This window comes from Neodiprion lecontei, chromosome 3 (assembly GCF_021901455.1).
Source record: "Neodiprion lecontei isolate iyNeoLeco1 chromosome 3, iyNeoLeco1.1, whole genome shotgun sequence".
Classification (NCBI taxonomy): Eukaryota; Metazoa; Arthropoda; class Insecta; order Hymenoptera; family Diprionidae; genus Neodiprion; species Neodiprion lecontei.
In genome coordinates this window covers 41,981,751-42,090,868 of record NC_060262.1, presented here as the reverse complement: position 1 = coordinate 42,090,868, position 109,118 = coordinate 41,981,751, and the positions used below count along the sequence as shown (strand labels likewise).

Genomic DNA, 109,118 nt, shown 5'->3' with positions numbered 1-109,118 from the left:
ATTTTTGTCTTCAATATCCAAAACGGAATGAGTGTTGCAGACAGTAATATTGTAGAACGATACCATGTATCTCGACACTTTAGTCCAATTGTGAGAGTTGACATAGTCAAAATAATGTAACGGCGACCAATAGGCGCAAAATCTTGTCCAACGGTCTGAACGTGTTTTTTTTCTGTTTTTTTTTTGTCTTTCTCATTCAGCACCAATTGGTTTCACCCTGAATTCATTGCTTCAATATTTTTGTCACGCTATCGTACAGCCGAAAGCGTACAGTTAGGCAGGACGCGATACGTAATAATATTTCGTTAAAGCGTCCAGTAATTGTTCGCAGTGCAACAGCGACAGTGCGGTCAAAATTAGTCCCTGTAAACAATTTGCCATTTGTTTGCACAACACGGACACTATTCATGCGTATAAGTGAATTATAAGTACGAGTCTTATTTTCATGGCCAGGTTAAGTTACATTTAATTTGTACTAATTATATCCCACCACGCTAACAAGTAACAAAGCGTCCTCGAATTTATGCGCTCGGACATTATATTTTTCATTTACTTATTTTTCACCGCATGTACGGGCACGCGTGCTTCTTAATTTTTAGAAAAATTGCTGTCTTGATTGTTCAAAGTTTGGTGTGTATTTTATTTGTATATTATTATTTATTTTTTATTGCTTTCAATTTCCATAATCAGAATCGGTGAAGACTCGTGACCTTGTAATTTTTATCGTTTCAGCAATAATTGCCTGGATGATTTATTGACATTTGATGTAACAGGTAAAATTCGTTACTTTTACGTCGGTCTTATTATCACTATTGTTACCGCAGTCATCGATAGGATTTTTATTGATGTCATTAACATGTCTAAAATTGTTCCTACATGCAGGGTACCGAATGTATCGTTTATGTGTGGCAAAATTGGATGAAACTGTATACATGTTCTGTACGATATATCTAAGGTATTCTACTGCGTCGTTTGATCGAGACGAGGGTCAGGTTCAAGGTTGGCAGAACAAATGGATTGAAATATGCACCAAAATAGAGCATAACCGATAAATTAACTGCCAGCCTCGAATTAATTGTACGTTGAACAAAATTTTCTTGTGATTGTTATTACGCAGACGTTTTCGTATAAAAAATGTTCAGCTGTGTGCGAGTTCTTCAGAAAGAACAAAAACAAGAAAAATACAACAAAATGCCATACCTCAGATTGAGGAACAAATAGGGTCGTTTGGGATAATTGATAATTTAATTTTGTTTAGACATAGTGATTTATTCAATGCTATGTAACCGTCGTCAATTATCGCATTTATTTTCGTACATCATGTCTGTGCACACGTATGATAAGCGGGCTTCTAGTACTCGCACCCTCATTATTGCATGCACCTACTTGTGCGACGATTGTTATTATAGGTAAACAGGTTAAAGACAACGGTTTATAGCTTCGATTAGGGATGAAATTTGTCACGATGCTAAGAAGTTTCGGAAGGATACTCCGATGAATTCTTAGAGCGATTATAAACGGCTTCGTATGACGCGGAAAACCACAAGTTATCACGCAGTGATTGATAATTGATGACCCCATCGCTCAAATGTTGCCCTCCCTTAGATACAATGCATTTCTAATGTGCATTTAAATTATACTCACGACTGTAAACGATTGGGGTTAATGATTATTTGTGATTAGCGTAAGTTCACTTTCATACCGCATGATACGAGCCATTTCACGATTCCGGAAGAAACAGTCGGATGTCGACTATTTAATTTTTTTTTTCAATTAATATTGTCGTGATTTTCCTGAATTGTAGAACTGTGTTTGCAATCTTAATTTTTTTTCTTTACAATCTCTCACATGTAGCCTTATTAGCAAACCGAAGATAGAATAAGAAGATATATACAAAAATAAGATGAATAAATGTATTATATTACAGTGATATAACATGAAAAAATATGGAAGAATCAGTAGAATTTTTTACTACGAATTTTAATAAAAGTATTGAATTTTTACCTAAACTTATCTTCTTCATTAGTATTAAACTTACACTAGAATATTTGAATTGACACATTTTGTGTTTTACAGAAATTTCGGCACCGTTCGTGGAACCTGTAAAACTATTCTGATCTCGATAAAAATTGAGAAAGACTCAAAACTTTCAAACAACACTATTCAGACTGATCTTCACCTTAAAATAATACGATAGCTGATTTAATGTTGAAATCTTATCTCGAAATATATATACTGGGTGTTCGATTATTTTATCAAGAAGATCGACTGTCACATTTTGATAAGAAAGATGGACAGATGTAATGTATGTATAGAGGCTGACGTACTACCGAACTTGATTGATCTGTAACATACAACCTGTACAAAACCGTATCGATTTATGGCGGTATAAATAAGGAGCCACCTTGCGTAAGGCGAGGCTATAGATTCTTATTTTCGTATTATTCTCACCCCGCGTATTCTCATTTTCGAACTGTCTTATGCTTATAGATATTATACAGACACGCGAATTCCCCTTTTTGCAGGTCCAAGGATCGCGTCCTTGGGTCTGCAGACTGAGTATAACGGTCTCGAAAACAAATTAATTGGACATCGGTACTTTATCATGCTGATGACGAGCGTCACGCACGCGTTTATGAAAGTAGTGGGCGTTGGCCGCGAAATTCGATGTCCATAGCAGCGGCGCGTCGCATCTCGATCCCTTTTTGTGGCAATGATTTGTAAACGAGTCAACTGTGTGTTCACATATTATCACACCGCCGATAACGTTATCGATACATTAACCCTTTAATTCACACTGGGATCCTCAGCGTCCCACCTTTTTTTGCAGCAGCAGCTTTTTATTCATTTAACTACTTTTTTGGCAACAACCCCCAAGTTTTTTGGTCCTACATGGTCCCTGAAATATTTCCAAGTCTAAAAAATATATGAAATTTATTTATTTATTTATTGCAAAAATAGCACAAATGGTAAAAGTTCGTACATTTTCAAGAAAAAAAGTATTTTCTGCTAATCTACCATCAAAATCCGAATGCGAATTTTCACACAAATTTAACACACGCCGAAAAATTTTTCTTGTTGTTTTTGTTTGTTCGCTATATTGGATTCGCCATTTTGAATTTTCAAATTTCGAGTTCAGATTCGTAATCAGCGATCCCAAAAGCCAATACATACGAAATTTCAAGTGAATCGCATGTGAGGTAAAATATGTGCATAAAAGCGTTAAGGTGTGTGAGGATGATATCACGTGACCATTTTAAGAGTACGATCTACGAAAATCGGGAAAATAAAAACTTCAAATCGATTGAGAATTTTTTGTAAAATGATTCTGCTATTGTCAGAAAGTTATACGCTCTGGTTAGCCAGTTGTAAGGCTGAATAAATATCGTAGACATTTTTCGCCGGTTGATTTGGCTGCGAGACGGGCTTTGAGGTTATGTTTTACAAATTATTCGATTATTAAATCGTGGAATAATTTGTCGGCCCTAGTTAACTATAGCGCACCTATTAACGTCAGACCGATCATATCACAAAAAAATTTCGAGTCATACCAATTTATAAAGAAAAAATGGGATGGATTCTCGTAAGCACTCTTAAATCGGTCACGTGGCCTCGTGCTTGAAACACATCAAACCAGCATGTGCATCTCAAGTGAAGTGAAAATTTTTCTAAACGATTTAGCTGAATTTGAAACGCATTCACTGCACATGGGCTTATTCTTACAAATAAAACTCACCACGTTTTATACACTCAATATTTGACCTTGAAGCTCCACCAAAGAATACTACGTAAATAACTGACCCGCTTGGCGGGGTGAGGAAATTTTTTGTGCTGCAGCTGCTGCGCCGATTTACAGAGCGGTTGAATTTCCACTCAAATATCTGGGGCTTGATCCACGTACGGTTTTCTTCGTACCCACCAGCCGCTGGTTTTCCTTCGAGCAGCGGTTTCTGTTTCCTGTTTTTTTTTCCGCCTCGTTCATGTACCTATACATATATCGTTATTCGGATGTACAACCAGATTTCTAAAATTCACCAACAACTATCGCGACGTATAACTGAATCTCAAATAAAGATTTTCTTATAAACATTTTTATACAATAATTTTTACCTACGAGTTATTCTGTTTTGGTCGCAGTTTGCGGCAGAACTCGAAACGTAAAACGTTAGCTGAAAGATCATTCGCCAATGTGAGTTTTTAAAATAACCCTCCTATACGTATATATTACACACTCTCCTACAGTTTGCCAGAAAAAAATACTACCTGAGTGCGAAAGGTTGTATTCACTTCTAAGAATCGTCGAAAATTTCATAGACTATTCTTCTCCGAAGGTATGGAAACGATTCTGTCCTGCGAAGACTCACAAGTTTCGTACCGTACAAGGCACAAAGAAACGGTTGAACGCGAAAACGAATCGCTTTCATTGCATTAACGCCAATGCTCGAAAATTTCCGTTACGAAGAGATATTCAGATAGCCACGAGCTAACAGTACTAGTTATTAACACGCTTAGACCCAATTGTTGACCCTTGTATTTTCGAAAATTATAAATTTACGGCACAAATTGTGAATTTTTCGATGAATAAAACGAATTATTAGAGAGTTAGACACTAAAAATTTAATTTTGGTAAATTTAGAAGTAAAGATCAAACAGATATTGCAACCAAAAAATGTCAATAGTTGGGAAAGAGTCAACAACCGGTACACTAACCTTACTTCTTCCTTAGGATGCGGTAATTTCCCTCTGAGTCAGGAACATTAGGTGTCGAGGAACACTCATTCGGCGCTATCAGGCATGAGTCAATGGCTCATTCCTAAGTCGCGAGGGTTGGGGTTGGAAAACAGCGCGCGCAGCGCGTCGGTAAATTCCTGCCGATACCCACCGTTTGGAAATTGGAATTTGGGTACAAAAAGGGGGGAAAGAGCATGCGCGAAATACCCGTAATGCATCGGCGCCGAGTTTAAAATCGAATAATCAACCGCGCTGAACGGTTTTCGACCAATCGCCAGGCTTTCGCGATGTGACTAGAAAGATAAGCCTCAGCGAACGCAGTGGACAGAAGCTCTTTTCGAAACCGCTAACGGTCATACTTGTCGCTCTCTCGCCCGATTCGTTTGTGCTCGTCACTCGATCACTTCGGTCAGTCAGTCGCTTTTCGGCCCCCGAGCTAGTCGTGTCCGCAGTAACTAACAGTCTCCATCTTCACCATCGACATGACGCGGGCAACGCTCTTTTTCACCTTGATCGCTGTTCTCTTTTCCGCCTCGACGCTTGGTGAGTTGTTCTTTTCTCTTCTTGGAATTTAATAACAACCGAGAAGTGCAATTATTATTTTTTGAAACGGTTGAAGCGATTGCGTCGATAACTAGATCGTTGAATCTCGAATCTCGAATTTTGAATTGTGGTTCGTTTATGATAATCGCGTGTAAATGTGTAATTATAAGTGGAAAAAAACGAGGTTTTTCAATCTAATTTCACGATAGTTCACGATTGGGAATTTGGGCGCAATTTGTTATTGATGTTGAAGATTAAATTTCGTTTTGTATGAATTTGGAAAGGTCCGGAGTTTCCGAAATCGATAGTTACCAGTTTGAAAACTTGCGCCGGTGGTTGTTTATTCTTGCTGTGAACTTGAACTAGATTTCGTGCTATAAAAAACAAAAAGATGCTGCAACGTTTTCGGTACTACCTCACGTTTAAAGGCGCGTTAAAGCAAGATGAACCAAACACGTCTTTCTCCTCGTTGTGTGAATATTTACATTAGGTTACTCGTCTGAAACAGTGAGGAGAAGTATCTAAACCTTTACGATAAGGGGTAATTTTAATTTGTTTACACGAAATCAAGGGTCATTTTCTCCAATTTGTTTGAGAAAAACGAATTAATATTTTTTAATTCTGCTTTTCATACATGTTAATACAAGGCTTGAAGTACAAGATAGAATTTTTTGAAAATTATTCTAAAACAAATTGTAGTCAAGTGGCTGTTGAAAGGAAACTTTCTCTATTTTTTTAAATGACCTCCATGCGTGACAACCTGCAAGTCGCAATTTGCAATCTAGAACCAAAAACAAAAAAGAATTGAAAATATGATGCCAAAATCTAGTGAAGTGCGTAAAATTTTCCAGAAATATTAATTTTCACAAGAATGGCGTCAATTTGAAGGAAAAAACACAAATCTGTCGTAAAATCGGTAAATTTTTCATCAATCCTACGTACTTCACTAGACAAAGTCATTATAAAGCTACAATTAAAATTTGAAGTTGATCGGTCAACGTAAAAATGAAAATCATAAATTTGAGTAAAGCGCATTTAAACTCACTACTTCAAAAATGAGCATTCGAAGCTCGCTTTCAAATTACCTGCAAATCATCGTGACCTCACTCGAAAAATCGACTTTTCGGCCATTTAAAAAATGTTCCCTCACATTTAGACTTTTGGGTATCATTTTTGCATAATTAAGGAAGCACTTAAGCCGACGAAAGAAAAGAGGCAAAAAAAGAAATTACAAAGTAGTATGGTACCCCTGAAACGTTGTTTCGTTTAAGAAATCATTATTCAAATAAAGTATCAAAAAATACCTTCCCATTTTTGGGTATTCATAACGTATGGAGAAAACTGAACAAATGGAAATAGATCTGTCATTTTTCCACAGTAAAACAAATACCTCGATTTTGCTTCTCTTTCATCGTGAAAGTTTCACATTGCTTTCTCTACGTCCGAACCACCACGTCATCTTGATCACATATCAAATAGATATTCTTTTAAAAAAACCAAATCTGTCTTAAATATCTGTTCAAGGATAACGAGCCTGACAATGAGATGAAACATTGATAGAGTTGAAATTCGTGGGGGAAAATCCCCGCAACAGTTCATCTCAATATTATTTTCGTTCAATTTATACAGGCGTGTACTTGGACGATAAATTGCTGGTATATGATGTCGGTCTATTAGTGTACAGATTAAGTCGAGATGATCAAATGCCAAGTACTCGACAGTTGAAGATAATGAACAAAGAGGTTTAATCCCTGCCTTCAGCAGCGGTTGTGTCACAACCACATCCCGGTAGAGACGCCGGAGGTGTATACGAAAGATAATCATGCATTTGCTCATTATCACTTCAATTTCAACTCGTAATCAGGCACGACTTAAACGCATCAGGCCGAGTTCAGTGAGTAATGAGATACAGGAAAGCAACGCTGCTCTGATTTTTATTTTCCTGATTTAGAAAAAACTAACGAGTGTCTGCATTTATTTTACATCCACCGATCCCGTCCGTTTGTTAACACAGTGTGATAGTCGGTTTATTTATAAGTTTTGCGAATTATTCAAACTGCGATAACGCCTCTTTCTACGCGATGCGTAACGTAGAGTCGCAATCGGTGTGACGTTCATCCGGTATTCAACTGATCGTGAAGAAAAGTATCCCTGGTTAAGAGGTGTCAAATGCCCCTGTCTCAAATTTTCATTTTATCTCAGATTTTCAAACTATCCGTTCAGAAATGTTTCTTAGGTCAGAAAAACATGTGCCAAGTGGTTCATTACTCAATAAATCTCCTCGTCCTCTTCGGAGGGTAAGAAATTACGTTTTATGCGCATAATTTTTTATCTCAAGACTCGATTAACGGATCGTTATGAAAAAACTTATGGGTATCTATTGCCAAAAGATCTGTAATGTAAATTAATTTGGGTGCGAGGGGACACTCCGAAGGTTCTGAAAAAAAATCATAAAAGTCAAAAGTCGTTGTATTTCGAAAGTTAATCGTTGTCACAAAAACTTTTTTTCGTCATTTCATTGCTATAATGACGATTTTTGCACTTTCTTTTTAAATGATTATGATAATCGTATATGGGATTGAAAGATTCTTGTACAAAAGTCGTTCGTGACTGCATACCGTTACGGAATATGTTATTAATGGCAAATGGCTAATTAGCAGTCACTATTTTGAACAAATATGCGACAGAAATTGTTTTATCCTCTTATCCATAACTTTGTAAAGACTTTGATCTTGGATATGACGAAGAATAGATCGTGGCAGTGAAATATCTTCTCGGAATCTTTATTACAACGATTAAATCACACTTTTACCGAAACTTTCCAGAGCTATAAAATGTGAAATTTAGCATTTTTTCAACACTTATACAAGGGACAAGACTGAGTTCTTAATTCTTGATGAATAACTGCGACTCGGTTAACTCACGTTATTCGAACACGCTGCAACGATATAAGTAACCGTTTGTGAATGGCTAAGTAATATTCACACGTACGATAAAATTACCAGATCTCTGTTTCAAACTTGCTGAAGCTTGTGCAAGAAATTATGGTTCACCCTCCGTCTAATTTTCAAAGCAATTTAGAGCCTATGAACCATTTCAGGCTCATTTTAAACTATAATAACTATCCGCCAATAATTTGCAGACGCCACATTATTCCCGATTACAATTATTATTCATTTACAACGTGAATCAAATTTCCCGGTCGTTTTCAAAAAATCGCGCGGAGTCCCTAGGCTTATACACGTGCGTATCACGCTGTTCGAATTATTATATCGTCTGTGACCATCTATATTGCAATTAAATCAATCTTCTGCGGTTCGCGCCATTTACATCGTTATAAACATTAACGAGCCATCATGTAACTCCTGGAGTGAACCGACGATGAAACAATAAACTCCGGCGTCAAGTTGTTGACGGAGTTATTTATATTAGAGGTATTTTATACATTCTTCAATACTTCTTTCTGGGAACTGAGAGTAAATATTGTATTTATATAATAATATAAAATTGTATATGTATAATATATAATATTAAACAGTTAGAAATTTTTCGCTTCAAAATCTTGTGGTTTTTGCATAATCGCGGTAGGAATGGTGTTTCCGCTTCCGTTTCCGGTCAAATTAAATCGCATACTCCCGTCGTCTGGTTAATTAGTCACAGAATCCCACGGCGGAATACATCAAGTATCATTCGCGTCGGACGAACAATGAAACGTAAATCAGCGCCGATATTTGGCCTATCCATGATAATAGGAGGTAACCGATTTCAACTTCTAGGCGCTTCAAAATGAGATAACAAAGAATTGTAACGATAAATTATCACTTTAGTTTGTTTGTCCAGGCTTTGGATCATAAATATAATACATCGACGGCTATACCAAGCTTATAAATGTTGGATAGCTGACCTTTGATCGAATAAAACCGACGATACAGCAATAGTCAACAGGCGATTTGCACGTTTTAAATTATCTACCAATCTCCTGTGGTCACTGATTAGCGATAATTGTCTGGCACGATACTCACGTGCTGGAATTCTGCTCTACGGTTCATAGTCGTGATCCTATATCTGAGATCACGTTTATGACACGCCGTCCAGCTGTAACCTCCCAACGACATATACCGAATATTAAAATTCATTTCAACTGGTGACGTTTTATATCAGTCTATCAGCTTTACTTCTTCGTAATGTTGACAGCTCAAAACTTGAATTTTCGAACCTCTGTTGTTTTTTTTTTACGTCATAAACCAGGGATGAACGCAATCGGGCATGTTCGCGTTAGTTCGGGTGCCTAATGGAAGTAAAACAGATGAGAGAGCGGACATGATGATGTAACGTGATCGACAGTTTTTCGCTGGCGGTAGCCGGGATCTAAGCGTATAGAAGGCTTTGTTACGAGTATCGCGAACTGTGATAAACGGAAGAAGGGAGAACAGGAAAACCCTAATGATGTCTGTTTCGTCACGTAAGTCACCGGGAAGTTGAAATTGGTACACCTTGAATTCGCTCGTTGCTCCGTCGGTATCGAGTGCGATTGTCACGCGCGGCATGCTAAACGTGTTGATCGTCGATAACGCCTTCGTCCAACGCGTTCTCATTCACGGCGCATGCGCGACCTTCCGGGGAATTGTATCGCACGCCTTTTGTAAACTGGGTGAAAAAACAAGCCCGCTGCAAAACGTAGTCATCATTTTTTTTTTATCAGTCTTTATTAGTTATCCAGGGTTAATTTGGGTCTACTTTCTAAGACGATGCTATTATACTCCAGTGAATTATGAAAATTGCAGGTTGTCGTATTAGTCTTTAACACGAAGCTGTGAGGAGGTAGAATTTATATCCTTTTGTCATTCGACAATTCAAACGTAGGAGAATCACGCTCATGCTGTACAACATATTGATATTAGAATCTGATAAAAGTAGCTTTTCTTCACTATCTTACCGACAAAGCTAGCAAATGTTTTTTTTTTCTAACAATTTTGATCACTTGTAGCGAGCACTGGCCATTTTATTAGTTGTATGAACTGTTGAATGTATCCATTATGTAAAAGAACATAGCCGGGTAAATTGTACAATTAACGACCGTCACCAAGGTCGGTATAACAGCACGACAGCTGCAATGTTGTTGATCGAAAACACGCCGCGTGCAAAACGTGCAATTCTCAGCAATTGACCAGGAACTGTAAATGCACTACCTTATATATGTATATGAAACCGATGTATAAATATTATGGCACAAATGCTCGAAAAATAGACTATTCATGCAGAACGTCAATAATGACGAAACGTCTGGGCGAGAAGTCAAGTGTGCGTTGGTACTTGGAAATTCGTGAATTCCAAAGCCGTCAAAATTCAAGCGCCCACGCACAATAAACTCGTTATACAACTTGCTGTGCCGGGCTGATTAAAGGAATTAACACTTTCGACCGAAATGATACGAGCGGAACAATCAGGCCGTGAGCAGCGGTTCTGGTCTCGACTGACAAAGGCTGATTGTCTTCGAGTTAGTGAAATCAACAGTGCTTATACCTTGTCTACCGTACATACGGGGCATTCGATACCACTTCGATCTGGGTCTAACCCTTGACCTCTCGAATTGGGCCCGCGATTGTTTATACGATTCTTTTCACTTTGAAAGGTACTCCGTTGTTTTATTTTTTTTTTTGAAATTTTTCCGACTTGATTCGAAATTTTTACAATTTTTTAAAACGATTTCCTCGAACGACACAATTTAAAAATCTGAAAAAATTTTGAAAAATCGTGTGTCAGGTATCAAAATTTTTAAACTTGGAGCCGGAGTGGCGAGACTTTTCCCTCTTACTGATTTCAAGCGTATTCCGAAAAAGAAAACGTTGAAAAACTTTGAAGCGGGAGTCACTTTATTATGGTAAAATGTTTCTCGTAAATCATAACCGACACTCGATTTTCCAGAATTGTTTCAGATGTTTAAATCGAAAAATCGTAGAAAACTCTAATCCAATACGAAAAAACTAAAAAAACGAAGTGCCTTTCAAAGTGAGATCAATTATATAAAAAATCGCGGATCCAATCTGAGAGATAAAGGATCCGACCCAGGTCGAAGTGGTATGGAATGCCCTATATGTATAATGGCATCTCGGCCAGCCAAAAGCAATATGCTGCAGGTTGTCGGGTCTGCCTAAACATAGCTCAGCTTGCGCGCAATTTCGCGAATATTTTCAGGATACCCGAGCCGCCCCCGAAGGTCGTGACTAAAACTGTAGATGACAACATCATCGCCCCTTGCTGCATGATGCTGTTGTGCCTGTACGCTTAATTCTCAATAACGCAATACCGCGGGCTTATTTTCATACAAAGTTATCGCAAGCATAAGCTTCAGCTGTATCCATCTCGAAGCAAACTCGTGCAGGGAATAAGAGTGCGAATGAATGGAGAAGGAAAAAGTTGTTTTGCGAAAAACATGACGGAGTAAAAGGGAATCCTGAGATATGTCGATATATCTTCTCAGCGATAAATAGCGTCTAGCCTACTGTAAACGAGAACTTGACTAACAAGGAAGGCAGCTTATGTCGATCTGTCCGATTTGTTTTCTTTTTGTAATATGTTAAAGTAGATTAAAAACTAAGCGACACGTACTTTTTTTTATCTAACATTAAACACTTTGAGGGGGTGAAACTACCCTCCTAAAAAAGTCGTGTCAAGGGGCGATTTTGCAGTTTCACCCAAAAGATCGTAATATTTTTTAATCAATCCAACTGGAAAAGCTTTCTCATAACGAGAAATGAAAAATGTAATTGAAAAAAAAAAAAAAAAAAAACTTTAAAATCACCCCTTGACATAAGTTGTTTCGGAGGATTGTTTTACCCCGTTACAGTGTTTAATGGCAGTTAAAAAAAATACGTGCTGCTTAGTTTTTAATTTACTATAACATATTACGGAAGTAATCAAATCGGTGTGATCAACTTGGGATTTCTTGCTTGCACCTAAGGTCAAGAAAGAAAATATTACATACCTCTACGGTCAACAATTTGGCACGCGAATTTAAACGCCTGCACAAAATCAGCGTACAATTTTGAGTTGAAAATCAATCGAAAGAACAGTTTGAATCGATTCGATCCCATCCGCATTCCGAGAGGAATTTTATATACTTACCGACTGGATGACAGCTACTTGACATTACACCGAGTGTATGTAAATGTTTGCATACAGCCTTTCATGTCTCATATGTATTGTTGCACCGGGGAATAATACCATATGTGCAAATTTTGAACCGTATCGTCCTTCTGAATGTACTCTGCACCTAGAGCAAGGTTGCGGTTGCGGTTGATTTGCATACTGGGTCAAGAGTCTTTAGGATCTATTCGCGCTTGTATTGTTCTCCGCCACCTGAAGCAACGTGACTGAAGCTACCGTACAGGTTGTACTAAATAAATTTATTTCTGTTTCAGGAGAGGAGCCATCGACGAGAAGCTCTATTTTACCATCGGTTCCCGACTTCTTCCAAGGCATCGAGGGCAACCTGACAAAAGTAACCTGGGATCATGCCGTCAACAGTCAGCAAGCTCTAACGAACGCTCTCAATTCAAGTAACGTCAACTCTTACAATACATCTGTTATACATATACTTGAAGTTGTCGGAAGGAAAATGTGTAAAGAATCTTCCAAGTATTTGATTGCCGAGATTTAACATGGCTATATATCCAATTTCAGTCGATAGCTGCATCATGGTGAGAATATGGGTATTTAATTAAAGCGTGTAACTTGTTTTAAAGGCGATATAATGATGCTCGAGGCAGATGTCGTTTGGGGAACCTTGGAGTCAGAGCCCACGGTTCAACTTCCCGTGATGGCGCATCCACCAGCTAATACGAGTGATTTATCCCTGGAAGATTTCCTGAGTCAGGTTATGGCGGACCAAAGTAAAGGAGCCAAGCTCGATTTCAAGTCACTCGAAGCTTTCAGTGCTAGTTGCGAAATCCTCCAGAAACTCGAGGATAATGTAAGTTTCGAAAAAGCGTGCAGAAGTTGGTACGCTCAAACAAGCACTGTGTCTATAACATATCGCACCATTCTCCTCCTAGATGACATTTCCGGTTTGGCTGAACGCGGATATTCTCGACGGACCGGTGAACTCGTCTTTGAACGGGGAGCCCGTGGACGCTGCGCAATTTTTATCATTGGCGGCCGGAACCCTTCCAAACGCCACGTTATCGCTCGGATGGAAGACGAGGTACCAAGATTCATTTTTACGGAAACTTTGTCGGTGTAGAATCGTCGACGGTTCACTACAGGATTTGATTTTGCTTGCTTCAGGTACGGCGCCGACTACAATATTATCGACGGCAGTTACTCCGAAGCCAACGTAGAGGAGATGATAAATACTATCAAGAACGTTAGTCAGCCAATAACTTACCCTATGCGGGCCGGTCTTGTAGCGAATAGCTGGGACGCGATAGACAAATTACTCAACGAATCTGCCAGCGGGACGACCGTGACTATTTGGTCAAGCGACAACGACACCGTCGATGACGTAAAGCTTTCCGAGGTGATTCAAAAGATAGGCGTATCAAGAGTCTACATCGATGTACCGGAGGAGCTTATGAATCGCTTGCATCTCGAATCTTCTACAAGTTCTCGAATGAAGATCTGTTTCGGCACCCTCTTAGCCGCACTCTTGTTTGCAAAGTTCTTCTGAACGTGCGGCATAGAATGCAATGTATAATGGAGATCAAGTTCGCAATCGACGAAAGTAATTTCATGTCTCACGTTCTCAGGTTGCAGAAAATCGATTCGAGTCTGCAGGTTTGCACGATAAGCATTTTATTGCAGATCAACCGCGATGTATTTGATGCGGTGAGAACTGCCGCTTTTGAGAATAAGATTTTGATTCTGGTTGAAAATATTATGCGAAGAAGCTTCTGACATAAATTTCAGTTGTCATACCATTCATACCATTTTACATTAATGATTAAATACAAGCGGACTACTCCTTCCTTTTACACTTCTTACTCTTTTGCGAAAGAATGATAAATTTCGGCAATCAATTACTTTAAACTTTAAACTTTAATGTGTAATAAGTGTCGAAGCAATGAACTGGTATAAAGAGTATCAGGATTCGCGATATCGCGATATTTTCTATGTCGAATTTATTTATTTATTTACGTTACTGTCCGGCCACATATAAAGATACATTGCATTCACAAAATTTGAGTAGAAAAAGAGAACGAGCAAAAAAAATTTCGTGTTTGTCGTCAGATCGAAATCACCGACTGTTATTAGAATTTTGGTCGTTTTATTAACTGATAAATTTGTATGGTATTTCAATTTGTTATAAAAGTCTTGCGCATCGTTCGGCAAACTTCACCCGATTTTTCAATACGTTCTTTACTCAATATCATCTTTATTCAATATCATGAATTTCGAGTACATCGTAATATCGTAATTGTGGTTATACAACACATATACATTCTATTACAATACGCAAATATAAAACCAAGACAAGAAATACATGTTATACCTACATACATGATCTAATTTTAGTAAATACTGTATGTTATCTACACACAAAAGTGCTTTGTTGACGTTCTTGTCACACGTGTGATGTACATTTACTATATACTTATAAGTTATGCATAGGAATATGTATAAGATCGATAGCGTAAGCGTGTAGTGCTATAAAAATTATTTTATACCCTGTAATTATGAAACTAGAATAATCACCAAAGATTCTTTCCTCTAAGAAGTGTCTGCTGATATAGACGACGACACTTTTTCACGGTAATTGTCAATATATTTTCACCCCTTGACGGACATAAAGCATCGAAATTCGCACTATTCTCAATACTTATTGTGTGTCACAACCAAATCGAAGACAGAGATGCTCGAAGGTTGTGGAAAGCATTTGAGCTCTGCGACCTCACCTTATACTTCAATAAATAAGCATGAAAGGTAGTACTTTTTAGGATTGAATGAAGAGTAATTTGATGACGCCGAATAGAATGGTAATAACAATTTCGTAATCAACCCCCGAGACCATATTTCGAAAAAGGAAATAAGTGTTCCATGTTCATTTGCGTATCTTTAAAAATAAGCGAAAAAAGGGTGAGTGAGAATTTATTTTTGAACAAAGTTAGACTAACTCTTACGTAAGAAATACGTAACAAACAATCTGCCATACATGCGAATTTAATACTTTTTTTATTATTTGAAAGTTAGGTTTTCGCCCGCCCCCCCCCCCCTTGCTCGCCGATTTGAATGGTTTTTCTTTTTTTTTTCTCCCTTATTTTTGAAGATACGAAGATGAACATAGGGTACTTTTTTACGCTTTTTCTTCCCCCAAGAACTATTATTTGACACATTTTTTATATAAAGTTATTAGAATCGGAATTGAACGGTTTAACCCTTTTTTTTTAATGACCTCGGGGATTGGTTGAAAAATTGTTATCACCATTCGTTTCAGCGTCATCGATTTACCCTTGGAACAAGTTTCCGAATTAATACCTAAAAAGTACTACCTCTTAATTTTCTACTTTTTTATTGAAGCAACGCAACGCTGCGTACAGCCAACGCGACTGTGACGACGTAACGGCCAATTTTCATTAGCGTTATCAGCGGGGCTGTGCGTTAAAAGCACGCATATTAATCGAGTGGATAATATGACGGTATTAATTACCGAACAGCTCCGCATCGCCGAGCGATAAGAATTTAGGCAGCAGCTAAATCCAGTCGCCAACTGTTGCAATTGCTCAACATCGAGAGGGATTAATTCGGCGATTCAATAACTCACCGATCCATTAGCCAGATTCGGTAATTTCGAGGCGGCGCCCGAGACGACCAGATTGTTCGGTCCCCGTTTCAGGGCCTGACGAATGGCCTGGAAACAGGTATTTCTTCGACCGACCGGGTGGCTCAGCATAAGTAATCCTCCTCGACGATGACCGCTCAGGTTTTCTCCCGGGTAGCACGTGTCCAGGAATACACGTGTCACACGGCTCTTACGACGAGCTCCCCGCCCTCCGCCCACCTCGGAGGGTTCACCCGAACATTTCGCCGCCAACGCACGTCGAGCCCTTCATTGTATCCTGCATGTGTATCGACAAAGGCGATCGCTGTTTATGGGCCAGTGCTTGACCGGCAGCGGTCACCTTTGAGGGTAAGCCGTTGTTAGAATCTGAACGAGGGCCTTGGACGCGTAGCATGCGGTCACGGAGAATAAAAGAGAGGAAATCAGAGGAAATCGGCTGTACCCTGATTCAGAGCGATCGTTTTTTCTACCAGATTTTACACATTATACTGTAAGAGGTAACGAACATTTTTTGGTTCCTGTCACGATGTAAGGAAATAAGGTGTGTCACATCTGTTACAGACCGATTTTCGATCAGTCTGCTCATATCCAAGATGACGTCACAAAAATCACGCAAATAGGTTACTCGAGGTTATTTATTGATTTCCGTACATACCGTTTGCTGAAAATGCAAATTTCTGCGGTCAAGTGTTGCAAAAATAATAATGTAAACACTGAATGAGAAAATATCAAGCCTATTATATGACGTCACCTTGGTTATGTTTTCCGATCGGTTCAACCAAAGCGTACGCGCATTGTTTCGCCTTATTTAATTACACGATGGGTCCTGTGGGGTGCTCCTGGGATTTTACCGAATCGAGTCTGGTGCGGACGGAACGACGGACCAGTGTCTAATTCGAATTGTTGAAGGTGGGTGATAACCGGCGGAAGCTCGACATGGTGGCACCCTTCATAGCTGGAGTGAGACAATGTGGGAAAACAAACGCGCAGGCAACGTTGCTCGAAACAACACTAACATCCTCGTGTAACGAAAGTTTCAAGAGCGTACACATAGACATAAGGCGCACAGGCTGCGAAGGAGAAACGGGATAAACGTGACAAACCGTAACCTGTCCCACGGGATAAAGTTGAGGAGGCTGATTGTGAGTGTCGCGTCGTTGCCCGCACTGTCTGCCCCGACACCATGCCTCCCCTGTTTGCGCTTTACAGACTCGGTTAATCCCTATGTTGGTTTTGTACGAGATGATAGGGGTAACTTCTTCTTCTTCTTCTTCCTCTTCTTCCTGCACCTTTTTTATAGCAACGCTCAAAACTCTTCCGCCGCGACGCGGCTCCCTCAGGCAAACGTTATACGTTTTGTTTACGTTTCAACGACGATTAGATCCCCGAAACTCTTCCGACTGACTCGCAGTTATACTTTCCTCGTCATTACACAACCGCAAGGATTGAGAAAACAATTATGAGAGAGAAAAACCGCTGCTTTTGCGGTCAGTGGGTGGTTCATGTATTCAACGCTACCGACAAGTGGTCCACGACTATGATCTGTGAGGCATTTTCATCGTGATGGAATTGTAGCAGGTACGTTACATGCCTAGAACAATGCCAAAAGAGCGTATAATTTTTAAAAATTCTTTTATTGCGTTGCCAATCGCTCCTTACACATATTTTCAAGCTAAATATTGAAAGAAAATATTGTACGCCCTTTTTGAATTATCACCGTGATGTTCAAGAGTAGGAAATAATGGATGTTTTTACCTATTTGCTTTTCATACGAAGACTCGGATGATAGTTACATTCATGCCATTTCCAGAGGCAATCTATACTTTCATGTGTGCGAGCCTGAAGGTTGTGAAGGTACATTCAGGCTTGATTTATCCTACTTTCTACATTTCACACAACCTTTTCCCTACTCGCTTGGTATGGATGCTATTCTTATGGTAATATTTTACTTTGTATAATGTTTGATCCGTCTTTAATGCGCTCGTACTTTCTTAATATCGCCCGAGGAGCATCGTTATATAATATTTACGTATCAGCTCCATTCGCCCGGAGGTTAACATGTTGGGCTCACAGCCATAATTGAATCATTATTAATAAATCTTTATCTCACTTTTCACTTATCTTCTCACTTTTTCTATTACGATTCAATTGCCAAGTGTCTTATACGTTGTATTACGATGATAGTTACAGACAAATTTAAATACGATCTACGAACAAACCTGCGAAATCAACCTGGTGAAGATCGGAGCTGGAGAAAAGAATGCGAGTTCAAATCTTCCAGTGAAAATTGGGCAATCGTCTTCAAGTTTCGATCCACCGACGCCTACGAGGATAAGTTGCGCATGATGAGTTTCACTTTTTAAGCGGTTCTGCGGATCGTTCAATGCCCAGAAAGCCTACGAACGATGATCCGATTCGGCGGAGGTATTTGATCGAGAGGTCAGTACCAGTACCAAGTCGGAAAGTGCAAGCCGGCCTGATAACAGTCAGAGTATTGAACTATGGCGGCCCTTAATTCCGGCATCGATGCTGCATATCAAAGTGTGTAAGCGCGCGTTTAATCAACATCGAACAAGATAAGTCGACGAGCGTGCGTCGTTGCACAAGTCAACGGAAAGTAAATAATTTCTCGTGCTTGGTGCAGCGCGTCGGACGAAACCGCGACCTAAAAATTTATCCAGCTCGGCGAGAAACGACGAAGATTGAAGAAGAGGTGATTCGTTTCGAGACGAATAGAACCAGACGTGGGAGGTGTCATTCTTCGATCCAATGTCAAAGGTTACTTCACTTTGTCCGCTGACCGGATGGCCGAGACACCCTGCGGCTAAAACACGCGCAACATCTGCCTATAACGCCTGATGGCATTTCAGCTTCTCACGATTACTCTTCCTCCTCAGGATGGAAACATCGATTTGGGATCGAAACATGTCCGTGTAACGTTAGTTTATCAGTGCCACGGGCTTCGTTCGCATCTCCTACCGCAAACGGATGTTTGCCTTTTCATTCGTTGCATTATATTCAGTCTGTATACCTACACGGATTTCGCGCTACGAAGATCCATCGATTATCCGATTTTTTACCTATTTCATCACTGAACATGCATTTGTTGATGGAAACTTTCTATTGCTTCATATGTTTCTCAGACGATTGGCTCTGAGTAGGTACAGTAAAGAGACCGCTTTTTCGCTACTCCAGGATATCAGGAGTGTCACAGGGTGTCCTGTGGTCCTGGAAATTTTCTTGAAGTTTGCTTGTCCTTCAATAGTCCTGGAAATATTCTATTTTTAATAACCTTGAATTCGTCACAGATTTTTCACTGGAAAACATGAATGACATATCTTTCAGTTCCTAACATTCGTAAGGTAAGCACGACATGCGCGAATGATCAGGGTGATCAACGATACATAAATAATTATTTTAAATTTCGGCCCGATAACGAACGACGTATGAAGCACCGTGGTTTCTTCAGACTTCGAATTTCCTTCACAAAATAAAGGGACATAATACGAGTAGTCGAGCAGCTTATTCACAGTTCCGCAAGTAGCGGTACTGCTCGTTCGAATTTACATTTCGGACAATTTCGAAGACGAGATTAGGCAGGTACAAAGTGATCTATCGTGTACGCAGGAAATAGCTTTCTAAAAGCCGTTCAACACCTGGCAGCGATTTTGTGCGATATCATTTTTCACTTTGGCGTTCATTCGAGGCCTTGCGAGAGAGTTCAAGATTGATCCGACACGTGCCAGCTGCAGTATTCCCGTATCGACGATGGCTCGAATAATATCGTTACAAGGTACCTAAACAGAGAGATGATCCGGAACATCGCCCTCTTAGATTATATGTACGTAATTTATTCGTTGGATTGCTTTCTTTATTTCTAACCGCCAATCCTCACCGATCGATGCCTGTGTGTACAATTTCCTTCGTACCACGACGATCGCATTGCTGTGAACCGTTAGATTAACAATTCGAGTTGTATTATCGGTTGAAATACGTACACGATGCGGAACAACAGCTGCAGGCTGCTCGTAACGTGGCCATCGTCTAGTCTGGTACTTACCAACTATTGAAACGGTGACGCGGCCTACAAGCATAATCTTTATTGATAACCCCGGGAGCTTTGGCAATAGGTTGAAACTCGTACATCGAAGGAACATGAAGGGCGTTTCTCTCGGAGTCGTCCGCGCATTGACCCAAATTGCGGAGATCAGTTAAAAGTCGCAGCGTATTTCACACGTTGGAACCGAGTAAGTATCTTTACGCCTGCGGTTAACAGCGGCCGGAGGTTCTTCTTAGCCCATAGCCGCAGGCCTGATCGGCGAGAACTAAATGTTGGTAAATTTTTTCCATTTTTATTATTCTTTTCTTTTCTTTTTTTTTTTATTATCATTCACTCACGTATACCTCATCATATTTTTCGCTTCGTCTGCTAAATGCGAAGCATTTCTACATCTGCCAGAACACTCTCAGACGGCAACGGTTCGAGCAAAAGTGAATATGATCGATCGTCCTGTGAAGTCCGGAAAAATGATTATTCCTATCGTTGGTAGAATCTGTATGAAAAATAAAAAAAAATATGTATAAATCCATTCGTTAGCTGCAAACCCGGATATCGTCGTGGAAAGCATCATTCAAGGCTGCAACGTAGTGAAGTAGACAAATCGATCGGGTGGAAAATCGGTAACGCGTTAAGTTTTTAGACGTATAAAGATTTATCTTCTTGAGGTGTTTTAGCCAACGGCTTAACAGGTTAATAATTAGCTACTATATACGGCCATCATTTACTTAAGTGCATTATATTATCACGCTAATGCCGGTCATAACTAATTGCAAAATGAAGAGCGACGCCCAGGCTGACCGGTAAATTATTATCATTAGTCCAAAGCGTGGTAATACCAAACGATTTATCGTATTCGCCCACTATAGGTGTCGGACAATAACTATGACTGTGTATTAGGGTGTTTCAGAAAAAAATTATTCACGATTTTTCACCGTGGCATCCCTAAAAAGTTTGTTTAGGTCAAAAGAAAGGTTCTGTCAACATATTAGCGTTCTCCGTTTGGTGGAAGATCACGCTCATTTCAAATTTCACTTCTTTCACATTTTTTTTTTTTTTCTAATTAGCGAAGAAACACTTTGTAGCACTTCAATTATTATTTCTTACTTGACATTTATGGGTTGAACCCAAAGATCACGATCCATAACACAACGATGTATCAATTGAGAATATTATACTCCTAAATTAAAAGTTTATGTTAGATTACAACTATATCTTATGAGATTGAATTAATACTGAAAAGAAGGTCAGATACACTTCTCAAACATCAACCGGAGACTTAATGTTACAAGTGTGGGTCTCCTTACCGACGTAAATTGATATTACGATTGTTGTAAGCAATAAAAAAAATTTTATTCACGATTCTTCATAAATGTAAAAAAAAAAAAATATACAAAATTGAAAAATCAACAGAGCTCAATTTTCCGCATAACATAAAACCCATATATTTTGCCACGGTGAAAAATAGAAAATTATTTTTCTCCCAAACACCCTACTGTGTACAGATCATGCGGTGCGGGTTGATTTTTTTTTTCTAAAACGAAAAAACGTGTCAACGACAAAGGAAGAAAAGAGTAAGACGTGTTATCCCAACAAGTAACACGCAAGTACAGTAAAACGTGTAGTGGTGAAAAATACAGTTATATAAAATGAGGAATTTTGCCTCGAAGCGTTAGACAATCAACAGGACTCTTTGGCGTTCCTCGATCCCGCGGGTACGGCAAACAACATTAACAAGCCTAATTTATTCGAACATCATTATTTATCTTGGACAACAGTTCGTCCGTTCGAGCCTCCAGCTCATAGCTCGGCGGCTCGACGGCAAAACGCCCGTGAAATTAGACGCTTTTCAGCTTCGTACCGGATCGGGCCGATCCGATAAGCGTGGCCGATTTAATCGCTGTTTTAGCTCGCATTGTTAACGATCTCCGCCCTTTGTTCCGACGATGACAAATCGGGCGCAATTATCACTCGGTCACCTCCATCGCTGTTCGCCCTTTATAGGTATTATCTACACCATAAGTGCCGCGTCTAGAATGTCTTACAGCTTCGTAGACACGCGTGCCTGACTCGAGGTATACGGACGTACATATCGCGGTCCTCTTCAAGCACTTTCATCTAAAGAGGATGTATGGGACGGGATCTATTCTCTTTGCTTCTCACCGCTCAAACGCACCGTGTGTGCAATGTGTTATATATTATAGGTGACGGGATCATGAGTTGTATGCTGCGATCTACGTCCAGTAATCAACGTCCTAAGCTGCGTCGTCGTAGATAAGAGAGTATCGTGCTGCTGTTGCACAAGTTCATTTCTATACGCTGTAGAGACGAATGTAGTTCACGGTATTCTTTCGATATTACGTTTCTCTGGATTCGGAGGAGACGAGAAGTTGTTACAATCAGACATCGTATGAAAAGTTGAGTTTTCACTTCGTTTCAACGTTTTAAAGTCTAATCAATCACCTTCGATATATCATTTACAGATTTATGCTGTGCGTGTGTGCATGTGAATGGCTTGATGATTTTAAACTAGATAACTTGTAACTTTGTTGTTCGTAACTTGTAGAGTTCTTTGTAAAAACGTACGTTTCTTTGTCCGATGAGAATTGGAAACGCATGGCACGATTCAGATGATATTTGGTCCGTTTGGTTCGCTTCGTTAAACTTAGAACTGGTCAGAATTTGAGAAAACTCGGCTGGGTCATCTCCGAGTTTCTTTTTTTCAAGATAAACACGTGTCTGTCAAAACTTGTTATTTCCGCATTCTTCCTACAGACCGGTCGATATTTTCCGCTTGTCTTTTCTTGAAATCATTCAATGAATACCTGGATAATTTTTCAAAAAATCAGCATCAGAGACACAACTTGAAAATGAAGCGGTTCGGCATTATTATTAGTGAATCAAGCTCCATTCCGTGGTTACACACGTCTGCAACTGCAAAACTGAACATGTTTTTTATACTGTTTATCATATATTTTCACTCACTGAAACCTGGAAAAATACTAAAAAAGTATCATCACGTCAGGTTTTTTCTTAAACTCGTGTTTGTAGTTTCATTCAGAGTTAAACTCCCGTTTAACTCGAAATTTGGTATCCTATTCTTGATTATGAAAATCCTGTGCAAAACTGATTTCTTACTACAATTTAATATGTATTAGTGTGAGACTCAGGAATAAATAGAAACAGAGAGATAGAAAACGGAAAGCAGAAGCGTGTTCTGAGGTGTAACAGAGAAGAAGAAGAGGTTTCACAGGCGAAAGGAATGAACACGAAATGTAAATGCATTTCATAGAGAAATCGTTTGTTTAATTTTATAAGAAACATTGTTTAGCTTATTGTAATAAAATGGTGGTCTTTTCATTATTGTTATGCTTTTTTTTATGCAAATGCCATGTATTTTGCAAGAATACTGTACGTGATGGAGGGAAATGTTGGTCATTTTTGTATTCAGCACACTTGAAAACGCAATATTTACCGATAACATCCCATGCGGCTGAAAAAAAATATTGTCTTGCAGACCTGCGTTAGTTTTCTGCATTAGCAGCGATGTGAAAAATGGACTTGGTCCTGTTGACTGAAGATCAGCAGCTGCCTTCCCAGAATCTGAAACTTGGTAATAAGACGTGCGTCAGATGCTCGATTCCGTATTTCAACAAAAACGCTAGTAACCCAAATCCCTAGGTGCGGTTGAAAAGGGCAAACTATTCAATAGACTCGTGCCGATCTATGAAAGCTGCAGTAGCAGCCGTTCACAGAGTGCAAGCATTCAAGATATTCGGTGCACGCGCTGATGTAATCCGAGCAGCTCTGGCTGCAGTGTTTAAAAACTTTTTGGAACGTTATTCAAAACTCGGTTCTGAGCCGTCTTTTTACCGAGGAACAGACGACAGAGCGGCGAGCTTATCGGCCAGCTGTCCGAGCCCATTATATGCATTATGTATACATATATGTTTATACAGCGCTAAATTATAATAATATTGTATTACCGACGGCATGCCTTTATTAATTGTAACGCACAAGGCTCGAATCCCTATGACAAAAGATATACACGATATTGGAACCTTCAATATCGCAGAGTATTTTCATTACATATGTATATTAGTTATATGCAATACAAGTCGAACGTATTATTAACTTTTACCGTTAGGGAAGATATGGATTCGGTCGAATGTAAGATTTCATTTTTATATAAATTATTATATTATATATAAATTACGCGCGAGGCATCGACGTAGAATGCAGGAAACCCGGGCGAAATGTGAAAAAATCAACGCGCGAATCGAGACACGCGATCTCCGCGCATTATAGCTTCTAGCTTTCTATCTTTGCGGCACTTTGACACCGACTACGACGACACGTGCGATAGAGTGAATGGGTGAGTGAGTGAATGAACGAGCGAATGAATGGACCCGAATGAGAGTTCTGCACGGTTGCGGTGTAGCCGTGAATTCGCGATTCGTCTGTCAGGTGACCTTGGCAGAACTTGAATGGCGCCGAAGCCAAGGTGAACGAATGGCTGGGTATTTTTCAATGGCGATTCGCGCGCTCTTGCTGTAATAACAAAATTTTTCAAAGCCATTGCAGTCATATTTTATCACTCGGTCTTCTCCGGTTCCGCTCGCGTTTCCACACTTGCTGGAAAATTCAGTCGACGGTTTCCATCGCAAACTCAGTAAAACGGTCCCTGCAATGAACATCCGTCCGTTTGTTAGCCGTGGGAAGCTAGACTGTAGCCAGCTACTTTATCGTTCTACTACGGTAGCATTTGTTTGTCTAGCCAGGATAAGTTTACCAGGATATTACAAGTTAGCCGCGTTGAAAAAGCTCCCAGTTCGCTGGAAGAGAACGAGATAAGGACTGGGGAATTACATCGCGAGGTTTTATAGCTGTACAAGATTAAGTTCGACAAAGGACCGAAAAAGAGTGAAACGGTTCGTTCTTTCTCTTGTTTCCGGAATTCTCATAAAAATTCAAACATCTCGGAAGTTCCCACAGAATTTTAGGGGGGGGGGGGGGGGGGGATGAAAAAAAGATTGACAATTTCATGCTTTGAGCAACAACGTCGAGCAAAGCTTCGTGTACGAGAATTCGAATAGCTTTAAGGGTGTGTAACTGGCTATGCATTCGCAACCAAAAGTGAATCTGGTCGACGATATTGAATACTTTGTGATAAGATTAAAATCAGAAGAAAAATCAACCACCAGAAAGACGATAAAAAAATTAAATTTCAATAATAATAATGCCCAAAAGTTATCAATATATTGTTTAAACAAATCATTGTTTGGCAAATTTTTAGGGAATGTTTTTTTGTGGAGCGAAATGAATTCCTTGATTTTTCTGAATACACATGAATTTTTCAAGAATTATTTCGTTATTTTGAAATTTTTGTTTTAGTAAAATTGTAAAGGCTGTATTCACGAAACTAGTCGTTATTAATGCCCCGGAAATTTCCTAATCGTAATGTACAACGGTTTTACGAAAACTTGTATAAAATTCACGATTTTATCTCCATTTTTCAAGATTAAAAACCTTTGAAATTTCAAAACAACGAGAAAATTCTTAAGAAATTCATGTATATTCAGAAAAGTCAACGAATGCATTTCACATGACAAAAAAAAAAAAAAAAAAATTCCCTGATAATTTGTTACACATTGATAACTTTTGAGGATTATTATTGTTATTCAAATTTAATTTTCTCACCGTCTTTATTGCGGTTGATTTTTCTTCGATCTTTATCTTATCGCAAAGTATTCAATATCGTCGACGAGACTGACTTTTGATCGAGAATGCATAGCCAGTTACACATCCTTAAGGCTAGTCGAATTCTCGTACACGAAGCTTCGCTCGACGTTGTTGCTCAAAGCATGAAATTGTCCATGATTTTTTTATTCGACCGCACGCCGCAGGCCGTGGAAGATCCAAACGCTAAACGGTGCGTACAATTTCTGGGTCTTTCGGACAACGCGGTATTCCTTATTCCTTAGTTCGGCCGTATCGCGGTGAGCGGCGCTGTTTCCTCCGAGTCTCGGATGATCGCGAGGCTGTTCAGTCCGCGATCAGTCGCCCGCGAGATTCGGAGTGCGACACGGCCTCGTGATTTTACAGGTTGCGGTTCGAGCCGAACTGACGGATACACACGTATCACATAAGTTTATACTTAGCAAACAGGGACCAGAGCCGGCGAGAAGTCAACACTTTCGCCGAAAGTATTGAAAGCTTTTTCGATTCGTCCGATCGAGACAGACGTTGATTAGAATCTAAGAGCCGTTGCCCGGTCTTTACGACGTCATTTTATCGGATCAGGGTGGATCGAACCACGTGCTTAGATATTCTAAACGAAACGGAAGAAATTGGAAGGCGGGAGGGAGAGACGAAGAGTAATAAGGGAGGAAAAAGGGGCGAAGGTGGGAGGGTGAAGGATCCGCGATTTCGGGATCGATCGGCCGAGTGTCTCGGTGGGTGTTGAGAGTTGGTGCAGGGTGTTGATAAACCGTTAAATAAATGCAGTTATCAAGTGCGGCGGGTGGATAGTTCGCGCAGTCGCGGTTGCCGCCGATTTTAAAACGAGGATGAGGGTGAACCAGTGTCGCCAGTGATTTCACGCGAGGTGTAAGATAGAACGTACGTTATACTGACCAAGGATGCTAGACACCTGCCGGACAGAGTCCGATTAACCTAGCGACGACATTAACGAGACCGTTGCGAACAGCAGACTCGTCGGGACGATGACACCGAGAATAATCCTCCCCCTCCTTACGGGGATCGCGGTCCTCGCGACTTGTCTGGAGGGCAGGTATCACCTCGAGGCAACGGGGCTGAGGCACCACAGACACGACCGGCACCACAAGGTCCGGGACCAGGAGCTGGTGCTCGGAGGATCGCGGCGGCGAGCCTGGGAGGAAGACGAGGATGAGGATCGTTACGTGCCTCGGGAGAGGCACGAGGCACCCCAAAGGCGGTGGCGAAATCGCGCGGAGGACAGGCGAGTCCGCTACTTCCGGGGCGATTCGCGGCGTCCTGGTTCCCACACTTCCGGACGAACGTGGGGCTTTCGGAACCCTGTTCAACCCTACGGTGGTAAGTGGCGTCAGGACGAGGACCCCGATGACTACGACGTCCGCGATAGGTGGCGGGGACGGGGGCGGGGGTGGGTCTACGACGACGAGGACGAGGGGTACGAGGTCGACGACGAGGAGTTCTACCCTCCGAGGAGGGCGACGAGGCCAAGGAAGAACAGACACGAGGCCAGGCGGCACAGGGTCGAGGTCGAGGACGAGGGCGAGGAGTACTACGAGTACGACGACGAGTACGAGGACGATTACGGGGACTACGACGTCCAGGAGACCGAACCTCGGCCACCGTCCAGACACGGGGGGAGGAAACACGAGCAGCGGGGTAAGAAGGGGTCGAAACCGCTCCTGACCCAAGAGGAGGACGATGTCAACGAGGTTGAGAACCGCGACGAGGACGAGGACGATCTATGGGGCGAGAACGACGACGAGGATTACGACGAGACCGTCGACGAGTCCTCGGAGTCCGGCGAGGAGGACTCCTCGACCATCAAGGCCATCGACGAGGTTATCAGGTCACTCAAGGCCAAGCCTCCTCCGACGACACCGAGGTCCATGACACGACGGGATTACAGGAACGTCGAGACGGAGAGGTACGGAGAGGTGACGAGGGGACGGTCGCATCCTCGTCCGTATTCCCGGCCCTATAACCGCGAGGCCGTGAAACCGAGTCCCAGACAGCCGCACAGGACGTCGCATAAAAGAACGCCGAGTAATTCGGGCGGGTACTTTGGCACATCTACGACGACGATGTCGACCCTGCCAAAGTACACCAACGAGTTGTCGGCTCCGATGCAGAATTCGTCCTTCGGCAAGGTGTCCAAGGTTAAGAATAAGGCTTCCGGTGCCACGGGTCGGACCACGGAACGTCCCGATATCCATCCGACGACCAAGAACGTTGAACAGGACTATGAGGAGTACGAGAATGACGGGAGCGACGATAAACCCGAGGACGTCGACGACCCTGACGTTGAAGCCGAGCCGGAGGAAAACGACGACGACAAGAAATGGCCCTCTGAGAAGGATCAGGTGAGTTTTTATCAGACTCCGCTTATCCCACCTTCTATCTTATACCCATTCAACTTTCGTCGCTGATCGTGTACCTTGCGGCATGAAAGAGGCGGTGTCGTGTAACTGGCTTGATACGCATTGTCTGCTTGGTAGAGTTATTGGTTCTAATCTTCTATCCGGACACTCCCTTTCACTGTCTACCTGGTAATCGATCCACGCAATTGCTTTTCGCACTGTAAACGTTTCGTCAACTTGAACTTGGACGATTTGATACACTGGAGGCAAGTGATGATTCCAGTTATTGAAAATAAATAATCAAAGCTCGTCAGGCACTCCATTAATTAATTCTCTCGGATGTGCGAAATTGATTGAAGGTCCAAGAGGAATTCTGAGAATGCATCGATCGATTCGAAATCAAATTTTTCACACTCTTCTTCGCGTTAAAGGTGATCCGCAAGCTTTGTATCCAGTCCGAAAGCCACGTGCCAAAGTTCGTTCGCTCTACTCTGTATTGTAGAGTATATGTAATACATGTAGAGTACAAAAGTGAATAGGTACACGGGTGCTGTTGGTACCTACTGTAATTGTGTGGGAGTATTTATTTACACCATACCTATCTTATCATAATAATACGACATTGATAATGATGATGGTAACAATAATAATGGTAATGATACCGAGAACTTCGTTGGAATGCGTATCAAGATGCAAATCAGTCGATGCCAGTCTATCGATATTATAATGACGATTCTACGACCACACAGCACACAGCAACCATGTAAAGTTTCGTCGATTCAACCTTGGCGCCAAAGTGACGAGTTTAACGTAAACCATAAAGGTTATTTGATCATTGGCGATTCTAATAAGACTGGTTATTTTGCCAATTTGAATAAAACGCCGAACGTGCAGTCGAGAAATATTACAAGTTTTTTTTTTTTTTTGAAAGTGATGATTTCAATTGATTGACGTCGCGTATTACAAAGTTATCGAAATAATTGTAAAATTAAAAAATAAAAAATTAACTCAGCGTATAACGAAAACTTGACTGCCAACTTCATTCCTTTGACCAATTACTGAAAACCTTGCTTACATCCTGGATTTTTAAAATACCGTTGCGGATCTTCGCTTTCTTTGAACCACCTACGTCAACTTTTGCGTGCAGGCTGCAGCCGTTGGCGATTGTGGCAAACTTTTTTCTTCCTTCTTTTCTCCATCTTCGTTCTCGTAGGATCGACGATTACCCGGGAAACAATAGCGGCGGAGTATCTCAGAGCAATGAACGATTTACAAACCGTCCATTGAATACGATCCGAATACTTTCGGTCGGCAGGTCGAGATCAAAGCGCGTTGCATTAGCTCAAAAAATAAACTCGGTTTATTCCGTGACTAGACACGTGTATTCGAGTTACGGCAAAAGGTGGAGGAAATCCGGTAGAATTATCGTAAGTAGAAAGAGGGTTGTCGGGTTTTTTCCTACCTTCGTCGATCGACACTGCATGCTCATAAAAAAACTCGGGTGCTAATTGCTCGAGACAATTGAATCGCCGAACGAATGCGAAAGTCTGTGTCTGGGAGTGGAATCGTGAGGGTTCAAGGATAACTGCGCATCGGTTTTAAGTAGCTGGTATAGGAATACATAATAAGCGCAAATTTAATCGGATGCAAACCACAGTTGGAGAAGACTGTCGACGAGTCTTTTGCGGCTGACGGAGGGAATTCATTCTCTTTGTAGGAAATGAATATTTGATATTCGATTGGAACGCTGAAAACGCTGAAACTAACGAGTATCGACGCGCACTGTTCTGTCCTCGCAAAATATCTCGGCATCCTGCGTGTATCCGAGTCTCATACATTAATGATATGCGTACCCGCATAATTGGGATTCTAACCTTATATACCGGCTGGATGGTCGTCTCGTTCTTCTTCTTTCATTTCCCACAAAGTTTAAAAGCCACGCAATCCACTGTCGAGCTGTACATACATCACAGGTATAGTCTAGCTTATAGAGTCGCGTGGTTACAGCTCAAGCCTCTTGATGCAAAGACCGTTGTAACGCTCGTCTAATTTAATTACGTACCATCTCACAGAGATAACGCGAGAATGCACGATGCCCTTTTCCTTATGCCTCTCTGTAATATGTATATCCATACTGCATTCGAGCGCAAAGATCGTTTCGTAATTGAGAAGCTGGGCGACAGAGAACAGGGACAAGTCCGAAGATATTGTAGTTTCGAAGTAACGGGGATGAGTGTTTGAGCGACGAATTAATTTTTATATTTTTAGTTCACCGTATTGGATCCGCTATTTTGAATTTTTTAATTTTGACACGGGACCCCAAAAACCCAAGATTACCGTGTTCCACTTTTCTAGTCACCGTAACCTTCTCACAATTACATTTATTCTGTGAAAATCGGCATTTTCAACACTTTGTTTATTGATAGCGCTCACTTTATTCGCGTAGTCGTCATAATCTCTTTTAAAACGTCGACATTGACATCTCAGAAGTCCAATAAAAGTAAATCTTTAACAACCAATTATAGTTTTCTTCCTGATTTAACGTTCTTAACTAACTTCATCCTCATATAAAAACGTAAGAGAGAACTGTTACAGTCGATATAACTATGGCATCCGCAGGAATCTTGTCAAACAACGTAATTGTCCCCTGCATATCAACCGACTTCTTCGCAAGTAGTTGCTCAAAATCGCCGAACACTCCTGAGACTTTGATCTCTTTCTTCGCCTAATTCTTGCTCAACTTGGTGATATTTGGCGGAAAATAGAGCTCTCTCTCCTTCAATCATCGTTCTCGGCTCTCTCGAATTCAAAGAGAAACCGAAACGTCCACTGACACGTTTTTTACTCGCATGTGTACACGTGTTATCGGGAATTATAACGGCTTCGAGGCTGCAGGCGCAGCGGCCAGACGCGGTGGTCGCAGAGTTAAGCAACGCAGTGTTGAGTTACGAGATCCATCTCATGCCACAGAAATGACGCTCGGCGACCCCATCGAGGATTCGAGAGTTTGAGAACGAGTTGCCGATCCACCGCGTCTTCGCGACACACTAAGAGGACCCTCGCGTCAAATAAAAATGCTACCGCATTGTGTTTCGGTGTTGATGAGAGACCGTAAACGTTGGCAAGAAGCGAACGATCAGATTTATACATTTATCCACGAATTGATAACCATTCTCAGAGTGATGAAAAATTTTCACGGAGCATCTCGATTCTGCTCTCAAGGTTTTGAAGTGAGGTTGTACTTTGGACCGATTGATTGATTCGGCAGTAGACATATATATATATGTATATACGTACGAACGGTTCTGCTTACAGATTTCGATACCGACACAATATACAAATACAGACACAAACCCTTTTTTTCGGTTGGACGTTATCCCCACACTGGTCAACTTTATCGACGAAAAAAGGTTTGTGTCTTGACTAAGTGTCGGTAACTGTGTCGATATAGGAACCCTATGTCCAGAACCGGCATTGCTTAACTACTTTCGGCATCTCTGCAAGAACCGGCGATTAATCTGTATAATCTTTTATGGAGTATTTAATTCATTTTTTCTTTCTAATCTCCGAACTGGTTTAGATAAGTACACAGCGCCAAGAACAGAGTAGTCGCGATGCCCTGTGCACCGTGCGCTGGGTAAGCAGCCTCTCAGTAATTTCTTTGGCACTCGGTTCGTTTGGTTATAGGATGGTTATAGGTTGCCTGCCACTTGTTCAAAAGCTGAGCATAGCTAGGCCGAGGGCTAGTATCGAATCGGTTTCTCGGGATCGAGCTTATTGATAAAGAGTTCGTTGGCTCTAATCAATTGGGATTAATTGACGGACAATTATATTCTTAGCCAATATAACCTCACTGCCCTCGGGCGATGCGATAATACCCATTGCTTCGATATAGGTAGATCATGCGCGTAGCTCTTTGTCTTTCCTATTCGACGACGATGATCATTATCGTTCAAGTACAACAAACAGCTCATTGTCATTCTTTCCCGCAGCATCTCGAGTCGCGGACGACGATCCAGTGTTGGAGGCATGCCTGGCAGAACCGGTCTGTCATTCCAAATTTCATTCCATTCACTTATCATCTTTGTGCAGTCGTTTGTTATTGGGGACCAAACAACAGTCGTAATGATTCATACTTACAGCTTACGGCGAAAGTGGCAGAGGTGAAGAAGCTGCGTAGTCACATTTGATACCTCAGATTCCGAGCTCTTCTAACGGTTCGAAAGATGAGCCTTAACTGGGTTACGTCACTTCAACGTACACCGTGCCTGGTGCTTTCTTTTTTTCGCCTCATCTCGCTGGCGAAGGTCCGATTTTCTCCGCAGGTTTAACCAGTTTAGCGGTTGTCAATTTCTTTCACATAATCACGAGCGTTCATATTGTAGAAGGTAATGACCGATTCGTGGGTCAATTGTTGCCTGGTTGAATAATTAACCGGGCACAAAGTTACCTTCAAATTTATCTTACCGTTGTTATTTTAGCTGTTCAATTGCTACCGGGGGCGGATCCAGATGTTCGTACCGTCACAAGCATAGCGGCCATGACTTGTCACGCATCGCATGCCTCGGGGATGTCGCAGGGTCGACAGCACGGTCGGCTCGAAATGCGATCTACTCGTGTTATTATGCGCCTGAGCAAAAAGAGAACCAAACCCGAGGGATCGATGTCCCTCGGCATTCCAATAGGCAGACGTACGGTCCTGGAAGGGCAACGTCCCATCGCGCGAGGAAGGATCGATTTATCGCCGTGGAATCCTTGCTCAGAGATCCCACGTCGCTGCTGCTTGCCTCCATCTAGCTCAATCAAAATCAAACCTAGTTTCGATGTAAGTCTAGTGATCGGGTCACGGGACGAAAAGTGCGTGGACGCAATAACGCGGAGGGAAGTCGAAACGGTGATCTTCGTCGGAGGAGACTGATCTGCTTCTTCTTACGCTGTAAACTAGGGTGGTATTCATTTTTCAACTTTGTGTTTTTCTAAGGTGCCACTCGAAAACTCTGGGACAATCATTGAAAAAAAAAGCTGTCGTAAAACCTGGAGGAGGTAGAAAAATATTTAGGGATCGCTACCAATTATTGTAATATTTTTAATTTAGTTTTTTTTTTCGTATCGTGGTCCGATTAATCATTGATCATAAAAATCATTGCTGAAAAGGGAATAGGAACGGTAAGGTGATGCGATACTCCTATTTCGAGAACGAAAACTGTCATCTAAATTTCTACGAGAGGGTTAATCTTGCCGATAAAAGGCGACAACAGTCAACTGCGGAATTTTTAGGTGCAGTTTGCTGTTGACTGGTGAACGATTGATTCGACCACGATACAAGAAAAATAACAAAAATAGACTAATAGGTATGTGTTTGAATCCGTAAGGTTGCACGTAAAAATAAATAAAAAGTATTACGATAATTGGTAGCAGCCTCTAAATATTTTCCTACCACATCCAGGGTTTACGACAATTTTTTCTCAGTATTTGTCACAAATTTTTCGAGTGGCAGCTTAAAAAAAAAAGTTGGAAAATTCAACTCCTACCGTATACCGGATGTAGGAAATTCGTATCTTGGAAATGAAACATTATTCAAGGTCGGATTTTTGTGTCAGATTTAAGTACAAGTTGAATAGATAACGCGATATCGACGAGGAAAATATTAAATTCGTTTAAAATCCATTTTGCACAATATCTGAGAACACCGAATGCTTGACTTCTGTAATCAAGCCGAGCTTATCGCACAACAACTAACGGGTTAATAAACTTGGACGTATAAGGCGGAGCCGGAAAGGCCAGAGATGATCTGTCGCAAGATGTTGAACCTCGGTAGCTGATACGTTGCATACGATTGTTATGTCACTGTATTACGTGTGCGGCGGCTGTCAGCTTACAAGTTCGTAAATTTTTGACGCCGGTGTAAGAGCAGGTTGAAAAAGCGGCCAATCTCGCTGCGCGTCGTGTAATTGACGTAATAAAAGTACGAGGCGAAGCGTACGTAAGTGTAAGTGTGAGAGGAGGTGATAGAGCCGACCCGGGACTGATTCGTGACACAGACATCAATCGGCGCCGACGTAGAAACAGACGTTGCAGAATCGCAGATATCGCGGCTTCTGTCCTTTATACCGTACTATACCACTTTTGGCTCGGGGGGATGCTGCCTGATGCGAAATGGTGATTCACGTTCAAGGGATCGTAAAAACCGGCCCACATTAGGATTTATTTGACGCGAGGAATTTACGCGGCAATTGGCGAACACTCGCTGCCAGTTCTAATTATATCTAACGCTACTCCCAGACAGCGAAGTACAACTTCAAGTGTCTTTCACTTCGAGATATGAAACGCCGAGTTTGACGTGCGAGTCGGGCAGAAATATGTCACTACGGATAAAATTTTGAAACGCTTTTCGCTTCTCTATTTTATTAACAGCAAATGTTGAAATTCGTAGGATAGAACAAGGAAAGGAATTCATACGTGCTTCCCGTTTTTGCATCTCGCAATGTTCAGCTTTGACAGTTTAAAAAACATTTTACGGAGGCCGAGGAATTAGTGGTGAAAGTCTAGGTAGAAAGTTTATCGGGATGCGTGCTCAGGGCTATTCCTATAATTCTAATCAGTCTCTCTGTCTCATTGGAACGACTGAACTCCGCTTATATCGCTATGCAATGTAGTAGTGAATGCGTAATATATAGAACGACTTACGATACAAATTTCTCCAAAGGTCGGCAGCTTCTCGACCCTTCACGAATGAATCATTTTCCACTCCCACAAAGTCCAATTGAACTTTGTCTCTCTGTCGCGCATCGTTTTAATTGATTCGCAGAATTGTTGTACGGTAATGTCACGGGGTGTTGTTAACAATTCGTTGAATGTCCCGAAGCTCAGCGTCGCGGTCCAGATGGTCGACATTGTTTCTCGGCGAACCGCATCGCCACTGAAATTCGTCAATCAATTAATCAAAAACAATTTCAAGCTAATTATCTCGCCTTTGATCGGGATTTATCCTTTACGTTGCGCTGTACATGCACAGCTAATCGTTGCGTGGAGGAACGGGAATTGCAGTTTATTTTTTCGTCGATTGTATTATCAGTCAGGTTTTACACGGTTACAAGCTGAATCAAGTCGCCACGGATAATAAATCTTGAGAAAACGAGAGGAGAGAGACGAGGAGTTTGTCTGCCTTGTCGGGAACATCCTGCGAAGACCTGTACATATACATATATAGCAGAAAATAGACAAACTGTAGGATAATTTTTTACTGTACTTAATTACAAACTTGGCTCAATTTTTATGAGGAATCGACGCCGCTTCTGGTCACGAACCCCACGGAACGTGTAACGAACTGCAGCGATATTGGTACTGAATTTTTTTATACCTCTGGGACCAGTTGCAGCGTCTTTCTCCGCAGTGCACTCGGGTGTAAAAGCCCTCCATGGCACTCGACAAGATTTACCGGAACGATGATACGCACGTTTAATTTTCAGCTCTGTTAATAACAATAGATAATATTATGCTTTATTTATGGCTCCTCTCGCACTCGGCATGTATAATAATTCACCGCGGCGATAAATCTCAATTACAATGCGCGCCATGTGCTAAGTGCATGTATAATATTGTACATACGTACATATATGCGTGCGTGCGTGCGTGACCCGCGAAATCGGTCATTTCGAATCGGAGACCGGATCATCTTCTTCGGCATGTTGATAGACGGTTCATTTTTCTTCCTCTATCAAATTACTATCAGGCTCGTGGAGAAATCACGGTTTCTTTTTTAAGGAAAAATATCAATTCCTTAAAGATAAACGGTACGTATAGTTATGCAAGGCAAAATGCAGTCTGTCAAATTTGAAAAAAATTTTATCAAGCAATGATTTGAAAAGGATAATAAAACAGTGTTAATAATTGTGATGCTGTAAAAAATTTCGAAACTATATTGAATTTCAAAAATATACGAAAAGATACTTGTAGAAATGATTCGATTCAATTTGAGTAACGAATATAAACTTGTTTCATTTCTCAATTCATGCAGAATGCGATTTGGATTTTCCTTGTACTAACTTTCTGATTGTGAGACAGATTTTCACTCTATCTCATAAGTCGGTAGAAAAAAAAAATGTGATAAGTATGCATAATCGTTATAAATTCCAAAAAAGAAAATACTGATCATTATTATTCAAAATCTAACTCGAAACAATTTCCGGAGAGCACACTTAGGAACAGAATGATCTGTAAATCAGGATCGGTGAAACAAATCCGGAACTCTTTCAGTGAAAGCATAATTCGATTCATTTGATATCGTTAACGCAAAAAGCTATTCGGAAACATTAAAATACAGTGCTCGAAAGTTTATTTATTTATCTGTATCGCATCTCAGGATTTTCTTTTTTAGTCGAATGTAAACAGATTATAGCTTTTCAATCACGCGTACGTATTTGTTCCAACACTTTTTCGCCCCGACCGTACGTCTTGCAAGTATCCTTAAGCCTACCGGTAAGTCTGTTTGGAAATTTGGTACTGCGTTCGAAAGGCTTAAATGACATATAAAAAAGGCATAAATACAGCTGTAGGCACGAGTACCGTGTGTTTTTGCCTCATCAAATCACTTTCCCATGAAAGTTAATGAGACGTTACGCGTATACGTACGTAAGTAAGCAAGCAAGCAAGTGCCTACCTATGAATATGTGTATGTACATTAGGTACGCAATACGTGGTGGACGAGAAGCGCGAGGTCGAATTTACCGAGAAGTGAACGGCCCTGAATTAACCCGCTCATTCCAAACGAATCAACCAACGATTTTCACCAAGTTTAACGCAAATAAGATAAAGAAAAAACGTTGATTTACTCGTACAACAACACGTTATAAACACACTGCATCCTTCGATAAAAAATTTACGTACGCGTTTCGTTCCGCATGTGCTCAATTTACTTTATATGTATATGTATAGTGTATGTATCATGGCATGGGTTTCAAAGGTTAAAAAACGCATATTTTCTCTGATTTTTTCTAAATATAATAAAAAGACTTGTTTGATTCAAACTTGAGGCGTACGAAAGAGCAATATTCGATCGACATTTCTCCAAGTTTTGGTCGAAAAATTTTGAAAATTCAGACTTTTATAACTGATTTTTGGAGATTCAGTATTTTCGCGATGGAGACGATAACTCGGGTAGATTTTATGTGAAATCAATAAAACAAATATTTTCTGTTAGTAGGCGAGTACGGCTAATGATTGAACGAAGGATTTTTTTTTTTCATATTGAAATTTGTAATTTTGGCAGAGTTTCGTGCAAAAAAGTACGATTTTCGGTAAAATCTACACTATGTACTGCCTTGTACAACGAATTGTAATCGAAGAAAGACAAAAAAAAAAACTTCCGCCCAAGTACTAGTGAATCCTGTCTGGAAGAAGAATGAAAAATTTCAGACTTAAAAAATATACAATTCGAGCCTGATGGGATGAATATCCAAAGGCTCTCTCTCCTAGACTTTTACTTCAATTGACTCGAAACTTTGTGAAAATATTCTTGACGTGTACTTTTAGATCAAAAAAAAATAAATAAATAAAAAATCAAAATACTGAAAGTTAAATAATTTACAAACTCGTGTAACCCCTTAATTAGATGAGACGTTCACAATTTTATGGCTCAAAATGTGAGAGCGAAATTGCTGTATAACGGATCGGAATATCAACATTTTAGTACCGGAAACCGTGAGTAATATTCATTTTTCATTCGATGCCTACTAAAAGCCGTGTTGAAGTTAATCCTGGAGTCGAAAAGAGCAGGAAAACGATCCGCATCCTGCCGCACACGGGTTGGATTAAATGTCAGTCGAGCCTAACGTGAGTTCCGTACAAATTTGCAGCTTAAACTGCGATATCACGTACGAAACGGAGCAAACCGAATATCCACGTTTCATTCGTCGGTATGCGCGAGGCTTCCCCGAGACAATAAATTTCTAAAAAAGGCCACGCGGTCTCCTGTCGCGTCCAATGAACGAAAGAATATTTATTCCGGAGGGAAGAACGGCTGTGCGATAAATCACGGATCATTTTTCAAATCTGGATTTCGGTTGAGTTGACACGTTTTTGAATTTCGAATGAAATCCTTCGATCTCACACGACGCGCAGCTGAGGGGAAAACGTATTCTATCCGAGAAACGAGATCGATCACGGGGTGATAGATCCTGAGAAGAACGTTGCGGTGAATTTGGGAACGCATTTTGAATTCATCGCAAAGTATGAATGTTATCGAAATATCCGTTTGAATCGCCAAGAAAGGTTGAATCCATTTTTCAAGTCTATCGAGTTCGCGGTATTCGTGAAATTAAATAAATTCGGGTAAATCGATTGATTTTAAAATGAATTCGAAACTCGGACGTTGCGTTTGTGGCAGCAAGTTATCAGAAAAAGTGAGCAGATATGCTCTGGGTTTCTCCTTAAATATGCGTTGGTCAGTCATGCACGGGTCATCGATACGGATAATTCTATCTTCTGTATAAATAAGATTTTTCTTATTTAGAAATTATCGTTATTATACAAAACCAACTTGCGAAAGATATTCTCACTCCGATTTCCAAGTAATTTTTACAAATCGATGTAACGCAATCAGTTGTCGGGTTCGAAGAAAATGCGCAATGTTAAAAAGTCAAGGACGATTGTGGATTTGCACAGAATTTACAGAGGAACTAACGGAGCGTAAACTTTCAACAAAGATTATAATTTACACTTTTCACGTCTAGAATCAGGCTGCGGGACTTTATTAACAATATACCAAAAGTTGATGTCGAAAATCGATGAAATTTCTCTTTGTTTTTTACTACTTGACTCGGTTAGACGTTATTCGACTGAACGAAATAAACTTATTGGTTCATTCTAAACAAATGACGTTAATACGCGAATCCAGAGCTAATCAGAGCAAAAACTTGGACACGTTTACCCTAGAAATTTTCTCCTCGTTATGTTCCTGGGTTTAAAGAGATAACACATGTCTGCGACCAAAAAACTCCACAAGTTTTTTATTCCGTCTCTCGTAGATTTTCACTCACTAAAACCGGGAAAAATACTCAAAAAGTTCCATCATGTCAGGTTTTTTCTTAAACTCGTGTTTATAGTTTCATTTGGAGCGAAACTCCCGTTTGATTCGAAATCTGGTATCCTATTCTTGATTAAAAGTGATTTCTTACTTCCATTTAATATCATTTTTGGATTCAGGACACTCAAACGCAGTATTTACCGAAAACATCTCATGCGGCTGAAAAAGAAACATTTTTTTGCATCCCGCGTAATTGCCAGGCGTATTTCGAGAGGCGGTAAGCAAATAACAGAAGTAGGGATATAATAGAAATACAGGAATAAACGCGGAGCAAACCAGTCTAGACTAATTAACGTCGTTAAATAATTATCACCCGGCAAGCTGGGCGGAGCCGTGATCGAAAACAGCGCGAATTTGTAATCGCTGTAAAAGCTGGTTCGTATCTCGCGGCCTGGCGGCAAGTCATGCCTCTCGCGTTGACCGGGAAGAGGTCAATTGCTTTACACCGAGCAAAGAAGGAACGGCCTGCTGCACGTCTCAATTATTTCCCCGAGGCTGGTCTGCATGTATTTGTAGAGCGTAAATCCTACGCATGGAACGCGGTTGTTCGGAGATGGAATTTCGGCGCGTATTCGGTAGCTTTCTTTCTACCGCCGTTTTTTTCCCCCCCGGGGGATTTTAATTATTACGTTGCTTAAAATGTGGATCAAACGCCTGGCGCAGCTTCGACGGTGATTAATGTAATTGACGAGGCGGACGCGTCGGAGAAAAAACGTCTTGTCTCAATCCTGCGACTGCGCAAGTTCAATTGAAAAGTATTGTTGGTCGGGAATTGAATATATGAATTTCATTCGATTTGAGACGAGGTAGTCGATCATTGAGGTTTTATCAAATTCGTTTGCTCGGAAATTATTATAGGTACGATGATTTTTCTGAAAATGTGAAAGTGAAGATACCAGAATTATTAACGAAAATTTGGGTACCGATTTTACGATTAAAATTGTTTTAAATCCGGTTTAGAAGTTCAATTTTAGTCTGAAATTACTCGTTTTATTTGGTAAACCGTTAAACTTCCTATAATTCTAGTGAGGTCGAATCTATGGCACATTGTTAACCATTTCCAAAGCGATCTGTTATCACATACTATACGTATAAAGCTATGTTAACGCAATTTTATTTCTTCTAAATATATCGTAAAATTAAGCTAGTCGACGAATATATACAAATTAGATAAAATCTCGCGACGAAATTACAAAACAGTATTTATTATTGGCAACTTACTTACCTCCTTGATTTATCAGCTCGATCCGATTTTCATATACCACAGTAAAATAATCGTCGGTTTATTTGATGATTATTGAAAGTGATAGAAACGTCAAGTTGTAATATACGTTGAATGCAATTTCAACGACTATAAACTGATAATTCCTCATACTCGTATGTCGCAACCTGCAGGCTATACTTTCGTCGACTTCAACAGCTGAGAAATGAAACCACATGTTTGTTTACCGCGTTAGTTCATCGTTACGAATAAACGCTTTCTATTTAACCATTCATGAAATTGTCGGTTGATTCACAACGACACGCACGTTCAGAATTATTATAATTCATATCTGTTCGAGACGATGTCCTGAAAGTTTAATAGAAAAAAAAAAAAAAAAAAAACCAAAGAAACAATCATGAATATAACGGAGAGCGATACTTGTGATAATTGAAAGAATATATAATACGTTAGAAAATCGTTTCAGTGTGAATCGTGCATTGATAAATTTCTCTGATTCGACAAGGTTTTAATGCAAATCAAGTTTCAGAAGCAATTAGAATCGTCAGGGCGTGGCTCCGGTTCTTTGTTTCTTTTTTTTTTTTTGTCAAGATGCTGAATTATTCTAAAAAGTAGAAGAGGAGAGAATAGCGTCGTTTCTTATTCAAATGCGTCGTCTCACATCTTACACAACTACAATTTGTTACACGCGCTTATACGCGCACGGATATAACGTGAAATTTCGTATTACAAACGTCCAAGAATCGAGGAGCTCGTTCTTTCTCCGGCGTTGTTAAGACGACGATCGACGATTCAACAGGCATCGGGAGGTTATTAATATTGTGCAATTTTGATCTCTACTCTCATGGCACCGCACATAATGTATTGTAACGAACTCGGTGTTTCAGAATGAAATAAGAGGTTCGTGAGCTTATAAACGCAGCGAACTTAAGAGATGAGAAAAATCTCATTTCATCGGTTTGAAGAAAATATTTTTAAAAAGTATACAAAAATTCTCATATATATCCGATTATGAACAGAGAATTGTTATCAAACTGTTTATAAAAAAATTTTTATGGTCGAAATTGAAAAATCTAGCCGCGAGCTCGAGTCGATAAACAAGTTTTAAATATTGTGTCGAAATTTGTTCGCTACTTATACGCGCCATACCGCCATTTTGTTATTAATTTCAATGAAAAAATTCCAGAATCTTAAATAATATCTGTACATAATAAAGCCCTTAAATTCAAATAGCTTTGAGTGTTTTCATTTTCTTAAAAAAAAAAAATGTCTAAAAATACGTATAATTTTAGACCATCTGGAACAAGACTGTTTTTACAATAATGTTAGTCGACGCAGAAGCCTTGTTCATTTTGTGAGATATGACGGCTGTGATACTTTTTATACGCGTATTATCTATGAGGACTACTAGATCAGAGAGGGGGGCAAAACGGATTGTTTCATCCTTTGTAACAATATATACAATAACGCAATTTCGAGCCGCCGTGTATTTGACGGATGTAATCTATCGAATGTTGAAATCCTGCACGATTTACCTCGTACGTGGGTTTTCTCAATTTAATAGATAGAAAATAATTCCGATCGAACGCGAGCGGTTCGAAATGGAAAGAAATCAACAGCCTACGTATAACACACAAGCCAATTACCAATGAAACGTCATTTTTTCAAGCCCACTCCGCGAGCCAGCCGGCTGCTGCGCTAAGTGCAAGTAATTTCGCTCGGTAAGATCTGCAGCTCTGCAGGCGCGGTATGTAATTAACCACGCGTGTAATGTCTCATATACGAAACGATATTATTTTATTACAAGACATGATATTTTATTACGGTACGTTGAAAAATTAATGTGAGAAAAATTGGTAAATGAAAAGTTTTTCTCATCGGTAAATTAATAATTTTTAATTATTATTCATCATCACTTGCCATTTGCTGCGGGCGGGCGATGTAGAATATAGCTGTGTACGTGTAACGTATATGGGGGATTCCACGTCAAATTAGCAGCCCATGTACTTCACTTCCTACGATCGTGATCGGTTTCTAGTACGATGTTTTTACCAACCCACAAAAAGGTCTTCGGAAATTTTTCAGATTTTTTTCAGCCGTCGGTGAAATTTATTCGAAATTGCGAAACCAATTAAAAAGTTCTCGATGATTCTATGATTTAAAATGTGATCTTTAAGCATGGCAAGATAACGGTATCTCAATATTTACTATTTTTTTTCGCAAGTTTTTAGTTCTTTGGTGTCAGAATTGTTTTTGCTTTTTTAATTTTTGTATACCTCGATCTAAATAAACTCCAGAATCGAAACAGAAAATCCAATTCCGACATAGAAAAACTAAAAACTTGCGAAAAATAGTAAATATTGAGATCCTATTATCGTGTGGTGTTTAAAAATCACATTTCAAATCATAGAATCTGTGTGAATTTTTTTGGATTCCTCAAAATGGCGTTTTCGGAATTAGTTTTTCGATTTTTTTCGAATTTCACCGGTGGCTGAAAAAATCTAAAAAAAATTCCGCGACCTTTTTTGGGTCGGTGTGAACATCATACTGCAAATGAATCTAAATCAGAGGACGAGGTAGACGGGCTGCTAATTTGACGTGGAATCCCCGATACAAATTATGACTCAAGAACCAGATGCTCGAAACCTTTATTGATCCGAGAGATCGCACCTCGAGTAGTTTACATTACATTCTCTTTGTGTTTTGATTGAAAGAAATTGTAGCTACCTACCTTTGGCTTTCACCTTTGCAAGTAGGAACGTGTATACCTCGCGTATCTTGGCGTAGTTCCGTATTAAAATATCCGGCGATAAGATCTGAGATGCGTTCGATCTACGAGGTTCGAGCTACTGTCAGAGCTCCACGAGAATGATCCAAGATTTCACGCTTCTCCTATCCATACACCCTTTCCCTTTTCTTATTTCGTTCTTCTTTTTATTCATACCTTCTCCGCGCGCCCCGGCGAGAAATTGAATCATTCTTGCTTATCGCATCGACAGTCTCGAGGCCTTGCAAGTTTACAGTATATCATTATACATATTAATATAGAAAAAGAGTGCATTTATTTCTCAACGTTAGGGCATGAATTGTTCAATTTACGTCGTGTATAGTTTTAAACGGACTCGTTCTGGGAAAAAGTGACCGAATTTACGGGTCATTTTAAACGGTATAAAACTTGTCGAATTGCGAAGAAATATTCCGAGCCTAGAGGGAGGAACATTAGTGACGAGACAAATGTCAGAATACATCATATGCGGTACACAATTGAACGAACGGTCCCTGCATCTAATATAAATAACCGGCGGGACGACCGCGTGTCACTTTATTGGTACGATGATCCCGTTGTCCCAGTTCTCACGGGATAGTACATTTGACAAAAGTTATTAGCATACCGATGCACTGGGAAATAACGTAGACAACAGCCGCGGGACGCGGAGTTGAATAATTTTAATTAGCGACGTGATCCTGAATGACCGCATTTCGAGCTTTGACTGTGAGATCCTTCGAACCTGCAGTTGGGTGGGCGTCAAAACTTGGAAGGATCATTGTCTGGAATGGATGATATATCGAAATTTCAAACATGCGAAGACAACCTTACGAAAGACGAATTTTTCGAGATCTTGATTTATGAAAGTGTACAGTGCTTGGTAGTCACTCTAATCGATGGAAAGTCTCACCGATTAGTAGTCATTCTAATCAGTCGCATTTTTGAAATTTCTATATACATATATCAGCCATTCCAAATGTCGATCCTTCCAAGTTTTGATATCCACCCCTACAGCGGAAGGGAGGAAGAAGAAGCAGAGTCGCAGATCCCGGTACGAGGACTTGGAATCGAATTACGCAAATTAAGGAATACATTTTACGTGAGCAGTAAAACGCTCTCGCAGCTTGAAAATCGCTTCTGGGAGTCTCGAGTCGGCTTGCGGTTTACGCATAAAAGCTTCGTTATCACGTTGGGAAGGATGAGGAGTCCTTGGAGTATCTCTTGGCCACCCAAGCTCGCTCTTCGGACCAAAGAACATCGCTTGCTCAGCGATTCCCAGTTTCTCTATTAAAACTGTCAGGCATTGCTTTCGGTGATAAAATGACGTTTTACCAGCACGGGAGATGATTTTCCGAAATTTTCGATGGTAATAATAAAGGGCGATCAACGATCTTCGGAACGAAGTGAATCGGTCATTCGAAACGGGGAGGAGCCGCAACGTTTTGATAAAACTGCTTCGCTTCTATGCATAATATTTTTAATGTTCCTCATCCTCCTTTGTAATAATATTTCAGAATCGATAAACGGTTTGGAAGCGTGTAATTAGTTTCGAATTGATGATTGCTCACCAGAGTGAATCATCATCCGAGTAAGTTGCCCAACGGCTGGTTGTTGTGACCTCGCGGGATTTGACGGTGTTAACTAGGGATTCCGGGTACATTTACTTACATTTATACGCCCTGTCAAGTGCGGCTGCTAAAGAGTTGAAGGCTCGTGACAGGGCTGCAGGGCATTCAGAAACGCCCACGTACCATGCTTAAGAATGCCTGTTATACCGAGTCCATAAATTTCCATCAGCACCGTCACCGTTGATCGTTGATCGCGCATATTAAAATTAATCTCTGCAGAGCTTGCGCATGCCTCAGCTTTTCTCGGATCGAGCGCAATGACCCATTCAAAGTAAAAATGAAAGAAAGTTGAAAGAAAAAAACAGACATGCCTAGGAATGGCTTATTTTTATACAACGTCGACGACGTAATTAATCGCTTGGATATCGTTGCGGCTGACGAAAGATTCGAGGATGTGATTTTTAATCGTACGAAAGCTGATGTAAGATGATTTGTCTTGTTGTAAAAAAATTTCTCAACTTAAAAATTAATGACGAGATAAAGTGGTGGTTGAAAAAATGTTTTTAATTGAAATTTTAAAGACGCAAGTTCTTTTTATCAAACAATGTATCCATTGATTTATGATTTAATTGACGCGTGGAATATGGAAGAAGATGAAAGTGGTATGTTTTCTACCACTTGTAAAGAGGGAAACGTTTTTATATATCCTGACTTTCAACCTTGCCCCAATTTTTACAAACACTGGCAAATTTCACGCTATAATTAGCAAATTCTGTCTGCACTTGGATTGAAACGGAAAAAATGTTTCGTATGGAAGGGTAAGAGGGCAAAAAATGTGGGCGCCGATTCCGTTTATTGTTTCAAAGTCTCGCCTGCAAGACGCAAGGCAGGGGGTTCGGGATATTATCGGTGTATGTGTAATATAACGTGTGTATATAAAACCGGAGACGTGCTGCCGTGACTGTACTTTTGTTGGTGTAATTACCGAAAAAAGATGACCGCGAGATCGGAATGCAACCTGCGGTATAGGAGAGAGTACAAATAAACGAAACGATGCATACCGTCGGTGCTGCAGTTATACCTGCACCTATCGTGCATGATTCATGAACTTGAATCACAAGAAAAACTGAGGGAATGGTCGACGTACATCAAACAATTGGTCGTATATGTATAAAACACGTATGATGCCTGGAAATGAGGTGAAGAATCCAAAACGAGTTGGCGTAAAATGAAAAATTGTACCACGCGAGAAGATGAATCATGAATTTTGTTCCAAGTGTTTGACGTCAGAATTTTACTGTAAAATACACGCGAACAATGAAAGCATTTGGTTCTCGAAGAGAATTGAGGTATTACGGGACGTGTATTCCCAACCAAAAGTGAGTCTCGGTGAGAATATTGAGCGATTCACGATGAGAAAAACGTCTGTAAAAAAAAAAAAATCAATCATAACCAAGTTGACAAGGTAATTCGTTTTGAATAATAATAATAATAATGGCAAAAAGTTGCTGATCAATTATTTAAACAAAAATTCGTGTAACAAATCAGTGGTGAAATTTTTTGCTATTGCTTATAAAATGAATTCATTGCTTTTTCTGAATATCTGTGTTTTTTTTTTTTAGAAGTTTTGGTAATTTTGAAAAATGGATCCAAAGTCCTGAAATTTGGATCAATTTTCGTAAAACGGTTGCAACGTTACGCTGAACAAGTTTCAGAGGCATGGAACGAACAGTTTCACAAACAGATCTTAGAAAATTTTCGAAAACGTAATTATTCAAAATCACGGAAAATTTCCAAAAATATTCATACGTATTCAGAAAAATCGTTGAATTCATTTTGTATGATTATTTGTTGCACAATCATTTGTTTAAACAAATTTGCGACCAACTTTTAGGCATCATTATTATTCAAAACGAGTTATCTTATCAACTTGGTTACGCTTGATTTTCTTCTTCAGATTTTCATCACATCGCAAAGTGTTCAATACTCTCACCGAGACTGACTTTCGGTTGGGAATATACGTCCCGTAGTACCTACCTCAAAGCGTAACAGAATCGCCGGTCCGGGAGAATCTCCTTCGGTTTCTGCACCGCAGCCTGTAGAGAGTAACAATGAGAACACATGTGTCTTTTGAGAATACGTTGAACGAAAACCCGGCTGAATATATCAGGTTAAGCAAACTCAGTCGCGGTAAATAAGATAAAGGGATCTGATGGTGGAATTTAAATTTATCACGGAAATTTTTGTGCCTTTTATTATGCCCACGGGTTTCGAAAGCAGAATCGCTTTTGCCGAGGCATTTTTGTCCGCATGCGATAGCGAATGATCGAAATCGTCGGTGACAATGCACTTGCTTCGCGAGATATGATCTCGCGTTGTGCAGACGATGCGGTTCACAGTCGGTTTAATAATAGTCGTCTGGCTAGCCGGGTTAATGATGTAGGAAGCCTCGAATATATAGGTCAATTTGTGCCCTCCGCATGTGGTCCATGGGAATGCCCGACCCCGGGCTATTAATTACGCATCTCGTACCGATCCCATCCGATCCGATGGGACACGATACCGCGTAATTCGATGCATCGGTCTTTGCTTCTAAGGACGCCGATTCCCTCCCCTAATAGTCTCCGCTGATCGTGAGCTCTCGGGACTGACCGCGGCTGATTAGCTTCTAATAGAACGAGAAAACACGGCTCAAATTCCATTCCTTCGTGTCTGCGGGCAGACTTGGTGATTATTATTCGGCTCGAAAAATCAACAGCCTTCGTGAAAGGAATCGGAAAAACGGGTAGATGTAAAAAACTAGAAATGTCGATTGTTGGAGAAGGAATTTCGAATTATCATAGACGCGAAAATCTGATTGGTAAAATTTTTAACTGTGGAAAGTCCGAGTATAGAAAATTGTAAATGTAGAACGTCGAAATACGGAATGAAAAAATATAGAAAATTAATGTATCTAAACATAGAACGGCAAAATCGAGAATCCCCACACGATTCTATATTATCGAGAAGAGTTCTGACGATTCTAGAGTTTGGCAGTCTATGTTCCGTCAAATTGTTGAGGATCCGGCAGCGAGGAACACTTGATGGTAGAGTTTTGACCAGCCGGCTTCGGCGTCTCGACGTTTACATACCTAGAAACGCGCGTATGTCGTTTACGTCTACGTACGTAGTGTCTATATATATATATAGATACATATATAATTATATATACATCTCAACGGGTAGCTCTCGGCCAAAGCTATTTCTGCCGCGATCCAAAGTATGCAGAAAAAGATGCGCCGCTTGCAGAGAAGAGCTCGCAAACTTCAGCTGCAGCCCCTGAACTCGAAGAGCATCGAGAGACTCGATCCGTTGCCGGCGTAATTATTCTCCAGCTTAATTACCCGAAGCACTTACTCTTTCTCTCTCTCTCTCTCTTTCTCTATTGTTTGTCGATACCCAGTACAAGCTACGCAGCGAAAATGCCACTCATCACCGAGTCAAAGAATTCATTGTCCAGAGAATGTAACGCAAATCGAAGGGGTGCGCCTTTGAAGCTGGAAAAAATTGCTCGCCAAACTGCACGTTGAATGATCGTAAATTTAAGCGAAATCGCCAATTCTTGTCAAGATGCAAAATGCGGTCGTTAAGGTTGTACGTACTGCTGATTAACGATAGGGGTTTCCGTTGTTCTCAACGATCGATGATCTGAAATTAATTTGGATGAAAACAATTCAGCTTTTTATACACACATAGACGGAATATTTCGCAGCGTGATTCTCTTGCCCGCTTATTTTTAGCGTTAAAGGTATGCCGGATATTCAAGACCCCGAGAGTTATGAAGCGCCTGCGGTATTAGGGTGGTTCATTTTAAAATTTTTTTTTTTTTTTCTTAACGTGACTAGGAAATAATTTGTGACAAGGACTGAAAAAAAATTGTCGTAAAACCCAAAGGAGGTAGGACAATATTCACAGGTCGCTACCGAATAATTGTGATATTTTTTATTTATTATTAACTGCGGAACTGTTAGGCGCAGTTTGCTGTCGATTGGTGAATGATTATTAATTGGACCTGGACACAAAAAAAAAATAAACTAATATATACATACAAGTTCGTAAGGTGTAATCAAAAAAAGAAGTAACAAATATTACAATAATTGGTAGCGACCTCTACATAACTTCCTACATTTTCCAGGTTTAACGACAGTTTTTTTTTCAGTATTTGTCACAAATTTTTCGACTGACACCTTAAAAAAAAAAAATCGAAAAATAAACCACCCCACTGCGGTATATTTATCCTCGACACAGAATCTTCCGGTAGTAAATTTATTTCGTCAATGGACTTTGGCCATCATCAAGTTTGGCCCGTTTCGAAATAAGAGAAAACAGATAAAACCGAGAATTAGTGCATCGTGCGGCGTGCCGAGACGATTCAACAATCTCCGTTAGTTTGTAATAAGACAATCGCGGACAAAGTTCTGTTACCGTGACTGCATCTCAGGCGTTACTGTGTTACGCACGCATCCAACGCATCTCATCTGTACACATTACGTGGTGGAGACGATTAACGCCCATGATACCAACGTGTCTAGTCTCGGTTGGTAATGTCACGGTTCAATGCACTTGAACGATGCAAAACGTGGCCCCTACTCCCACGGGACAAAACACACGCGGCGCTTGAACCGTCGCGTTGTAGATCAGCTAGTACAACGCTCATTATGCCGAGTACCGTCACCTACTTATGATATGCAAATAGAGTTGAATAATAATTACACCGGGCATACCAACGAATTCCGTCCTCTTTTTCGCCCAACAACTCGATAGTAACACTTTCCTCGACCAATCGTATAACATTTCCGATTTCTATCGTTATCTTCATTTTCAATTCACCCGCTCGTAACTTACGACTTATTTTCGATCCACGCGGATTGTTTGTCATCGTACTCGCGTTTCAATTGTTTGGCCAAGCGCCTCGACGCATATTATTGGCTCGCCGCAGACGAACGGCCAATGGGACGCGAGAGATTTTGCGCATGCGCAATCGATCAGCACCTTCTTCTAGGCAACCTGCGACTGAATTTTGTTTTCTAGCCCGCGGAAGCAGCAGCGATCGGATATACCTATGGAGAGATCTCGTTCATTGCCCTCGAAATGTATTTATCCAACGTCTCACTTTGGGCGTTGTTATTGTATTTCTGCAACTCCCCTTCGTGCAAGCCCAATTTCTCCAAGGCCCGACGTCAAGGACCGTGTATTTTCACTCTTCGTTTGCTCCTGTTGTAACGACTGTTCGGTATGACGTTAGAATAATCCAATTGTTCACGCTCTCTGGAGTTTCAACGGTGTATCATCCGTGCGCACGTATCACGCACACAAATTAACTCCAGCCCGCAAATATCTTCATACATACATCCACACTCGGGCGCTACGCGGCTGTAGTTTAGCTGCACAGTTGTCATCCTTGCCGCACGATATGGTTAGACTCGTGATGCAATTGCAGACGTGCAGCCAGATGCCACAGGCTGTGACCGACTCGCATATTTATAACATCATCGGTGCCGTCTAATCGCGTCGTCCTTTACGATCCACCTTTCGCGCGATCCTCGATTGTCCGACTTCCAGCCTCACTTTTTTTATACGTTTAAATTTCTGTTTATCATTAATTTGGCACAAGATTTACTGGATAATTTACGAGTCAGAAAACAATAGCACCAAAAAATGCGGCAGGCGTTGACGTGATCCTAGGATTATAATACGTTTAACGTCTAACTATTTTTCTCAAAGACGCGACTTCTCTAGATGGCCAACTAATTTTGGCTCGACTCCTACTAGTGATTGTCTGTATAGGTATACGTATACAGAGAGACGTGTAAGAGGTGATAATTTTTCGTTGGTATAACAATGTTTTCAACAATGTTGCACCGCGGTGTGAAAGAGAATATGATTTTACGAGCAAGCATGAGATCCGGCGGTTTGTGCAGCGTTATATTACACACCACGTGCGCCTCCCGCAGACGACGTATAATAGAATGCGGTAGCGCCATTGTTGCACCCCGTTCATTGTCCGGTTGAGTATGAGTTTATTTTAGTGTACCATACCGTACCCTGCGATGTGGCACGTGTGGTTACATAGCCCTTAAAATAAACAAATAAGTGGAAAATAAAAAACAAGCCTATACCGCACCGCGGAACCGCAACATGGAGGAGCCGCGAGATCACGGGTTTATGCAAACATACAAAGACCACGAAACACGTATGGGATGCATTTATTTACATTTTGCACTTGCGTCGGTTTCGCGAGTTCAGAACCTCCTTCAGCCCCTTTCCAACACTAATCATGGAAAACATCAGCGTTTTTCATTTTACCAAACTTGTTCGAGAGTTTTTCAACCAACTCCCGGCTTTCAGATTTCGACACGCTGCAAGGTGCACTTAACAGGTATACATCGTCTATTTGTGTAACAGGTGTGCTCTTGCTGAGATAATAACGTTGTGGCACCCGCGCAAACTGACGTTGTTAAGTTTTACGAGCACTAAGGAGAGCACGACGCATATCCAATTAATCTTGAATTTATAAAACGATGTAGAAGCGTCGTTCGGTGTTGAGGTGTGATAACCAGTTACAGCGTGCCGGTATAATCATCATTTATTTCTCGGTACCAAAAAACAGAAGTTCTCTGCGTGATCTACGATGAATCTTTTTTCACATCGATTCCGCGGAAGCCGACGATAAATCCTATCACCAAACGGAAAGGTTGTCCATTCGGTAAAAATATGACTTTACAGGATTGATCGTGATACGCGACGCTTTATTATGAAGTCATTGTCGACTCGAGAGGCGAGTGAGCTCCGTAAGCAGGCAGGCCCTACGTATACTTGTGTGATATACTAATTGGTTACATGATACGTGCCTCGATTTGAGGACGCGCTTCGAATTAATTGGTTTTCCGTTAACGTCGCAAAGCATGTATCCTTTGCCTCCGGAGGGACGTGAGAGGCTGCTATTTATTGCCTTTACGAGCTGAATGGATCGGCGGTAGGAATCGATGAATGAAACTCCATATTTGGTTCGAACTGATCCCCGCAACTTTGAATGAAAATCTCATCCATTCATCGGGAACGGATTCCTCGATCGCTGTGTAATTTATCGCAACGTCGACGAGGCAAAAAGGCAAATTCACCAAAATTAAACATTTTGTCCGTCAAAATCGTAACTCTTTTACTTCGTTTCATTGAAACAAACACTTTTTTCCACATCATATGAAATTTGAATCGAAAACGTGTGAAAATATTTCGCATTACTTTTACGTCTCAGTTCCGCGCATCTGTAAGTATTATTTACGTAGAACAATTCGCTAGCAATATTCAAGTCGGTTTACGACCTCCTCGAGGAAAAGAAACGCTTTCACGTATCTACCCACTGCCATTTTCAAGGTCTGGTGATAACAAATAATCTTAGCTCAATATTAAGTACACATGTTTACGAATTTTCATGTTTGCCAATGCCTTCAGGGGGTACCATCGAATGAAAGTTACCTTCGCTATTCCATAGTTCACGTTTACACATGTATAGGTACAGGTGTACCCGTAACAGCACTGTCGAAACTGCATAGGTAGAATGAAGCGCGATGAAAGTTGGAACGGATCTTGCCGAGAGCCGGGAGAATCGGACGTTCAGAAAAATAAAAGAAGAAAAATAAAGTGTTTCCCCGGAAGGCTTATCGGGGCATAGATCGATTCAGCGGTCCAACGAGCGCCAGGTGCGCCATGAGCACTAGCCTTAAATCACGATCCAGTCCTGCGATATGAAATAAATTCTGCACACCCCGAGTCTCTGTGCGCTGCACAGCGGCAGGCTAGTCAATTCAATGGTTCCGATATCTTGATTCACGCGCACGGTGAAGGCAAAAGTCGGTAGCAGTTTGCCTCTCGCTCTCTTTCTCCAGCCAGGATAGCGACACCTAGGCTCTCAATGATCATTGATTCTTATCTTTTCTCAATAGACAACTGAAACCAACAACAGTGGACCAACAGTAAGCGTTCTCGTCGCGGTTGCATTGCGAGTGGAACACCTTCAGCGGTGTGTTAAATGTGTTAAATGTCCGTTGCTACTCTCACCGGTCTTATAATATCTGATCGAAAGTCGAGAATTCATTTTTCACCACGAGTCCACAAGAGCCTCAAGTGTTCTTTCATACTGTTCGTACAAATTTAAACTCGTATTCATCTCAATTCTTATTGCAATTGTCACTGAAGACTTAAGCACACGGTGCATTAGGCTTGTATTATAACTCGAGTATCCACGATTTTATGGATTCTTTTATCGTAGATTTCTTTAATCCGAAAATACTCGACGCGATGTTTTTGCGCCAATTGTGAAGTGTGTTGCGATTTCATGGATACGGTGATCGTCGATTGTGCCTGGAGTATCAATTCAGCCAAGCTGCAATGTGCGGCATCGTCATCCGGATGATGTCGCCGTCTATTCGCAGCGGCGAAGAGAGTGAGAGATACGTGTTGAGGTGAATGTCATGGCGCTCCTTGGAGAAAAGTCTCCAACCGGTAAACAAACGGCTGGAAATTCATTGCATTATAACAACAAATACGAATACAGTAGGTGGGTACGTTCAGTGAACCGCCCTTCGGATAGAAATAGGATTCTCCAGCTGCGGCCCTTCTCCTAACTTCTACTGTCTGATTGATGAAATCTCTCGAGCGTAGCTCCAGTGCCTCTTCAAAGTCTCTTACACGTGCTTATTTGACGAAGTACGAAGTAGCTTCACATTCACTTTGGCTCATCTCTTCTTCAGCCAACGTGCAAAGAACACCGTTTGACCTCTTTTATGCTCCTCTACCGGCTGGCCATGCGAGGGTGATCGAAGGTTCGATCGTGAAACGGTCGGGGTGCTGGGTTAGGGACCGAGTCTGGATGCAGCATGTATTTTTAACACGTGGTTAAAATAACGGCCAGGCAGGCAGGACAGTTATCGCGGACTGGCTGGAGTCCAAATGAGCCCAGCCGAGAGATGAAAGAAAGTTTCTGGTGCTGGGAAAATGGCGCGGTCTGGAGAAGCGTCGCGCTGTCCACCAAACTAACGACAAAGGTCTGCAGCTGCCGGCGATGACGATGTCCGGCGATTGAGGAGCCATAATATAGCTGCGGGGGAAACCTCGCGACAAAAATTGCCCGGGTCGAATGCCGCGACTCTTGACCAATGCGGAGCGGGTTAACAGCGTGCTGTCGTCTTGTTGCTCGTTGGCGATGCAGGATGCAGCTGATTTGAAATTCTCGACCTGTATCGCTCACCCGGGTGGCCCAGCTCTAAAGGGCTACGTGGAAATTTCTAGTGACTAACGGTTGTAGTTTGGGATGGTTTTACGAGACGCGACCGCGTTCAGTTTTGTCGTGATTCACTACTCGAGGAACTGTACGTATAACGCCTCAGCTGCTGCTCGTTCGTGGTGACAAGTAAATGATGGGTGAATTCCTCACTACAGTGGTGATTAACAACCTCTTGCATTCGCGGAATATTTAAAATATGTAGGATTACGAACAAAAAATTGTTAAAGAAATGTTTATGAAACAATGTAGGGATTGAAATTCGAAAATATAGCCACGAGCTCGGATTGATAAAAAGGTTTTAAAGATTGTGTCAAAGTTTCAAGTCGACCGGATAAATATTGACCGAGGAATTTGCGCCAACGGATTGAATACGTGATCGTTCGCTACTTCTATGCTATATGCCGCAATTTTGTTATCAATTTCAATGAAAAAAGTCACAAATATTCTTGAAACTATAAATAACAAAGCCCTCAAACTCAAAATGCTCCAAATATTTTCACTCGCTTCAAAGGAAAAGTCCTAAAAATAAGTATGAATTTAAACCGTGCAAGCTCCCTCCCTTAATTAACTGAGAGGACAGAATTTCAACCGAATTTGAGCACAAGATAATCATCTCCCTTTGCATTAATTTATGTGTCCCGAATAGCTTTTACACTCAATTCGCATATTAATTCAATCTACATCTTCATCTTTGAGACAGTTTCGTATGAATTCGCGAAAATGGAATACTTGGTACGAAAATGAAATTCGCTTGCTCGAGGATTCAGCATTTATGCATGTGTTCACGTGCTCTGACGAAGGGGGAATGTTAAGTCTGAAATAAATGTTTCTTCTGAAGCACAAAAACATCTGGAGGATGTAAATATTGCAAATAGTTTTAATGAAATTGAACAAAAAAAAAACATTTTGAACGTGATGTTCCAAAGTGACGATGAGCTGAAAAAATGCATCTTCCCTTATATAAATATGTCGAAAGCAATCTTATCGGCGAAATTGAACAAATAAATAGAATCAGTTTGTTGATAACACCAACGGATGTCTTTTCTGGCGGGGTATCCATTAGTATCCATAACAAATTCCAACAGTCGAATTGACAGAAGCTGTGTGACGCAACAAACATTTCGAAACCTCTGAAAGTATAAGCATATGAGTCAAGAGAGTTGTGACAGAAAAACGACGATGAATAGGTTGCATTGGTCACCATCGAATCTGGTCTGATTAAAGTATTTCATGTTGCTAATTACTGCCATATCATGATATTGTGATGATAATTGAATTGGACGCTCTCCAGAAAAGCGTTGACCAAGATTTTCTAATCAATCTACCTCCAAGCGTTCACGGCAGTTGAATTTCCTTTTTTCAAGGGGTGGGGCCCGAGGCCTGAATCGCAACGCATTCCCTGCTGGTACGTGTAGAAATGAGACATATTCGCGGCCGTTGCGCAAAGTAATTCTTGGAAAAAGTTGGCTCGCAGAAAGACGTGGAAAAAAAAAGTAAAACACGGAGCTGGGAAATGAAGAATAAAAGCAATAAACCCAATCGCCGCGCACGCTGAGACGCGCAGAACCACCAGCAGACAGCCTGGCAGCGCGGTAGTCGGTTCCAAGAAAAGTACCTCGAGCCATTCAATTGGGTATGAGTCGCGCAATGCGCGTTGTCCGTGCGCTATGCCGGTAGAGCGGACGCGACGCGCTGCGTTATGCATACCTATCGCCTGTGACGTTCACGAACAGGTAGACGAATAGTTAGATGGAAAAACGAATGAAGAGATGGATGAACAGATGAATTTATGGGAAGATAGGTACACAGATACAGAGATACATAGATAGATAGATTGATAGGTAGGTAAGTAGACGTACTTCGACGTTCACGCAGCATATAGGTAGATAAACATAGATAGACGAATAGTCAGATGGAAACATAGATAGAGAGATTGATGGATAGATAAATATATAGATGGATGGATGGATAGGTGGATATAGTTTGACGTTCACGAAGCATGTAGGCAGGTAAACGTAGATAGATGAATAGTTAGATGAAAACATAGATAGATAGGCGGATTGTTGGATATAGTTAGACGCGATGCGGACGTGACTGCAGCAGAGCCGATTTGAAAAAGGTTAGACGAGCCTTGAATGCCATTCCGTTCACCCGTAATTCACTATTAATAGATTTTAAAAACTCATTCATCGAGTACATGCGCCGGAGAATGTCGGTTTGTATAACCTGACATGACATTTCGAAGCGTCTGCTTCCAAAGTTGAAGAAAAAGCTCAGTACGAAATGTAAAAAAACATTTCTCGTTTCGTTTCGATCGTTTATCACTGTCTGTTTACCCCGGTATTCTTTATCCTTACACTCCGTCGAATACTCGGGACCCCAATCCTGCAATCCAATATCGAGTTCTGTAAACTGTTTTCGGTAATGCTTGAAGTAAAATAAACTAAAATACTTAACCCCTGTTTGTGGATCTAACTCCTTACATACCTACGCGGCGTATGTAATCTACAACTTGCAGTGGGACTCGAATTTTTATCCCAAATTACAATAGGTAGGTAGGATGAAAAAACGTTCCTCGTAATCGTGTATGTTCGATTATTCTAATTAGTATACTTTCCAGAAAACAATAGAACAATCATAAGGAAAACAATGTTTACCGAGATGATTATTCACTGATTGATTTTGGCTCGATCCAACGAACAACTTTCTGCGTTCGTTCTTAAGGCTTGCAGATTGCAGGCGTTCATGATGCGGAGGCATTGTTTTTCTGCCAACGCGCATTTCGCCCCGAGGGGCATTTGCCTTCGGTGCAGCAGACAAACCCATCTTTTTGCATAACTCTGTAGCCAATTACCTCGATGACGTCACCATGCCGCAGCGTCGGCAGACGTGTCGCGATTCTCAGACGATTCGACAACGCATCTTGCAGTACAACAACGACCATCGTAACGATCGTCCCTGTCCCAACGGCCGACAACATGTTTTGTAATCTCCGTGTGGACACGATTTTCAATTCTTTTATTCCTCAGCGCAGAATCTTGGCGATTTATGAAAAACAGCACCGATTTCTTAAATTGCTGAGAAAAAGATTATCGTCAGCATGAACTCGGCGTTACGGTGAATCCTTTTTATTCTTCTTTCTTTTACGCGGCGTCGATGGAATTGCGGCTCACGGCTGGCGCTGCATGGTGGTGTCGGAATCGTTCACTTTCACTGCATTAACTGCACTGTTTCAATCGAATCGGAAAACGAAGAAAAAAGAACACTACTGGCTACCCGTAGTGATGCAATTTTATATATTTATTATGTTACATAACATGTAATTGAAATTTCCAAGAATCCATGAAACGTGAAGAAGCTTGTCAAGAGGATATCGGACTTTCGAGTTTGACCGATAAATTCAGCAAATTGTATTTTACAATTTCTTCTTCTCCTCAGCCATGAAATCGTGTCAAACCTTTACAACACGTTTGCATGGTCGCTGAGTTCAGGAAATTGATGCAAAAATACAAAAAATACGTGATTCAGCTATGCCGTAGCGTATTTCAAAAACACAAATCGAATGAGAATCAATTTTACATAATTTTTTTAATAACCGGACAAGATTAATTTCAAACTATACCGTTTCCCAAGTTCGAAACGATTCCATTACTCGGGAGAGAAGAATACGCGATTTACAATTTGATTACTCGTTCGATACTCGGCCGTTCTCACCAAGTTGAGCAGAAAAATGGTGATACCACCTTGTAATTTTTACGGTAAACTAATTATTTCCAACAGCGTATACTCCATGGCTTATGCGACGTAGGAATACCTATACGTATATCCAGTTCCCGGTATACACGTCGTGGGTGGGTGCAGTATAATAAAGCCTCGGCGAGGGCTATCCTGGATCCACGATCGGCCGAACCGCTGGACGTGGACAAGGTCTTATTGTTAGCTAGAAGATATACACGTCTGTTCCTACCGCCAGTTGTGTATATCTGATCAGCGTGAAGGTGTGTTAATTTAACGACCTCACAAACTGGAGCAAAAATATTCCCCACGTATACACATCGACGCCCAGGTATTGCAAAGCAGCAAAGGCAGCTGCCTACCCCGAGACTACAGTGTAAAAGACGCGATTAGCCAACAATGAAAGGAGACAAGAGCTGCACATGGCTCGAAGTTATTGATCGTAAAGCATAGATCTCCCCTCGAGCCTGACGATATTTCACTTTCAAGTCTTTCGGCGAAAGCTCGGGCTTCTTGTCTCCGGAATTATTGCACTCGCGATGCAAAACTACCACATGTTACATGAGAAGGAATGTAGCTACTGATGGGGAATCAGGACCGATTCTTTCACTTTCTTGTATTTCCGTCCTTGATTCACATGAGACGGATTGATTTAAGCTCCCTCCGTTCGCGTCAGGCTTTACATGAATTCGAATGACTTGAAGCCACTTTACACGACTCTAAAGAGTATAAAAGCGACTTCGCATGATCGCACCTCCGAGTGACTGTACAAGAATTTAGACGACCTCAAATGACTCTACGTCACGCATTCAAATGGGAGATTTTGTTTTCCAGTAAGAAGTTCCTGTAACATACGGCTGGATCGTGATGAAACTGCTGTAAAGAACATCTGAATTATCATAGATGAAAAGTTTCACAGAAACAACGTCGTCCCTAACTTAGATACTGGTATTATGCTACGGTCGAACATTTGATAGAGTTGACAATATTTTACTTGGCCAGTTTTCGTTCCACAAATCGCCCAAAACTGGCAATGAAATTTACATTAATCGCTCGGTGAGGAAGTGCGTGCGGTTGTTGAAGATTTACGTAGCGGTTGGCCAACTCGCTGCCGGCTTTGGGTGGTCCACTTTGGTTGAGCAACGTATATCGGTTAAATTTAATAACAGGACAGCTCCGGAAAGCTCTCGCTAATATGCGTCCTCCTCCGCTTCGGGGCTAAATCCGAGAGTGCGGTAGACCGAAACATTACTTGTAGAGCTGCGTACGTCGTGGAGTAATACAATATGAATATGTAACATCCTCTGTGTACGAGTAATATAATCGTTAGAAGAAATTCGTATAAGATACACCGTCAGTCCGTTATTTGTCGAAAAAAAAATATGGTGTAGTACGAATTGGAAAGCAAGGTCGAACCGATTATCACTTGACTAATTGTCTTCGGTGATCTTTCCTTGATAATCTCCTCCGTCTCTTCTACGTCCCCTCTCTCTGGCTCGCAACATATCTTCCCTTCATTCGTTCTCCGTTGGGTACCTACAGGCCGGATTGTTTATATTAGCGGCGTATCAAAGGCTCAGACGCAGTCTGCCTCCGAGGAGAAGCGCACGGCTTTGGAAGCTCGAGTCGTGCAAATAAAGATTAAATAGTTTTGTAGCGATATATATATATATATACAGTAAGCAGTGTATGCAATTCAACGACGCATCGCGGCTCGATCCTAATGCGAAATTTAACGAGGGTGAAGTTAGTAACGTTAATGTATCTAAACGTTGAAACAAAAATCACTGTTGTGCACCCTTAAAATACCTGAAGACGAAGTTGAATTTACAAAATTTGAGTTTGTTGATGCTGCATTAATGGTTTACTAAATTTCAAGTTCAAAGATGCAGCATTGAAATAACGTTACAAACTTCAGCCTGATAAAAATGAAACATACATATCATTTCGCAATCCAAGTAAATGTACCAATCTTCCTTCAATCGGACATCTCGTTTACACGCTCGACGCATGATTGAAACCGGTAATCACTCGCAACTTTCAGTATCGTTTGTCTTGTTTCTTATGAGTAGTCGGAGTGCGTGGTGCGCGATTCCGATGAGGATCCATTTTTGTCGGGGAAGTAATTAACCAGCCGTGAGTAGGATTAGATCCGTCGGCTAAATTTGGCGCGTTAAAGCTTCGCCGCGAGTCTTCCGACATCTCAACATTTGTAGCTTTATAGGTATAAGGACGTTGCATTGCACAGGCTTTGCTGGCATGTGTCTACATTCTATGCATCGCTGTACTGCATCCAACTTATCTTGCATTGCATTAATACATCCGTACGGAGATGTATTGAATCGCCTTGATCCTTCTTTTCAAGCTTCGGGAGGATTTAACCTGGAGCCAGCAGTTGATTTACTTTAAATATAAAACTACCAAAATCAGTAGCGAGTTATAAAAATTTCGTATACGTATACAATAACTGTTACAAGCATGACGGTCAAGTTTCAATCATCGAGCCAATATAACTGTCCAATGAAACGAACGGTTATGAAGATTCTATGTGCGGCACATTCACAAGCGTTGACGGATCGATTTATGGCAACATTTGCATGATCAACGCAAGCTATACAATTTTGAAAAATTATAATTAGTTAGTTTTAACTAGTCGAAAATCTGGGCTACCAATTCCTGCGTATATACAACCTATTTTTGTTAGCTTCAAAATATGACTCGTTCAGTAATCGCCGCACGATTCATCATGTACATCGGTTAATTACTGAGACTCCGAACACGTAGATATTACAGCTCTCACCGTACGCATAAAGTAACAACTATTACCAACGTTCTGTGCCATAAGCTAGCCATCATCGTGCAGTCGAAATTCTGTGTAGTTATAACGAAGGTTTTTAACTGTTTGGTCACGTCTCGGTCGAACAGTATAAGAGCTACGTTCACGTTGAATTTGGTGAACGACCTGTTGACGACCTCTGAGATGACGTGTAGACATACCCACGACGAGACTTTCCTTGTTGGCGATACTTTTGCAAACCAATGAATTGCACGTTTCTGCATGGAACGGACGCCAGGCGTCCACTCTTGCATAACATCCAGGAATAAGCAGGCGTCGATTCACCTCTGGAGCAAAACACGACCACGATTTGAGCACAGAAATTCCCGGCCAGACCAGTTTGGTGTCATGTTTCATTCGAATTTGGGAACAATTACGTGACTTCAATTTTTGCGTTCTCGACGCAGGGTAACAAGCAGCAAAACTAACAAGCATCAAGCACCGTTTGCGTTGTTTCCAATTTATTTCGACACGCCCCGACAGGCCAGTTAAAGAAACTTATTACCGGTGTACCTAACCAGCAAATGTACCTGACGACGTCGGTCAAGCGGTGAAGCTGTTTGTCTGTGGCTGTACGTCTATGCATGGGTATAGGCACGCGTGTACCTGAAGGCCGAGATGTAATCGTGGAGGAGGGAATGAAGGATAGAAGGAATATGAATGAAACTCCGCATCGCGGTATCCTGTTAGCCACAATGCGTCCCAATTATGCCTAGAGGCTGCGGGGTGATGATTGATGGTCAGCTTATAATAGTCGTTGTCGCTGACGTTTTTATCCATTTGTATGTGCATAATTTTTCCTTTGCTTTTTTTCTTTCTTTCTTTCTTTGACGACTTTTTTCCACCAAATGCTGAATAACGTGTGACCCCCCGCTCTCTTCTACTTGACGTTGCAGGATTACGCTGATGAGGAAATCGAGGATGAAGCCGAAAGGCCAACGCTACCACCTTCGACCACCACCTCAACTCTGCCTCCAACGACGACTACGACGACAACCACGACGACAACCACGACACCGAGTCCGCCACCCGTGTATACACGTCCCTTTGATCATCGCCAGTCGAAATTATTCGACGCTCGGGTTCGGTCAAGTGGATTGACGAACATCCAGACCACCTCGACCGAGTACCCGCCAATGAGCAACTACAGTGCGTACAAGTGGGACACCCTGGGCTCGAGGAAAGCTGTCATCGAGAGTCGACGGACGCCGAACAGACTCAGCAGTGAGTATGGTATATGACAATTATGAACAGCGGCAGCCGGTGCAGCCGTTGAGCGGGCATTTAAAGGAATTTCACGAAATTCCTGGGTATTTCGGTCAATTGTTTCTTATGCGAGAAAAGCTTAGAAATTTATTAGAGGTGAAAAATTATTGCGCGTAAGGTTTCTTTGTACTTAATATTTGGAGCATAGCATACAGATGTTTCTGGCACAATCTAATTGCAAATGCTCGCAAATTACGTCGTAGAATATTTTCAATAGCTTCGTTTGGAAAGAAACATCACTTTTAAAAACAGTGACAAAAAATGAGACGTTTTTCAACATTAAATTTAGGATAACTCGCACCCAAGTAAGAATTTGAACGAAATCTTATGACAATGTGTGAAGAATACGAGAAAAAAAAACAATTTGCAAAAATTTAAGGTGAATCGGTCGAAGAGTGTGGCGGAAACCTTGCGCGTTAGTTTGAAAAATCAAAAGTGAAGAACAATACATTCGAACTTGAAATTCTCAAAGAGTTGCTGTATGAAGACTCATACAAATTGAAGGTTTTCGACCCCGAAATATTTTTTTAGGGCCAAAATCGATACGGATCCATTCAGAGGAGGGATGAAAGTGTAAAAAAAAAAAATGCAAGAAACCGAAAATCGATTTCTTGCCCATAAAAGTCCCCTTAATTAGCCACAGGTTAAAAGGTTCGCATCGTTCAGAGTTGATCACCGTTTCCTGTAATTGTCGTAGTCTCTTCGCCTCTTCTTTCTCTCTTTCTCTAATTGTTGAGATAGAAAAAGATACAGAGATAAATAATGTAGGTTACAGGCTAAAGGCAGTGGCAAAGAAAAAGCTGATGTCACGCCGCTCTGGTGTGAAAGGTCAGCTTCTTACACCATCTTTTTTCACGGAACATGTTAGTTCGAGACAATGATGCGAGGCTATCAAAACACCGGACAACGAGGCTATTATATTACAGCATATTTCATTCCCCAACGTTTCCTCGCTTATTTATAATTCTCTCTTTCGATTCCCTCCGATATCGTTTCTCATTTATTTGCCACGAGCTGCTACAGCTGTTTACACAATTCGCGATTATCAGAGGTCAAAAGCGTTCGGCTGCAAACTGTAACTTCAACTCCCTTGTGTATAATATAATCCACCACACGGATACGTCGAGTGGAAGGCTCTTACATACTTCTCTGGCTGCTTCTCGAGACGCTGAAAGTACTTTTAGATCTTAAGAGGAACCCTCGCTCCCAGGCATTCGGCGAATGATCGAGTTTTATGGGAGGATGAACTGTAGGTGAATAAAAATACGTACATAAGAGGATCGCTTTACTCTGGAGTTTACACTAGTTCAGACAACCGCGCAGTGAGCGGCCTGCAAAAGGAAAGCGACTAACGTAAACTACCATCGACTACCACGGCAATGGGAAGATCAAGGTGTTGAAAGACTTTTAGTGCGTCTTTCCATCCGTCGCTACGGGGTTCGGAGATAAGTTTTTTGAAGTTCCTGACTGATTGACCGGGATGATTAATGCCCCAATGATTACAGGGACGTCATTCGATATCCGAAACAAACGATGGTTTTTATTGTAGGTATCTGGATAATATTCTTCTACATTTCGTATACAACAATAATGTTTGAACTCTGGCGAACAAGGCGAAATGAGCGAAAATATTTTCGTCCTAAATCACGTTCCGAGGATGAGCAGCATATTGTGCAATTCCGTTCACCAGGCGACACTCTGCCTTCGATGACAACCTCACGATTTTACGTAACGATCGTTCGACGGGACTTTAGCCATTCGCCCGTTGATACTTACTTTCTGTATGCTCATCGGCATCTCGCTTTTGTTCAATCGTATATCACAGTGACATAATCTGCATCAGGAGCGCAGAAAAAATTGTCGAAATGTGGTGAAATAAGGCAAAATACTCGAACTCGATTCACCCCTTCAATAGTAATCCCAGAATCGAACTTTTAACTAAGGATTTTTACCAGCATTCGAGATTATGTATTTCGTCCAGAGAAAGACGTGGTATCAAAATATTATTTCGACACTTCCAGACAATCTTTGTGAAAGTATAAGCGTTGATTATCGAGCAACGCTTTACGTGTCGCACTTTCGGTGTCACTTGTACACACCGATATTATAAAACCCAAGAGATTTGTTTGAGGTAAGAATTTGAAGGGCCGAACAGTTTGTCGGTCCAAACTACGCAAGTGTGTCGACAGACGGAAATAGAAATGAGAAACGATTTGAAAGCTTTCACTTTGACAGACGTGTCTAGTCCCCGATAGAGAAAATGGCGCCAGAAAGAATCCGGTAATCCCGAGCAAAATGAACGCGAATGTTTTCTTTCACTGCTGATCTCGTCGCAGGTCACCGTCCGGGAATTCTCATGTGAAGCAGGTGCAGCGACTCAGGGAAGAAGATAATTTCGCGGTACCGGAGTTGTTTCGACGATGTAGGTACCAACATGCACATCGAAGCGACATCTTCTCGCGAGAATGCAGTAACATGACGCCCACGCTATCGGAGTGCGTGTGCCTGCATCGTGACGTGGCAACTGAAAGATCACACCGTAAGACAGTGAGAAATGTTCCTGAAATAGTTGTACACTGCAGGTACCGCATACCCGTATAGGTATCGCAGCATCCCATTCCAACTTTCTCGCGCTCGTTTGAACCGCCCACGCTTTAATTATATTACCTATAGAAGCTGATCAGTCTCTTTTGGGAAAGCAGTGAATATGCTGAAAGAAAAAAACAAACAACAACAACAATGAGTCGAAAACATGCGGACTAAATTCCTTCACGAATGCTGGCGTTTCTATTAGGATTCCGCATCTTGGTGTGTGCTCATACTTAAGACTTTGGACCTCTTTTATCGCCTTTTTACGATCTTTTCACACCTTTGAGGACTTACACTTGCGGGGCTTTGAATATACTCGCAAGCTAGAGACAGCAGTATTGAATTTCGTTTTATTAACTACTCGGACTATGATCACTCTGATGATATTTAAATCCTACGGGGCACGATTTTTACAATAACCGAAAGACTGTCGAATCGAAACGTGGTTGAAATAAAAAATGTTAATGGTCTGTACTTGGATAAATTTTTTCCTTCTTGATAGGGAAATAATCATCGAACTACCGTTCGATAATCTGCTGGAATGAATTGGACAGTTGATACAGATAATTAAGTTGTGAGACGGCAAACGTCCTCATCGTTGAACGATCGCAGTGTGAAGTGATCCGAGGTTTCGACCTACGATTCTCGTCGAAGACTAAAGTCGTGCGCCCGGAATCTAATGAAAATGAAAAATAATTTCCCCCTGGTCTTCTAACAAAATTCAAGTTACTTTGTTACAGTCGACGGTGATTTACAACCGTCGTTATCATCGCACCTCACATATTTCGGCTCTTTCCCTGCGATCAAACGATCCGACGCGATGGTCAGGAAACTCCGTACCGTAGTTTTTGTGCCGAGGAGAGGTAGCCGCGTAAATGCATAATGCACCAAGGCGACACTGCAGGCCGCTGAAGAGTCCACACGCAACGCCGACAAATCTCTTCCACCTTTTTATTTCCAAGCGCAATGTCCCTCGGTGTAGAACGTCCAACGACGTACGTCACGTCGGACATTCGAGTTGAGACAAACGACGAGTAACGCTTGATGGGACGTGCGGCGATAATCCCATTACGAGCCGTCTCGATTAGGTATCAGGGCTCACCGATGAAGCAATTTCCCTCGGGTCTCGATCATTGCGGGATGATCGCGATCTATGCTCAATTCATTTCTCTCTCTCTCTCTCTCTCTCTCACTCTCTTTTTCCGTTCCACTGCGGGAATATGAAAGTTTATCGATTTGAATAATTTCGTTTCAGACCCCGACATCTCGAAGGCCATCGACCATGTTCGAATGATGACTAAAGAGGGCACCTGCCGACTGCCTCGTCCAAGGGTCGTCTCCGTGCGTGACGTGTATCCGAGTCCTTCGAAGACCTACAGGCCCCACTGCACTATGCTTCACAGATGCGCCGACGACACGGGATGCTGCACCTCCGACACGACCTGCGTGCCAAAACACGTCGACACCATCGAGCTCTCATTCTACGTGAGTCTTTTGCCATTTTATAGGTACCCGTACCACCCGTATTCTCATCGATGTTAGATAAACTAGCAAATACTTTTTGCTTAAGGAGGGGATTCCCATTTTTTTTTCCCCCTCTTTTCTAATTTTCTGGTGACGAAACTGTACAACGGATCAATGCGAAATTTTGGTATTATTTATCACTTGTCTATTGACAGCAAAAGTTTAATTCATATCTTCCCAAAAATATGCCTCCCACCTCCCCTCGACGCACGATGACGTCCAGTTGACGCTCCGCACGATTTGAGTCTTCCCATTAATCCTGAAACAAGAACCCAACAATATTTTATTTTACACGCATGTGCAAGAGACAAATAAATCCGCATGACAAATTTCGGATTGACCCGTTGTACAGTTTCTTTACTAGAAAATTAGAAAAAGCGACAAATTTATCGAAAATAATGGAATCCCCTCTTAAATGAATCCCAGACGTTGTTTCCATCCAATTTCAACAGAAATGCTCAAACTTTAGCCTTGAGGAGTAATTTCAGCTTTTGAGTTGGAAAAGCCTCAGGCTGTTGGTTGAAATACAGACTTATAATTCCTCGGGGTAATTTGATATAGAAAAACGGCGGACCACCAAGTAAGCCGGGGGGTAGAGTTGAGCGTCTTCCCTCTCTTATGGAATAATCTTGAAATGATTTTAAAACAATTTGTGGGGCATGTACTGGGTCTATTTCGCCCCGCGGGAGATAAAGCCACCTTTGTATTTACGTACCGCGTTCTGAAGCCGCCGTGGTTGCGGTATCGTGGCCATGCAGCTAGGAAGAAAAAGATAAATCTAGATTACGCTCGTCTGGAGACTGCAGTTTAGAGATATTGTGTGAATAAACTCCTCGCACGCCTGTCGCTTCTCGTGAACAAAACTTGAAAACGGTATGCGTGAAACAAAAACTCCATACAGCCTTCGTGCAACGCTTGCGTTCACCTTAGATACGATGTAAGCCGTTCTTTTAACGTCATGCAACACACATCGTGCCTCTGGGAATTTCCTGTATTCTGACTCGAGCATACGATCTGACCTAACTAGCTTTATCCCACCCTTAATTTTGACCATTTGTAAATACTTGGTAACGTGCTACGAATTTTTGTGAAACTTTCTACCGATTTCAGCTGCTTTTGCTTTTGCATAAAGTCACGTTTTGTGTAATGGGAAATTTTTATTACGGCAACATTCTCAAAATTTTCGCATTATTGATAAATATTTGAAAAAAAAACCCCTTCGCTCTTTGTCTTTGTGAAATAAATGTAATAAATGTATATCTTGTTATTGAAAAAAATGCGGTAAACTTTTCATCAAACATCACTTACTATCGAGGTCAATTAAATCATATACATCACTTACTACCGATAAATTATACGGGAACTACAGAACATTTGTATTAATGTCGGTTGATTAAATTTTTCAACACTTTTTTTTGAAGACAACGTCGACGCGATATCTCTGACACTTAGGCCGTATAAATATGGTCCAACGCTGCGGTGCCAGAAAGTAATCTGGGAAAATTATTCGGTTGCATATGAACGTACATTACATACGTGGAAGCGATCCGTTTCCAGAGAATGGTTTGACCCGTATCCCAAGATCGCGTTGCATAACTATCATAGCCGAGCTATTTCCACGAGGCCTCGGCCGAATGTCTGTTGCTCCGAAGCAGCTCCGCTGCTGTTCAGCCTGCGATTAATGTGCTGCAGGTCAAATATCTCTTGAATTTATCACGTGCCAACTTAAAGTTTGAAAACTTTGTGCTGGACTGTGTTAAGGGGGGCGGGGCAGCTTGGACGGTCTGAAATTATATCAATTTTGAGAATTTTTTTTCGTTAGATTCGGAATAGTCTATTGCAATCTTGAACCTTTCATTTGGCATCTCGAGAGAGTGAAAAATCGCAGTAAGATCGGGCGTCGAATCATAAGAAATCGATTTTCCCCCCGTGTAACGTAAAGGGTATGCAGGTGCCACTTATGGCTGTGACCTGTGAACCCGCGAATCCAGGAAGCCGTTGAATTTCTGACCATAATCACTTGTAAACATCGCTTCGTGACTTCTTGATTGCGCGTAACGCGGAGTTGAAAGTGAGAATGTGGCTTAACGTGATTCGCAAAAAGGTTTAATTACGGTATAATTCTGAATCTGGCTCCTGTTGAAAATTATAAATCGAACGGCGTCGGCTACGTTTTAAAAAGAATAAATTTAACGTCTTTCCGCGAAGCTGAAAGGCACGGTAATTTTCAGTGTGACGTGAACCCGCAAATCAATCGCTTAGGTACGTAAGAGGGATCGATAAATCTTCTCGTGAGAAGATCATCGATCGCGATCGATCCACTGCAGAGGGCTTGGCGCATTTCATACGTGCAATAAGAACGTGGAAATGATTATCCAAGGTATATTGGTATAATATACGTGTAACAAATCTACAATGAAATATCGCGGTTATTAATCTGCTTTTTGCCCGCAGGGGCGAAAGTCATAATGCACGTTTATCGCGGCATTTATAAGGATTTCTCACTCTCGAGAACGTCTCAATTTATATTACATTCCTTAACGCCTAATCTAACCGATCTGACGGCTCGGAGTTAGATTCGCCATTTCTCCGACTGCTTGCCTGCAAAAAAAAAAAAAAAGAAGATGAAAATAAATAATCGAAAAGCCAAGCCCCGAGCGTAAGCCATAAATTTATTTACGAATGAAAAAGATTTTCGATTTCAGATGTTCAAAAAATTATTCCTTTACACTCCTAAAAAAAAAATCTGCTCTCAATTATAACGGAAACGACAATTTCACCGAAATATTATTCCAACAATATATATGCATGAGCCGAAAATATGCAGTTAATCGAATCATTTATGCGTGATAAACGTACTTGTAGAGATGAACTTAGGTCCTCGTCACGCGTTGTTTCGGGGGTTAGGGGGAAAAAATTACTTGTATCGAGCTGGAAGCCTCGACGTTCGGAATTCTCGGTGTAGAATCCGACTAGACGTAGAAAATCGATTCGTAAGACATATCCGTACATGGCGCGTGCATGATGCTTTTTTTCGCCCTACAACCGTCGGTGATTATAACGGCCCGTTTACAGATGACACATTCATCCGGAACGGTAGTTGTGTAACATACATTAAGCATACAACTTATATCATACGCGCATTAAAACCGACTGGAGATATTTCTGGCGTTTGTCAAACTCCGTATATAATTATTGTAGGACAAAACGTGAGCGCGACGAAAAAGATGAAAGAAAATAAGTAGTTTAATAAATCTAAATGAGCATCATACGAATATACAGGGATATTTGGGTCAAGTGAGATTAAAGACCATAAAAATTTATACTATTTTTCACAAAATTTCACCTCGTGTGATATAACTCTGGGAATTTTATACGTCGCTGCAGACTGCACGTATTATTGTATTTAACAACTTGGAGCGCGTTTCGCACTGTGCTGGGTAAAACCAACACACCGTGGAACGTAAATAACACTTGCGGTAAAAAATAACACAGCGATAGCCAGTGGTTCAATATTTTTCCAATAATCCATCGAGCCTTAACGGTTTTCACAAACATAATCCATCGGCTGTGGTCTGGGAGTCCTCAAGCGTAGAAAAAATTTCGACAGTTTTAATCCCCCGACGAATCTGGGCAACACGCGGAAGCACTTTGGCGCTAGATATTATTAAATCACGCATCGTTCCTTTTATAATATTATTATAACTATCATAAAGCCTTTCGTAGCAGACGCAAATTCTCCGCAGTCGCGGTGGATTTTCATAAGGATTACGAAAAAACGCGCTGTGACTAATTTCGGAACCACCTCTTCTAGTTATACAGCAATATTTCATTTGTATTGACATTTATTTTTTCCTTCCTTCCAACGTGATTCGACCAACAAGTCCTCCCCCCCCTTTACTCACAAGGACGGTACCCCTAGTCGATATCTCCGATTCGATTTCTCTTGTAATATGTTACAGTAGACTGAAAACTAAGCCTTACTTTGAAGGGTGGTTTTCACCCCCTTGATGTGTTTAATCGTAGAAACAAAAAAATACTTATCGCTTGGTTTTCAGTCTACTGTAACATGGTACAAAGGAAAACGATTCTTGTTGGTTAATATACAACGTGGCGTACGAAACTCGCCAAGAGCTGAGGCACTCAAGGCTCAGGGCTTGTTTTAAAATTTTTACTGCGATATCAGTGCGATATATTGTACCAGTTTATATATTCCTAAAGGGTCAGTCGAACGCTCATATTTCTCTTACATCGGACGGTCGCAGTTTGAACGTTTGACCGTTCGCCGTTTCATCTTGAAACGATTATTCTTCTTTTTCTCCTCTTTTTATCCGAGCTTCTTCTTTAGCGTTTTTTGCCAGTTGTAAGCGCGGCCTTCGACCCGAAGTGCGTTAAATCCTGTAACTTTTTTTTCAACCCTGAGCATTTCGCACTTCCATGATCCAGACGTTGGAAAAAAAGAGACTGAAGTGGGTATACGCCGGTTGTAAATATACTCTGCAAGTACCGTGGTATAAAATATCGCTCAGCTTTCAGGATCCCAGGATCATGGTGTAATGTTCTTATCCTTATCCTCAAGTGTCGGATTGATGCAAAGTAATAATGTGTAGTTACAGGGAACATAAACTACAGCTAACAAAGTGAAAATGTTACTGGTTTGAATACATTTTCGAGTATATAATTACGGTATACCTTGTAAGTTATCGCCTGCTGTACACATTTCCGCGAAGACGTCAATCGATGCGAAAACAATTTTACAACTGTAAAAAATGTAACTTCCGTTTCTTACAAACCATCAGGGAATATTAATATTCGAATGTCCTGTAACAAGACTTTACCGAGAAGACGTATTCGATCATAAATTACGACTGTGAAGGACCGTTCATTCGGGATAAGACAAGCCAGCTGCGTAAGAAGAAGGAATGAATTAAGGAAGTTGGTATCTCACAGTGCATCTGTAGGGGATACTGGCTAATCCCAGTTCTTCTCCGCGGAGAGTCTCTAAATTGAAGTGCAGGTACTTTCCTGCATTGCTCGCTTCCCTAGCCTTTGGAATTACTGTAAGGACTTGCTACCAAGTCTCGTTATACCCCCGTAATTCCCAAGCCATGCACATTGTGCTCAAAGTGTACGCCCACGTAATCCTTTCTCTGTCCAAGGGCTTGAGGAAACAAGTGGGATCCTCTTCTTCTGTGTAACTGCCTCCACTCGAGTATTTTTCAAACTCCACGACTCGGTATTCGAACCGCGCCGGCTCTTATCTCGATTATCTTTACACGGTGTCTTTGTACTCGTGGTGATAAGAATTTTGGAATTAAGTCCTGACAAAAGGGTCGTAAAGTAACGTGACAAGACATACGATTTAGACAAAGCTTGTCGTGTTTATTATACGCTTTTATTTTTGGTATTACAACCGAACTTGAAATCGATCACCATGGATCTTGATTTATCGCGTTTTTCGATCCGAGGGTTGGGACCGAGAGTCTGCGAGGAATTGGGAACGCGCAGTGGCGGTATGCATGGATTGACGTATAAAGTACGGCTTGGTTCTAGCTGGAGGTAAGTTAAACCGGCGTGAAAACGATCCTAGAAGTTAGTTAACCCGGTTCGAACCGAATAACGTCCTCGTTAGACGGAGTCGCAGGTCGCGCTGATGGGCGTAAATCACTAAAAACGTATTTTCGTATTACGGAAGTGAAAATATATTTGGCTCCGTTCGCCCATCTGTCTCTGCCCGTCCATCCGTTACTACTCGCCAAGATTCATGCACTTGGGCAACAATTATAACCCATCTGGCCAGCCCAAGAGAGCTAAAGAAAATTGAAACCCTCGATGCGTTGCTCGATTTGGATTATTATATAGGTCTGCGATCAAAAAACTGCACAAGTTTCTTTATACTGTTTCTTACAGAGTTCCATTCACTGAGACCGGGAAAAATACTCAATAAGTTCCATCGCGGCAGGTTTTTTCTTAAACTCGTGTTTGTAGTTTCATTTAGAGTCAAGCTCCCGTTTAATTCAAAATCTGGTATCCTATTCTTGATTATAAAAATCCTATGCAAAACTGAGTTCTTAATTCCATTTAATATGCATTGGAGTGAGACTCTGGAATAAATAGAAACAGGGAAACATAAAATGGAAAGCTGAAACGTGTTCTGAGGTGTATCAAAGAGAAGAAGAAAAGGTTTCATAGTGGATAAGAATGAACACGAACTGTTAAATAAATTTCATAGAGAAATTGCTTGTTTAATTTTATAAGAAATATCGTTTAGTTCATCGTAATAAAATGATGGTATTTTCATTATTATTATTATTTTCTTACGCAAACACCATGTATTTCGCAAGAACACTGTACGTGATGGAGGGAAATGAAAGTAATTTTTTGATTCGGCACAATATTTACCAAAAACATCTCACGCCGCTGAAAAAAAATTTTTTTTGCAGAACTGTGTTTTTCGTTATCGAGACGATGTTACGTGTAGGGAAACACTTCAAACACGTATGTTCTCTGCTAAGTGTTGCCGAATGGAATTGAACAATTCGTTACTCGTCAACAAAACCATTTCCGAAACTAATGGTCCAAGATTAATGGAAGCGCGTTCTTAAACTAACTTGTCCAGATTATTTTGCGTTCCGAAAGTAACATTGTTTCTGACAGTGAATACCTGTAATTCCATTCAATTTTCTTTTTTCCTTTTTTTTGTCTTGTCCGGTGCGTGCGTTTCGAACGGTTTGTAATAATGCGATCGCACTCACGTACGTCGTTACCCACGCTGCACGTGATTACGCACTTGAGTACGTGAGGGTCTCGCATATGGCGTATAGGTAGACATCGCTCGTGATCTACGGCAAAGACAGAAGCGCTGACAGACTGGGTAATTGGAAAACGGTAATCGTTTCGGCGGCACGTCGGGCCGACACTCGATCGCCGAAAGACGCACCAATCGAAGCCACTTATTTATCGTTTTTTTACGGACATGTTCCTTCCCCGGTCCTTCAGACGTTGACAGGTTGAATGCGTTCTGGCTCGCAGGTTTCCAGTAACGAGATAATGCACGTGAGGAGATCCTATCTCTTTCCTCTCTTTTTCCCCAATTTCTTTTACTCACTTACAATCGACGTCACCAGTTGCGGTTGACGGTTTTACGGGCTTGGATACGTATTGACGAATACGCTCGTCGCGATAAGCCGATCCGGAAATACCATGTGCTTCAGCATTTCACACACAGACCGTTTTAAACCTCTGACCCACAATTGGTGAGGGTGCCGCACGTATCGGGCAAGAAGCCAGCATCGTCGATTCTGAAAATGTGCAGGGCGATGAGTCAGGACCGTTAAAATTAGATCACTGGATCGGTTGATTGAGCTATGAGATCACGGTGGTTGTCTCTTCTCTAGCCAGTTTGTCTGGTGTGAACAAATTGCCGATTCACAGGGACGCAGGCCAAAAGTTAAAAATCGCACATGCAGCAACTGCCTTGTTACTGAATCACGCTGCAGGAATTTTGAGAAATCATCGTCGCGACGATACAAATTGTAATACGTGCCCGGGACTTCTGTCTTCGTCGAAATCACTCAACGATGAGAAAAGAACCTTAACATTTTATGGACCGTTTGCAGCATGCAGGACCTTTTTAGCCGGAACATGAGTTAAAATAATCACGAGAAACGTTGCGGTTAACGATTCCTCGAATCACTCTCGAAGACGTTTGATGATGAAGCGTCAGTTTGTACGACTGTGTTCAAGCACTTTACCTAACTTTATTACAGCGCTCTGACCTCATTATTGTAACGATGATCGTATAACGCGGAGGCATTAACCAATCATAAAATCAAATGAATAGACAAACGAGATGATTTCAAGCTGGTGAAATTCTCCCAGCGAAAATTTCCCTTGACATATTGTAGGGCGTAGATTATCGTAATCTTGTTTCACACCTCGCGTTATCTCCACGTTACGTCGACATTCTTCTCATCGTCGGCAGACGGTAAGCGTAATTTGATATTCAACGCGTAGACACTTGCAACGCTTAAAAATCAACCCAGCCTTTTCTATGAAAAACCGACGTAGCCCTGCAAGTGCTTGTACAAATGTGTCATGCACATGCGTCTGTCTCTTGCTTACAATGTGAGAAAGGAAAGTCTCTCGTACCTTGCACACTGCACATTGTGACACAAACAGCGCCTGCCACTGACTGGCAAGACGTACAGGATCGATTCTGATCCGTCCTTTTTCAGTCTTTTTTTGCTCATATCGAGTCAAGTTTTGGAACTTGAATACTCGAATACATCGTCGATCACCCACGTTAAACCGAGGATCGACGAACAGCTGTAAGAACTGTGTTACACAAAGGGACCGGATCGTTTGCACCTCTATGGTTCCAAGTAACGGTATATCAGTATGCGTAGCAGTACGGTTATCAAGGCACAAGTGCCTAACTGTGCATACGCTCTCCACGTACATGCACCGTATGCGTACCGCATGCTACACACATCGACAAAACTCTTTCGGATCTCGTGACGTCGATAATAACGCGCCGACACATGCGATACGTGTTGATAATCACGAGCGAGTCAAAGTTTGAAGAGATCGTTTGTAAGCCCGAATCTCGTCACTCCCAAGTTCGATCTTGGCATTTGCCCTGCGCGCGTATTTACGCACGTCAAAAATGAGCAGAACCTGCACTCCAGCGGAGATCAAAAGCTCGACCACGATGCTCAAACACTGATCTGTGGGGGCGATTAGGCACCACTCCGTGGAATGTGGTTAAGACATGATCCGAGGTATGAAACTGCCGCACTTGAAGTGAACCACGAAACGAAGCGAGCTGCAGAGGTGGACGTACGTCTGCATGTTTCGACGCCGATTCTTTTCCACCGCTATTAATAAGCTACGTGCAAATTGCATCGGGGTCGTTTATACTTCGGATCGCGTACGTAGGTCCGAGTTAAAATATCTACCCCTGAGCAATGCGGGTCTTAATGGTTCCGCGAATGGACGGTGATGACTCATGTTTGGATCCCTGAGCACCTCTTGAACCATTAGAGCCACTCGCTGCCTAATGATTGTCCGATCCGAAATAAATTTCAAGGAGAGTAAAACTGGGGAAATGGAGCATTGTTATCTTTCTTTTATTTATGTCAAGCACTATACGTTCGTTATCCGTGAACTAGAACGGGGTAAGTGCCTCGTTTTCGGTGTATCCTTCATTATCGGGTTTAACATTTTTCTAAAGGAGTAGATGGCCATTGGCGAGAATGTCTGTAGAGCACGATACTAAAAAGATATTGAAAAAACTCCGCGGACATCCTTCGTGAATTTGATTAGCCACGCACAGCTGCTGTTCCGCGGCGTTGTACGAGATACGTGACTGCCGACACGCAATTAGGCGAGATGCTTTACTCGTGATGTGAATTGTAGAAAGGTCGTATATATTATTAGAGTAGATAAACCTGATTATCGTTGCTAATAGCACCCTGTACACGACGCGTTACAACCACGTGAACATCTTTTACCGTGCATGCTGCAGATGCTGCGGACGAGATTTATTCGAAACGATGATTGATCGCCGGTTCTCCAACATCCGAGTTACGATGTTAACGAATTAAAATATTATCACCTACTTTGCTCATGTTCATCGTGATTTGCTTCCTCCAGTATATGTATATTATTACTGTTTCCCTTTCGTCAGCCTCACTCAAATGTAGGTTTTCTGATTTCTCGACTTATTTTTTTCCCGGGACTAAACGAAACTTCACAAATTTTCGAGAAATTTCAAAACTTTTTAAAAATCATCAAATTGTTAATTAAATGCAAAGTGAAATTACGCTTATTAATAATCATCGACATTTATTATTTATTCATTCTTGTTTCAATTAAAATTTTAAGTACTTACACACTTTTCGAACAAAACCAACCGAACTAAACTTTGAGTATCTTCCCGTAAATTTTTTAATTTGTCTTTTTATTAAAAAGTTGGTACTTTGAATATGCATCTTAGTTTCCTTCTTGAAGTCAATGAAAATATTAATCACACAGTCTTTTAATTAAACAAATAGCAGGTTCTTGATGTACCTTTGTAAAAACGATCTTTAAATTAAAGTTACATACAATCAACTTCGAGTAATGCCAGATTTCCCGGAAAGTCTCGACCAGAAACCTTACTCAAACGCTGCGTCCAGACATTCAAAACCCAACTCAAATTTCCATAGACGCCGTAGACCAAGTTTAGCGTGAGAGATATCTTGGTGCTGCTATTGCAGTTTTGGCACTTCGCGAGTGTCGGAGTACAAACGTGGTCACACTTCGTTTCACGGTACAAAACGATCCCGGTTCTGCAGCTGCGTCTTTCTATTATTCGACGCATCTCCGGGTGCCAAGAATTATTACAGCCATGCTCATGCACCGACGAGCTACGTCGCTACTGCGAGCGGATAGGAAACAGGGAACGTGGAACAAAATTTGCCCAAATCTTTTTAGAAACTACTCGGGAAAACAAGGAAATGGAAAATTATGCATCTGTGGATCGAATTTCCAAATGACCAAAATTTAGGTTAACCGATACGTGAAATTTCGTCAATTTTTTATATATTGGAATTCATAATGGTACACAATTTTCAGACAGTTAAAACAACATTTGGTCAAAACTTCAAAGGAATTCCAAATTTTGAAAGTATCCAAAGTAAATTTGTTAGATTCTAAAATTTGAACCATTTGTCGTTCCGACCATTCAGTCAATTCGAAAGTGACACCGTTCGAAGTTTCGAATGTTGCAACAAATCATCCGATAGCTAATATGCCTTTTGACTATTCGGAGTGTGTCCTGCATCCTGTTGAGGGTGTCGAAGTGAAGAAAGCGAAGTGAAGACACGGCGAAGGAACGCAGCAAAGATTCGAATCGAGAGACTAATTTCTGTTTTAACGATTTTTCTTGTTTACTTTTTTTTCGGTCCCCGGAGCGGACGGCTTGATGGGCTGATGGGCTACCGACCCACATTTTTCCTATACTAGGTAGTCAAGGACCTCACGTGTTCGCCCGGCCCCAAAGATTAACGAGGCCCATCCCTGGTGGGCGGAAAGTTGTGCTGTGTTGTGTTATACCTCGTCATTTGCCGACACAAGACTGTAACCATTTCACATTAGACATGGGTCTAATTTATGGCGTCGCGCGTGCAGGCGAACCCATCAAAATTGACCCGTCACGCGTGGGTAAGTCACATGTGCACAGAGACCTATGAAACGGTTTGAACGCGGCTTGCCAAAAAAATGTGAACAATTTTTACTGTCGCGGTTGCACGTTTGTCCTCACCTGAATGCAAAATATCCACTGCGGAAATGGCCGACGTTTTTTGCACGCAGCATTAAAGAGAGAGAAAGTGGATACAGGTATATCCGAACACGAGTTGGAAACCGGGTTCACGATTTCCTGTAATCTATGGACCGCGTGGCAAAAAGTCTACACCTAATCGACGCACATGCAGTTAGAATCATTAGGGTTAATTGATCGCTGGTTCGGTGGATGTATAATTCCCAATCGTAATTCCGTCGGATAGCTGTCCTACATCTCGATATTTGTAAAAGTATACACGTTTGCACGTTACATCCGTCGAATATCAAATGAATTGCGTGTTCTGTAATAAATGACACGACCTTGAACGAAGAGGATGGCAGTTGTGCTATTTTGTTCGAAATTCAGTAGTGTAGTCAAGGTCTCATTGCACCGTGAAATTGAACTCGAGTATTCTCAATGTATGTAGTTCGGAATTCTTAAGACCGAGTGAAATATGAGAACCTAAACCATTCATTTGCATAATCAATGTGCGCAAGCGTCTAGACTGGCCAATTAACAACAATTCTCATCTTCATTAACGAGACATGTATCCATTGTCACGTGCCGACTTCACGTGATTCATTGCGAAGGAGCCAACGGTAGCTGATTCGACGTGCAGCCCTGCCTGGTAACCGTTGAGCGTCAAAATTTAAATCGCAGTTTTTTTTTCAATTTTTAATAAAACGGTGAATCTCGTTTCGGGTAAACTTATTCCCCTTGAAATATAATTTGACATTTGGAATATATCGATAAATGTCAAGCCTCCATCTTTCTCAGTTATAAATAACTAGCACCCATTTTTTTTTTTTTTTTTATTCCACCCTTCAGGCAAAAACTAGGTACGTTACGATTGTGAGAAAAAGAGACCACCGACCGATACTTCGTCTCGTCCACTCATGTTTACGTAACGCGTTCCACCGTGGCTTTGGGTCTCAACCCCTACAGTGGGTAAAAAACTGTTTGTATATTCTATAATCTAGACTTTTGGATTGAGCTGCAAGGTGGTCCTCTCTCCGGGAAGACCTCGGACGGCTGGCTGTGTGGATTTATGCAGACCGTAGAGTGCGGTAAGCCTGTCCCGCGGTTTAATCAACACTCTCCTCTGGCACCATGCAGAAAAATCTTGACCCCGACAAGGTCCTTCGCCCTTTGCCTCTCCACGCCGTCCGGTCGTCTCATCTACTCCGCCGGACCGGATACGCGGGATAATTCATTAGCTATACGTGTATATAATGTAAACCACCCGCAGTTTTCTTGAATTTACGATCTATCGAGCCACGGTGAAAAATTGGGATCACATCAGGATAACCTTTGGACGAAAGGTGCCGTTCTCACGTAGATAGGTACGATGTATCCGATCTCTTTTTGCTCCTCTCTCATCCTTCGACTTTCGATATCCCTGTTCGACGAATCCTCGAACGTAATCTCTTGCGCTGAAACATGGAATTTGCCGGAAGCGATCTCCGAGCGCAGTTACGAGCTTCATGGATCAATTGAGGTATCGACTTGATTTCAAGTGCAGAAAATTAGAAAATTGCGGATACAGGTTACAGCAAATGTGTGTATAGAAGATTACGACATAGCTGCAAGAAATGTTGAATAACTGTTGCCGCTTAACGAGAAAACGTAGCATGCACGATTATGCAAGACTGAAAAGTTATATTGCGAAGGTATGACAGACGCGTGTTAAGACGACGAGGATCGTGACTCGAGTCGCCATTCAAGTTGCGTCGCTAATCGCAACAAATCGTTGCTCATTGGCACCACGGTACGTTGCCTCGTTTAATTGACGCTACAAAGTCGGTACAAATCGGGCTTGTTGCGGGGCTCAAACGACGACCCGACCTTGGCTAACCCCTGACCAGTGCACCATTCAAACTTCTAAGCATCTTCGTTAGTCTTCGTCATTCGCGTCGGTGGTTTCTATCTGCTGGAAAAACGTCCTAACACCGATAGTCATCAGTTGGGTGATGTTGAATGCGGTGCAACCAAGGTTAGATTAGTACCGTTGATCGATTATTCATAAGCAATTAGCAGCGCGATTATGACATCCGTGGTATCGGATCGACACGGATTACGTTCGCCTGCACGTCGGGCATAGTATCACTGTATCGAATGGCAGTTTACCCGATCGCCCACTCGATTCTCGCGGTTAATTAACTAACTTCGTCCCACGTCGAGTCATAGTCTCCATTTGCCAATCATCTCTCTGCGTGATTGTGAGAAAGAGAGACGTGACCCGTTTACTTGGGATCGTTTCATTCGATGCTTGATCTTCATACGCAGGTAAAGATCAGTGAAAGACTGACTGTTCACCTGGTGCAGAGGACCTCCAAGTGATGCTTAAAGGGGGGATACAGCTCGGACGGTCTAAAATCGTACCTGTTTTTAGGAATTTTTTTTTTTAAAGAAAATGAAAACACTTGGACTAGTTTGAGTTTAAGGATTTGGTTATTTATAGTTTCAAGAACATTTTAGAATTTTTTCATTGAAATTGATAACAAAATGGCGGCATGGCGCATATAAGTAGGTATGATTTTAGACCCTCCAAGCAGTACCTCCCCGCCCCCTTAAATGCGTGTCACGTGGTAAGGCACAACGTTTAAAGCCTGCGTAGGCATTATAATAGACATGACTGGTTATCTTGAACCGTCATCGCATATATCCGATGTCTACATCGTCCACAAATGATCGTGCGAGTTCCGAGAGGCAAAGAATTCCTTCCTGGACAACGATCTCTTCTTACCGCTGATCCATTCTTATTCCAACCGTTATCTCTTGATTTCATTAATATAATTCTGTTTTCCACTATCATTTGCGTACAAATGTTCCAGAGGAAAGTCACAGTGCAGCCTCCGGAAATAGACGAGTTGGTTTTGCAATAGATCCGAATTATCGTGCACGATGAGAACAAATGTTCCCTCTCGAACCCCTGGCGACACTATCAAAATGCCTGGCTGCCAATCGTCAGGTGAGCATATTTCACTCCCCGTAAAGGAATAACCTGCTGACGCCACCGTTCTTATTACTATCGTGACTTTCCACATTCCCCTCCTCCCTTATGCGGAGATAACATGCTTGATACTTCCACACGGGAAATGTCTCACTCCATGATACGAGAGACGGAGAAGTCTTCCATTGAAACGTCTCTGTCACGGTGAAATGAGAATTAAAAAGCGTAACAAAGAGGATGTATAGAGAATGATGATTCAACTCGCCGGAGGGAGAAAACTCCACGTGAAATTGGGCCTCACACTGCGTTGCGTACATCGAGACGGTAGCCTGCGAGCCTTGAAGGTCTCGTTCACCCCGCGGAGACGAACGAAATATTTTTCATAGAAACGGGCCGGGAACCGCCTGGTCATCCAATTCTCAAGCGACAAAAGCGTTTCTCCTTAACCCTTTCAGTCACAGAAGCCACTCTTTTTTCATTCCTTATTTTTGTCATTTTTTTTTTATATTGCAAGGTAAATCATGAATTTTTTCGCATTTTCAGGCAAACAAATACTTAAACCTTGGAATGATTAAGTTTTTCTGCAAATCCATAATTTTTTATAATTGTTATTTTCGTTAGCGGAGAAATTTGATAGTAAACGTGTAATAAAAACGCTTGGAATTCATTGCTTGAGAAACAGAGATCTCAGAATGGCCATTAAATTTATAAAATTCAATGCATAGGGGTAGTTTTCACCCTCCTTAGGGGTGCACATAGATAGTATTGGGGGTCGCATCTATTCTCGGGCGAAAATCGTACTCACTCAAAATAAATATTCAGATAAATCTTATTCAAGAATACGGTCTGAAACAATGTTGATAGTTCCGCCCGTTTTCACCCCATTTTCAGGGTTGTTTTTAATTTGATTAAATGTTTGACATCGGATTTGCATTCGACGTCGAAAAATACATAGGAAACGTATAATTGCACTTCCGTGCCAACAAGATGTGACTTACCCCCGAGGAAGCAAGCGTGTAACGAACCTCAAAGTGACATTGATTGCGGACATGCAACGCCAGTTTTATGGCTTTCGATATCGGTACTAAGCCGGGCTATAAAATGAAATGCGCTTTGTTCACCATCGTTCAACGATCATCGAGGTGTCCGAGCGAATCGGCTATTTGCGGCACTCCCTCGCGACTCTCGTCCATGCAGTTTTAACGCCTTGAGCAGGCGCCATTTCCAGACGACGTAATAACCCCAGCGGGATAATTTCGGTCCGGACCGAAAAAAGAATCGAGGCCCGACATCTGTATTGTTCGAGTTCCGTTCCCTATGGTGTTCCACGTGGTTGGGCCGACATGCATACCTATTCCTCCGTTTATCGCCAGACAGCATTGTCACTTTTCACGCAGTCATTCCCTCAAATTATGCATTATGCCTAGCTGTGACACATTTTCTTTCATCATTTGAATATTGTTCTCGGCTAGATAAGATAAGACGGTCAGATCTTGGATCCCTTTTCTTCACTCGGTACCTTATTAAAACGCAACTGCTTCAATTTTTCTGTTACTAAAGTCTTGAAGAGCAGACATTAGATCGAAAGGGTGTGAGAAAGAGGAGGAAAAATTTTGTCATGCTCTTTATCCAGAACACATTCAGCCATCAATAAGATCAACCAATGATTGAATCGTTATATGGCTAAATTATAACCTTCGTTAAATTGTTAGATTTATTTGCAAAGTTTCAGTGCACCGTAGAATTCACAGAACGGGTCTGTGACTCGCTGTCCGTATACGAATTAATTCCACTCTCAGGTTATAAAGTTCTTTGCTCGTATGGATTGCGGTACGTGCGATTTCCATCGAAGAGACGATGTAGAGGGGACAAGAAAACGACGAGAAACAAATGGAATGGAGTTGTTGTATCGCTGCAGGTGTGATTAAAAGAATACAGTGGGAGAGAAAAGGAACTCCGACAAGAGATATCTAAATTTCTTCAGCAACTGCCAACACGTGGCCCCTGTTTTAATGTTACAAACACTGGAATGCTTGTGCAACGCATCCCGTTTCTATCGGACCTTTCGACCTTTGCAAAGTAAAGGCTAAATATCCGGCGATTAAACAACTTTACTGCTCGGTACAAGTATCCGGCCAGAATCGCAAATTCTTCTTTCGAGAAAGTATCCCCAACATAACAACGACTCACACCGGACGTTGCGCTTTACAACTTTATACATTCGCGCAAACCGCTCCCGTAACGTTGACGCTAGTGAGATCGTGTTCAAGTTTAATGCAAACGTTGGCTTTACTGATAATAAAAGGATACGGAATATAACTGTGTACGTTGTGTAGATACTGTCTAACAAGACCTACCACGCGAGAAAATGTGTTGCGAGGTGTTGAAATATGCCTGTCTTGTACGTTTTTTTTTTTGCGTTTTTTTTTCTCTCACCACTATCGCAGACGTTCGGTATAAACATAGCGAGGAGGAAATTTTCCATTAAAAAGCTATTAAAGAGAAAAAAGAAACATTGTTCTTTGACAGACGATCGGGTGTCAAGATTAGCACGGTATAAATTATAAAAACAACTGTCGTGTACGAATCAGAGTTATATAGAACTGAATATGCTATATTTAACTGAGATCACCCTGTATCCAGCCAACTCGCTGCATCACAGTTACCTAGAAAACGGATTGATTGCACAGTGTGTCCGTTTGTCTAATCAATCCGTCGATAAATACACGCTGGTGAAACTCGTTTACACAGATAGCGTGTCGCTCTCCGACACCTTACGCCGCATGCCCCGTTACCGGCAATTAATGCTCCCAGCTGAGATCAAGGGTCGCCATTGTTATTTAGACATTAATTGTCATGGCCTTAATGGATCTGCACAGCATGACCAGACCTCGGGCTACACGGATGGCATCCATGGAGAAAAGGTAATGATATGATCTACGTATACAACATACGTGTTCAAGGATGAATTCATTTCTACAGTGGACGAAGTGTGAACGAATGGTCTAGTGATTTGTCGGTCGTAGTTCGTTAAGCTTGGGCATTCTCTCACCTTCCATAACTGGACGAAACGAGACAGTGAGCCAAAATTAGGTAACTATACATATCATGTCCATCTTTCGTACTCCGCACTTTCTTCGGGACGAATCTTTTTTGTCAGAAAAAAAAGTGTTTGAAACCTGTCTAAGTAGCATCCCGTGACTGAAACTAGTTGTACTTGAAATATCGCGTGTGGAATGAAAGTTCTTTTTTCGAACCAAAATCCTGAGTATTTAGTTGATTTTCGGAGAGTCGTGATTTACGCGAAAAACTAATTCCGCAAAGAATGGAAAAATTTTTTTTATTAATAAATGAATAAGTTATTACACACGTACCCTTCGTCAGAACGTATTTATAAAGTGAATAAAATAAATATGTAAACCAGTCCCGTGGCAGCGTTGCACAAAGTAGGTGAAATTTTACTGCATCAATGCCGTTTAATGTATACCAGCGTTCAGGTATGCGCGTAATTAGTTATAAAACGTAAAAGATTATTACCTCCTTTGAAGATAGGAAAAAAGAGAAACACGAGAAAATACTGACCAACTTGCGATTAATTTACTCGTGGCACAATCCCGATCCTTTCTCTTCATCCTTACAAATATGCGTGAACCAACGTTATACATGCACATACCTATATACGAGGTAGATCAGAATCTGGAAATACGGATTTCGAGAATATCTGCGTCTACTTATGCACTGCAGTGAGCAGCTGCTTATTCAAGCTTGAAATTGGAGAAAGAATACTGGAACCGTGAGGAATTATAGTTGACTGTACGATAGGAAAGAATGCAGCAGCCCTCGCATCTCACCGGGCACTGACTGCACACACAGATAAACGCAAAGTGCATATAACGCATAGGACTGCGGAGTTGCATGAAACTTTGCGAACCAATGGCAATAAACCGAGAGTGTAATGTAGGTGCTCGGAATCGAAGAGCTTCCTTCTGTTCATGTGGTGAAACGGGAAGCGATTGCCCTGGAATTTATAACTCCAGGGGTATACCTAACCTAAGCTTGGATTGGCTTGGTTTAGGTTGGTAGCAATTAGACCTGCGTACTCTGTTACGAGATTAATAACTTTTTTTTCAAGTCGTTTATTATTCATTTTATCTTACATATTAGTCACTTAGTGTAATATAACGTAGATAGACCGGGAACTCGATACTTCGCGTATGTCTTATCACGATTGTATATATTTACGGACGAGCAACAAAAGACTCGGATTTCTATAATCCCACAAGTCGTCAGGCATTAGCTTGAGAGTATATTTTTCTTTCAAACCTTGGGATAGGTTAGTGTAAGCCTGTGCAGTCAAGACTATAAATAGCTAGCCAAACCGCCTTATTTCTGAAATTGCCGGTGAAACCCCGAAATTGCTTCAAGTTTCTTTATCAATCACCCCAGCGGGCACCCGGAATTACAAATTCGACGCGGCTTTTAAACCAATTCGCAACGGTGGCGGTCGGACCTTCGCTGTATCTCTTCTCTGTATACGTGGTGTGTTCAAAAAATAACGGCGGGGAATTTTGTAATTTTGCGAATTGTATTATTCCGATTCACGCAATTTTTTCGTTGTTGTGTTGGTAAACTTGTCTGAAACGTTGCCGTACTGTGTTAGCCATATTTAATATTTAATCTATAGTCAGCTGTCAAAAAGGTTACATGTGTTTTGGTAGGATCAGTGATTTACAAAATGGATCACAAAATTTGCATTAATTATTGCTATGAGAATGGAATAAAGTGCAGCAAAGTTTTAGGAATGTTAAATATCCCAACAAACACATAATTGCTTTTGGTGATTGTGAATCGGTGATCATTGATAATCATTTCTTTCACTTTTTCGAAGTTTTCATCGGTTCGTTATGCCCTGGGACGTCCGGAACACCCGCCATGTTCAACGACTTTACGACCATCTTAGTAACGCTTATACCATTCGTAAACCCTTGTTTTACTCACAGCAGACTTACCATAGGTAATATTTATCATTTCTAAACCTATAATATGGCATTTCTAAATATCCAATATGGTTAACACAGTACAGCAACTTTTCAGACAAGTTTACTAATACAACAACGAAAAAATCGCACGAATCGGACTAATACAACACAAAAAATTACAAAATTCCCGTTTTTTTTTTGAACACACCTCGTATACGTAAAACTCAAAGTCTTTCTGACGCATGATCGCTCATAATTCCAGAACTCCTGAACCGATTTTAATTCGTTCTTTTCTGTAGACAATTACAACATCTGGCCAAGTCTTAGGCTATATTTCGATGCAACCATATCAACAGTTTTGGATATATAACGATATTTGTAAGTCAAGTCGGAACGGAATTACACTATTATGCTAATGCTGACTAAACTCAGCTAAATAGAAGTTAAGTTTGGTTAGGTAAAGTTAGCTATTAGGTTAGGTCAGCCCCCTGACACACGCTGCTAAAAGTGATTCGCAAAATGTCCCTCGATTCTGCCGCCAGTCTCCACCACTAGTGGCGCTAGTAGTTGTCTGAAAAGCTTGCGCGCGGTCAGCGAGCGTGTCAAAAGTCTACTAGCGCCACGTAGACGAACTAAAAAACGGAGACAAAACGCGTACAATTTTTTAGTATACGAGCAGTGATGAGTGTCAGGAGGCTGGGTTAGGTCAAGTTAGGTTAGATGTTAGGTTAGGTTTTCGGCTCAGTTAAATAGAAGTTAGGTTTGGTTAGGTAAAGTTAGGAATTAGGTTAGGTCAAGTTAGGTTAGGTTTTAGATTAGGTTAGATCAGATCAGATCAGATATTATAATTCTTTATTCGAGTTTAATCTGAATAAAATTTTCATATCATTACCCAAATTTGGATGCGGGTAGCAGGATCCTAGTGTATACATATATTGACGTGCATCCCTTGTCCCGGGTACTGTATGTGTCATAAGAGTGTGTCCGGAGTTCACGTGCCGCTCGCTAAATAGCAAATTGATTCAAACCCCGGCGCGTCGAGTTGACTCGCTCGCCCACGTTCTCCTTTTTCCTTCACCTCCGCCACCTCCACCGAGGCCTCTTCGTCTTCCTCTTGACTTCGATGCGGAAGGAGGGCGTAGCGGGGAAAGTGGGAAGGAGGATTTCAGCGCTAGTCACGCGAGCGACTGAGGAGGTATCTCTGCTACCCTGGTGTCAGGTACATAATGGCAAACACCCACGCCGTCGCCAGACGTCTCGGGTCCCGATCGCATCGCCTCGCGGACTCATGCATTTTAAGCTAAACGCGCGCGCATCCGGGACCATTTCCATAACGCCTCAAAAATCACATCAGAATTCTCCCCACGGCGAGAACGAGGTGCTCCGGCTTCTCCGCTCATCGCGATACGATGCGCCGCGTGAGCCGCGTCCTGGGGCAATTTTTTTTACACCTCATTTAGGCGTTCCGAAATAAGAGGAGAGGACGCGATCTCAAAATGGCGCTGGCCAGAATTGCAGTATACTGCAGAACATCGAAATCTGTTTTATCGAACTTTTGGAGAATAATCTTCTGGGTAAGGTGATCAAATCTGCCAGATTTTTACACCATTTCGAAACTATATTTAAAACGAAACATTGATAATATAACCGTTTTTTCGTAGTATTCGAATGTATTAACATCTCATATAAATTGCACTGAATTTATACCGTAATAATATTAATCGAAAGTATTGATTTTTGACTCATTGTCAGCCAATACTTTGATTTATACAATTCAAAAGAGAAGGTGAAGATCGAAAATCAATTATACTTGCAGCGATATGATTTTTCGCGAACAATTTGGCACAACGATGCCTCGTCGAGAAAGTATATATTTACTCATTGGTTGGTATTATTCTCATTACTTTGAGTGCAGTTCAGAACTCGGGGTATTTGTGCATGCCGCAAGATAATCGGAAGCGGTAAATCACCTTTCCTGTCTGGCTAGCAAGCGAACATCTTCTATAAAATCCGTTTCTAATGATCTCTTCTGTATATAAAAAAAAAGGTTGCAAAGAAAGAGAGAGAGAGAGAGAGAATGTGAAGAGGATGTGCCGAGAGAAATCCAACTTCGAGTCAATATACAAATAAATCCGGTTACAGCGCGTGAGACTCCGCGGGCTAATCAGCCTTTCTCCAAACACACGCGTACGGGAATTCTCCGACTGTTTACTGCCGCAATTCTCCATTCTTCACAGCTGCCTGTCTCACCGAGCTGAGAATTCGCTACATTTCTTGGCTTTCAGAGGTTCAATCATTTGCTGAGCCAGAACGCAACACCGGGAAAGTAACTTTGACGGTAAAACCGCGACGGTATCGCTCCGAGTATGCAGGAAATTTGATAAGCGTAATTCAGCACGACGGATCGAGGTTTTTTTTTTTTTTTTTCTACGGTTGACTACTTGTATCATAAGATGTTAGGAGTTGAGTATAATGCTGAGCTAACGCGAGTCACCATGACTGTAACCCTATACGCTCTGCGATCTTTACAATGAACGGCAATTCAACAACTGTCCATTCCCGAGGACTCGGAGATTACTCTGCGGCCACGCTCGGCGTACAAAACTGAGTAGGCAGCTTGTCGGATTCATTCACAGTAAACTACAACTAACCGTGCGAGACTTTCAAGTCCCCTGACAATTAGCATTGACTGAAACGTGGGCAATTCTTTTGGAGGTAGCTCTCTCTGAATCAAAATATCTGCTAAATCTGACCGCTTCTGAAGATTTAAATAAATTTTTCAAGTTCGCATCGAATCATTTTCTTTAAAAAGAAACTTAAGACGATTAAATATAAGGCAGGCACAGTTGTAACGTTTAAAATTGAAGCTGATAAATTATCAGACTTGTAACAGGCGATAAGTTTATAGAAATGATGGTGACAAGCGAATTAGGCATGAGTGCTAAATCACCGATAGAAATAACTATCTAACTCTAAACTCAGGGCGTGACTGTGATTCTATATATAAAATTTTCAGTTTGGTAGCTTTTTAACGACAGTGCGGTCAGACGCCCATGCTGCATAATAAGGAGGAATAATATTATCGCTGACGCTAATTAACATTTTTTATCCTCGTGATCCGTCGGTGATATAATGAAAAGAGTTGAAACGACCCGCGCGTCGAAAGTTATGTAGAAAATAATAAGTTGTGTGTTTATACGTGTACAATATATTTCAGATTTCGAGGAACGATGAGAATAAACTGAACGTAGGTCGAAAAATGACGAAACAATCGATCAATTATGAAATATATATATAACCTGATTGCTTATACAGGCAGGCGAAATATATATTCTACCAGTTCGAATCGTCGGTTTTAAAACCTTCTAATATACCGATCGGTCGATACAAGTGGTAAGCCCTAAACCAATAAACCATTTAGTACCCACAAGCTAATAGTCGATACGAATTATGGGTCGCACTTAAGTTGCAGCCGCTGCAAGTACTCACGTCCAATTATATCGTTCGCTTTATCAGGTCTCATGATAATTTTTACAAATTCCATACAATCTATCGAAGAATTTCATTGATTAAAATAACCGCCCATAACAATTTACGATAATTGCTTGAAAATAGTTCCTTTTTTACGATGATGTACTGCTCAAACAAACAAAGTTAGGGTCCATTCGTGTATTAGCTTACGCTGGAACAGCGGTAGGCCATTCGCCCAAACGTTATCAAATGTTACCCTGTAGTGAATAAGAAGTTTCTTCTCTTCAATCACTGTGTATAAGGAGGACTATAATGTGTAGATGTTGTGTTTACCCTTTTGAATCCTTGCTTCCGATGAGAAGCCACGTAAGACAAGCAATGCCGTCTAACGAATGATATGCGGATGTGCAAATCATTTTTCTACGAGAAGAATATTGTTGAAAGAATGTAAATTCGAAAAACCCTATAGTAGTAGTAAGCTAACATTAACGTATATATCAGTTATAAAATACTATATATATTTGATTGAGACACTAAACATTCAATTTCTCCGTTAAAACATGCATTTAAAAATATTATTGCTCTAGTACAAGAATGTATTTTCTTTTTGCTTTAGAATGATGAAAAAATTTCTGTAAAAAGAGGTGTCAATAATAGATGAATTTTTCAATAATAATATTTTGGCAAATATAAAGTTTATTGCATGCATTTAAGAAGAAAGACAATACATGATGTATTTACATCCAATGAATAATGAATTCACGTTTCACTGAACACATTATGTGTATGAATAATTAATAATATTTAATAAATAGAATTTCTGCCATTCCCAGGTAACGAATCGATAATAAACTTTTCAAAAAGTGTTAGCTAACGTTAAAAAACAGCAGTTGGCAAGACAAACAAAGGTTTATACCAATCGTTATCACCAGGGGTGAGATGCGAAAATTTGAAAAAAACTCGTTAGCTAAACTTGAATGGCCCCTTGCGCTGGGATAAGTTTCACACTGCATTTTTGTAACACTACTACCAACACGTCCACCAGGCATATATAGGTACCCACTGTATAATCCAAGTTGAGGGGTAATCCGCGCGTGAGAAGAAAGATTGATGGGACAAGGCGGTAAGACGGACTTAATGATACGACCATGGTGCACATTTTGTCTCAGGACTTCAGTTGCACTTCTACATGGCCATTGACCTACCGCAGCTTAGAGCGAAGTATGCTGCTAGCTGTTTATATGCACATCTAGAGACCTGCGGCAGGATGAATGCATCCTCCTCGACTATTTCGCCTTGCGTAATCATCAGCGTTACGGCTACCATACAATACTTATCCATCCGCAACCCGTACGAAAAGGTCGTTAGTCATCGACTGCATCCTTATATAATTATTGCACTTTGCGGGACAGTCGATTGCCTATATTTCCATAATTATTTATTTATCTGTGTATTTATTGACTTCATATAGAAATTATTACATCTCTTGTCGTATTAAATTTACGTAGGGTGCAGATCCATCATTGTATGCTGGTGTCTCTGCTTATCGCTAATGCTATGCAAATTAGTTAATTTATATTAGCCTATATACACGGTAAATTAACTTTAATTCATGTTGCTTGAAAAATGGTCACGAGTTTGTAATTGTCAATGCATATACGGGACACTGTGAAACTGAGAATGGTTGGAAACATTTCAGTCGATGTTTTCCCTCTGTGGGATATTTTTGTATAATATAATACCATCGAGAACCTTAAGGTCATTTGGTACTCCTACCTTTACCGACCGAGCAAAATCACCCCTTTTCTTCCTGTATTAAATAAACAAACGAACGGATAGAATTCAAATTTCAACGGTGCGTCGCTCTTTGTAGCGGAATTCAGGAAAATTACTCGTATCCCGAAAATCTTTTGAAAAATGTATAGTTTTTAACATAAGAAGAAACGGGGGTGAGTTTGCTCGGCCGGTAAACGTAGGAGTACTACATGACCTTAAGAACCTTACAAATCAATTTCAATTCGGGATTGTAGCTTCGAGGATAAATAATCAATTGCAAATTGAAGATCCCGCGCCGCGTCTTGAATTACCCTGTAATTCCTCTGTCTTCGAGATTAATTACAGACAACGATCAGACCTGCAATTAGCATGTCCGCGACGAAATTCATTCCCTCTTCTCTCTTTTTTCAGCCGTTGTGCTTCTTTTAGTTTACACGACGTGTCCCATCGCGATTTATTCGCCAATTAATTACAAATTATCGGTTTCGGTTACTTACCAGTTATACCGTCCGCTATAAAACCATCAGCCGCGGTCTTCGACCATACTTGATTTTTTTCTTCTTCTCTCTCTCTCTCTCTCTCTTTCTCTCTACTTTCCATCCCCACAAAGGGGCGGATAATGTAGTGTTTTACCGATACGAATTGCTACTTTCGTATGTAATAACCATCGGGATGACTGCAATGAATGATCAATTTTTTAACTTTTTATTCCTCCTTCTGCTGCTTCGTCCTTCTGCACCTCCGTCTGTAGGTATAATAAAGGATGGATCGAAAATGCTCGTGAAGGAGACGCCGGTGCACAATGGATTGCATCTCGAGGTTGAAAACCGCCGTAAGTTAAGGATAATGCTAGTGGTGGATCTGATACCGGTATTACGTTCGCATTTATATACCTTATACCCATACCTGTACGCCGATATCTGATCGCATTAACCAATATTTATTACCTATTGAACGCGCCCGATGCCGCTCCTTTAAAATTGCGCCTCTCGACGATCGTTTATCAAAATTAAAGAAGATGAATTTTTATTGCAGTTTGAGGACTCGTACCTACGTAATATGTATTCACCATTCACGAATCGAAATATTCAATCGAGATTGAATGGAATATTTCAATCGGAGACCATATAGACGGTGAAAATAAATAAAATGGAGTTTGCGTTAAAAATTTAACCAAGTGCTCAAATCCGTCTCACAAGTTTCGCGAATTAATGTGATAATTAATAATCGTGGAGTTTAAGAATTCGTACAGCATTGTCATTTTCATTGAGAGAATTTCAGCCCGTGCGTTTTTCTCGTCGTGTCCGACTCATTTTCGTTTTTTACATTGTCTCATCCTCGGAACAGGTTTAGCTTCGGCGTCATCGACTTTTAGATTAATTCTTCGAGAACCGCTTTTGCAGTGCCGGGGGAATAACATCGTTGCAAATGAGGCTAGCAATGACTATACAACTTATTTTTTGTTTTCCGCAACCAAACACGGCAGTGTCTCCCCCTCAAACTAAACCAAACCCTGAAACGTCTCTTTGAATATGCCTTTTAACCGAGAATCAGAGGCTTACTTGCAGAGCTTTTTCCTCGGTGGAATATCGGAGGTGATCAATCATTCCGATCGCCTGTATTATCTGGCCGTACAATGGCACCCGGGAAAATGTAATTACACAGTGTAACAGCGACACGTCTTTAAAGACGTCTAGCCGCAGGCACGCCTCGATAAGTTCTCGCTCCGTTTGGCACGAGGAGGAAAGGAAATCGCCCGAAGAATACGCAATGAATTCGACAATTAGAGGCTATTAAAATTTCACTTCCTGTTTGCATACAATTAGTTCACGGTAGCTCCGCTCCCTGTCACTCCGACCTCGCTATGTTATAATACCTGTTATACCGTACGGCATTGAGTCGTACCGAATGGAAGTACGAAGACGAAATGAGGAGCCACCACGCCGGTTCTAATGACTGGAATCCGCCTCCCATTCCAGCTTCCGTAATCATGCAAATAATATAGATCCGTGGACAGACGGCCAATCATCGAATCTTCCCTCGTATGTAGCCGCAGGTTATTCGATACCCCTTGATTTGTGACGCGTATGATCGCAGCTGTAGTCTCTGACCCAGAAATCGCCTTGCACATCTCGAGATTTCGTTTTGTTAGAGTTTCTGAGAAATTTTCATTCGGATAAGACCCGACCGATATTGGTTTTACAACAGTTAGACACTAGTCACGTGGATCTGGACAATTAGCGAACAAGTTAGACGATACGGCAATCGTCGACAGTCAGTTTTCTGCTGATTCAATAACACTAACCTGATTAGTTTTTTATTTATGCATTATTTTTCTAGTTTTTTTTTTTAATTACTTTTTTGGCGTGCGACTTCTTCTCTACCTATAATGAAAGAAAAAATGTATCGCTTTCGATTTGGCATCCGCATCAATTGAAACCCGGGAATTGACGTATCGTCTAACTTGTACGCTAATTGTCCGGATCCGTGCGACCAGTGTCTAACTGTTGTAAAACTAATATCGCTCGGTGTTATCTAAATGAATGTATAACACACTTTGCACTAAGGAAACTGCGCTCCGTCTATGTAATATATTACAAAAGCATCGTGTGAAATACCAAATCTTGACACTATGTTCAACCGCTCGAGGTTGCGAAACAAATTACGCGATCGAGGTAATTATTTACAACCCGAACGTATGTGTCCAGGTGTATTTAAACCTAGACGTGAGCGCAGGCAGCTCTATTGCGAGAGTTCCACAGCACGGTACACATATTGATATATTTTGTACGTCTATAGATTCTTGGAGTGCATTGGAGGCTCGTGATACAGCGGTCCACGTTGAAATATACAAATGATTCGTGGCGATACGATCTTGCGAATAATTCATCCTGCACTGCGCCTTTCTATTCCATGCCTCGTCGAGAGACACACACGTGTTACATACGTTCTTATAGTCTAACTCTAACTTGTAGCGCTCTCTAAGCCTTGCGGTCTAAAAGTATGATCGTCCGGAACGTAACCCGGTGCCTTTTCCGCACGGTAGTAAAACCGCAATCATCAATGCAGTTTTTCTCCTGCAAACCATCGAAAATTTAACGGAAAAACTTGACCCTTTGAGTCAAATATTGTTGTGCGGAGCCAACTTTTAGACCAACATGGTATTCTATGGTTCTTGGGGTCGCTAATTACGAATCTGAAATCAAATTTAAAAAATTCAAGATGGCGGATCCAATATGGTAGAAGAAGATTTCAAATTTGATCGAATACGGTCAAAAAATTCTACGCACGGGTTTTTGGGGTGGCTGATTGGATTTCGAATTTGAAATTTTCGTCTACGACATTGGATCCGCCATCGAATTTTTGGAACCCGTGGTAAGAATACTTACCAGTATGACTCTAAGGGTTAAACGATTAATTGGTCATGCTCGAGTCGAATCGCGCTGTGCATACTCTAACTTTGAGGAAAACTTACACAAAACCCAAGGCGGCTGCCGGTAATCCGATAACGAGACGCTTCCGTTTGCACAAGTTTTTTATAATCGTTTATCTGATTCGTATTATCGAGATTTAAGCGACGCGTACGAGCGGCGAGATTATACCTGCACACGTATCTCTCAGCCTTCGTGGTTTCGCCTCAGGCGATCTGTACACGAAGTGATCGTTAAATTAACGCGCTGCATCGACCTTCCGGCCAATTTCGACTCTTTTAAGGTCCTCTCCTGCACCTGCGGGCAAGCGAGGTCGTTACTCAAACCAGACGTCAAATTATCGGGGAAAAGAATACAAGCGCAAACAAATCTCTAAATCATTTAAATACCCTCGTAAAGACCGAAACGAAAATTACGGACACTGACCGAACAACCAGTGGGCAGGTGTCCAAACTTGACCGTTGGCATTCGTTAACTTCGCTTTGCCAAGTGCCGTTCGCCTTGCCAATTGCAGTTTCATACGGCGTTTTCACATTTTCTCGGAATGCGAATTCTTACGCCATGCGCTGATCATTCCTCGAAACGATCAATTGCAAAAACAAGCTTTTGCGTAGGCACTGCCTTGCACACTTGACGGACAAATATTTTCGGAGCGTTCGCGTGTCGGGAGGATTTATACTACAATATTCCATCGGTATTGTTGGCGCCCCTTACGAAGCAATTATCCATACCTAGACCAAGATGGCTGAGACCAGACACAACAATCCACGCACGCTCAATTGGATATCGGGTCTCCGGTTACCTCGAGCTCATCGTAAACGAGCCCTCGTCTTATCGTCGCAAAGTATACTCCGAAGCTTTTGACGCGTCTGCCGAGTTGCGTGAACTCGAATAAATTTTGCTCCCTAGGTTAAAGGTACACTAATTGCGAGAAAATTCTCTTTCGTACGGCATGCGGAACTGAAATTCAACGCTAACGGGCAACAGATATGCATTGTTACGCAGCCTCCGAGCTGCTTAGACCTGGTCCCGGTACCGACTTACTTTATACGTATATCTATCATCGCGTGGGAGTGTTTCGAGTGGCAGGCGACGGCGGCTTGAGTCCGCTGACCGCCGCTGAATCCTCAGACTGATGACGGGGCGACTTGGTTTTTAATTACCGAGAGATGAAAGAGGGCCGAGCCTGCACGCTCTGTGTTCGTGCTTTCCATGCCGAGCTTTGGACTGGCATCAAAATTTCTCTTGGTAGAGTCGAGTCTTGGATGGAATTTTATTGTGAGACAGGGTACTGGACCGTCGGTAAGAAGGTAAGGTAATGTTCAAACTTGAAATTGTTCCAAAAATGTCAAGGAATTCTCGCAAGGTGGCGACAATTTTGCTCAAAGAAAATTCGTCGACTTCTCCCCATAAAAAAAATTCCGAATTTCCTGACGTTTTCCCACGAAAATTAAGTAATTTTGGGCAGCTTTTATGACCAAAACTCCAGAAGTTGTGTACCTTGAATATATAAATTTGATGTAAGAAACACGTGGTATTGCTTCGTTTTACACAAATAATTCGAAAATGAACAATACCATTTACGAAAGTCGACGCCTAACTGAATTTACGAAGTGCCTGACTTTGCCTTGACTTTTCCTGATTTTTCCGGTCTATCGCCACCCTGTTATCAGAAAAAGACGAAAAATCGTATGACGAATTCTTACAACAAGTTGAATGAAAAGCGGAAATAAACGATGTAAACATTCGGAACAAGTCGGATCGACGATTTCATTCGGAATGGTGTGGGACGTTGGGAGTCGGTGAATATCTTTCTAGCATCAAGGAAGAGGAAAGGCAAAGACGAGGGAATGCTAATGAGACTTGGTTACGTACGAGCGACGTCTCGTACCTGGGCGGGTAAATTCAATCGTGGAATTCTCGAGCGAAGGAATCGAGGCGGTTGTTCAGGAAGGCTGATCGGTGCTGCTCGCGCGTGCCAAAAACACTGTTGTAAATTGTCAGAATTATGCAAGTGAGTGGAAAACCTGTCCGAGAATCACCGCAGCTTTAAAGATCCCCTGCAGCACGTGACACGAGTCACGAAGTGTTAACCCGCGTGTCTCTTCGCGTGTTTAATTACGCTCGATAGCTGTAAACGCAGGGTTTCGACACGGTGGGGATCGGTTGACAACATGTAGTGATTGTCGACGAATATTACGAAGATCCAAAAGTAGTGAATAATTTTCAGCGTGACCTGCAACTGGATTGAAAAATATTACGATCCGTTTCGAGCTCCTTTCACTCCGTCGTGGGTAGAGGTCAAGGGGTCATGTTAATACACGTGAACCTGCACACTGGTTGGTACAAGTTCGAAAGGCGATTGTAACGGAACAGCGATTAAAGCGGATTCGAGATTAAAAATAAATTGATGATCAGAAATCGGTTCCGCACGGATATGCGCTCTGTTCCTTCGTGTTGGTACACGATTATAAAATATGGCATTTTTACGACAGCATCGAAATACGGGATAGTATCGTCTTGTTTTTCCACTCGGAATTGCCGAGTCGCCTACGCACCCCTCGGCACCTGCTACGTTCGACCAAAATTCCGGGATTTTGCAATCCGACGGTCACGTGGCCGGCGGGGGAAGAGCTGAGAAGAACCTGCTTTCTTCGAGTGCTTGCTGGACGTGGGACGAAATTGTCCTTTCCAGGTGTAAAACGATGGAAAGATTTCTCGGCTGAATCTGCTCCGAACTAACATGGGCAAAAGAAACTTGACCATAATTCCGACGAAGTTCGTAGACCTGGTGAAAATGATTTTTATGAGAAATTAGGAAAAATGGGAAATCGTAAAAATTCGTCAGGAATCGTAGTTTTCTTTAGTTGTTTCATAACGAAAATTCACGAAAATAATCAAGTTTCGTAAAAAAAAAGATTTTGGTAGAAAAGTATGAATATCGATGAAGATCTACAATTGATATCGTGAGAAATAGTTCCACATATAATTTGGAGAAAGTAAAAAAGAAGTTCTGCGACAAATTACCACCGTCGTTGAACGGAGTAGTTTCTTTCGATTAAGCAGACCAAAATTACGTTGACCTACGAAAATCTGAGCCGGAAATTCGCACTTAATCTAGAAGTATGAAAATCTATGGATAAACTACACCGTAATTCAATGGAATAGTTTCTCATGATTAAACAGAACAAAACTGTAATATTCATAGAAATTCATAGAGTAATTTGCACCAGGGAGTCTCTTCTCGACGTGGGCGGAATTTTAAGCCTCTTTGTCCTGCATTGATTAAGACGAGGAGAAGTTGATCGACGTTCTACGTCTCAATTAACAATCAACACTAACGAACCGTTCGAAACTTGGAACTGACGATGCAAGGCCTCGCCCTTCGTCTTTCTCTTCCTTTTGTTCTTCGTCCCGGCAGCTTTCTTCGTTTGCCCGCAACGACGTTCTCTCGTCGGGAGAACAGCAGTAAATTCAAATTTCGTACATTACGCTCGCATGTATGAACATATGTGTATAATTAGTATGAAAGAAATTAGAGACCAGACATACATTGCTGAGCGAGTGACGTGTAACGTCGGATGGACCGCACCTTGCCGGGGGGTTCCATAAATAAAATTGACACTGACAGAAGCCTTGATTGACGGCCGTCCCTCCGAGCTGCAATTCCCGCATTTCGTTCCGCTAGACGCCGCTGCAGGCCATTGTTAAAAAGCTCCGTCTCACGTGCGCGTATGAACATTGAACACCTATCGCGTAACGCACGTTATCGGCTCTGTTACGGATACTTGCATCCGCTATTCCGGAATTTATACCGGGCTTATTGCGACTTCGGATTGGCACGCGAGGTCAGAGTTGCCGCTGCATGCATGTTTGATGCTTATCGCCCGATTGATGAAGCAACAAATATTATCATTATTCACACGCGCGGGAGTCAGAAGTTGCTCAAACTTGACCCGTGGTACGATTCTACGGTTAGCCAGGATATAATTATACTTACGGTTGATTTACGGAGATTGATCATTTTCATTTTCTTACCATAATCTTATCTGTATTTACAGGAAATTCCTAGTTACCCCCAACGAAATAAAATTTCACCTAGTGTCGGTCTTGAAAGACCATTTCTTTCCATTTTTTGTGCAAAAAATTATTGATAGTACAGCTGATAATTTTTTTATTTTTCTACAATTTGTTGCAGGCTTCGGTGATAGGAGGACGTACGCAGGTGGAAAAACTCAAGTTCGAAAATCACACCGAGTGCGAATGCCGCTCCAGGAGTGATCCGAGATTAAGAGACACGGGACAAAAACCTCCGTCGAATATACAAAAGTCAAAAAAATCGTGAGTCTCCCTTTCCTTGTTTGCAGATAAGATAATAAATTACGTTCATGGGATACGTAAATTGGTGTTATTTCGAATCCACATAATTGCAATCCGTGTCGTAAAAAATAAAATTCTTATCTTATTTTAAACTCTTATCCCAAAATAGTAAGTACCAAATTGTATTGCAAATATATACCATATATATTAGCGATGTGAATATATATTTATAAAAAATATATCAATATATATATATAACAAAAAAACAAAAAAAAAAAAAACACGTTGTAATAACCATAAAAGAATAAAAAAGCATTTTTTCACCAAACGATACTATCATTCCCTTAACAATTACGCTTTAGCAGTTTTCTTTTTTTCATCTATAAATTAATATCATAATTTTTACGCATCTCTACGATGATCGTACAATCTTTACGTGCCTATAGTAAACACTCGTTTCGTACGATAATGTTTTTCTCATTTTTTTATGCACCCGTTCCTCCCCCCCCGTACTTCACGGCGATGAATGATTTATCGTTATTGACGGGACTATAACCACGATCTATGTCTTGTATTACGTGCGATAGACCCTCGTAACAATTTAATTTCTCAAGTTTTTACCTGGTAGTTTTTTTCATAGCTCCGTCCGTTCGTCCCTCCGCATCCAGCTTCTATCCTCTAAAAACCCGACGAAACTAATCCTAATCCAATAAACATGACGGTAAAAACTAACAAACACCGCCCACGTGATATTAGGCTGGTGCAACATTTTCTTTCCGTTCGAACCTATTTTTTTTTTTTTTTTTCTACTTTCATTCTTGCACTAGTCGATGAATATTTGACAATTTGAATAACACGCCTGATTTTTTTTTTTTTTTTTTCTCAAATAAAATTAAGATTGAAACTGGGATGTGAAATGCGTTCGTTCATTAAGTTTCTCGTTCACAGATGCAAGTGCCCTTCGCATTTTGCACCGAAGATAACGCCCGAGGGTGAATGCGAATGCAATTGTCCGGATAATCGGATGGACTGCGTACGAATCAGACGAGGAAAGGAATATTTCTCGGTACAAGATCGATGGTTAGTTGGTTGTGATTATGCGAAAAATTGTTGAAAATTGTTTTACTTGAAAACGCATTGGATATAATTCGCAATTGTTTTGCAGGTGCATTCAAAACGACATTTGCTCGTTGCCGCCCTGCGATTTCGGGGAGTACATGAGAAAGCAGGGACGATGTCCCCATAAAACGGAGAAATTCTTCCAACCGAATTACTACAACAAGAGACACACCGATAATGGATACCGAAGTCATTGATGCCGATATAAACGTCTGAAAGGCTTCTGAAAGGGAATAAGAAATGGAAGTGCAATGGAAGTAAAAAATAGAAACAAAGCCGAACTTCATCCGTGAATGTGTTTGTCTTAGCGCGATACAGCCGGCAGTTTATTACCGTGAAAACAACTGTGCCAATAGAGTAAAAAACAATAAAAAAAAAATAAATAAAAATAAAAAAATTAAATAGCGAAAGAAGCGTAACGTGATTTATGATCACGCGAACGAATTATGGTGCCATTAATTGTCAGTGCCTTGTGGAACGTTTGTGCCGTAAGCCTTAATTTACGATATTTTTGTATTATGTAGGACGGATATTTGATACTTATATAATATTTTCATACCAGTGTATCATCGACCAAATCTCGTTTACTACTATACTGTACGAAAATTACACTGTACCCAAGATGAGAAAACCTGCATAAGTCTGTACAAGGAATTCTGTGGAAAGAATTACCGACGATTGACGTGTCGATTTTAAAATAATATTACAATATGCTGGAAAGTTGATTAGGAAACCTTTGACAAAGTCCGAACAGATTTCTCATAATTGGTAACAATTTATTATGAACTTGAAAGAAATCATCGAAATGAAAAAAAATAGTTTGCGGAAGAATATTTTCACAACTGTGGCGTATTGCTGCACAATTTTTTTGAAAAATTTCACAAGAAGCATGCGATATCATGAAATGCTTGTTCTCAGCAGCTTGATAACTTTTATTTGATAAGGAAAGTGAAAAAAATTCAGGAACAATCTAATCAGGCAACGTATGAAATTTATGGTATAATTTCAATGACTTATAATACACGTCTCGTCTAGGTAAAATCCTAATTCACGCAATAAGCGAATAATATCGTGTAATGTATCAGTACCGGCGCTCGAATTACTTCGGAAATAATTATCTCAGAAAGAGCGCGATGAATGAATTATCGACAGCTTAGCACCCCGGTCATCCGAGTGTCAGAAAAATTCATCTGTTGGGATGGTTTCATACAAAGCGCCGTAATACTGCTGTAATTAACGAATAATCCGGATAATCTTATTCGGATATTGAGCCTAGTCTTAAAAATTTCACGTTTTTATATCGTTACTCATTAAGGCCTTTTACGTGTAATTGTATTTAATCAAACATTAACCAGCACCTTCATTAATTTAATATTTAATCCGTAGGTTATATTTTGCAGTACGATCATGTTAGGTGTAATATTATTATAATATATGTATTTTTCAAATGAAGCATTCTACAATTATTGGAACCGCTATAATACTAAACATATCTCGTGATTACGATAAAGGTCCGGCCGAAATAATCGTGAGCTAATTAATATAATGTTACGTTTCTTTATTTTTCTTTCTTTTCTCCATTTTTTATCACATCTCGAGAAGTTAAGGCTGGAACCAAAATTATTCGTATTATAGTTATTCGCCAATTACTCCGCGAGAAAATTCGATTATGATATTTTTTTCATCGCTAAAGCATTATAAGTTTAGTGTACTTCTTAGGTATGTATGTAAATGTATTTCTTTCATGTTTTATCGAAGCCCCAAGTAACCCCCCTATAAAATATAAAATCGTAGTATATGTATATCCATTCATTGTAATCAAATTCTAGCGAGTAATATATCGGCTCGTGTTCAACGCTCGTTGACGTAAAGCTGAAATTTGATTTTCTCAAATTCGTAATAATCTCAACTGGTTTTGAACCGGTGACAATTGTGTCAGAAACGAATCTAATGTACAATAAGTGAATTACGCAATGGACTGTAACGAAATTTGTGTATTTCGCACTGAATCTACATATATGTCATATTATATACATTGGCTGAGCAGGAGTCGTGTAACTTTTTAGTAATATATATATACAATATACATACAATATGTACAAGGATCAATATAGATTTATGTACAAAATGTGTTTTCTACGCTTTTATACTGTAATAAATTTGATATACATGCATGTGTCAAGTTAACTATATATATATATATATATATATATATATATATATACATACATACATATATATATATAAGGCGTAAACAATCATTATGTTATAATACCCTACGTATACGTGTTTCGCAAAATGTGAGGCATGAGTTATCGCATGCAAGAGCATTCATTGTATTACTATAGCAGCTTAAGGCTTAACCAACAATTTTAAGCACTATATATTATATTATAGATAGAAAGGTAATATGAAATTGTATAAAGAATCTCATAAGTTGATAGTAAAAAAAATATATATTATGTATCATTATTGTACAATTTTCGATATTACTTTGTTCCGTGTTTTCGATTTGTTTTTGCTCTTTAATCATCATTTGTATATTTAACCGATACGATTGTTACAAGTGTAATATACCGTACAGAATGGAACGCAACAAGAAGCACGAGCAACACATTTGCTTCATCGACGCACAACGATGCCGATACATTCAAACTCAAGTACAGAATAATGATTTTGTCTTCGTTGTAAGGTTGGGAAAAATGTCAAACAATAGGGTGAGATTTACAACCGTACTATATGATGAAATCTACGATAGAGTTCAAGTACGTACATGTATACATACCGATAGCTGCACATTTTATATGTACAGAAGAGAGAGTTGGGAGAAGTCTGGGAATGCGTCACACATCTGCTGGTTAATTTACAATCGTGATTTATTCAGTAAAGACAAGTACGCCGTACAGCAAGACGGTGCATGAACGTTTCATGACGAAGGAACAGGACTCACAATCAGAGGGTTATTTACTACCTGGAAACGAGCTCCTCCACGATGTCTCCTCTCCTCGAGCTGTCGGGCACATTCGATAAGGAATTTTCACTACACGAGGGTAAGAAAACTGTGCAATACCTTCATAGGTACAGTCTAATATCAATCATTGGGGGGAGATTCGGTTCACGGATTAACACTTTGAGTCGAAGGGACGCAGTGGCTTATATCAGCCTCGGTAGAACAACGGTGAAATAATTTATGCCAACTTCTAGTAAGTATTCGAAGTAAGTGCAAACATGAGCCTGGAGCAATGTTTGAGTCTGTTCCAAAGATGCATATAAAAATTTACGATGTTCCAAGTACCTTGTTTGCTTTCCTAAAGATCCAAATATTTCAGAAAACTAAATCGATTCGCAAGGGATAAATTTTTAGCTTAAAAAATCGCAAAAAAACCAAGGCTAAGCTCATTTGGATTTTATCGGTAAAATTTAGGCCGATTTGAAGTAATGCTGAAATTATATTTTTGATAATCTGTATCCGCGTAATTTCTACGTATTTCATTCATAAGTTTTCTCAGCTGTTCATCTTATGATGTCTGTTCTAGATGTCTGTTCTGCATTCCTGTATATCCTCATAAAAAATCAGTATATGGACTTGCAGACAAGTACCTTACGCCTTGTCATTCCGCCATCTATGATCCAACGCGTTTCGTATAACAATAGAAGTACCACGTTGGGGGCTAGACGACTTGACCCTCAACGCTTTAGTACGATAAGGCAATAAGGAAGACGAGGACAAGTCAAAATAAACCTCGGTAATCGTATATCAACGACAGTTATATCTGCTAAAAAGAATTAGTTAATAGCCTGGAATAATGTTCGATGTCATTGATGATTGATATGAGCGATAAGACTCGGATCAGGACTTGAGTCGACGACGTTTGCTCGGTGGTACATACATAATGTACCCATGTCGGATAACATACGACATGCATTAAAGTCTGACGAACAGACCTTAGAGACCTATACGTAAGTCGAACAAGTTGTTCGGTCATATTTAAATTCTTGTAAGAGTTTTGTCAAGATCTTCATCGTGCTTACAGATTAAAAGAATGACATTATACTCACTTCGGAATTTGATGACGAATAATCGATAATACAGACAAGATAGTTACAAGATTTTGATAAACTATGAGATATACGTTAAATAAAATTAGGGCGAGCTGAAGACAATCATTTCAGGGTGGTCTGAGGGTCTGACAGGTTTGGGCCGACACAGTGAAGGAGAATCAGGCGGCGGACAAAACGGAACGAGTTTATCGACTCCGTAGTATATAAAGCCATCTTGGATGATGGGTCGGTAAGCCAAGTTGGTCCAGTCGGCGCAAGCTGAAGTTTGCGTTTATTACTGACATGGTGATACTTTTTTTTCGTACACAAATTCCAAAACTTTTTATAAAATCGTTGCTCACTATAATTGAAAACGATCGAGCCAGATTTTCAGTGCCGCAAATGAATATCCAAGGGCACAGGTACATATTACTCGATGAAACACTGACAATGATACCAAACGTTATAGGTATGTACGACATGTGGGTGATGGATCAATAAAAAATCTACCGCGAATACGCATTATGCGATAATATTATCGTTATCAGGTATTGAAACTAAATTCTGTACATTGCGTTCTAAGATAGGCATCAAACATTTATTCCTACATCTCCTTCACTTTCCCCGACGGGTAAGTCACAACAAACTATTTTGAAACAAAGAATACGAATTCTGATTAGGAACCGCAGTTCAAACTAAATCTACTTTTTAGCAGCGAAGAAATTTTCCCAAAACTTCATTCGCTCTTCGTGAAAACCACTTTTAACCTGAATTCCAGGATCGCTGTCATTACCGATCTGAAGATATTTTTCGTCCGATGAGAATGGTTCCCAAATCGCGTTGTCATTGAGAGCTGCAGTAGTCGGCAATCTGAAAATGTGTTTTATCGTCAAATATAGTCGATACACAAGCGGTTGTGACGTGATGTCTTTTATCTATTCATAGCCTGATACTCACCCATTGGTAGCAAAGGATGTCCATAGCTCCACCATAGCGTCGATCATTTTCATGTCATTCTCGGTATATTCAGAGCCTGGCGGCGCAAAGAATTCCTTTGGTCCAGGAAGGAGGTAAATCAGCTCGTCTCCGTGCACCGCGCCCAAATTCTCCGGGTTACCATTACTGAAGATATAGCTATCGCTGAAAGTGCCTCGGTAGTCAAAAGTGCAAAAGTATGCGGGACTCTTGTAAGCCGAGTTGTTTGCATGTTGTTTGACTTCGTTGTAAATATGATAGATGAACTCGTAATCGCTTATGATGTCAGTCAAATTGTGTAGTAGCTGAAAGCAACATCAAACATACCATAATTGATGGAACTCGAACTTGTGTCGTCAGTTGTTCTAGTTCTCACCAATTTTCTGTCTGCAGTTAGATCGTTCAAGTAACGAGACTTTAAAGCAGCAGTTTGGGCATCGACATCGGCTGACCAAACGTCATGTCTCAAGAAGCTGATTAAGTGAGAGTCAAGGTTGTCTAAAACTTGCTGGAACAAGTCTGGCTTATCATAGTACACTGAAATGAAGAACAAGTACAAGTTTCAGAAACCACTTCATTCACCAAGAACAAGAAAAAATGACTACCGATAAAGTTTCTTCAAATATGCAGAGCCTGGTATGTTACCTGACATCTCTGTGCGATATAGACACCTATAGGAATATTCGTTAATTCACGTTGATCCATGCATACTCGCCTGCAGTTATAACAATTCCTTCTTCCTTAGTTACAAGGGCCACCCACGGTAAATCATGCTGTTTTCCATTGGCAATGATATTCGCTGGAGTATCCGTAAAAAGTGCACCTTCTACGTCAGGTTCGACTACAGGATACCAGACAGTAGCCCTGGCCGTCCTTTCATCCTTCAACAGCACTTCTGTATCGTACAAGTATGTCCCATTGAAAGTCCTCAGACAGTTAACAAGGGTGGTTGACGTGTTGGTTGGACAACCAAGGTATTCGCCCAACTTAGTGGCTCGCGCGGCGACCACCGAATACGGTTCAGGAACAGGAGGATAGAGTTGCGGTGTACTGTGTATCATGAATTGGTGAAAGAGTCCTGAAAAAATCGTGCTGTTATTCGTCAATTTGAAATGCCAAGTATTTAATATCTATTTAGTGGAAACTAATTCAATGCCATTATTGATCTCTCTCACAATGAAAAGAATTAGCTTCGCTTATTAAGTCGGGTACATTTACCAACGGAAGATGATCACTAAATACCATAGGTTTATTTCAATTCAACTAAGCAACTCTGCTCACCTTTTGTTAAAGGAGATAAGGTTAAAAGCCGAACGCAGGCGGCGCCTGAACTTCCACCGAAGAGAGTGACTTTATTTGCATCACCACCGAAATACTTGATGTTTCGTTGGGTCCATCTCAAAGCTTCAGCTATATCTTTAAGTAAATTATTTCCCGGCGATACTTCGTCGCCGGTACTCAAAAATCCGAGTATTCCGAAACGATGGTTAGGAACTACAAGAACCACGTCCTTATTGAGAAGAAATTTTGGACTGTGATGGTCAGGGTTGTTTGTTCCATACTGGAATGCTCCACCATAGACGAAGACCATCACTGGCAGTAACGTAGCATTTTGGCTACTAGGAAGCTATGCGGTAGAAATGGTAAAAAAAGTAATTATTTTTTTCTTTTTCATTTGAGAATTCATTAATGTCAGCCGACCGTAGACCGTGATTCTGAATAATCACCGTGCACCCGTCTTATTCAATTCTTCATGTTATAAATTAAAAAATGATAGCAAAGCAAATATGTGCACCAACAATAAACTATAAACTATGTATCATAAAGGGAGAACACTTTTTTTTAGCACTTCATTCACTGATTTCTTCTATACGTATATTGCAATGTTGCAGGCTGACAGCATCAACATGCACTTCTGAACCCACTTCCAAACTTGAGTATATTGCGCGCAAAAATGCTCTAGTCTGTACGCAGCCTAAGGTAAAAACTTCATGACTTCAATTTTTGGTAATGTTCTGCAACAGCTTGATTCATTGTGTGCAAAAAAGAAGATGATATCAGAGGTTTGAACTCCGTAGAAAATTATCCAATGAGATCTCAATTTTCACTTTCTCTAGCGTCGTCCGAATCAAAATATTTCAAGTACGATAAAGAACTGTAGGTATGGTTGAACAAATTAAAATCATTAAGGATCTGTTTATTTCTTGAAATCAACCTTCACGATGTAATCACATAGTTTTTTTATCCAATCTAAAATACGAAAAATATGCTGTATTTTGTACCCAGCTGTGTGACAATTAGTATATGGCGTTGCTAGTGCGGAAAGTGGGCGATTTCTAATGAATAAGCGTGCGCTGTAATCACCCGAATCAGATATCGCCACTGATGTTTATGATCTCGCCCATCCGCACGTCCGACACCCGCTATAATCTTCAAATATCTGTGAGCGAAAGTTTGATTTGTGAAGCAATGAAGGTGCCACTGGCATAAACCAAGTCTACCAACAAAAGGGTGGTGTACGAATCAAAACAAAGCTGAACAATAAAATCAATTCTACATTGCCGCAATATGTTTGGCAGTACTCGGCAATCCTATGTTAAATGAACAGAGCTAAACTTGTTTGCTGTTGGATCAGACGATACCCTAAACTGGTGTTTCGGTACTGAAATCAAGTGAATTTCAAAATGTATGTGCTTTCAATTGAAAATCCTTGAATCTCTTGGTACGGCTAGTACATTTCACGAGATAAAAAATTTAAAACGATGATGGTAAAACTATAGCTCCCTTCAGCTATCAAAATATATCCAATACGATTGCTATATACCTGCGGCGTATAGACATTGAGATAGAGGCAGTCCTCATCCCCCATGAGCTCCTCCGTTCTCTGAACGCATACGTTAGGCATGCGGCCGGCATCTAGAGTCCCGTTCCAAGGACCCGCCGGTACGGCTTGTTTAAACCTGGATTGGAATAATCGGAGAAATTAATGTTTCCTTATTTTTGTGACGATTAAACTCCCAATGATAGGTGATTTTTCGGCCAGCATGAGGCTAGATAATTCCGCCAATTCTTTGTCGTAGATTTTGAACATGTTATTCTCTCGAGTACATTCAGTGCCACGAGTTGTGATCAATGCAGATCAACCCAAAGAAAATCCGTCGAGAGCTGATATTACCAATGGTTTAGCGGACTTTCGAAGCAATCGAGATGTGTAAAAGCAAAGTACGTAAATGTGGGCAAAACAATGTGGTTTTAGTACGTATATACGGATCCTCGATTGTTTATTTGGTCAGACAATATCTCCTTACTAAGAGAAAAAAATCTTATCAATAAAGTGATGACTTTTTACCCTCCCGAGCTCATACCATGCATTTTGGACAAGACAAAAATGCACGGTATGAGCTGGGGAGGGTGAGAAGTCCTCACTGCATTATCAACTCGTGTTGATGTATATTAACTGCTTGTATATTTGGAAAATATGAACCAAAATTTGCCCAATCAATTACAGTATCATCGTAAGTACCGGTATCAGTTTACTATGGATACCGTATATTACTACTGTAAGTAGTAGCGTAGCTCGTAACGTGCGAGACTTCGGAAGGGGAGGACTTAAGTTCAATTTCCCAGCTTGTCGATGAGGTCCTGAGCGATAGCTCGCAGAAATTGTAACGCAGCTAACGTCGTTCAGGCTCCGAATCGGCGAGTTGAGGTTTTAACTCGGTCCGGGTGTCCGGGTAACGTTTTCTGCACCGCCTATGCAGCGTTAGATGACTTGTAACTTTGAATTGCACCTACAAACCTAAGATCTCCAATCGGTGGCTCGGCAAACGGAACTCCAATGAAGGCAGAGAATCTTCTGCCAAGGTGTGTGACCATATTTATACCTCTGAGTCTTCCTTGAGGTATCGTCGTTTCCGGACGCATCCCATCCTCGCCAGCGGGAATGTCCCCATTTTTAATTGGAATAACACCAAAGATTGTCAGGAAAACGATTAGCAAAAGAGCCACCAGCACACACGCGGCTGCTATGTAACAGCACGAGCGCGAGCCAATCTTACCTACCAACATGATTACTGTCTGTCACTAAGTGATGCTCGCCAAAGAGACCAGCCTGAGTTATTTTATCTTACGAGAAGAAAAGATGTCTCGTCGTAATTAGAGACAATGTAGTTTGGTAACAACGCCTTGAATTTAATTCGCAACCTAATCTCAATACATAATGCGGACGGGAATTAAATCCACCTTGTTGAGTGGTCCAATAAAATTAAGTGTATATGGGGCATTCCGTGTCACATTTTCCCCCTTTGTTCCCTCACTATTTTTGATTCGTACCACGATTTTTTATACGATTCTACCATCTAAAAAGGGCACTCCTGAATTTTTTCAATTTTTTTTTGCTAACCGTTTTTTTTTAAATATTATTCAAACCCATTTCGAAAACGGTCGTTTTTAAAAATCTGAAAAAATTCTGAAAAATCAAGTTTCTCATTCCGATCATACCGACACCTGGCCGATGATGGGTCCATTTTTTTCTGTCATTTTTTTTAGCACTTTAAACATTTTCAACAAACGAAACGCCATCTTGAAACGTTACGAAACCATGATGGT

General features: G+C 40.9%; 3 protein-coding genes and 1 long non-coding RNA gene across 7 annotated transcripts; 2 read left to right on the top strand and 2 right to left on the bottom strand.

Annotated features, from left to right (window-relative positions):
* Positions 1-1,991: 1,991 nt before the first annotated feature.
* LOC124293639 lies at positions 1,992-5,082 on the bottom strand. 3 transcript variants are annotated; one of them, XR_006903510.1, is made up of 4 exons: positions 4,711-5,082; positions 4,111-4,169; positions 3,737-3,986; positions 1,992-2,899 (listed from the first exon to the last, which is right to left on the bottom strand). It is a non-coding gene; the product is annotated as an uncharacterized LOC124293639 (long non-coding RNA). The 3 variants fall into 3 exon arrangements; XR_006903511.1 differs by having other exon boundaries at positions 4,115-4,169; XR_006903512.1 differs by lacking the exon at positions 4,711-5,082 and having other exon boundaries at positions 4,115-4,507.
* LOC107223142 (protein FAM151A) lies at positions 5,066-15,081 on the top strand. Of its 2 annotated transcripts, none has more exons than XM_015662736.2 (5): positions 5,066-5,274; positions 12,696-12,833; positions 13,020-13,246; positions 13,329-13,477; positions 13,561-15,081. In XM_015662736.2, exons 1-5 carry the CDS (start codon positions 5,214-5,216, stop codon positions 13,940-13,942), a joined length of 957 nt encoding a protein of 318 aa, XP_015518222.2. In that variant the 5' UTR covers positions 5,066-5,213; the 3' UTR covers positions 13,943-15,081. The 2 variants fall into 2 exon arrangements, with proteins under 2 accessions (XP_015518222.2, XP_015518223.2); XM_015662737.2 differs by lacking the exon at positions 5,066-5,274 and adding an exon at positions 9,624-9,736.
* An 11,086-nt stretch (positions 15,082-26,167) lies between these two features.
* Positions 26,168-99,955, top strand: LOC107223139 (myb-like protein X). The gene is made up of 6 exons (XM_046734168.1): positions 26,168-28,207; positions 61,634-61,961; positions 65,848-66,077; positions 98,254-98,396; positions 99,324-99,455; positions 99,541-99,955. The coding sequence occupies exons 1-6, from the start codon at positions 26,834-26,836 to the stop codon at positions 99,689-99,691; spliced, it is 2,358 nt and encodes a 785-aa protein (XP_046590124.1). The 5' UTR covers positions 26,168-26,833; the 3' UTR covers positions 99,692-99,955.
* A 4,159-nt stretch (positions 99,956-104,114) lies between these two features.
* Positions 104,115-108,623, bottom strand: LOC107223138 (esterase E4-like). Its single transcript, XM_015662729.2, has 7 exons — positions 108,310-108,623; positions 107,335-107,470; positions 105,792-106,137; positions 105,226-105,588; positions 104,887-105,047; positions 104,493-104,815; positions 104,115-104,405 (listed from the first exon to the last, which is right to left on the bottom strand). Exons 1-7 carry the CDS (start codon positions 108,576-108,578, stop codon positions 104,237-104,239), a joined length of 1,767 nt encoding a protein of 588 aa, XP_015518215.2. The 5' UTR covers positions 108,579-108,623; the 3' UTR covers positions 104,115-104,236.
* Positions 108,624-109,118: the final 495 nt, after the last annotated feature.

What these genes read in the sequence shown, in the direction of transcription:
- LOC107223138 (XM_015662729.2), bottom strand. Translation starts at nt 108,578, where the DNA reads ATGTTGGTAGGTAAGATTGGCTCGCGCTCGTGCTGTTACATAGCAGCC. An exon ending in CCACCGATTGGAGATCTTAG is followed by an intron (nt 107,471 to 108,309) that starts GTTTGTAGGTGC and finishes ATTCCAATCCAG; the next exon opens with GTTTAAACAAGCCGTACCGG. An exon ending in TCAATGTCTATACGCCGCAG is followed by an intron (nt 106,138 to 107,334) that starts GTATATAGCAAT and finishes TCTACCGCATAG; the next exon opens with CTTCCTAGTAGCCAAAATGC.
- LOC107223139 (XM_046734168.1), top strand. Translation starts at nt 26,834, where the DNA reads ATGACACCGAGAATAATCCTCCCCCTCCTTACGGGGATCGCGGTCCTC. An exon ending in GGCCCTCTGAGAAGGATCAG is followed by an intron (nt 28,208 to 61,633) that starts GTGAGTTTTTAT and finishes TTGACGTTGCAG; the next exon opens with GATTACGCTGATGAGGAAAT. An exon ending in TTCTCGGTACAAGATCGATG is followed by an intron (nt 99,456 to 99,540) that starts GTTAGTTGGTTG and finishes ATTGTTTTGCAG; the next exon opens with GTGCATTCAAAACGACATTT.
- LOC107223142 (XM_015662736.2), top strand. Translation starts at nt 5,214, where the DNA reads ATGACGCGGGCAACGCTCTTTTTCACCTTGATCGCTGTTCTCTTTTCC. An exon ending in AACGAACGCTCTCAATTCAA is followed by an intron (nt 12,834 to 13,019) that starts GTAACGTCAACT and finishes CTTGTTTTAAAG; the next exon opens with GCGATATAATGATGCTCGAG. An exon ending in TCCAGAAACTCGAGGATAAT is followed by an intron (nt 13,247 to 13,328) that starts GTAAGTTTCGAA and finishes TTCTCCTCCTAG; the next exon opens with ATGACATTTCCGGTTTGGCT.